General features: G+C 30.3%; 5 protein-coding genes across 5 annotated transcripts; 3 read left to right on the top strand and 2 right to left on the bottom strand.

Moving 5' to 3' along the window:
* Positions 1 to 9,830: 9,830 nt before the first annotated feature.
* On the bottom strand, positions 9,831 to 12,560 carry LOC127289511 (uncharacterized). The gene is made up of 3 exons (XM_051317479.1): positions 10,558 to 12,560; positions 10,327 to 10,409; positions 9,831 to 10,219 (listed from the first exon to the last, which is right to left on the bottom strand). Exons 1-3 carry the CDS (start codon positions 10,881 to 10,883, stop codon positions 9,879 to 9,881), a joined length of 750 nt encoding a protein of 249 aa, XP_051173436.1. The 5' UTR covers positions 10,884 to 12,560; the 3' UTR covers positions 9,831 to 9,878.
* A 6,411-nt stretch (positions 12,561 to 18,971) lies between these two features.
* Positions 18,972 to 29,075, top strand: LOC127289532 (uncharacterized). Its single transcript, XM_051317515.1, has 10 exons — positions 18,972 to 19,112; positions 20,985 to 21,182; positions 23,206 to 23,542; positions 23,607 to 23,662; positions 24,572 to 24,914; positions 25,538 to 25,783; positions 26,123 to 26,203; positions 26,320 to 26,355; positions 26,479 to 26,514; positions 28,843 to 29,075. The coding sequence occupies exons 2-10, from the start codon at positions 21,009 to 21,011 to the stop codon at positions 29,073 to 29,075; spliced, it is 1,542 nt and encodes a 513-aa protein (XP_051173472.1). The 5' UTR covers positions 18,972 to 19,112; positions 20,985 to 21,008.
* A 25,049-nt stretch (positions 29,076 to 54,124) lies between these two features.
* LOC127289533 (piggyBac transposable element-derived protein 4-like) lies at positions 54,125 to 55,195 on the top strand. Its single transcript, XM_051317516.1, has one exon. It carries the CDS (start codon positions 54,125 to 54,127, stop codon positions 55,193 to 55,195), a length of 1,071 nt encoding a protein of 356 aa, XP_051173473.1.
* A 2,469-nt stretch (positions 55,196 to 57,664) lies between these two features.
* Positions 57,665 to 63,237, bottom strand: LOC127289530 (uncharacterized). Its single transcript, XM_051317514.1, has 6 exons — positions 62,927 to 63,237; positions 62,272 to 62,517; positions 61,867 to 62,060; positions 61,362 to 61,577; positions 60,998 to 61,239; positions 57,665 to 57,720 (listed from the first exon to the last, which is right to left on the bottom strand). Exons 1-6 carry the CDS (start codon positions 62,983 to 62,985, stop codon positions 57,670 to 57,672), a joined length of 1,008 nt encoding a protein of 335 aa, XP_051173471.1. The 5' UTR covers positions 62,986 to 63,237; the 3' UTR covers positions 57,665 to 57,669.
* A 74,047-nt stretch (positions 63,238 to 137,284) lies between these two features.
* On the top strand, positions 137,285 to 139,826 carry LOC127289534 (uncharacterized). Its single transcript, XM_051317518.1, has 3 exons — positions 137,285 to 137,374; positions 137,943 to 138,502; positions 138,611 to 139,826. Exons 1-3 carry the CDS (start codon positions 137,285 to 137,287, stop codon positions 139,824 to 139,826), a joined length of 1,866 nt encoding a protein of 621 aa, XP_051173475.1.
* The last annotated feature ends 4,353 nt before the right edge of the window (positions 139,827 to 144,179 follow it).

Here is a 144,179-nt window from a genome sequence, read left to right on the forward strand (position 1 = left end):
ATCAACAACCCGAATTGACAGGTGTTCTTGGATTATCTTTTCTTAACACAGATCCTAGTGAATTTCGGTTATAACTTTACATAAAATTGTATATAATATACAATATTAATCAATATAGTTTTCGACATTGATCATAACAAAAATTTCAAATTTCACAGGATCATTCTTTTTAATATAACTAATCGATAGGACAAAAACAAAAATTTTAGATTCCCAAAATTTGAGAGAAATTTAAGTTTACGTAAAGCCCCCTTGAGAAAAGATATCAGGCGAATATACTAACATAAGAGGTTGCAGTTGCAAACAGGCGCGAAAGTTTGATTTTATACTCTCGCACTACTGTCTAGCGCCAAGTGCGTTGGTCCGTAAGTAGTACAGGACGAGTTGTGTCAGACAGACAATAGTCCGATAACACTAAACTCCCTAGTAGCAATACGGCTATACGGTTCCAAGCCGCCATTATCCGTATTCCCCTATGAACTCATACTTTCATTTTATTGAAAAATATAATCAATTATATCCAAAAATTCTTTTGGAATCATATTTCTTTAAGGATCACGAGTGTTTATTCATACTTGATCCATCTTTACCAATCAATTTAATTAAAGAAAGTGAATTAATTCCCTTTTTAGGAATAAATCGCATAATTAAATACTCCTTAAGAGATAGTACAATCAACACTATCGGAGAAGCAAAAGTTTGCATCAATTACACAGTTTTAGAATTCCAAACTATTAATAGTGAGAGTAATTCTAATATTGTTGGAATTTTAGGGTTACCATTTTCATTTGATATAATTAACGAGATATTTTAATTATTCCTTCCGTTTTTAGTAAACTTATAATCATGGCTACAGATAGACCACAAACAAGTAATTTATCCGGTAATATTGATAGAACTTTAAATGATGCCATGATAACATCAATGGCTGAGTGTTTTGCGTTGCAACAGGGCATAATGAATATTCCTTTTTATGATGGTAAAAACATTCCTGTAAGAGATTTTATAGAAGATATAATAAATGGTGAGTCTAATATTCCTATTAATTGTGAAAAACAATATTTAAAGGCAATTCTTGCCAGATTAAAAGGTGTAGCTAGAGATAGTATACAAGGTAAAAATTTTAATACCATAGACGAACTAATCCAACATTTAAAACAAAGATTTGCTCATCGCAAGTCATATACATGGTATCTACAAGAAATATCTACAATTCGTATGGGCCGAAATGATAACGTTAGTGAGTTTTACGACAAAATATTGCTTTTGATGGCAGGAGCTAAGGCTGATCTTCAAGATAAATATGGTGTCGAAAGATGAAATACTATGATGGAACCCTTAGTTGAATGTGCATTAGAAGCATTCACCCGAGGTTTACCAGATGGTATGTCTAGTATTCTAGAAGCTAGAAATCCTACAACTATTGAAGAAGCATTAAAATTTGCTTTGGAATTTGAAACCCGACATCAGTATCATAAAGCGGAATATAATGCATATCATTATTCACGAAATTCTCAATCAAGTGATTATGGTTCCAGAGAACGAAGCCCTAGTCCTAGAGTACGATTTGCTCATCCAAATGAAGCAATGAGACATCATGCTCAATCTCCTATTCCTTTTGGTATATTGAAAAATCCATATCAACCATACCAATCATCTACCAGTCATCAACAACCATATTTTCAACACCCAAATCATTATCCTCCAAATGCATATGTTCCTTATAATCCTTACCCTTATTTTCCTCATTCTTCATCACCACAAATGCACAACGATAAACCATACGAAGGGAATAGAACGCCCCCTCGTGCGCAATCTCCTAAACCTTCTGAAAAGGATCATTTAAACTCCAACATCCCTCGACGAACGGACGCGACGACGAGTGTGGAACAAAAGGAGCGTCCTACAAGCGTGAGAATTTTGAGAAAAATGGAACAATCTTGCACGCCAAAAATAATCGAGAATCCCCAGTAATCACCATAAATTCCCCTAGTTTCTTGGAAACAACAGCACTTTTATTAGTAGATACTGGAGCAGATGTAAATTTAATTAAATTATGTGTATTACAACCAGATTTAGAAGTCAAACAGGATGAAGCAATACAAATAACTGGAATAACTCCTATAAAAACATCTACTTTAGGAACCGTAAAAATAGAAATAGATTCCAAATTAATTACTTTTCAAGTAGTACCTTCCGATTTTCCTATAGAATCAGATGGTATATTAGGAAGGGAATATCTTCGACAAGAAAAGGTAGAAATATCCTTCTGGCATAATACACTTGTAACAGCTTCTAATCCTATAAAACCAATACTATTTACCGATATAGAATCATCCCTAGCAAGAGAAAATTTAATTAATAATAAAATCATAAAAAATCCAAATTTAATAATCAAAGCCAGAACTAAACAGATAATACCTGTTAAGGTTTTAAATACTAATTTAAAACAAGGATACCTGCCATTAGTAAAAACTACAGATGGATTATTAATAGGCGAAGCAATAGTAACAAATAACGATGGAACATGTCATATTTTTGCAATTAACACCACATCGGAAGATATCGAAGTTGAAATACCTCCACAAGAATTAATACCCTTTGAATTCTACAAACTACCGGGCGAAGATTCAGATGAATATGAAACAGATGACGAGTTTATACCTCCTGAAGACAGAGCTTCAGCTGTAATTGAAAATTTAAGGCTAGAACACCTAAATGACGAAGAAAAACAACACGTAATAGAAATCATAAATGAGTTTCCAGAAAGTTTTCACCTTCCTGGTGAACAGTTAACACCTACTCATTTAGTACAACACAAAATACACACTAATGATGAAATACCAATACACACTAAACAATATAGATTTTCACCATCGCAGAAAGAAGAAATTGATAAAGTAATCGATAGAATGATAACAGAAGGTGCTATAGGACCTTCAAACTCTCCATATAACTCACCATTGTTAATAGTACCGAAGAAAATAGATGGAACTGGAAAGAAAAAATGGCGGATAGTAATAGACTTCAGAGCTCTAAATGAGAAGACTGTGGGCGACTTTTATCCGCTACCCAGCATTATTTCAATAGTCGAAAATTTGGGCAATGCCCAATACTTTTCAGTTTTTGATTTAGCTAGCGGATTTCATCAAATTGAGTTAGATCCAAAAGATAGGTCGAAAACGGCGTTTTCCACAACGCATGGACATTACGAATATATCAGAATGCCCATGGGACTAAAGAATTCACCAGCAACATTCCAGAGACTAATGGACCAAGTATTATTAGGTTTACAAGGTGTAGAACTATTTGTTTACTTAGATGATATTGTGATTTTTGCTAAAGACTTGGAAGAACATGGTAAGAAGATTCGAAGATTATTGCAAAGATTAAAGGATGCAAATTTATCTTTACAACCGGAAAAATGTGAGTTTTTATTCAAAGAAGTTGCTTATTTAGGACACATAATTAGTAATGAAGGAGTAAAACCTAATCCAAAAACAATTGAAGCTGTAGCAAATTTTCCAATACCAAAAACACCAAGAAATGTGAAACAATTTTTAGGATTAGCAGGATACTACAGGAGATTCATAAAAGATTTTTCAGGAAAGGCAAAACCTCTTTCTAATTTATTAAAAAAGAATGTAAAATTCGAATGGAACAAAGAACAAGATAACAGCTTTAAAGAATTAAGAGCAGCATTATGTAAGGCACCCATTTTACAATATCCTGATTACGATAAGCCTTTCACATTGACAACAGACGCTTCAGATTTCGCTATAGGAGCTGTATTAAGTCAAGAAAAGGATGGATTTGATCTACCTATTGCCTATCTCTCTCGAGTGTTAACTGCGCCTGAAATAAATTACTCAACAACAGAAAAGGAATGTCTAGCAGTTCTATATGCTGTCCATTATTTTAGACCGTATATATATGGAAAGAAATTCACTTTGGTCAGCAATCATGAACCCCTAAGATGGATAGACACCATTAAAGACCCAGGACAAAGATTAATAAGGTGGAGATTAAAATTGCGAGACTATTTATATGAATTTAAACATAAATCAGGTAAATTAAACACTAACGCAGATGCCTTATCTAGAAATGTCTACACAAAAGAAGAAAAACCACTTGAAACCGAACATACACAATTCAAAATATTAATGAACAAACAAACAATAAATCCAAAACCAAAAATAAAACCACCTCCAACATCTATTGTCACAAGAAGCAAAACTGGACAAAATTCAAAAATAAAACCACCTCCAACATCTGTTGCTACAGGAAGTAAAAGTGAAAGGGAATTAAAAACATTTAAGCCAAAATCGATATTAAAACCTCCAAAAACTTTAGACCTAAGCACAATTGCCTCAAGAGTATCAACAAGAAGGGCAACACAAACCAGAACAAAATTAATAGAAAAACCAACGGAAAGTGAGAATTCCGAGGACGTGGATATTGAAAACATTAATCCCCCTATTCAAAAGGCTAGTAGAAGTACACTTCCTAGTTTAAAACTTCCACCAGCTGCATTAAAACTTCCCCCTGGACCAAAAAGTGCACCTCCAGAATTACCTATTAAAAATGATTTGATTCTACAGCAAGAAATGGAGCTCATAACTAACATAGACCCACCGATAAATATAACTGAAGAAAGTTCTGAAGTAGAAGAAGAAGCATTACAATTAACTAAAACCAAAATTGCAGAAAATTTAGAACAATCGATATCACGATTTAATGATTCTTTAGCACAGCATAAAGATTGGTTAGCAGATACCTCTTTATCACCCAGAAATTGGCGAACTAATTCCGATGGAGATGATGATGAAGCTATACACAAAGCAGCTAATGAATGTATTACAGGAGATCATGCTGAATTTTCAGAAAAATTAGATTTTTATTGGGATTATGCTAAAGGTGAATCCATATGGCAGGACAATGAACAAGAAATACTCCAAAATTCTGACTCAGAAAAGGACGACATGAATCAAGAAGAATTAGAAATTTATGACTCAGAATATGAAGATTCAATTAATAATGAAGACATAATAGAGGAGATGTACTTTCAAACGCCACTGAAACGAAGAAAAAGAAAGTTTAAAAAAAGAAAAGTAACCTTTAAACCAAATTTACAGGAAATAAACACACCCATGCAATTCAACAACCCTACGGCAGTATCTACACCTTATTATAATTCAAATAATGAAACAGATTCTGAAGAGGAAATTATAGAAGTACAAGAAAAAGAAGATACAAAGAAAACATTTAATAAATCGAAAATTAAAACATCATTATCAAGTATTCCTCCAGAAATACCCATAAATTATTCCAAATTAAATGAAAGAAATTCTAATATAACGAGCAGCAGAGAAAACCTAACATATAATCGAAGTAATTATATTCATTTCTTGTCAGCAGATTGCGAATTCATTTCACCTATAAGTAGACTTTTAATAGATATAGGAGTAATAGATCCCGAAGAAATGAAATCTAAAAATCCTATTAAAGGACAAATATTTGTAACACCACGAGGAAAATACAAAATTTACACCTTAATAATAAAAGAAAATCATTTTGATCCTTTAATAAAAGAAGATATCATTGCAGGAATACGTAATTTAAAAGGTCTTCTTTACCACGAAAAAACAGAAGAAGTAAGAATATCTAGGCATGGAGACTTTACCGATGAATTACCTAGAGGAGAGTTAATACAAATTATCAATTCTATTTTTGAAAACAGTAATATTAAAATTACTATTTGTCATGGACAAGTTGTAGTACCTAAAGAAGAAATTAGAAACGATATTATCAGTGAATACCACAAAAGCAAAATAGCAGGACATAAAGGCATTACAAAAACATATAGAAGAATAAGAGAAAGATTTTATTGGCCTCGAATGAAAGATGAAATAACGGAATTTGTAAGAAAATGTATAACATGCCAATCTCAAAAACTTGTACGTATTAAAACCCGAGAACCAATGCTTATTACTGATACTCCTTTAGACGTTTTTGATAAAGTTTCTCTTGACACTGTAGGTAAATTACCAACAACCCCAGATGGAAATTGTCATATCCTAACTATGCAAGATCATTTATCTAAATACTGCATAGCTGTTGCAATACCTGATATTTCTGCAACCACAATCGCTCATACTGTTGCAAAAGAATTATTTTCAGTATATGGAGCACCAAAAGTAATATTAACTGACAAAGGCACCTCATTTATAGGAAAGTTAATGTCTAAATTATCAAAATTATTTGAAGTACAACAAGTCACGACATCAGGTTATAGGCCTCAAACAAATGGATCTTTAGAACGAAGTCACGCTGTTTTAGCAGATTATATAAAACAATATGCTAAAGATTATGATGATTGGGATAGATTACTTCCTTTTGCTATGTTTGCATATAATACTTCAGTACATGAAGCTACTAATTTCACTCCATATGAGTTAGTTTTCGGTAAAATAGCCCGTACTCCTAGCTCATTTCCTGAACAAGAAAAACTAGAAACATATGGCTCATACTTATCAGAATTAATAACCAGATTAAATGAAATTCGAATCTTAGCAGCAAATAATTTAATAAATGCTAAATTAAAATCAAAAGAAAATTACGATAAACTAATGAAACCATTTTTAGGAAAAGTAGGAGATAAAGCTTATGTAATAAAAGAAGGAATGAAAAGAAAATTCGATCCTTGTTATCATGGTCCATACAGAATTGTGGCTATATTGGATAAAAATAATGTAATATTAATAAATGAAGATGGACAAAGGTTTCAAAAACATGTAGATAAATTAAAAATTGCTTATGAATAGGTTAATAACATAATTTTCCTGTTTTAGATGACTGAATCATTCCTATTCACTGCACCTCTACAAGGAGAATTAATTGGAGCTTTCATTTTCCCAAAAGGGGATATTTCATCAATTGCTTACCCTAAGGGAATTCTTGAGGAACTAACTGCCGAATATAATCTTAATAAACCCATTTATATTATAGAACCGGGCACAGGCCCTTCATATAAAAAACCCTGGCAAGTTAGGTGTACTGTGACAGACTCTAAAAATAATAATACTTTCATTGTATTAGGGGACGGATGTTGCAAAGTTAGAGACTCTGAGCATTCAGCAGCTCGAAAGATTCTAGAACATTTAAATAAGATTTACTACTTTAGTGAAGAAGAAAAACCAAAAACGATCACCAATTCGACATATGTAATGTCAAGACAAGAACCAACAATAATAAAATTAAAATTATATAAGTGGGAAAATTGCTGCGAACTTTGTTATTCAAGGGGACATTTAAAAGAGCAATGTCACGGCGTAATACGAAACAAACGTTTTCTAAATAATATACAAAAACCAGACGAAAACAACTATGACGAAACTGATGATTTTTGGGAATTGCCATCCCCTACAAAAAGGCATTAAATAGTATTTAATAATATGACAATTAAACAATAATCACTTTGATTATTGTATATGTAATAATTCCATAATAGTCATATTATTTAATTATCCTTATTATATAATAATCTTATGTCTAATTACATTATCATTATTAAAAATGTATGTTATCATAATATTTTATTAATTACTGATTAACATTTTAATAATTATATCATTAAATAACTATATAATCATAATAATATTAATACATATTCAAAAAAAAAAAAAAAAAAAATTTTTTTTATTCATTATTTATATAAAATAAATTATAAATAATAATTATAATCATAAAATTAACAAAATATTTTGAAAATAAATAATTTATTGTACATAAGATAAAATAAATAATCAAAAAAAAAATAATTAAAAGAAAGACGAAGGAAAAGAAGGAAGGGGATTTGGCGGTCGCCTTCTTCCTTCCTCTTTATTTTAAAATTTTATTGTAAAAAAAAATATAACTAAAATAAAAAAAAAATTTTATTCCACAGATGGAGATTCCATTCCTAGGAATAATAAATGACGCCACAACATACATATCAATAGCATTTAAGCTATTAATATTCATTATATTAATAATAGTGCTGAAAAACCTATACTTTTGCTATAAGATTATAGCAATGAGAAGAAGAAGGAGAGAAAATCAACCAAACGCATAATAGACCAAGAAATATCAAACAATTTTGGCTTCAACACACATTGAGGACAATGTGAAATCTAAGGAGGGAAGACAGTTATCAAAATCAGAAAAATTTTGAAGAACTTAAGACAATAAAATAACAAGAACAATGTGAGGCATCCTTTATAGACGTAGAACGACGCAGCAAAGGCAACGTAAAACAGCCTTAAAGCTTACGCATCGATCACATACATCGACCGGAGAGTGAAGCTATTCTCCAAGTGCGCATGTTGCACAGCGATGGCCGCCTGCTGGATGCATGCAAACCTTTAACAACACTGCCAATACCTCCAGCTTCTATTTCACATACGCCTATATAACACTCATCATTGAATAGCGGTAAAATAATTTGAATTTAAAATTTACACTGCTATTAAATGATGAAGAATAAATCATATATATATTTTACCTATAATAAAATAATAAAAACAAAATCATTAATAAACTATACATATATCGTGCTTTATTATATTAACAATTGCAATTAATTAATAAATAAACAATAAAACAATGCAATTATGTATGAACATTTATATTGTTTATTATATGCGCTTGTTTGCATGAAAATATAACCAAGTAAATAAATAATAGAAGCATTATTAATTTTATTGTTTATTATGTTGAATTACATAATTAAAATATTACCATATTGTAATTAATAAAATAATAAATTTGGTAATTTAAAGTAAAAGTGACAGTAAAGATTAAGATAAATAATAATGAATTGTTATTAAATATTCAACATTAATATCAAAAAAATTAATAATAATAAACTAATTTTAGTTATCATATATATAACATTAGTTAACAAATTTATTTTAAAATAATTAAAACGCTTTAATTATAATAAAATTAAGTATAGCTTATTGAAATATACTAATATAAAAATTTTAAACTAATAAACAATTATAAATAAATGCAAAATAAAGGCTTCGAGTTGAGCCTTGAGTATCAGGCAAGCATGAGAATGGGGGAAGGTACTCGATGCGCGGAGGAGTGGCGAGGCCCACGCCTCCCGCGCGCTGGGTCCCACGCCTTCCTTCTCATGCCAAGCGACGGCCGAGTAGCTAGACTCGCCATCTTGTCGCACCGTGCATGGCTGCCATAGCGTACTCGCAGAAATTACCTCCGAGCGCATTCTTCTTCCCTAGTTCTAAATATGAATATTTCGCGTTGGATTCATCGATTTAATCAATAAATCGATGGCCCCAACACCTAACAATATTGTTTTTTTATCTATATATATGTATATATATCTAAAACTGTATGTAAAAAAAAAATTTTTTTTTAAAATTTAAAATAATTAAAATGATTAATAAAGTTTAAAAAAAAGGGATACATATATATATATATATGTGTATATATTAATAATTTATATAAGAAAATTTAAAAGCAAAAACAAAATAATCATGTAATTTATAATATTAATAATAAATCATATAAATTAAAGAAAGAATAATATTAAGCTTATTAAAAAAAAAAAAAAAGGGATACATTATATAAGGAAGACAAGGATGGTGAAATTAAAGTAAAATAAATTTTACAAAATTATTATAATATTTATTAAAAAAAACACTCTCTCATTCACACTACAAAAGGTAAACTCACACACACATTCAAAATATAAAAGGATACATAACAAAAAAATAAAAAAAAAAAGGGAAAAATACATAATAAAAAAAAAAAAAAAGGGAAAAAGAAGTATATGCACGTAAAATACTAATTAATAATTAAAAATTGAAAATTTATGGAGAACATTCTCCACACACGCATAACGTTATTGGCACCGATTCTTCATTTTCTTCTGCATTTGGCTTTAAACACCATACAGGACCAGGATTATGCTCCTCCGAATTAATTAGGGAATTCTCCCTAGAAGGACCAGGTCTAGGCTCTTGAATTGAATCGTCAAACGGCCTCCATAGTTTAGGAGCAGGCTCTCCAATGGCCAAAGGGTCTGGCCTCGAAGAAGGTCCAGGTTGCGGTTCAACAAGCCCTGATGGTGAACCTTCATTAATCCACACCATGGTCCGAGGCCAAACCCTTGATTGGGTTTGTACCGGAATCTCAATAATCTCTGACGATACTAGAACATACAACAAAATTTATACATATTAAAATATAATTTATATAAATATATATATATATATATATATATATATATATAAATAAAATAAAAAATTTTATACTCACGATTTTCCGATGAAACCCTGGGCTTATTTATTGGAGAAACCTGACATTCTCCACAAAAACATCCAACAGGACGACCCGGACGACTAAAAAAAAAAAATATATATAATAAATAAAAATATATATATATATCAATAAAATAAATAAATAAATAATAGAAGAATACATATATAATTACATGCATATTGATTAATTATGAACATAATAAACTGAAACAAAACAAATTTTACTTACAATAAAGAATTGAGCATGGCCGTCATCTGTCCAGAATTTTCCTTCAATTCACGTTTTAGCCCTTGGATGTGCCGCTGTCGGACTTTTGGACTGATGGTAATGTCCTTAATTACACCTTTGCGAGGACGACCAGGTCTGGATTGACCCTCTAACACCTCAATCTCCTCTGCGGCATAATATACGGAAGCCGCTAATCCTTGTAAAGATAGGAAGTAATACACCAAACTCGAGCTGCATTTTTTATCACCAGGCACTATAAAAGAAAGACAAACAATTTGAAATAAACTAATATAACTACATATATCAACACAACACTGTTTCCGCATTTACTCACTATTGACGGTTGTTGATTGTTTCTCCATGGTAAATGCAAGCAAACTGACAAGATCTTCGGACCTCCTGCATCTTAAAGGGATGAAAAGTGCTGATCTAAACAATTCTGATATACGCACACAACAAACAAGAGGTCATTAACTGTACCACGAAAGAAGAAATTCATACCTACCTCAAGAAGATAGCCATAACACTTTGAATACACAAACACGCATCACAACATTGTAAATTCATTTCGATGTCACATCATCATTTTTGTCTTCACATTAGCTACTACAGATAAATTCAAGGGATATCAATGTCACAATGAATGTAGGTCAGTAAGCGTAAGGACTATAAAAGATAGTCTCAATTTCAAAAATTCCAGTCTTATAATCATGTATTTGCGACAACTGGAAATAGTTTCATCGGGACGATGAAAAATCTAAGGGGGGGAGACTGTTACATCCCGGTAACAATTTTCCCTAATTTTCCTTAAAATTATCGTTAAAATAAGACATTTTTCTATGATAATTTTACAATACTTAAACTATATGTCTTATTTTAATGTATTTACTTATGTATATATTGCTAGGATAGAATGTGAAAACGAAATCGATATCAAAAGAGATATGACATTCGTTTTCACCATAAAAGTTCAGAAAGTTGAAAAGCTAAAAATAGGATATATGTAAGCAAAATGTGAAGCAAGTTCGAGCTTGTTGTTTATGCGCGTGAAGAATGCGAAGGTTGTGAAGATCCAAGTGTAATATGATCTTCAAAAGCCCATTGTCAGCAAATAAAAGAGAGAATTCAGAAAGAAGAAAATTCAATGTCATACATGCGATGTAGATCATTACCATATAAGGAAAGTGATTCTATTTATAGATCACCCCTTCCCCAATAATATGACATTTCTCCCACTAATTAGCATAATCGAACTAGTATATAAACAAGAGCTTTTTCCATAAAGCTTGTCAAAAGTTCCGGTGCAATCTCTAACATCGTAGAGCGACCCTTCAGTTTACTTTCGCCCTAATTATTGTATTCTTTCCTGATAGCCAATAGGTGCAAGTTAATTTGACTTTTCACTTAGAACATAGTTCTTTCCTGATAGCCAATAGGTGCAAGAGAAGCAAATTAACACTTAGAATCAATAATTTAATAGAAATAACTGTCGTATTTATAACTATAAATACTAAAGAAATCTTGCATTATCTCTTTTTCTAAATTTGTCAATTTAGTGTATGTTGCTTCTCTTACACCTGCTATAAAATTCATTCCTGTCAAAGGTGCGAGTGACGAGAAATAACAATAAAGAACATTGCAATTCTTTAAATAGTTATAAAACAATTTAAGTCGTTAAAGTTACACAAGTGCAACCAAAACGAACTATTTCAAATCAAATCAAAACCAATTATAACGACTAAGCTATAATCATCGATTTATCCGACTTCATTGCTAAAAGTAAGTAAAAGAATTGTAAACTTGTATCATTATTGTATAATCATTACTATATAATTATTATTTAATCAATAAATGTTATAAAAGGGAATATTTGACTTGTTATTGTAACGCAAAACCCGTAGTTTTGACAAGTGACCACGATCCTACATAAAAATAAATATCAGGCTTTACCAACCTGATTAATCAGCCTTATTACATTCAAGTAAATAAAATTCATTTTATTTAAAAACCACGCCTAGTTCGGAACGTAACAGACATATGTGACCTGGACAGTTAAAAGGGACAAAAATTGATTTTTTATTGATTGGTGATTCTGATAGAAAAAAATTTTCTCTATCAGAATTACCAATCAATAAAAAATCAATTTTTTCGAACGTAAGTTCCCTTTTAACTATCCAGGTCACATATATTTATAAGTGTAAAAATATTAAACATATATTTATAGAATTAAATTTTTTTCTATTTTTTTAATTTTAAAGCTAAAATCTTTTTAATAAAATGTGTAGAAATAAAAGAGATAGTGTAGAAAAACGATAGATTTCATAAAAAAAAGTTAAAAATTGAATCCACACTACTTTCTTTATTTTTTTTCTTTTTTGTTTAAGATTAATATAATATAAAACTTATATATAATACTTACAAATCTCTAAGCTCGTTGTAAACTTCTCTCGGGGGGTCAGCACGTCTCGTAATACTATTGAACAATTCGTTTCGAAAGGAAAGTTCACTTTGGATCCTTGAATTTGGTTCATGTGTGTGCTCAGTTGTTAAACAAAAATTTCCATTGCGTCTAATTACACCCCGTCCAGGGCATATCAAATTTCGATTAAACTTGCAATTCACGTATCTAAAATTTTTAATTTTTTTTATATTCATATAAGAAATTCTGGATAATCATTAAAAAAAGTAAAAAAAAATATTGCCAATAAAAAAGTCTAAATTGTGAATGCAGTTCAATATTTACGAGAAAAATGTAATTAAATTTTGATTGATTATTTTCTTTTCTTTTTTGAAAATTCAATTTTTTTTAAATCTATAGGGAAGATTCTTATGACTCCTTAAAAATGCGTAGGAAAAAATTGACAACGGAAAAAAATAAAAATTATGTCTGTTTTTTAAAAGCCAAATGATATTATTTAAAACTTAGTATGTGTAATAAAAGAAATAATTTCTTTTAAAAAAATTAGTAGAATTTCTTTTAAAAAGTAAAGAGTATGATTTAATCTATAGATTTATGTAAAATTAATGCAAGGAATATTTTCTTTCTATAAAAAAAATTAAATGTATTACTTAAAAATTTATTTTTGGTAAAAAAATGTATTTTTGGATTTGTGAAATTCATTCATTAAGCAAATTAATAGGTGTTTTGTCTACTTTTTGAACTAAAATTACTAAGCAGTAAAAGAGTTCAAATTTATTTAGTAAAAACTACTATTTTAATTAATAAACGTTAGTAAATGAATAACTAGTTTTCTGAAAACAATTTTGAGTTTTTGACTAAAAACCTTAACTTTCATATTTAATTATAAATATTTCATTAAAACAATAATTTATTTCTGGTTGATACGATAATTCAAGAGTAGATAATTTAAAAGTAAATATGAAAAAAATCATTTTTAGATGACTTTGTCTTCCGTGTGAAAGAGGAATTTTGAAAATATTCAATTTTCAATTGTTTTCTATCAAAATCTAATTTGAAAACATATCTTTAAAATTTATTTATATTATTAATTAATAAAATTAACAGAATCAAAATTTAATAATTTTTTGTATTAAAAAAATAATCTTAGGAAGAAGAAATGTAAATGTTTAAGTAAAATTTAAAAAAATTAATTACTTACATTACTCCTGACTTCATTTTACTTTTATTATACAAGTGCCCAGCAATCAAATATAAAGTTTTGTTTGGCCTTACATTGAGCGTTTGAACTCGATGTAATCTAGAAATTGATTAATTATACATATATTTAGAAAAAAATGAGATATTGTTAGAAAAAAATATGAATTATAATAAAAGAAAAATTTTGTAAATAAAAATTTTTATATTTTAGTAAAATAATTAACCTATTAATTTATTGTTAGACATTTTCAAATTTACATATACCCACTTCCAAAGACAGATGGAGAAAAAGAGAGAATTTTCTTAAGAAAGATATGTACATGCACATAAATAGATGGGTAATAACATGGATCATTAGGCTAGGATCATACAATCTTTTGACATTCGTAACTTTAAGTCCTACTACATGTTTGTCAACAATAAAATGGTTGGACAATTTTGACTTACTTCTATAACGTATCTGGCGGATTTCACGTAAACTGATAAAAAGGATAAAAATGATTTTTTCTATAATTATTTTTTTCTTAAATATTAAAATAAATTTTTTTATTAATATCATTGTCGATAGCATTTTTAATTCTCTTGTTTTCTTATTGTTGAATTTCATTTTTGTTAATCAACAATTTTTTTAAATGCATATTATCAATGCAAAACGCATAAAAAAAACTATCGAAATAGTTATTAATAACAATTTTTTTATTTTAATAATTAAGAGGAAAAAATTATTAAAATATACGGTGTGCCATAAAACCACAAAACTTCTATCCTAGTGGAATATATTGAACGAAAAGTAAAACTTCTTTAGTTTGTTTAATTTTAAAATGTGATAACGTTCTAAAAAAATTAGTTACCTGCTAAAGTAAATAACCCTAATATAAACACCCTTTCACTTCAACAATAGCAAAAAGGTGTTAAACCCTTGTACATTATTATATGGTGATTTATGGATATAATTGAGCGTGTCAATGTAATAATCGGATGAGCGCTCGGACGCACGCTCTGATGATAGTCGGGTAGCAGTGAACGACAATAACTATCACACTGCTATCCGACTACCATTAGAGCGTGCGTCAAAACGTTCGTCAGAATTATTGTATTGACACGCTTAATTATATTATATGGGGATTATAAAGGAATTTAAGAAATCATTAAAAATAATATTAGTGTTAAATCTTTTTATTATTATAAATGCAATTATGAAAAATAGAAAATTTGAGGTTAAAAAATCTAACAATAAGTGTTATTATTTTTAAAGTTTTATATGTCATATAAAATTAAAAATATAAAAATTAAATTTATTAATTAATAAATAAATGAATAAATAATTACGCTAAATTGTCGGCTTCGTTGTCCATTTTAAATAAGAAATCGTTACAGTGTTGTCGGTACGGTACTTCCTTCTCAGGAGAAGGCCAAACGGCAAGAGACTCTTCTCAATTGTATTAATCCCCTCTGTTGCCGTTATTTTACTACAGTGAACACAGATGTGGCAACGTTGCATTTAGTTCTGAACGCACTGGCGCTACGGTAACTGAAGACCTATCATTTATTTTTCAGCCTTCAGACTGGTAACATCACAGGCCTAATAGAGCTTCTACAATAGGTCCGAGAGGCAAGTGCAAGTCCGAGTGGCTCGGACTTTGTTGCGCGCGCATCGTGTTGACTTTTAATTTTGTAAGATATTTGATAATAAATAGTAATTAATTATTAAATTATGAGTTATTAATTAATAATTTAACAATTAATTAATTAATAATGAGTAATTACCATCAATTATCTTAAAAAAATAAAAATTACACGATGCGCGCGCAACAAAGTCCGAGCCACTCGGACTTGTACTTGCACTTTACTTTAGGACCTATTGTAGAAGCTCTATAAGCAGAATGGAAATGGAGTTTGAAACAAGAAATGAGAAAAAAAGGACCGCTCATTTTTTGTTTCCTTTTCTGTTTTTATTTTGCTTTAACATTACCACTTTTTCTTACTACTGCCACCTGTTCATTAAATTTAAAACTGTTATATTACCTCTCAAAATAGATTCATCAATTCTTGATACATGTAAATTAATTCAATATCTAATCAAACATTGTTGTTTTATTTGCAGAATTAAAAATTTCGAAACATGGAAGACAAATTGCTGATATTTAAAGAAAATGTTTGGGATGACTTTAATTATAGTTTATCACATCGCAAGGGAAATGTTGCGTAAGTTTTTATTATTATTCTTATTAGTTTTATTTTTCACTTTCACTTTTTGACCAATTTTCATTAAATTTTTGTAGGCTTATTTATAGTCAACATTTAAATATGAATATATGTAAATGCAATATTTAAAGTCAGGCACAAAGATTTTTAAATATATCCTTACCATTTTTTCAACACTTTCATCGAAATTTACAAAATGCATCTTGTGACAAATAATTTTTTTCTTCTGCAAATTTGTTTTAATTCAAAAATGTATTTCCTGAAATGAACACAATTTTAACTTGTTTATTATTATCAACACATTGTAATATTTCCTTCTGTTTTAAATGTGTACAAACATTACTATTTCTCAATGCTTCCACAGGCAGGAATATAATATTATGTAATAATTAATCCATTTTGCAATATTGTCATTTTTAGTTATTACGTTTGCAGCCAAAGTAAACAGGGTATTTGTCGTGGCAGAGGGATTTTAAAAAATGACACATTTACGCTTCGTCAACCACATACTCACAAACCCAATATTATTAAATTGAGGGAATATGCGTTTAAACGAGATTTGTGTCGGGCAGTAGTAAGCAACAAATTGGAAAAATTTAAAAAAATTTATGATACAGTTCGCTTGAAGTGAGTATAATATTTTTCTTAGTTTTAATCTTAATTTATCTGTACAGAAAATTGTAATCTTGTATTTAAGAGGAACTTCCTGAAATTTACTAAATTTGTCTATTTGGAAGACAATTTAGACAATTTAAACAATTTTAATATTTAATTAGAACTGTTCATGTAATTGAAGATTAACTCTTTATTTCGGATAAATATTTTTTTTCGTTCTGTGTAGAAAAGGAAAGTGTGAGTATTTCTTCATTGCTTTATATGTGTCCAAATTTTACAAACATGATTTTTCAAAATTTTATTTTTTTAAATGTACCATTTTTCAATGGCATAAAATTTGAAAGTATTGAATTTAAACATTATTTTTTAAAAATAATTTATGTATAAAAAATTTTATTTTTTAAATAAGAATTCGAAAAAAAAAATTTCGTCTCCATTACAAATTAAAAAATACGTATACCTGTTTTTTAAAGAACGAAAAAAATATGTTTGACGTTTAATTGGTAATCTTAAATTTGACGTGACATCGACCATAAATATATGAAGCAAAATTTCTTATGTGATCTATTTTTAAAAAAAATTTCTTTCATCGGACAGCAATTGGTAGAAAATAAAGTTAAATACTTCACCCATACATTATTATTAATTTTTATAAAAAACTGTAAAGGGGGGAGAAGATTAAAATTTTGGTGAAATATGAACAGTGGATTTTTTGAAAAATCATACCTATTTTACAAAAGGTTAAAAAATCTGTTGACCTGAATGATTTCGAAAGGCTTTTTTTTACTCTTTTGAACGGTACAAAATTTTTTTAAAAAATTAAAAATTTACCACTTTGAAAATCAAAAATATGTTTGACTTTTTTTAAATGAAGGACCTTTTTTATTTCCTTTCTTTACCTCTTAAATGAAGCTTAAAATGTATGCTTTAAATAAACAAACTAAACAAAATGTTTTTTTTTTTTAAGATTAATTAATTAAATAATGTCAAAAAAGTAAAATATTTTACAAACAAATAAAATTATTGTAATTCTAAACATACCAATTTAAAGTTAACGTATAATTCTGCATCCAACGAGCTCTATATAAAGTATTTTGGATAAGTAGATTGTTAATAAACAATTGCAATGCTAACTAATTGTTTATTAAAAATCCACTCATTCAAAATACTGTTTAATTTGTTTATTAAAAGCATACATTTTAAACTTCATTTTAAGGTCAAAAAAAAAAAATAAAAATGGTCGTTTATTAAAAAAAAATCAAAAATATTTTTGATTTTCAAAAAAGGGATAAATTTTAAACTTTTATAAAAAATTTTGAACCATTCGAAAGAGAAGGAAAAAACCTTTCGAAATCATATAGGTATAAATTTGTTTCATTCTTTTATACAATAGTTATGATTTTAAAAAAAATGCAATGCTCACATTTTGACTATTGGATCTTTTCAGAAATTTTTCCTCATATATAAACTTTATAAATTTATTTATTTATTATACCGATAGATTTTGACAAAATTTGAGCATTATTAAATAATTTCTTTTATACTATTTATCAAATTCTATCTTTGTCACTTTTAGGGTACGGTCACACGACTTTTGGAAAAACCATTCTTGTCTTTCTCTCTCCTATTACAGACGCATAAGTTTGTCTCACTCTGCATTTTCCGTCTTTGGGAAATGTAAGAAAATGCAGAGTGAGACAATCTTATGCCTCTGTCTTAGGAGAGAGAAAGACAAGAATGGTTTTTCCAAAAGTCGTATGACCGTACCTTTAGTCATCCAGATGCTTCAAAAACAGTTACGTTTTCTGCAATCGAAAATGCGATGTTTAAATGGCGTCAGAAGGTTTTACCGTTATCAGTGAACTCGCTATCTTCTTATGTAATATTAATAAATTCTAACAATTGGAAGCACTTACTGAACTACAGAACTGGAATAATGAATATTTCGCTTGTAGTCGCTGATGACTCTTCTCACTCAGTGCTTTTCATTGATCCGCATTTCGTTCGGGAAGTATCAGTGAAGGGAAGTTTTTATTTAGATGCAACATTCAAGGTTGTTCCAAAAAACTGTGGAGCAGAACAGTTTTTAACAATACTGTCTAGGAAATATAATACAGTAAGTTATCAGATTTATAGATTTTATATTTGTTATATAACAATTGTTATAATACATAAAATAACCCAATAAACTATTATTCCATAAAAGTCGTAAGTACTGATAATTACAGATCTTCATTTGTAAACTATTGAGGTCACGCTATTTTATTATAGGTAAATAAAAATGAGTAGATTCTTGAAGAAACTGTTCAGCAGAAATTAGTAATTTAAAAAAAATAAATTTTTAAGTTTTCTTTAAATTGTTAGTAATTGAAGGTACTTCGTTTAACAGAATTTTGATTATGTGGAAAAGTAATTAGTACTAATTTGTATTTTCTTATTTAAGAGAAAATTTAGTTTTTTATAAACATGATTTTTTCTTTGATATAAAGTTTTTCAGAAAATTAATTTTTGCGCATATTTAACTACGATATTGGCGATTCAAACAGCTACACTAGCGCCACAGTTGAACTAATTTAGGCGTGACTCGCTCTGTAGCACTCCATGTGTTTTAAATTATTTTTTTTTATTTAACGCTTAAAAATTATTTTACAAACGCAATAAAAATATCAGAATAATTAAATAATTTGAAATAAACTGTCACAACAGAGACTGCTTTAGAGCGAGTCACGCCTAAGTTAGTTCAACTGTGGCGCTAGTGTAGCTGTTTGAATCGCCAATAAGCTCATAAGTAGAAATAACGGTTTCCGATTTAATACATTTTTCAATTCTAGTTAATAAAAAAATTTTGGTTTCTTTGCTCGAAATTTTGATTTTTTCAAAAAACGGTTTCTGGTCAGCGTGTTTTTAGAACAATCAATAGTTTCTGATTTACGATACTTTACAAGTGTAGTAAAACAATGTTATTTCCGGGATTTTAAGTTTTTTCAAAAATATTTTTTTGTACAAAAGAATACAAATCGAGAAGAATTATGTAATTTTTTTTAAATTTTACACTTCTGGTCTAACTTTCTGGACATAAATTCCATTGTGCATCTTTTTCTTAATAGAAAAATTTCCTTCTCTTATTGTTCTCGAAATAATGAACACATTGCTTTTTTCAAAACGTAAAATTTAATTGCATTTTACACAACATAGTTTGACAAGTGAATTATGAGCAATAACAAATTTTTAATAAAAAAGTTTTTTATTAAGGACTAAGAAATTTTTTTGGAAAGTAACAATTACAAAAAAAGTATATGTGATTTCACTTATACTGATTGCTTAAAGCTGCTAGCAGCTGATCGTTTAGTGCGCGTTATCTGTCCTGATGATAAACTCAACAGGACATTTTAATGATTTTTATCAATGTAATTATGTCAACAAATAATTAAATTTCGTTTGTTATTAAATACTGTAATTATTATTATTAACAACAAACAAATAATAACGATATTATAAATATGGGGAAATTGTATGTATCAACAATCATAGGGATTATGTTGTTCGTTTATCTCGATTGTAGAGCTTCTTGTAATTTTATATTCAAGAATTCCATGAAATTAACAGGATGTCCTGATTCAAATTAACAACATTTTTAGGAAATAGGAAACATTGATGGAAAAAAATTATGAACTGACAATTCTGGAAAATGTAAAATTCGATAAAATCTTGATTAAATGAAAATTTGACGAATTAAAAATGAAAGTCTAAACAGATTAAATTAAAATTCTGTTAAATGAAAATTTTTGATTGAAAAATAAGTTAATTTTATGAAAATTCGATGTAATACAAATTTTGTTAAGTAGCAACTGGTGGAAATGGAAAACTTGATTGTATGCGAATATTTTGTTAAATTAAAGTTTGCCGAGAAAAATTTCTGTAATATATAATATACAACCCTGCAATTGCTATAAATAATGAAACTATTTGAAAATATTACATTTTTCAGGGTATTCCGTGTATATGGGCTCTAATGGAAAAAAAGAACACGGCTGCATACAAATCAATTTTTTTAGCAATTAAAGGTCTCATTCCAGAATTTGAGATTGAGGAGGCTCATATTGATTACGAAAAAGCCTTAAAAAATGCTTTAGTACAAGTATTTCCAAATATAAATGTACATGGGTGCTTTTTCCACCATAAGCAAGTAAGTTAAAAAAATTGTAACTGATGGGTGAGACTGTCAGAAAATAAGCGATTTGTAAGTGGTCTTTTTTAAAGATAGCGTGTGAGTCTGTGGTGTCTGCGCTTGTGCGTGTAACTCTGAACGGCACGGCGCTACCGCTAAAATGGTGAGCGCCTTCACAAAAATTGCAATATCTCTGAAACTAATCAAGTCATTTTCTTTTTTTAAATGTAAGGTAAAATCCTAAGGAATCGTTACATGTAAGTTAAAAATTTTTTAAATCAGTCCAAATCAACTAAAAATTAGTTCAAATTTTTTTTTAAATTTTTTGGGTGAAATTTTTTTTATATAATATTAAATTAAACTACTTATATTTAGGTATATTGTCTGTAATTTTTATTAAAATCCGTTTGGCAGTTTCGGAAGTATAGGATAAAATAATGCAATGATTTTCAAAATGGCGTAGAGGGCATAATTTTGAAAAATCTTTTGGGGCTTTAAACTATCTCATCTAAGACTATTAATTCCCCAGTTTCAGAGAAATCGGAAGACCACTTAGAAATCGCTTATTTTCTGACGGAGTCTCACCCTGTCATGGAAATTCGATTCAGTATAAGTAAAGTAAATAAATGAAATGCTGCTAAATAGAAATTTGATAATTTGGAATTTAACGTTACAAAAATTCTTATAAGTTTAGTTCAATCAAATTGGTCGAATATGCTTTACACAAACTTGCCATGCATACTTGCACAAATAAAACATTCAGTTACTTGGCACAAGCTTACATTGCAAAGTTACTGCAAGTATATTGTAAGTTTTTATGCTGATTAAGTAATTGAATGGTACGTTTTCTGTGATTCTTGTTATTATGACAGACTATAATAGAAAACGTAATTAATATTATTAGATATGTTAAATAGTAAATTATTATATTTTACTTTTTCTATATGCTTAAGGTATCACATCGGCACTAATCGGAGTCAAAAGTTTGTAGCTCGCATTACTACTTCCCGCACTATACTTTCGCCCTCAACTCCCTATACTCTCAGCCTATACTGTACCTACTTCTACAAATACACTCGTACACGTATACCCCACACTAGCAGCGATTGGAAGGAATAGGAGGTTTGACAACGTCGCTATATGTCTCGCTTTGACTACTGTGGACTACTGTCTCTCTCTAACTAATGTTACCATCCTGCGATGTTGCCACATCAAAGTGGCGGGTGTGCTATATATTGCAAATGACGTCATGAAATAGAATTTTTAATTTATAATTACAAATAAACGGCACGGTAAATTATAAATTTCTTTGTATATTTTAGTTCCAAATTTATTCGTGAATTCAACATTAGTTTTTGAAAAAAATTTATAGAAAACTTCTGATGATATTTATGAAAATGTACTTCTCCCCCATACATTAGTCCCGTCTCCCATGCAAAATAAGCAACTTTGATTGCTAATATCTCTGGTTTCGTACGGCGAAAATTCTTCATATTTTGCAAATTTGTCAAGAATGATAATAAGAACATATGGTAAAATTTTCAAGAAAATTTATAGAAAACGGTTTTACCGATGTGATACCTTAATGAAAAAAATTAGGAATGATTTACACTATAATTTATAACAATTAATTAAAGTTTTTATTTTCCCGTAATTTTATGAATCTTTATATTACTAACGTTGAATTTTCTTACCGATAAGCTTCTTGTTTTCAATTTTAATTAAATCATTAAATAATTTTAAGGATTTGATATAACTTATTAACGTTTCTTTATTCGATATCTTTCTTCAAAGATGAGAAATAAAATTTGTAAATATAAATGGGAGATTCTCGACGTAGCACACAATTTAGTAGTGGGTCGGAAAAAATATTCAGAATTTTATGCCTACTGAAAAACACTCGCGTTTTAATGAAAAAGGCCGTACCATGACGCATAAGAAAAACTAATTTTTCAAACAATTAATTAACGATTTTCGTTCTATTTCATATTCATGTCCATTTATTTTTACTGAACTAATATTACTACTATTTATTCCTAAGGCTTTATTTAGATATGCTCTCAAACTGAGATTAAAAAGGACTTTGCAGTTAAACGAAGATGCTCGACATTTATTGAATCTAATTATGTCCTTGCCTCTTTTACCTGCGGATATTATCAGGATCACCTACCAAGAAATTCGTGATTCCTCATCTTTACGTCTGAAACGAATATTTGCATCGTTTTTCAAATATTACGAAAAAGAATGGCTTTTAAAAGCAACGCCACAATTTTTTAGTATATTTATGCTAAATAATCGAACTAACAATTCCCTTGAAGCGTACTATAAAGTGTTAAAAGAAAAATGTGGCATTCATTCGACTATGTGGGCTTTCAGTGGTAAGTTTATGTATATTATTGACCAAGTAAAATAGTCTGCAAAATGTCTGCGAACTTTTTGCAGAATGTCAGGGGATTTCTGTCTGCAGACATTCTGCAAAAAGTCTGATCATTCAAAAAGTATGAAAAAACTTATTACTTATTACTTATACAAATATATATATATATATGTCTAAAATGTTTCAGAAAATTTAATTCATGTACAAGAAAATTACAAAATGGATCTAAAATCATTACAATTGGGGAAGACAGTGCGCAGACTTTCAAAAACCAAAACTAAAATGAACCAAAAATTATTACAGAATGCGTGGATAATTTTTAACCAACCAAACGGTTTTACGCCAATAGAATTTTTAAAACATGTTTTAACTTTCCAATCAAATATTGTCGATGCATATTTAGCACTTTATTCTAATGAATAATCTTTTTTATAACGCACTTTTAGAGATTCACGATATATATCATATAAATTTCAGTTTAAGAAATTTTTAATTTAAAAATTTTCTTCACACTACTTTTCAACACTTTCAGTTTCATAAGAACTTTATTTATAAACGTATAATTTTCCGTTCTTTAAAACAAAACACGAAAAATAAAGATAATTCTCGACAAATTTTTATATTATTCAGTTTGTACTATCACTTGAGTCAAACAATTGATTTGTAATGGCAGTCTTTTGGAGTACACTAAGGTAGTGTATTTTTACTGTATTTATTTATTAATTTGTTTAACTATTATTTTTTTTATCACTTTCTTGTCATCCATTTTTAGAAAATAATTTAACTTTAGGGTCTTGCATATAATAATATATCAAACTATATTTACCCTCATTTCAATTCCCCTTTCTTCTTTTCATATCACACACTTTTCCATATTTCTGTGCCATTTTTTATCTTAAATAGTTTTAAAGAACTGTGATCCCTGTATTTACCTACCACTTTAAAATTTGGTCATTTTGTATTCTTTGTTATTTATAAACTACTGATTATTTTAAATTTATAAAAAAGAATCGTTTTATTTTATTTATAGGAAATGTACAAGCTGATAATTTTGTTAAATTTGGACACACAGTTTTTATCGACGAATGAAATTGAAGTCAAAACATTTCTCATGCGAATTTTAACGTTACCTCTCTTGCCACCAGAGAAAATTGAAAGTGCCTTTAATAATTTAAAAAGAAATTTAAGCGACGAATGTTTTCAATCTATTCTTTTATTCGCATTAACTTTCGATCGTGAATGGATTAGAAGAGTTACCCCCAAAAGATTCTCAGTGTACAGGGACTTGCAGCGTATATCACGAATTTTTGAATTGTATTCTTGCCGCTTACATACACTTATGGGATCATTCCCTACACCATGGGATTTCGTGAGTAAGTAAAATATTCAGGTCAATTATCGCAATAATTTTAAACAAATTTTTGTACTTACCTCAAAATTTTTATTTTAAACTAAAGTCCTAAAAATTAGTTATAATTCGACATCTAAAGAAATTTAATAATAAAAAAACATAAATAAAATGGATAAAATAAGCTTAATAATTATTAATCGATCACAATATTTTAATTTAATTTAATTATTTGATTGTTGGACATTCCCACGTGAACAATTGAATTTTTGTCCGTGTGTTACCAAAAATTTCAATTAATAAATAATAATTATAATAATAATAATTTATTCCAGCCTTTTAGCTCAAAAAACGGACTTGGTTTACATAAAAAATTTCATTTAAAAATCGCTTAAAGTTCAATTAATTTCAAAAATCTAAATTGTAATTTTTTTAAAAATTCAATTACTTTTAAAAAATATTATATAAAATTATTTGATAAATTTTTTTCAATTCAGCAAAATTTAATTATTTTGTGAACTTCAACAAAATAATTTGAAATTCAATTATTATTAAAACTTTCAACTGTAAATCCTTCAAAATTCATTTATTTTTAATAATTTTAATGTTGTGAAATGTTTTTTACAATTTTATTTTTAATATTTACAGAGGGAATTGTCGTTTTGCAAAAACAAAGCTATGCAGATTATTTAAAACTGGTAGACAACATCACTGCGGATATTAAAAGTAGAAAAATCTGTAATCGATTATTGGACACATCATTAAAGAGAGCATGGAATTCATTAGAGGATGAGACAATTTCTGTAGAAGAATTTTTGGAAATTTGCAGCAATACAAATTCAGAACGTAGAATGGAATTTATAACTGCGCAAATTAATGAACCCAGTGAAGAGGGTAATTTGATATTAATTGATGATAGTAAGTAACACTTAATATTATATTAAAAATTTTGAAATCCCCTTGAATTGAATTAAATTAATTGAATGGCAGATTTTATTTAAAAAAAATGTATTTTCTTATTTTTCATGTATATGTTTCAAGATAAAAATGTATGAAAAATCACTCTTTCCTTAAATAAAATTGAGCAATTATGCGACCGTGATTCTTGATCAAGATTCATGATATGATTAAATTGTCTATAATATAAATTCACAAATTTTATTAATTTTATGATAATTTCTACTAAAAAAAATTTAATTACTAAGGTCTTATTTTTTTTTAAAAAAAAAAAAGATTATGCTGCAGTCTATCCATCCACAATTGTAGCTGCTGAAGATGATGGAGACGACATGTCGGAGGAAGAAAATAATGTTGGTACGTATTAATAATTTTTTTTAATTCTTAAGTTCACTTTTAATTGAATTTTAATATTTAATTTAATTGCTTTGTCTAAAAAAATAGTTAAAAAATGATTTAAAAAATATTTTCAGATTCCTTGGAAAGTAACAGCAGTGAAATTGCTGAAGGTAATGACAAATTTTAACTTTTCCAATTTACAAATATTTTTTATTTTTGTTTCTTGTATTATAATTCAAAACAGAAAAAATATAATTAAGAACTTTTAATTATTTTTTTTCTTTATTTTTTAGATCCTTTGGAAATTAATATCAACGAAAATGATGCAGGTAATGAAAAATTAAAGCTACCCTCAATTGAGGCCTCGGGAAGAAGAACTCACCGAGCGCTCCGACACATGCTCCAATGCCAGTCAGAGGTACACTGAGAGAAGTTAAACACAGATTTCGTACTAAACACACGTTCAGATAGTGTACCTAACCTTTCGAGCAACATCGGTTCTAAATTGTATCGCAGCTGCGCTTTTTGGTGGACAGATACTGTACTAAATCGTTTGTCCCACAAGTTAGGTCAGAATCAGTACTCAATTGGCGCTGCTGCTGTTCGATTTTAGTAAGGCGTTGTCCGCAGTGGCGAGACAGCCGGTGTCGCGAGACATTAGGATATTTCAGACAGCTGAACTGACTGTGCTGGCACTTCTGGTCTGAAAGTCAAGTTTTATTGTGCTTTAACTTTTCAATATGATATATACGTTTTTGATGTACGAAATATCGCTATACTGTTAATAACAGTTTCAAGATATTTTAAAAGTTTTATTTCCCATCGGTATAAGTGATAATATATAAAAATTTCCGGAATTTTCTGAAGGGTTAAATGTTTTGAGTCTTTAGTATTTAAGTTTCCTTCAAAATTTCCAGAGCACTATGAATTATTGTTCAATGCATAGGATTGTACATCGTCATTACCGAAAAATGCTGTTTCCGCATTGGCGAGACACTTGTTGTCGGCAGTGGCTTTTTTAATCTAATAATATTGTACATGTCCTAATGAATTTGATATAATTTTTGTACGTTTTGTCGACAATATTTTTCATAACTATAGTTTAAATTGAAAAAGATGAACAGGAAGAAAAGCTTATATGTTTTTAATAACTGTGACATGGATTAGCGGCTCACAATGAGAAAAATATTTGCCTGTATTTTTATGATTGAATGAAACAATATTATGATTTAAAGGCATCAATTATTATACTCTTTCTCTTTGATTCCTTTGTTTTTGTGACGTTTGAACGATGAAGACTCTGATTTTAAGATTGTGTCTCGCCACTACGGACGATTTTTTATGTCGGTAGTCGCGAGACATTATCGTAAATCGGCAATAACTTTTTTTTCCAATATCTGTTCTGTAACTGCATAACTTAAATTTGCAGTATAGAGTCACACCTATCCATGGATATATATACAGACTTGATGATCTTGAAAATGTGAGTGCTATAACAAAAAAACAAAACGTGTCTCGCCACTACCGACTCTCCCTTACTGCGTCTGTACATAATTGTGGTACAATATCTGTCCCTCAAAAAATGCAGATGTTGCGTTAAACTTCTCTCAGTGTATAAAATAGTGAAAAAAATTTAAATTAAAAATTTTGATTTTTAAAACCTACTACCTTATAAAAAATTAAAAGGCGCATCTTTTTTTCCTCTTATTTTTTTTGTACAACGTATATTTTAGTTAATAATTAAGAAAAACCGACGAATTAAAATTCTCAAAATTTATTGAATTTTAAAACATAAATTGTTGTATCTTTGTTAAATATTGTTCAATTTAATTTATATTTGGTATACACACGCCTTTAGATCCACTGAAGACGAAAATATAATGAAAAATAAAAAATATTATAATTATTTTATGATAATTAATTTTAAAAAGAGAACGGTCTATAATAGCGTTTTTAACCTTCGCCAACAAAAAGTATGCGAGGAACTTTAAAATTGATCATACTTCCAGTAAGACATTTGTTTATTATTATATAAAGAAGTTTTCTGGAAAATTATAGATCAATTTGTTCCCGGCAGATTTTTTTTCTGCGAAGGTCAATAAAACGCTATTATCGACCGTTCTCTATTTACAATTAATTATTATAAAACAATTAATTTTTTTTTATTTTTCATTATATTTTCATTTTTAATTGACTTGAAGGCGCATGTATACCAAATCTAAACTAAATTGATAAATATTTAACGAAGATACGACAATTTATCTTTTAAAATTAAATGAATTTTGAGAATTTTTATTCGACAGTTTTTCTTAATTATTAACTAAAATATACGTTGTACAAAAATAATCAGAGGAAAAAAAGATGCGCCTTTTGATTTCTTATAAGGTAGTAGGTTTTAAAAATTCATAATTACTAATTTTATTTTTTTTTCACTTTTTCATACCTCTGACTGGCATTGGAGCATGTGCCCGAGCGCTCGGCGAGTACTTCCCGAGGCCTCAATTACAGATATTCATCTTTTCTATAAATGATTCAAATTATCAAGCTTTATTATAAAAAAAATTGTTATTAATTTAAAAATTATTTTGACCAAATTTCAATAAATAAATAAATTCTTTTACTCTTTTTAAAAAATAATATTTCTTATTTTTTTACAGTCACCGACGAAAATAATTCTGAGACGGAGAATGAACCAAATTCAGATGAAAATAATACGCTCCGTCAGAATGTTTGCTGCATTTGCCGGGATCGTTCCTCAGTATTTTGTTTTGTCCCATGTGGACATCTTAACATTTGCGATGGTTGCCACGAGCAATATTCTACTTTGCCAGAAAGGCAATGTCCAATGTGCAGAGCAGAATATACGCAAATCATAAGAGTTTTCATGTAAAATTGAAGAAAAATTTGTATTATAGGGTCATTCTATTGTATTTCACCTGAAATACATGTAGCCGCAACGACTTCAGGTGAAATATAATGTTCCTATAAAATTAAGAGTCTTTTCGAAATATTATATTTTTTAACAATACCACAGTCCTGCAAAAATTTAACATAGCCATTATCGTGAATTTTTTTGTACTATTTCTAAGCTTCAAAACCAATTTTTGAAAATTGTTTTATGATTTTTTTTAAATGTTGCAGGCCTGTATAATTCATATATGTTTTATAAATAAAAAACAAATGACATAAATAAAATCATTATTTGTAAATTTATTTAAAGCAATTAACCTGTTTAACAATAAGAATCATTGATCATGAGGCCTAATTTCACATTTTGAATTCAATTTTTAATTTTCACACATTCAGAATCTAAATTCGTTTTTATTTTTTTTTAATTTAAAGATTCGAAAATACATAGAGTAGGGTTTAAATAGTTATTTTTAATTCGATTCATTCCACTTCCCAATTGGATAAAAAAATTGCACAGAATAAATTCTACCAACATCTTGTAAAAAATTAAATAATGTAAAATTACATATTAATCTTATTTAATGTAACTTAATTTTAATTAAATTAAATGAATTTAAGAAATATTAGAATGTTTTAATTTATATTGATATGCCATCAATTTGATATTTACAATTTTCTATTTAATTATTTCCAATAAATATCTAAAGTACCCCTGTCTTTTATTTATTAAATAAAGATTAAATGAGAACGGAGTTTGTGTTTACACGTTGAACCGATCGGACGTGTTTTTGACTCGCTCCGACCGTTGGTTTCTTAAATGTTGATTTCTGTCAAATCATTTTAATTTTACGTGTAATTAATAAGTGAAATAAATTTTGATTAGACTTCTTTTTTCTATATTTCTCCGTGTGTGAGTAGTGATCATTAAAATACTAACAATGGATTCGGATCCGGAAATTAAAATTTTGCTAATTTCAATACAAAATGAAGTGAAGCAAACTAATGTGAAATTGAACACTATGGACATGGATATTAAAGAGCTGAAAGTCTCAAAGGATCATCTGAAGAAGGAAGTTAAGCTGAACAAAGAAAAAATGCGAATTCTTGAAAAATCTAACATATCGCTAAGAGAAAGAATTTTGGAAAATGAAAAGAAACTCGATTACTTGCTGAATAAGGAAAGAGCCAACAACATTGTGCTTTACAAAGTTCCTGACTCACCAGACGAAAACAATGACTTACTCAATACAGTCAAAGGCATATTTATCAAGGCAAATGTCACGTTAGATGATAACAAGATTTTGTCGGCTTCAAGACTCGGCAATCGAGAGGGATCAAGACCAATTTTAGTCGCATTCGCTGATTATAAATCCAAATCCGAAATTTTTAAAAATGCAAAAAATTTTGGTGCACTGAAATTGGGCTTTTCTAACGATCTATCCAAGAGGCAAAGAGAAGAGAGAAGAAAGAATTATGAAATTCTTTTGAATTATAAAGAAAGTATGCAGAAAGAGGGGAAACAGGCAACCATCAAGGGTACCAAGATCTTGGTTGATAATACCTTGTTGACCTTGGGAGAGGTTAAATCAAAATTAATATTTGACGAAATACCTGAGGTTCAGTTCAAGGTTGGAGATGACTCAGACAGTGATTGTTCTTCTATTTCCAAAATTTCAACGGATAGTCGTAAAAGAGGAAGGAAACCAGGAAGCAAAAATAGAGTGGACAAAAAACAAAAGTTTTTGAAGCCATCTTCTACAGCAGTAGACATGAAGACCTACTTCAACCCCAAAGTTGACCCAGGGGGGGAGATGAATGACACCCCACCCCTGAAGAGTACATAGCTATCTAAGGATCTTGCAGAGCCCCGAGTTTTGTTTTGGAATGTTAAGGGCTGGAATAATTGGACTGACTTAAAATCGACATTGAACGAGACAGATATTGTGTGCATCTCCGAAACCTGGCTTACTAATGCGCCGCTTAGTTGTTCACCATTCAAAGAGGGGACCATCTTCAGTCCTGCAACCAAAACCGCAACGCCTTTGAAGAGCCAGTGGAGGACTTCTCATCTGCTTCGACAACAGTAAATATAAGTCAGAAACAATTAAAGTTACTAAGGAATTTATTTTTGTCAGATTAAAAAATGAGAATGTTGACATTATTCTGGGAGCGGTTTATATTACACCAGAAAAAAATATTGATATATTTGTAAAGGAACTAGATGAAATTTTTACTTTAATTAAAAATATATATCCGAATTTGCCCCTAATTTGTGGAGGGGATTTTAACACCAGAATTGCCAATCTTAATCAATTAGAAGATGAAATGCTCCCAGAAGGTGTCAATATTTTTTGTAATAGGGAAAATAGAGATGATTTTTTAAATAGAAAAGGAAGAGTTTTGGTCGACTGCATGGAAGAGAATGGATGTTTAATTCTTAATGGAAGAACCCTCAAGGACTTCCCGGCTAATTACACTTATACTAGTAATGATAAAAAAACTGTTATTGATCTAGCTTGGATTAATTGGAATGCAATTAAAGAAATAAAAGAATTTGAAGTACTTCATATTGTTACTAAATCAGATCATTTTCAAATATCAATAACCCTTACTAGTATGCATAAAGTAAATAAATTGATTAATATTGGGAAAAAAACAACTAAATGGAAAGATGAGTTTACAGAAGAATTTATAAAAGTAATGGATTCGACTCCATGCAGTTTCCCCGACTCTTCTTCGATTGCTCAATTGGCTGATAATTTAATAGAAATCATAAATAAAAATGCAGAAAAAGTAGGAATGATATCTGTTTACAATGCAAAAAATGAAATGTCAAAACCGTGGTTCGATCGAGAATGCGTAATAGCAAAGAAGAATCTTAATTTATTTCTCATTAAATGTAAAAAACTTAATTTTGAAGAAAATTTGTCGTTTGAATATAATGAAAAGAAAAAAATGTACTTTAATATTTTAAAATCTAAAAAAAGGGCTCATAAGTTTCATACATTGGATTTGCTTGCTTCGACTAAGGATTCTGGAACTTTTTGGAAAATTGTTAATAATTTTAGATGGAAATTTGGTCATGTTGATAATATCAATTTACAGGAATGGTTTGAGTATTTTCAGAATTTTTTGAAACCGGAAATTGTTAATAGTGAATTGAAGATATGTGAATTTCAAAACAAAGTGTCTAATTCCATATTGGATGCTACAATTGATTGTCACGAAATTATATCGGTAATTAAAAAAACCAAATATAATAAAGCCTCCGGATCCGATGGAGTATCGTATGAATTTTATAAAAACTTGCCTGCTAAATGGATTGTGTACGTCTGCTCCCTCTTTAATAAAATATCGGAAAAGGAAACTTTCCCTGATTCTTGGGCCACTATTTATTTAAAAATGATTTATAAGGGAGGGGATAAACTAGATCCAAGTAGTTATCGGCCAATAGCCTTGATCAATAACTTGACCAAAATATTTACAATGATTATGAACGAGAGAATGACAGAATGGACAAATCAAAGTAATTTAATACCAGAATTTCAAACAGGATTTAGGAAAAACCGAAGCTGTCTGGACAATATTTTTACGTTAAATGCAATGGCACAAATTAGACTAAAAGAAAAAAAGGGAAATTATTTGTGCTATTTGTAGATTTTCGAAACGCGTTTCCATCAGTCCCGCATAAGTTACTTTGGGAAAAATTATATAAATTAGGCCTCGGTAGCAAGGCAATTAATATTTTAAGTAACTTTTATTTAAAAGCTAATGTTTCTGTCAAGAACAGCTCGGGGATTTCTAAGTCGGTGAAAGCTACTAAGGGGGTATTGCAGGGGGAAGTTACGAGCCCTCTGTTGTTTTCTTTATTTTTGGCCGACTTCGAAAAATTTTTGAAAGCCGAGGGAATCAGGGGCGTTTCCTTAGACCACTTAAACGAAATAATTTTACTTGCCTACGCCGACGACATCGCTTTATTGGCTGACTCACCAAAAGAAATGAAAAAAATATTAATTGCGCTTTATAAATATTGTAAAACTAATGGATTAGAAGTTAATGTCAATAAAACAAAAATTTTAATATTTCAAAAAGGTGGTCACCATCATAATAAAAAATACGAACCTTATTTGTATGGCGATAATGAAATAAAAATTGAGGTAGTTAAATCCTATAAATACTTGGGAGTTCTCTTCTCACAATCGGCAACTTTTGTTAACGCGTCTGAGGCTGCTATTACTAAAGCTAATTTAGCATCTGATTCAACTCGTACGATAATAAATAAAATTAATCCCAATTCCTGGTCGATGGTTCCAAAAACTTTCAATGCTTTGGCTACTAGTTCCTTATTGTACGCCGTTCAAGTTTGGGGACTAAATTATTTAGACGACATTGAGAAGGTGCAAACCAATTTTTACAAGAAAGTATTACATGTACCAAACAACACACCTAATTATGCTATTAGATTAGAAGTAGGCACTCATAAATTGTCTTCAAAAGTTTTCAAGTTAATATTAAATATGATAATTAGAATAATGAAAATGGAAAACAATAGATATCCAAAATTGTGTTTTTATCGACTGATGCATTTGTACAAAACAACAAAAACTGTTAAGAAAAAATTTAATTGGTTCAAACAATTGGATCAATTTTTTGAATTCATAGGCGAAAATAATATTTTAAATGATTTAACCAGTGATTATTTAGAAATGAACAAAGCCAGATTGATAAAAGCATATGAAGCCTTTTTGTACGCCGAAGACATTAACAGTCTCGAGAACTCACAGTCTCTGCAAATCTTGCCTCATCTTTGTATGAGAGATGGATGCCAAAACTATCTAAGATTAAAAATTCCATTAATATACTTTAGATTAATTGCACAAATTAGATTAATAAACAATTATAATTCAAGAATAATAACAAAAGATAAAGTATATAAAATTGATTCATCTCAGAGTTGCACAGCCTGTGAAGAGCGATCGAGAGAATTTTTATACCATATTTTAATAGAATGTCCGTCGTACCAGGATTGTAGGAAACATTTAATAAGTGAGTGTGAGGACTCTGATATTGTTAAAAATTTTTGGCTTGATACTCTAAACCACCCGGAAAAAGGTTCCATCGAAAAAACGGTTAAGTTCATAATTTCAGCTTTAGAAATTAGAAATCAACGATAACTTGTTTAAATCTTATATATTCTCATTTTTATAATGTTATGTTAAAAACTAGGTGATACACAACTTCTTTGTATAAACCTGTAAGGTTCAAGACAAATAAAGATAATAATAATAATAATAATGATTAAATGAGAACTTCTTTATTAATTTCTCATAATCAGTTTCACTAAATCAGTCTTTAAAATTTAATTATTTTTATTTTCATTATAATTAAAGAAAGTTCTATAAATTGACATTAAAACGACATCTATTGAGAATCATAATAACTATTATGCTTGATTTCGTTGTTAAATATGTATAATACAGTTCTATATAATAATAAAGAAAAAATAATTAATTGATGAAATAAAAAATAAAGAAATATAATAATAAATAATTACAGAAAAATTTGAATATATTATTTTTATACACTTACCTTATTTGTAGTCATTCAGCTGCTTTTCATATAAATTTGATTTTCCCGCACAAATTTCTGTCACACTGTAGAAATGATATGTGGCGCCTCCTACATCATAATATCAATAAAACATAGAGTGGAAACTCGAATGTGCAATTTAATTCGGTAAAATGAAAATTCTACTAAAAGAAAGTTCCATTATGTAAATTTTCTAATGTATTAAAATGAAATTGAAAACGAGTTCGTCAAAACCAATATTCGACGGTATCACAATTAGTCAACTTAAAAATTTTTATAAGTGAAAGTTTTTTTACTTACAAATTATATTCAGGGAAAAATGAAATACATAATATTTCCGTATACAAAAAATTACATTATCTACAACTTCATTTATATAATTATTGTTTTTATAACAACTTATGCTGATCTAAATTTACACCCAATGAAATATCTCGTACATAAAATTTTATTAAATTAAACATACTGCTAATCGTTATATCAAAAAAATTATACTTCTTTAAATTCATAATTATTAAAAATAAAAGTTTTCATAAATGAAAAACCAACTACATGATAGTTCGTACATTTTGAGAGTAAGTTATGTAAAAATTTTGTTGAATAGAAATTCAGTTAACTAAAAATAGTCAAAATACAAATTTTGTTAAATAAAAATTCGTCTAAATATTAATTTTACTACATGACAATAGTGTCACAAAACAATTATATTAAATATAAATTCTTTCGAATCAAATATCAATTACATATATTTTATATCACATATGAAGTCAATAAAATAAAGATACGATAAAATGAAAATTCTGAAAATTAAAACATCTTTCCATTTGATGATTATGTTAACAAAAATTCAATTCTTTAAAATTGTTTTTAATTAACATTTATATTTTCTTAAAATTTTTAATGTTTAAAATTCAATAAACTACTATTTCTTTATCTTCACATTTCTTTTACTTAAAAATTCGCATAAACTATAATTTGATTCAATAAAAAATGAATTATATAAATATTTTTTCAAGTGCAAGTTTTAGGCAATTGAAACTCCCTCAAAATAAAACTCAAACTATTAAAAATTCTGATGAGTAAAAATTCTAGATTTTTTAATTCGACCCCGCAAAAATTCCTACAGGTCTAATTTGGGGAACTTTCATGCGTCCCATGTGACCAAGATAGGCAACTTCCTTTTTCAGGAATTCAAACTTGTCAGGTTGGAGTTTTAGGTTAGCTTCTCGAAGTCTATTATATAGCCTGCGAGCTCGCCTATCGTGTTCCTTGAGAGTATCAGAATAGATAATGATATCGTCAAGGTACACGAATGCCTCAGCATCGAGCATACCGCCAAGGACGCTAGTTAAATATCGCTGAAAAGTGGGGCGTGCATTTTTAATCCCCATAGGCATGCGCTTGTATTCGAAATGTCCATTTCGAGAAGAAAAAGCGGTTTTGTGCCGATCTTCCGGGTGTGTCTCCACACACACCCGGTACGTTGCCGTCCCCAATTTATCAAAAATGGCGGATATATTATGGAGGGGGTAAGCATCTCCCATCACCTTTTCATTAAGCGCCCAATAATCGATAACTACCCTCCATTATATTTTCCCGAAGCATCAAGTTTTTTTATTACAATAAGGAGGAAGTTATAGGGGGACGTCGAATTTCCGATAATGCCACTATCGAACTGTTTGAGCAATTTCTTACCGATTTGCTGTAGGGCTTCATTTGGAGATCGATACTGCTTTTTGTGAATGATATTATCGTCGGTGGTAGAGATTCTATGCTGAATAAAATGGGTGCAACTCAAGGGCACCCCATTGAGATGAAAAATATCAGCATAGTCCTCAACCCGTTTAAAGATAAGTTCCTTTTCTTCTGGATTTAAATGGGACACAAAAAGGGCATCCTTAACCTTTTTAATTCGTTCTACAGAGGTTAAGAATGGGGGTGAGGTATGATCAAACTCTAAGTCGAAAGATTCCTCATCCTCAAGGTTACAAAAATCAAAAGGGATTAGTTCTTGAGGAGTCAATTCTAGGTCGACATCTTCTTCTGTGGTATTAATAGCAACAGCATGGCATACGCCATTTTCACTATTTACCACCGCGTCACCTAAGTATACCCCCGGAAAAGTATTAATTCGGGGAAGATAACCCTGTGGTAAATTAGGGTTGCGAACGTCTATAGCAATTGGATGTCGAGTTCTGGCTCGAATGCGCAGAAACCTTTTAAAGGGCTTGATAAGAGGTTTCAATATCTGCTTTGCGGCCAGTGATTCCTTATCCACCTAATTTTTTGCTCTCTAAATTATAATGCGGTGAACTGCACTACTGGGGAGTCCTCGGCCGTGTTTCCTGCTCGTAGGACTTTATAGTATTGTCCGCGAACTGGACACTCCGCTGACGCTGCGGGGTTGGACTCGCCGCCGCGTCGGTGCGCCGAGTCGGTTGAAAGTTTTAATTCCCTTGAGTGCCAGGAGATACTGCACGTGGTGGTGTCATACTGAATTTAGCGTTAAAAGTTGATTCCTGATAATTTCGATTTGGTGGTATTTGTTGGTACTGAGAGGGTTGATAATTCATGGGTCACGGAGGGGATTGAAAATTCGCGAATTGTGGCATAATTGATCGATAAAATGTTGCAAGCTGCTCGGGTGTAAATTGCAGCACATCACTTGCCGGATTCCTTCTCAACCTATGTGATTCAGAATCCCTATCGCTTTCCGATCTGCGCTTATCCGGATTGAGAACGTTCCTCTCGACCTGCCTTGTGTAGGGACTAGGTGATCGAGGGCGTTCTTCAGCGCGAGTAATACGATGCGATGTACCTCGTGACCGATCCGAAAATTTATGCCTCTCCTCAGCACGAAGGGCATGCTCGAAGGCTGCTTCCAAGCTTGCCAGATTTCTCGTGTCCACAAAAATTGACATTTCCTCCGGCAGACCTCGAATAAATACCTCAAGGGCACAGTCAATGATAGGTTTCATTATGATAGTACTTTCGGGAGTTTCTTGAATACGATCAGCATCGCCTTGTACTTCACGATAATGTGCGTTATATTTTGCTTGTAGGGCATGTCTCGCTCCGCTCAACAAGTCCTGTAATCGATCATTGTAATCGCTAACCGTCTATGTTTGTTTAAAACGGATACTAATGATACCGTCTATGTACCTTTGATACTTTTTAAAAGAGGCGAATCTTTTCTTTAGATGGGACACTAATTCGTCTAATCGTTGAAAGCGCCTGTCTCTCACGCATTCTCGAGCCGCGATCCGTCATTTCGTGTTAATGTTAAATAAAATTCCGAAAATAAATTTAAAATAATAAGATGTTTACTTGTCAATATTTGTAGAGTAGTTGGGAAAGAAAAAAAAATTTAAATGTCAATTATTGTTTTTCGCCACCGCGGAATAGTCTTGCTAATTTGTACGGGATAGTTCGAAGTCGAAAGCAAAAAGAAATAAAAATAATTTAAACAAAATGCAACTATAGCTTAGATATCACTTCTGTGAACAGCTCTTCGCGACGCGATACTATCTGGTTCAAGGTAGTGAAGTGAATGACCAGTCGACCTCGCGGTGTCTTGGTGACTCGCTTGATCAAAACACTGGGCGTAGGAGTGGGAGTAATACTGTTGTGGTGGGACATGTTTCTTAACATATTGCCCTCGTTCTCCCCTCCACTTCTCGAAAGGACGCGTCTTCACTAGAATCTTAATTGCACAACTCTTGTACTACTGACACGAGGAAACGTTCTATATACATATGTATATACATATATTTGCGAATTTATTTCTTTTTTAGGGTTCCGTACCCGAAGGGGGAACCCTATTAATGAGACTAGTGAAGCAAGGCATGTACCCCCCCTAGCGGCCACACGAATTTATCTAGAGGGCTGAAATTTGGTATACATATGTATTTTGGCGTGTAGATTACAGGAAAAATATAGCGAGAACTCCAATTGTGCTTGCTATATTTTTTTGTAGTGTTTTGCTATTCTTTATAATTTTCCATTTTTGCCATTTTCTTTTTTTTACCATTTGCTATTTTTTTATCTTTTGACATTTTTTATTTGTTGATATTTTAATTATTTGGTGAAATCTAAAAAATCATAAAATTGAAAATGTTAAATGATAAAAAATTTTTAAAAACTTATGATATGTATTTCCATGCTCACATTACAAGAAAAATTAAGCAAAATTGGAATTTTTCCATCGGACATTACACTTTAAACCCCCTCAAATTTTAGGATTAGGGGTACGGAACCCTCGGTTTTTATGCGAGTGTAACTCGCACTTGTCCGATTTTTTTAATAGAACACTCGCGAGTTAGAGAAAAAAACTACTCGGTGCGTAGTAGATCTATTTGTCTATCGATGAGGAAATATTTAATCGATGGTTACACGTTATTTTCTATAGAATTGAAAATCACAATGAGGGATATTTTAGTCAATCACTATGACGTCATCGTCGTATGCAATTTACACCCGAGCAGCTTGCAACATTTTATCGATCAATGATGCCACAATTCGCGAATTTTCAATCCCCTCCGTGACCCATGAATTATCAACCCCCTCAGTACCAACAACTACCACCAAATCGAAATTATCAGTGTTACATCCCGACATATATAAATTTTCATTTTTAAATTATAAATCTACTGTTATGCGAATTTTCAAATAGCCCCTTTTCATAGGCAATACCGATTGCATTTAAGATTCACGTATATTAAGTAGTTATATATTTGAATAAAATGTGTATATGTATATATGAGTATATTTGAATGTACACTTATAAAATATAACATTCATATACCTAATTATTTAAATGTTTTAAATTATCAACTGGTTCTTTTAAGGAAATGTTACCATCTCATTCATTATCTTGAGAGATGATAAATAATCGACATAACTATTATCATAGTGAAGTCGGTATGACAGATAGTAAAGTAAAAGAATTAATAATGAAATAATGATGCATCATAAAGAACACGTGTGCAATGCATATCTATGACCACATATACATATAACACTAATATATATTCATGTAGTTATTCTTAAATACACAAAATAAAAACAAACAGAAACACTGATTAAATGCATAAATTGTTTAAATAGTTATGGATTAACAATCTAATATCAATGAACAATATCGATACCAAATGAATTGAATGTCGCTAAATTATTATGAAATAAAAGCACATACGATTCCTAGAAAAATCGTACGTGCTCTTAAACGTTTTAGCTAAAAACGTGCTCTTAAACGTTTTAGCAAAAATCGTGCTCTTTTTCTAAATCATCCCCAACAAAGTAATGAATTGACTAGTATATAAACCCATTGCAAATAAAGAGAAGATGTCAAAAGTTCCGGTGTAATCTCCGTGGTTAATATCATTGTTGAGCGACCCTTCAGTTTATTTCGTGAAAGTTAATCTATTCTTTCCTGTAACAAGGTGCAAGTTTTTGTGTTTCACTTAGAACGAATTCTTTCCTGAAAAGGTGCAAGAGAAGCAATATTAATATTTAGAACATAGTTCTTTCCTGAAAGGGTGCAAATTAAATTGTTTTTCATTTAGAATAGTTTCTTTCCTGAAAAGGTGCAAGAAACTACAATTTAACATTTAGAATAGATAAATTCATTGATTTAACTGTCGTAATCTTACAATAAAATAAAGTAGATTCTTGATTATAATTCACAAATTGCTTCTCTTTCACATTCAGAATAGACTTCTTTCTTGTACAGGTGTAAGCGACGTAATACAACAAATTATAACTCGAAATAGTACGCTTTATTATCAAAAACATTAAAGTTGTTTGAGTATCACACAAGGGTGAGCCGACAAACTGTATCTTCATTCATTTAAAGCAAATTCCGAGTTCTTATATAACAACTCAGCGACTTCATTGAAATACGAATCTTTCTCGTAAAAGTGAGTAATCATACATGCAATAATTGATATTCAGAAAATGTTCAAAACATGTTGTTAATACTTGATATATCAATATTAAATAGTCTAAATCCAATAAAATAAAGAAACCGAAAATTTACTGATTTTCTATGACAATTTTAGCATTTGGATTCTGTTAACTATCCTTGTCCCGGTACTGGGGCAAGGATAGTTGAAATTTTTTTTTTACTTTTTCATTCGTATCTCGTAGGGATTGCACTCTACAGCAAAATAATGTATAGCAAAATTATAGCCAAATAACCAGGTTTTCTGAAGATACTATTCGATTGCTGATATATATTTAGGTTTGGCCGCTAGATTTGAAAAGGTCTTACCTAACTATCCTTGCCCCATCCTCCCCTAATAAACTATTATAAAAGGGAATATTTGTCTTTTATTAACGCAAGACCCATAGTCTTTATAAAGTGACAACGATCCTACAAAATAAAAATATCAGGTCTTACCATCCTGATTAATCAGCACAACCCTCCCAAGTAAATAAACTAATTGTTTGTTTAAAAACCAAGCCTTAGCTCGGGATGTAACAGCTGATTTGTTGGCAGCGGTGGGATGTCACTTTTGTTTAATAAACAATAATATTCTATTATCGACAATAACATCTTAAATTTTAAATTGATAATCTCTAAATTTCATTATTCCTACAATTTATTAATAGAGTTCATTTTAAATAATTATTTAAAAGTGAAATAAATAATAAAATTATTATTCACTATTTTATCATTCTAACATGTTATAAATAATGAAAACTAAATTGAAATTACAAACAAAAGAAAAATTAAATATTATCAAACACGTTCAAACAAAAAAGATAAATATCAAAAACATTCAAACTAAACAAGAATTCTCAGATTTCTTTGAAAATATTTTAGATAGAACTGAAAAAATTATAACTCTGAATAAAGAAAAAATCAATATATCAGAAAATTAAAACAAATAATTTTAAATCTTACATAACATCTCAAAGTAATTAAAATTTGATCAATTAAATATCAAATGGTGGAAACCATTTTTTCTGGAGAATTTGTGATTCCAAAATTAATTTATATATCCGTATCATTAATTTATATAATTTTGTTTTCAATTATTTATTGGACAACTTACAATAAAAATTAATTAACCGTACTAATTAATAAATAATTACTCATGTATAGTTATTTTGCTAATGTTGATTATAATAGATATAATTATCCATGCATTGAACTTATATCAAGCAATTTTAATTTAAATAGAGGTAAATTTTTAATTGATCATACCCTAACCATTAATTTAATTAAAGAATCGGCAGTGTCATCACTAGCTTATATTGACACAAATATTATTAATATTGCCCGTCAAAATACTGTTTTAACTAGAGGAGATGTCCATATAGAATTTTACAATTTTACAATAAAATTTGGAGTTGTTGATTATAATAGCGACACTGAAATTATTGGAATCCTAGGTGCCCCGTTCTTAGATTTCAATTTTCAAACAAAGTTATTTTTCAAATTGGGCTTCAGATTACGAAGCATTACAAAGTGAAAGATTACGAATATCAAGAAATATTTTCCGAACTTGTTTTTCTCTATTAACACCAAGGTGTTGTACTAGAAAATTATCTTAATATTATTGGTTATGAACAAATTATCCAATAATATCACCTTCAATATTGATATTTATCCAAAAATTCATATTTTATCTGAAAACATAAAAGATTCAAGAGGTCTTTTTATAATAAATCCATCTTTAGATATTAATCTAATTAATGAAAAATATTTAACCCCAAATACAAAGATTAATAGATCAGAAATTGCCATTTTACGGAAAGGATCTATATTCACTTCTGGAACCACGCAAATATCAATTGCTCAAAAATTGATAAAATTTCATACATTTATGAACGATAATCAACCTGAATTAACAGGTATTCTTGGATTATCATTTTTAAATACTAATCCTAATGAATTTCATTTTTAAAATTTATATCAATATAAATTTTAATAAAATTGGATAAATTGCAGAAATCATTCCTAATATTCTCTATTAATATTGATAATAATAATCAAATTCTTATCTTATAATTTCCTGAAAAACATTAATTAAACAAAGTTCATTTTAAAAGAAAGTAACAGAAGAATCTGAGCATATAAAATTACATGCACATCTAGGCGCATATTTATAGGCTAATATTCCCGCCGACTTGAATTACTCATCGACGCCGCGTGCAGTAGATCGTAGGTAGTGTACACAGCACACGCCAGTACAAGGAGTTTAAGTTCAGGCGCGATCATTGTTACGGTCGCGAACCAAGTACATCGTAACCGCCATTGACTTAAACCACTCACTGACGCCGCGTACAGTTGTAACACGCAGGAATTTGGATTGAATAAAGGTGCCGTTCACAAAGTTGTTTCTCCGACCGAAGTATGAATTTTTTCAGGATGCTCAGTGGACTAGGACTGCCAACGTTGGATAAAGATGCACTCACAACGATCGACGATGATGTCCGATTTTGTCACTTATAGTTTTCCGACTTGTAATATTAATTATTTACACATTAATTTACATATTAAACAAAACTGAGTCCGAATCTTATTAAAATCTTAAAAGATTAACTTATCGGGAGGACTAGTTACATTAATTAACACACTCAATGTTCGGTTAAATAATTTATCGTTTATTCAATATTCAAAAATGAAATCTGAGTCTTTTGAATTTTTATAGTTCAATCTAACGCACTTTTTATCAAAATTACTATTAATGTTCGTAATTATAGTTTTTGATACTTGTACGATTAGTTAAAGAGATTAATTAATTAAATAAGTAATTTAATTAATTGCGGACCAACGTTATATCACGAACTGAGTCGCAAGTGATTTCGGATTGGTATCTGCCCGCTGCCCTCAGTTTGGGTCCTTATATACGGGTATCCAAGCCCTCCTATCGACCTTGGATCTATAGCATTGGCCAATCAATTCTCTGAGTGGTGACATCACTCGGGATGGATCCTCCAATCAGAGCCTCGCAGATGGGACCTACCGGTTGTCACGTAGCGCAGTATGAGTCATTTGTTTTTTTGACGTTGGGGAACGCCGTTACTTTGAGGCTGCGTATTATACCTTATAAGGGGTTGTTTTCCGACCTTGGGGGATGCAGGTGTTCCGATGCGACATACTATGAATCATGCGGAATTTTCCGCTTACGGCCCTAGGAAATAAAGGTGCCTTCGTAGGCGATCCATACCCTTTTTCGTACCTGATTTTCTATCTTCTAACCTTAATTATCTTTAATTAACAATATTAACCTTCAATAAAGAACTCAGATTTCTTCACAAAAGGACTCTAATTACAATTTCTTTAAGTCCTTTTGACGTCTGCAGCCGATTTCCATGTGGTACTCGCATTCGCCTGAACAATTTTCAGAGAAAGGGGAAACTGCAGGAAAACCTTTTCTAAGTACCTTTATCTGCTATTATACATTCTTATTGCATTCATTCTTATCTATCTACATTTATTTATCCATTAAACCCTTTTTGTTCTTTAAGGATCTGTACATTTTCAACTTAGTCATTCTTACACATTATATTGTATATTCTTATCTTTAATCGATTCATTTATCTCTCTTTTTCTCTTGTTTCTCTCTCTCGTTTATTAATTCGTATTAATACTGTTCTTTAATATTATTAAAAAAAGGAAATTACTAATTTCTAGTAAAAGTAATTCTAAATTGTGAATTCACCCTCTAGGTTGTGAATTCACCTTTATCCATACGTAGAGTTATGTTAAATACCGCTTTAGTCGTTTCCAATTCAAAAGCACCCTTAATATTACGAAATCACCTTTAATTTACCATGTGATTTTAGCGTAGCGTTACACTCCTCTCCTTATTAAAAAATTTTGATTTATTAATCAAAATTTTTAATTCCAGTAAAAACATTATCTATGATAATTTAAAAATTCAAAAACTCTAAAATTGAAACCGTACCAAGTCAATCAATTCCAAGTACTTTGCCTTTTCTATGACATAACCTAAAATTAATTATTGTTATTTTATTTTTGATAATTAATTAAATAGTGTTTCCGGTTCAGAGCAATCAATCCGAATTCAATTAGATTTTTTTTGTGACAATTGTGACGTTTTGTTTTGAAATAAAATGCTTGGTTTTCTTTTCCATACCTTTTATCTTTTCCTTTTTAGATTATGTATATAGATTGTAACTTTTCTTGTTGTTTTTGTTTTTGATAAGTTTAAAATCTTATAAATTCCAAAATTTTGTTTGTTTTAATAATTGTTTTCTATTTTTAAATTGTGATATTTAATTTTAATTTCGAGGTTAATTTAACATGTTTTTATAGTTAGGTAAAGTCCAATAGAAATGTTAAATAAATTCATTTATTGTTCTGGAAAATTCGTATATTTTGTGATATATAAAAAAAATACTTTTGCTTACATTAATTAAGTACATAGAATATATATTGTTTTGTCAATAATTATTCACATAATTAACTTATGAGATCAATCGCGCTGTTATTATATATTAAATGTTTTATTGACAATAAACATTGAAATAATCAACATGAGTATTATGTTATGGCACAGTTGCATTTTAATTGCACTTTGGTTTTGTTCTTAATAAAATTAAAATCGTTCTCTGCACATTAAAACAACTTAAAATTTCTCACTGGCTTAAAACTCGACAAAACCCAAAATTATTCGTTAATCATGATAAGAAGCCACTTATCAGCTTGAAATTATCAAAAAGGAAGCGAATTATAATTGTTACTCTCAATCGAAACTAATTGTAATCACCAATTATTTTAAAATTATGCCAACTTGTCAAATTAATGCTATTTTTAATGTTCCTTTTATGCGATTAATATTATGATGAAATTGAATGTTTTCAAATTTGAGAATGATCGATTTGGATCGATGTTTATAAAAGTAAGGTTATGTTTAAGTTCGAGATCAATTATATCACGCTTTGTCAGTCAAATCAAAAGAAAATCTTCATCTTTAATATTAATTATTATCTAGTAATTCAACATAATAATACTCTTGAAATTAAACGATATATAAAAAATTAGAATAGAATATCTCAGGGGCATCGAGATAATAAACATTTACCTTTGGTAAGTAGCAAAGCTCGTAATCACTCGAGAATAATAAAGAAACTAAAAAGTACCTCTTTGGTAAAATAAAATTTAAAACCTTTTTTTTACACATCTCGAATGGATTCTTTTATCGCCTCTATTTTTCCTCCTATTAATTTAGTTCAAGAGGATCCGTTTCCTCGACTTCGATCTCCATGACGTCACGGTTGCGATTTTGGAAAAACTCCCAGTGACAGGCGTATCGCACGCGACAGTGCATACATATTTCTGAGTTTTTCACATTCTTTGGGATCTCCTGTTGGCAATTTTCACATCTGAACAAGAACCATCCAAATCCTTGGCTGCGCATCTCGGGTGTCAACATTTGGTGATGAATGTACTTTTTGTAGGGTGGAACGTTCGGGGCAACTTGGCCCTCTTCTGCCTGCCAGGCCCTGACGTGTAAAACCATAGCAGACGATAATGTGGCGCACTGCTTACACACCTTTTCGGTTCCCGACTTGTAATAGGTGTACATATCATGATTGTAATCTCGAAGGCCACCCCAAAACATATTATCAAAATGCGGGATGAATCCCGGTATTTTTGCTCGGTTAATTTCCTGGGCAGTGCGTATAACAGTTGGGATCTACAATCATTACCGTAAATATATAAATATCCATTGAATAGGACACTTATGGAAGAAACATTTAATTAAACATTTACGTACATAACAACAACCACCTCTATTTCACAAAAGCGGAAGTTAAGGAAAAAGACCCTTTTGATTTCTACTACTTACGCGTTCTAAATTATTCTGTAATAAAAACTGTAACACTGCAATCGTCTGTGTGGCCTAGAGTATGAAAAGGAAAGGAAAGAAGAACAATTTTTTATTATTTTTGAAGCGGGTTGACAATTTGAGAAGAGTGAATGAAGAATATCACTTCTTACCCTTTTGAAAGATCCGTCTCTGCGGAGGTTATTTTTGACGGAACAATAAGGCATCGTAATTTCGGCTAACCTCAAAAACTTTGTTCGAATCAATATTCTATTCAAGAGATGGCACTTAATTTTGCCGATTCAGTGTAACTTTGGCTAAATAAACTGCCAAGAATATGATTTTTGTACTCGAGTAAATTAACTGCGTCTGATGACGTTTTTACAACAGCCACAACCATTAACAATGACGTGCGAGTCTAGAGGGTCTACTCTTGTTTCGATAATTTCCTTTCCATAAAGTTTCTGCAGGTGTGTTCAGAACCGTGGTCAAGTACGGACTCCCAAAAGTGACACCACGACAAAAGGTTTATTCACAAGGGAAATTCAGTGGAGACTTTGAAATATAACATCGTAACTAGGGTTCATTCACAATGGTAATTAAATGCAAACTTTAAAATGTGACACTATGACAAGATTCTATATTTTTAATGCTTTTTGTAATTACTTTGTTGTTATTTTAATTAGAATCTAATAAAAGCGTGCTTAAGTCGATTTACATAAACGATTTTCTTTTCTTCCGTACTAATTTCAATTTCGATATTAAGTTCATCTAAAATTCTAGTAATTTTAAATGGACCTAAATAATGATCTGCAAATTTGTTTTCTCGAAGTTCCTTTAATAGAAAAACATAATCTCCTGTTCGAAATGTTTTCTGAGTCAATTTTCGGTCGTAATATCTTTTACATCTTTGTTTTGCAGCTAACAATTTGGTAATTATTGTTTTTTCTGTTTCAGATATTCTTTTCAGCAATTCGTTTACAAGACTCGCATACGTTAACGGGATTTGTTTTTCAGAAAATTCAGATGGTATTCTGGCCTTTCTGCCAAAAACCATCTCATGCGGTGTAACTCCTGTAGATTCGTGAACAGAAGTGTTAAAAGAAAATATAGAAGACTGTAACCATAAGTCCCAATTATCTTTTTCGCAATAGTGTCTCAAATATTCGATAAACGTATGATGACTTCGCTCCAAAGCTCCTAATGATTGAGGGTGATAGGCGGTTGATTTATACTGTTTGATTTTAAATAATTTTGCAATATCTCTCATTAATTCGCTCATAAATTGACTACCTTGATCCGTTTGAATAGATTCTGGACAACCAAAAGTACAAATAAAATTTTCAACGAAAGCTATAGCAATTGAGGGTGTGTCCACACCGGACAAAGGGATTGCTCCAGAATATTTACTTAAACAGTCCTGCCAAGTCAAAATGTATCGGTTTCCTAATTTTGTTTTAGGAAGGGGTCCAACAATGTCAATTTGTATTTTCTCAAAATTCCTGTTTGGTGTATCTGTAATTTTCATTGGTTGTTTTGTTTTTACTCTTACTAATTTCTTCCTTTGACATGATTCACATGTTTTGATGTAATTTTGAACATCCTTTCTCATTCCTTTCCAATAGTACCTTTCTTTTATCCTTTCCAAAGTTTTTGTTTCTCCTTTATAACCTCCTACTACACTGTCGTGACATTCTATTATTATTGACAGTCGCATTTCTTCTTCTGGAATTTCGATTTCTCCTGAACAAATCGTAATTTTATGGTTGTCCTCAAAATTTTCTCTCAAGACTCTTTCAATATAATTCCAAGATACCTTATCGATTCCATTCCCTTCCCGCGCTAAACTAAATGTTTTGTGTCCCTCGAGAATTAATGCACCCTTTAAAGTTTCTATTGCTTTCTCGAAAATTGTCGTTAAAAATCTATCGTTAAATAATTCCTTGATAAATACATGAAAAATATGATAATCTCCATTTATAGTTCTTATTACATTACCTAACTTCGGGTTCAGATTCTTTAAATTTTGCAAATCAAATAACTATAACTCTAATAATTCTCTACTCTGTCTGTTTTTGACTACACAATCGACACTCATAAAATTCAAAATGTGATCTTCTCGCATCCACAACTTTTCATTTGAATTTTGAAATAATCCACTAACAATATCATCTTCTCTAAAACTTCCTGGGGTAATCATTACGAATGCTCCTCTCCAACAATCCTCCTTCATTCCAAAAATATCATTACATTCTTTTTCGACAATTTCACTACCATCAGAATCATCGGAATCATCATAATCAACAATCTTTCTTATTTTGCTTATACTCATGTCTTCTGTCTTTACATATGGATATTGTCTCTTAAGACTTCGACATCTTGTCCCACTTTCGAGACTAAGATGCCTCAACACATTGTTCCCGTCGGAACTCAACACATTGTTCCTATCGGAACCCAAAACATTGTTCCTATCGGAACCCAAAACATCCACTCTTCGGTCCTCACCCATATTTGAGAGGTCAGGAAGCTGGTGAGTGCGAACTTGGCCTGGATCATCTTTTCCTCCATTTGTGTTTAGATCACTGGGCAGGGTGGTACCAGTCCCTACCGGTGTGATAACTTGGAGTACACTAGGAATCTCCAGACGGTCCACCCCATGGCGCTGTCCATCACACTCTCTAGGCCACTCAACCGAAGAGTCCTTATTAACACCAGATAATTCCATATTTCCAACATCAACATTTCCCTTACTAACGATGAATAGCCTTTCAATAGGATACTCATCGTATAGCCTATCCGATTGATCCTCCTCACCATTCTCATTATCATTAACATTAATTAATTTTCCTTTTAATTCTCAAATTTTATTTTCAGGGACAGGATTACGGGAGAGAGCATCCGCGTTTGCATTTACCCTTCCAGGCCTAAACACTATCTCATGCTTATAATCTTGCAATTTTATCTTCCACTTAGCTATTCTTGAATTAATAGTAGGATCTTTTAAACGAGACAACCAAACTAAAGCCTGATGATCAGTTACAATTTTGAAAGTAGTTCCGTAAAGATATGGTATAAAATACTTTACAGCAAATACTATAGCTAGGAATTCCTTTTCTGTAGTACTGTATCTAGTTTCTGCATCATTTTGCGTCCTTGATGCATAAGAGATTGGTAGATCCTTTCCAATTTCCCCATGGCTAAGGACAGCTCCAACTGCGTAGTCCGAAGCGTCAGTAGTCAAAATGGACGGTTTTTTAAAATCAGGGTATTGTAATAAAGGTTGTGTGCACAATTTTTCTTTTAATTGATTAAATGCTGCTTCTGCCTCAAGGCCCCAATTAAATTTATTTTCAATTTTTAATAAATTTGTTAAAGGTTTAGCTATTTTCGCGAAGTTCGGTATAAATTTTCTGTAGTACCCTGCTAAACCAAGAAATTGTTTAATGTTTCTTCTATTTTTAGGTTGAGAAAATTTTGAAACTGCTTCTAATTTCTTTGGGTCTGGTCTAACTCCATCTTTCGAGATGATGTGCCCTAAATACCCAATTTCTTTGCATAAAAATTTACATTTATCCGGTTCCAAAACTAATCCTGCTGATTTGAGTCTGCCTAGTAATTTTTCGAATTTTTCTCTGTGTTCTTTTAATGAATTTGCGTAAATAACTATATCATCCATGTAAACAAATAGCTCTATACCTTGCATCCCTGACAGTACTCTATCCATCATTCTTTGAAAAGTAGATGGGCTGTTTTTTAGCCCAAAAGGCATTCTTTTGACTTCATAGTGCCCATAAGGTGTCGAAAACGCGGTTTTATATCTATCTTCGGGCGCTACTTCTACCTGATGAAAACCTTGTGCTAAATCCAAAACAGTAAAGTACTTACCACCTCCTAACTGATCTAAAATATCCGTGATATTCGGAAGAGGGTAGTAGTCTCCAATAGTTTTCTCATTTAATTTCCGGTAATCTATTACCATGCGCCAACGTTTATTACCTTGGGAATCTTCTTTTTTTGGAATAATCCATACGGGTGAATTATATGGGGATTTTGACACTTTAATCGAATCGTTTTTCAACAGGGCTTCGGTTTGTTTCTTTATTTCTTCCTTGTGAACTTCAGGGTATCGAGGGTACTTACTGTTTACCGGTACATTATCAGTTGTCTCTATTTTATGTTGAACTTCCTTAGTACTTCCTAGTTTATCTCCAGGTAAATGGAATTGGAATAAATGTTTCTTTATGGATTCCATTAAATGTTTTCTCTCTTCTTCGTTTAAATGATCAAGGTCCAATATTTCGTCCAGGACCGCTGGGCATTAATGGTAAGTATCCGGTTTTTAATTCTGTATTTACAATAGGTAAGTTTATCAAACGCTTTGTTCTTCTCTTTAAATTTAAAGTTATTCCCTTTTTTACAGTTAAAATTGAAAATTTCCCTAAATCGTGAGTTAGAACCTTTTCCTTAAGATCAATTACCGAATCTTTTAGAAAGGGCATTCCTATTATGCCATCATGTTTTGTAGGAAAATTGTCATGTACGACATGAAAAATTTGAGTCTCGTTATTAATAGATATTTCAACGATTCCAATTGTTAATATACCTCCATTACTTATCCCAAACAATTGACATCTATTTTTCAAATCAATCGGGATATCTGGATTAAGTGCCTTATTTTTTATTAAATTTAATTCAGCCCCTGTATCTACAATAAACCTAGCGCTGTTATTTTGGAAAACTTCACTAGGAATTTCTACTTCCGGTGCTTTGACAGTTTCTCCATGTGGAATATGTAATATTACTCGCTATTAGCTGGTACATCTTCTTCAGACTCAAGATCGTACCCCCATCTTGAATCTACCCTTCGTTTTTTGATTCCTCCCTTTTTACCTCCTGACCCTTTTGTATTTTATCTTGACGAGACCAACATTTTTCTTACAATAGGAGCACGGTCCCCAACACCTATCAGCCGTATGACCTGTCATTCTACATTTCGTGCATTCGATTCTACTAGTTCTATTATTTTTTAATTTAGGGCAATTAAACTTAATATGACCTTTCTCTCCACATTCGAAACAACTGTCATATCTGGGACATTCGAGTTGAAGATGCCCTGCACGATTACACGTTTGGCAAAATTTCTCGTTCCCACACTCTTTCTGGATATGACCCGTTTTACCGCAACCATAACACCGTTTATCACTATTTTGTTTTTCGTTCGGTTCTTGTTTTATGAATTTTGAAGGAAACTCCTTGTTTGTGCCACCCTTGTGTTTATTATTATAACTCGATTCTCCCTTTTCAATTATTCTTACTCGCGGGTTTTCTGAGCGTGAATTAAATCTTGCATTATATTGAGATTTAGTGTAATTTTCGCCAGTTTTATAATTCCCCTTTTGTTCCCTCCTTAAGTCTTCTTCTCTTTGTAAAGTTTTTTGATAGGTTAATTCCCATTCTGCCTCCTTTGCTAATTTAATCGCGTCATAAAGATTTTTAGGACTACCGAATCTCACCCTTAACACTAACTCTTTCTTTAACCCAACTATAAAATTTTCAGTTGCTATTTCCTTAGCAGAATTAATCATTCCTGTTACTGACTCTACCCCGTTTTTTTCTTTAATTACGTCAATAATTTCGGCTAAAACTAATCCAACCCTGGTACTATAATCCAAAACTGATTCGCTAAACTTTTGTGCAACTTTTGATAATATTGAATGTAACTGACCCAAATTTTTATGATCGGTAAAAATAAATTTTAAGTGGTTCAACAATTCATCCAAAGTATCAATTTCCTGATTGGCTAAACAACTTTCAGCACTTCCAACTAATCGAGATCTAATTACTCTGAACAAATGGAAACGCTCTTCCGGAGCTATTGACTCCTCAGCAAAACGACAATTTTTTACGAATTTCGTTATATACATATTTTGACCATTGAATCCTTTAGGTAAAAATTCAAGGGCGCTTCTGAAAGGAATGTAATTCTTTTTCTCTTGTTTACTATTTACAACTAATACTTCTTCCTTTTCATCACTTTGATCAATATTAACCCTTTCGTGCCTCCGGGACATATATGTCCCACTTACAAAATTTAATGTCATTCTTATAAAATTGAAGGAATCAATAAGCGGTAAATTTTTTTCTGTTACCTTTGGACACTACTATGTGTAAAAAAATGATAAATTACATAACGATGTTATAATTAATTTAAACAATAACAAAAATATTGCTATTTTTTAAAAAATAAGTTATATAAGTACTAACTAATTTCTTTGTCACATAGTTAATAATTTTTAACACCACTACGTTTTCTTATGCTTCTGGGGTCGCTAATCACGAATTTGGAGTCAGAATAAAAAAAACTCAAAATGGCGGAACCAATATGGCGGGCTTTCAAAAAAATTTATCGAAATTTTTTAAAACTTCATTGGATTTGGTTTAAAATTTTTGCTCGGGAGTTTTCGGGGTTGCTGATTACGAATCCAATGTTAGTTTTTTAAAATTCAAAATGGCGGATCCAATATGGCGGAATTTTTTTTTAAATTTGCTTGGATTTGCTTAAAAATTGGTACTCGGGGGTTTTTGAGGTCGCCGATTACGAATCCGACGTTAGTTTTTCAAAATTCAAAATGGCGGATCCAATATGGCGGACATATTTTTTAAAAATTGCTTGCATTTGATTAAAAATTGGTACTCGGGGGTTTTTGGGGTCGCTGATTGCGAATCTGATGTTAGTTTCTGAAAATTCAAAATGGCGGATCCAATATAGCGAACGAGTTTCTCATAAAATTTATTTAAGCTCAAGAAATCCACAACTCAAGATTTTTTGAAATATGATGAATGCGAAACTAATGTCACTTTTTAAAAATTCAAATCGACTTTTCCAGAATAGTGAAGAAAATTCAAAACTATATTTTAGATCATAAATATCAATGTTTAAAAATTAACCATCTGTTTATTATTTAAATTTTATTCAATATATTATTTTTTAATTTTTGGAACACGTATAAAAGGGTAATTAAATTTTATTCATAAAATAATAGAAAAATTGTTATTATTATGATTACGTTCATTTGCATAGTAATCATCATTTTCATAAAAACGCGCGCTTTACCTCAATACTTTTGGCGCTTTGTTGACCTGTGTAGTCACCAGGTATTAGAGCGCTTTACATTGTAATTGAACTTTCGTCCGCAAGGTGGTGCATGCATAGTTAGGGTAGGTTCTCTCACAATCAAGACGCATTGAGAAGTATATATATAAGTACAGACAACTTTGAGATAAAAATATTACAAATTTTTCGTGTGTTCTTGCAGGTAGGTGGATACTAATAGTCTAAAAATATAAATCAGTTCTTTTCAGAGCTTTTCTTTTCCTTTCTCTCTTAGTTTCTTATTCTTTCCTATTCTTATTCTGTCTTACTCCTTATTCTTTTTTAGTTTTGTTTTCCTTACAAGCAGTTATTTTTGGATCATTTTTTTGTTTCTTTAGTTATTTTTCAAGTTTTTTTTGTACTTTTTTTATTTTTTTTTACATTTTTTCAGTTTTTTTAACTTATTTACGTTAATTTTTTTGTTAATTTTTTCCTATAAAAATTTACACTTTTAAATAAGTAAAATTTCTTTTCTCTAAAATGAATACTCGTTCTCGAGTAAGAAAGAACTTGGAAAATTTTTCACTTCCATCTGATCCGGAAGATTCAGAAGGAGACATTGAGTCTGAGGAAGAAGAAAGATATGATCTTTCAGATTCTGACGATGACGCGAATAGCGTAGACCAAGACAGCGATGATACCGATTGCAGTGATTCTGAAAATCCACACAATACTGAAAATGGAAAATGGGTGGCAGACCGTTGGAATTGTAGGGATAATTTGAATTTTGAAAAGGACCCAACAATTTTAGTACAAATGGGGAAAAAAGTCAAAGAATCCGATTTCTTTGATTTGTTTTTCACCCAAGACATTTTACAAAAAATTGTTGAGGAAACCAATATGTATTTTCATCAAAATAAAAAAAAAGAGTCAAAGTATGCTTATGAGTTATCGATTGATGAGCTACGTGCTTGGATTGGTATGTTGATATTGATGGGAATACATCGTTTACCTCAACAGAAAAATTTTTGGAGCACAGATCCAGCACTTAGAGTTGATTTTATTGCCAATATAATGACTCGTGATCGATTTAGAAAAATAGCTGAAATTCTTCACTTGAATGACAACAACAAAGTTCTTGAAAAAAGTGATCCGAATTATGACAGGTTGTTCAAAGTAAGACCGCTTGTTGATCATTTGAACAAAAAGGCTCAGGAAATTTACTCTCCTTCTAAAGTACTAGCTGTTGATGAATCTATGATAAAATTCAAGGGTCGATCATCTCTCAAGCAGTACATGCCAATGAAGCCAATAAAAAGGGGATATAAGGTCTGGTGTTTGGCTGACTCACAATCTTCGTACATTTTTAAGTTTGAAATTTACACTGGAAAATCCACAGATTCACAGAAGAGCCAAGAAACTCTTGGTGAACGAGTTGTTACGAATCTTACTAAGGATTTGCGTGGAAGCAAATCATTAGTAGCATTCGACAACTTCTTTACTTCTGTGGATCTAGTAACTTCACTTCTTCAAAATCAAATATTTTCAGTAGGCACTGTTCGGGTAAATCGAAAAGGCTTACCAGAGATTATGAAGAACAAAAAAAACTGAAACGAGGAGAGTCAGAAATAAGACACATGGGATGCGTTCAGGGAATCAAGTGGTTGGATGCAAAGATTGTCACTCTTCTTTCTACAGCTCATAATTCGGAGACATTGTCTACTGTAAAAAGAACCCTAAAAAATGGAAGTAGGATTAATGTAGAATGTCCAGGTGCTATTGCAACCTATAATAAAATTATGGGAGGTTTATCAAATTCATCATAAACGTGTGGTGGATCAACTCACATTCCGACTGAATTTGGCAAAGCAACTAATTGCAAAGTTTTCTGCTTCAAAAGGTCCAGCTTTGACAACTCATGTCACCAAAAAAAGAAAACATTTTGAAGAAACGTCAGAAATTGTTGACCACCTGCCCGACGTTCAAAAAAATCGCCGACGTTGCCATTTTTGTTCTACAAAGGAACAAGAAAAGCGAACAAACGTTGTTTGCATAGGGTGCAACGTCCCTTTATGTATCGAAGGATGTTTCCGTAAATTCCACGGTAAGTAGAAGTTACCTGAAAAAGTGTTATAGGGCTCTTGGCGATGGATCACTGTAAAAAAAATCCTAACGCGCCATTATCGGAACCTCTCAGGTGGTGTGGAAGACCGTGCTTCCTACAAACCTGCAAATCCAAGCAATTTTCAAAAAATATTCCGCCATATTGGATCCGCTATTTTGAATTTTGGAAAACAAACATCGGATTCGTAATTAGCGACCCCAAAAACCCCCGAGTACCAATTTTTAAGCAAATGCAAGCAATTTTTAAAAAATATGTCCGCCATATTGGATCCGCCATTTTGAATTTTGGAAAACAAACATCGGATTCGTAATCAGCGACCCCAAAAACCCCCGAGTACCAATTTTTAAGCAAATGCAAGCAATTTTTAAAAAATATGTCCGCCATATTGGATCCGACATTTTGAATTTTGAAAAACTAACGTCGGATTCGTAATCGGCGACCTCAAAAACCCCCGAGTACCAATTTTTAAGCAAATCCAAGCAAATTTAAAAAAAAATTCCGCCATATTGGATCCGCCATTTTGAATTTTGAAAAACTAACATCGGATTCGTAATCAGCGACCCCGAAAACCCCCGAATAACAAGTTTCAACAAAATCCGTCCGGTGGGTTTCCCGGGGGCACGAAAGGGTTAACAACCTCCCATTGTCCTCTTCTTCCCTAACTTGACACTTCCTCTTCAGCTCCTCCTCCTTGTCCCTTCGAATTAATTGTTCCTGGCTCGTTCCTCTCCGAATGCGATTTTGATTCTCTTGATGACAATTTTTTTTCCAATTTCAAAATGAATCACTTTATAGGTGTAGTTTTTTGTGGATTTAGGACTATTTCTTCGAAATTGGATGACATTTCCACATCTTTTGACACTAGGCATTTTTCTTTGCAGGTTTTTCAGGATTTCAGTCTCCCAATAAGTTGAGATTATCCCACCGCTGTCACCAAAAATTATTCCTGTAATGGAGCATTTACACCTTTGGTAAAAAAAATTTTTTATTTTGATTTTCGGAAATGCAAAGATCTGATTGGTTGTCCATTATCAATCAGATTGTGAACAACCAATCAGGTTTGTGTATTTCGGAAAATTCAAAAATAAAAATTTTTTTTACCAAAGGTGTAAATGCTCCGTAAATTACTAATTTCTAGTAAAAGTAATTCTAAATTGTGAATTCACCCTCTAGGTTGTGAATTCACCTTTATCCTTACGTAGAGTTATGTTAAATACCGCTTTAGTCGTTTCCAATTCAAAAGCACCCTTAATATTATGAAATCACCTTTAATTTACCATGTGATTTTAGCGTAGCGTTACACACACTGATCTCTATATATAACTGGATGGGCGATTGTGTCGCCTACCGTATTTTTATTAGAAGACCGGAAACGCCATTTTTAATCTTCTCGGTTGTTAAAAAGTGGCGGGAGAATTCAAATAATTTAATGAGATTAAAATATATAGAATAACAAATTAAATAATTAATTGTCAATAATTTTAATTTTAAATCATTTTAACGTAACTGATAGTATTATATTATTATTATTATTATATATTAAATTAAAAAAGTAGTTACAAAATTAATTAATTCTTATGAAATAATTAAATATATTAATTTACTTTTTCTAATTAATAATTATAATAAATAATATAAATTATTTAATGTTTAAAATTTCTAATGTCATACTTAAAAAATTTTGTTACTGTTTTCTCAGTTTAAAAAAATGTATAGAAATATTAAAGTCAAATTTGTAAACATAAAAAAGGATATGACAATAAATAAGTATGCATAACTTGTAAAAAATTTATATATTTTTGTTGCTTTATATATATATATATATCAATGAAACAAAGTAGACGCTGGTAATACGGCGCACGATCATTTTCCTGCTACTGAATTGATGTTTTCCAATTTAAAAATTCCAGGTCAAAATTCAGGATATTCACAATAGAATTGATTCATTTATAACATCTGTCTAAAAATCTTCTTTAAAAATATTAATTGCGGTAGGAGATACCTGAAATAGCTGCAAAAATATAAATGTAAAACTGTTACTACTAAAAGTAGTATATAGTTAATGTAAATATAATAGAAATTAATTAGAAGAAGAAAAAAAATACTAAAATTCAAGCGTATCATAAACCATGAAATAAATGAGTATTTACAATGAATTTTTTCTAGTTTATAAAGTAGAAGTATAAAAATGGAAAAATTCTATAACTCATAGTAACAGAGTTTAAAAACAATACAACAATGTTATCGTCAAAATTAAAAAAAAAATTGGAAAATCTTAAGTCTTATGATGTACAATGAAATATTTTGTGCATAAAAGTTTTTATAGTAACAAATATTAAATTATTTAACTCAGAAAAAAATTCCCATACCATCTCTAAATGCATGATAACAATATTTACACTACATTACTTAAGTACAAAGTGCATATTGCCGCATGAAATAAATAAAAACACCTATTCAATAAACTTTCACAGTACAAATTATTAAACCAAAAAACAAATTATAAATTTGTTAATTATAACAAATAATAATTTTATATAAATAAATAAATAAATAAATATATTAAATATGTGTAACAATTAACATTAAAATTTGAAGAAAACATTAAAAAGTCTTAAATCGTATATGCACAATGAAAAGTTTGTACATAAGTCTTTTATACTGAAAATTATTAAACCGTTTAACATAAAATACCAACATAATCTCTAAATTAAGAAAACGATATTTACTTACCATAACTAGTATTACTTTTACTGAAATATGTTCTATTCTACTTATGAAATTAAATAAAAATGTACGAGGTGCATGGTGTAGAATGAAATGTGATAGAATGCGTGCAATTGTAGATGATTCTAAAGAAAGTTATTGGTTTTGCCAAATAATTTGTCTATTTAAATAATGTCGAATTTTTTGGCCTACTTTTTGGTCAGAAATTGCTTTTGTAGCGGAAAACATGCGTAATTTTATATACGTTTGACAATTTTTTTTTGATAAGTTATATATGAGGTTGCCCTCTTCCGGTGCATCATCAAATAAATGATTTGTCAGAGAAGGAAAGAGATTACATTGAGATTGAAGAAGATCAAAAAGAACTTTGGAACAAAGCACAGCAGAGAAGTTTTGCTCTTTTGGTATCATGTTACCAATTTGGTGAAGAGAATATTTGAAAAATTGTTCAGTTCTTTGACAAATTAAAGTGACTGATTCACTAGGATAAATAAGTCCTCCTTGACTTTTAGCTTGAATTAAAAAATGCTCTTGAAATTCTGCTTCTGATTGGCAAGGTTGAAGAAGCGCCTCACGACACTTAAGACATTGTAATCGCAAATAAGTTTATTGATCACTTAAAATTTTCCGAACTACCCATCCAGCAATGTACGAAACGCAACCTTCCGAGAATGGAGATAGTGGATCGGGTAAAGGAGCAGCGGTTATTGAAAAGTCATGAAAGTAATCATTATCTTCAATGTGATAATCTACTTCCGCGAGACCATACTTTTTTCTACCCTCAGATTACTTACTTCGTCATAAAGTGAGAGATCATAATAATCTATTCTTTTTGTTCTTGACCTGACACTAGGTACTGTTAGAATAGTGGTTGAATCCATCGCTTCAACGTTGCCATTTGTAGCTACTACTTCATGACGAACAAGAAGCCTTTTATATGCTACAACAAATTGACTGCAAGTTGGACTTGTGCACCAACCACCACATTGCCTTATTGCGCAAAAAAACAATTCCAAATGATCTTGGCTTAATTTATAGGTTAAAAGATACAAAATTTGAGAACCCTCAGGTTTCACGTGCAAATCAAAAATTCCAATTACAGAAATTGCAGCAGTTATAAAACCAATGAAAGGAACATAACGCCTAGTCTTGAAAATTGACAGACCGGAAACGTCTGTTATTCCTTTTAAATATTCAATTTCTGCTAATATGTTTTCTCGCCAAAAAACTTCGTTTGATTTTCGCATTGGAGCTTTAAACCCTTTTCCGAATGGGTTTCGTGAATTTAGGAAATCAAAAACTCTATCTATGCAACGGATAAACCTGACGGTCCCTGAACTACCTTGAAAATTTTCTAAGTATAAATATTTATCACAGTATTCGATAGAATTTGCAGTGCTACAGCTTAAGGTCTGAGTGGCTAGCATCACTTTCATTTTCATTTTATAAAAGTCTATATGTGCCCTACGAAGTTTGTTCCCCGCTCTCAGCCCTTCCTCTTCTTGTAGATTAACTAAATTTTCAATATAACGCCATTCAATATTGTTACCGTCTTTGTCCTTTAAAATTTTTAATTGCCCTAAACAATTGCGAAATAACTTTACCATGTGACATGCGTCAAAAATGATAAATACTTTTTCTCCGGTAGACGGGTGATTGAAAAAGGGTTGCGGGTTTGGTAAGTTAAAAGTAGCACCAAGCAATTTCATTGCAGCAAAATGTTCTGCTGTTCCATCTAAGGTCAATGAAACTACTTTAATTTTTAAATCGTTTAATAAAACTAATGCATTTGAAATCATTCCAGAAGTTGTAGCTGAATCCATTCCATTCACAACTACGTAACCTATCGGAAGCTTCCAGATACTATCTACTGACACTACCATCAAGACAACAGCTTCTTTTGCTAACTGCAAAGTGTCGCTATCTTCCATTTGAGAACATATATCAACATACCCTCGCACTTTCCCGTTCGGAAGATACTGCAAGCCTTTTTTTATGGACATTCCGTCTATCATTAAACTAACCAAAACTTTTTTTCCTTGTTCGTCAGCTTCTGACACTTTCTGACGTAAAGCATCAAAACTTTCTGTCGTAAAGCCTGGTTCTCCGTTTAATGAAGAATTTATAATAACTATATTTCAGTGTATATGTACAAAACTAAAAAACTTTTTTAAAACTTACAGTCTCCTTTAATGGGTACCTGATTTAAAATATTTCGCATTTTGTATGTTGTATGAAGAATACCATTCTTTTAAAGTTCTAGGATGGGGAAGAGCTTTGCAAAATTTTCTTCTAACAAAAGCGTATGCTTTTGGGGAATAAAAATGCAATGTACATGCAAATGATCTTAAAGCAGGTGGATACTTTTCCTTACAAATGCCTTTTTGTACTTTGCGACGTTGAGATTTAAAAACCCTTTTTTTAACAGGAGACTGCGTTTCAGAACTATTTTGATTTTTGATAAATCTGCTAATAAGCTGGGAAACATCACTCTCTGCAAAACTATCTAAACATGCAAGCCCATTTTCCGAAACAGCTCGAGTACGTCGTAATTCTCTTACGATGTCGCTGAGAGTGGAGACTTTCTTCCGAAGACGCTTGATAATCTGCTTCTGTTTTTTTGCTGTTGTTCTGCTCTTTTCTAACTTTTGTCGCATTCCATTGTATTTCCTTGTTAAGCATTTGGGACTAGAATGATAATGATGGTCATGATTGAGACTTGTTATTTGTTGCGGAGTTGTTGGTCTCTCAGGAGTCTTTTGTTTACTCGGGGTTGATGTCGATTCAACTGACGATTGCAAATCTAAAAAAGTATTATATAAGCATTTACATTAACCAATACATAATTTATAATAACTATATTTCAGTGTATATGTACAAAACTAAAAAACTTTTTTAAAACTTACAGTCTCCTTTAATGGTTACCTGATTTAAAATATTTCGCATTTTGTATGTTTTTTAATGAACATGAATGTTTATTAGACAAAACTCCTGTCATTTCAATCTGTCCAATAGCGTTATCTTCTATTAAATTAATTTCAGCATCTTCTCTTGATTTAAAACGCTTAACATTTTCTATATTTTCAAATACACCTGACCGTTTTTTTGTGGATACTCCTGACATTTCATTTTGATTTGCATCTAATTTAACAGAATTTACAAGAAGAATGTAAATTATAAAAATCCCAACACCAAATATATGTACTGAACAATAATTACGCTGGATAATTTTCAAAGTTTAATATTTTCCTATTCAAGGCTTATTCATAAAAATATATTAACAGTATTTTTTTTTAATAAATAAGCAATAGTATGTAAATTTGTATTTTGAACAAATTTTTGATAACGAATTTGAACCATTAATATTAATAATAATAAATATAAATATTAGACATATTAATTAATATTATCAATATTAATAACAAAATACCTTTTAAGATATCTGGGAAAAATAATGTTGGTATAGCATTGGACTTTAATATTTGTCCACTTGTATTTCGTTTATAAAAACAATTATTCTCAAAATGTTCATGACAAATGAGACTTCTCTCATTGGGATAAAAATTCTCTAATCCAATATTTTTTATCCAAGTTTTTAAAAGTTTTTCATTTTTGAACGGAAATCTACGAACAGTTATCATAAGTATGAGTACAAAACATTCGCAAAAAATTTCCTTTTACAACTATTGGCAAGGTTTTCAATCACTATATAAAAAGATATTTAAAACTAAATTAACTATAACAGTAAAATAATATATTATATTTAGAAATGTATTATTATTATTATTATTATTAGAAAATGAATTAAAAATTTATGTAAAATCAATTTTCTTACTTGCGAAAATTTACGTGGCATCCTATTTTTTTAACGTTATTGCAAGAAATACACTTCAAATAATAACTTTCAAAAATTGTTGGTATGCTTTCTAAAAGAATTCTTTCTTTATCATTTGTTGCTTTTGAGAAACATTTTTCATCAAAGTGATCGCCACATAACCTGCTAGTTGATGTTAATTCAAAATTTTCATCTAAATTCATATTTTTTATCCAAATTTGACGAAGTTCAGGACGTATCGGGAATCTGAAAATTAAAAAACATTTTAATTGACGATAAAAAATTATCTACTACATTTAAAAAACAAAAATTTAATTATTAAAATTTGTTATTTCTTAACATTATAAATTTTTAGTAAAACTACTTAAACTCAAATTTTAAAGATTAATATTATTCTTTGAATGAAAACAAAAACACAGATTGCATGTAAACAAATCTTACTGATGAAATAACCTTACTTTTTAAAAATTAAAATAATAACGCATATACTACAATTTATAAAAAACAATTGTATAAGTAAAATTAAAATCATATTTCGAAGTGGCAAAGTAAGTAGGAAAATATTTATAGTGTAGAACGTAACGCATGTAAAGAAAAACAAAAATATAACCTAAAAATTAGACAATTTAATAATATTATAAAAATATGTACTCACATGTGAAAAGAAACACCTTTAGCATCTTTTTTGCCACAATATACACACACCAAAACCATTTTCACTTTTTTTTAAACTTATATTAATATATCAATAAATTTTTTTTAACCAGTTTACATATCAGGAGAAAAACAACACCAACACTAACTCGCGAATCACACGGACGTGCGCACACAATGACAGGAGTGTACATCTGAGAATATTAAATATGGCGACCAGTGTTTCAATTAATACTACACAGGAAGCGACTTTTCTATATGAGTCGCCCATCCAGTTATATATAGAGATAAGTGGTTACACAGTATACCGTAAGTAGTATACACACCGCGCGTCAGCCCCAGGAGTATTAAGTCAGGCGCGACCGCCGTTACGGATACGGATCGATCACACGTAGCCGCCATTACACGAATGAACACGTATTTTCAATTTCTTGAGAAATATAACACATTATACCCAAAAATTCTTTTAAATTCTTTATTCATTACACATAATGAGGGTATATTTTTAATAGACCCATTTTTACCAATAAATTTAATTAAAGAAAGCGACTTAAATCCATATTTGGGCATAAATCGAATAATAAAATATTTATTACGCGATAGCACCATAAACACATGCGTAGAAGCAAAAGTGTAAATAAATTATACTGTATTAGTATTTCAAACAATACATTGTGAAAGAAATACTGATATTGCAGGGGTTCTAGGACTCCCTTTTTCCCTTGATATAATTAACGAGTTATTTTAATCACTCCTCCTATCTTAAGTAAACCATTAACAACAATGGCTAATGATAATACTAGACACACCATGACCGGTAATATAGATAGAACCCTAAGCGATTCTATGATCACTTCTATGGCAGAATGTTTTGCGTTACAACAAGGTATGATGAACATTCCCTTTTATGATGGTAAAAATATACCCGTAAGAGATTTTATTGAAGAAATAATAAATGGTGCTTCCAGCATACCAATCGGTTGTGAAGATCAATATTTAAAATGTATTCTTTCTAGATTAAAGGGTACTGCAAGGGATAACATGATGCCGATAACATGATGAGACCTTTAGCAGATTGTGCTCTAGAATCATTTAACTGAGGACTCCCAGACTCTATGTCTAGCGCCATTGAAGCTAGAAATTTACAAACTTTGGACGAAGCATTTAAAAGTGCTTTAGAATATGAAGCCCGTCATCAATCCTATAAGTCAGACTATAACACTTATCATTATTAACGATCCAATCAATCTAATGATTATGGAAACAGAGAAAGAAGCCTTAGCCCAGGGGTGCGATTTCCTTATCCTGTGGAACAACCCAAATATTTTTCCCAACCAACAGGCCCTTCAGGAATATTAAAAAATCCTTATTCATCTCAATTTTCGGGCACAAATAATCAACAACCCTATCTTAATCATCCTAATTATTTTCCTCCTAACGCTTATGTTCCTTACAATTCATACCCTTATTTTTCTCAAATACCTCGATTAGAAGGTCAATATTATAAACCTAATGAAGGTTCTAGAACGCCTCCACAGGCGCAGTCTCCCCACTCCTTAGAAAAGGACAATTTAAACTCAAACATGGCTCGACGGATAGACGCGACGACGAGTGGGAATCTAAAAGAGCGTCCAATAAACGTGAGGATTCTACGATCACAAGAACCATCTTGCATGCAAGAAACTCAAGAGAATCACCAGTAATAAAAATAAGATCACCTAGTTTCATAGAAACAACTGCATCAATACTAATTGACACTAGAGCAGATGTTAATTTAATAAAACTATGCGTCTTACAACCAGAATTAGAAGTAATTCAAGATGAGGCCATCCACATAGCTGGAATAGTTCCCATAAAATTTAAAACACTAGGAACTGTGCAAGTGGAAATTCATGGAAAATCAGTAACTTTCAAAACAGTGCCTTCAAACTTTCCCTTTGAGTCAGATGGTATTCTTGGAAGAGAATATTTAAGAGAAGAAAAAGTCGAAATATCTTTTTGGCATAACACTTTAGTGACTCATTCTAATCCTATTCATCCTATATTCTTCTCTGACAATGAATCGAAAGAAGCAAGAGAAAATCTAACGGAAAATAAGACAAATAAAAGGCTGAATTTAACCATTAAAGCAAGAACAAAACAAGTAATACCAGTTGAAGTATTAAATACCGATTTAAAAGAAGGATATTTACCATTACTAGATACAACTGAAGGATTAATAATAGGTAAAGGAATAGTAACAAACAACGACGGTATATGTCATGTTTACGCTATAAATACAACAGCAGAAGACATAGAAATTGAAATTTTACCCCAAGAACTTATACCATTTGAATTTTATAAGCTACCAGGTGAAGATTCTAACGAATATTCTTCAGAAGAAGAATATATAGAACCCCCAGATAAAGCCACTGCTGTTATAAAACATTTAAGATTAAATCATTTAAATGAAGAAGAAAAAGAACATGTCAAACAAGTGATACAAGAATTTCCAAATAATTTTAACCTTCCAGGTGAACACTTAACGTCAACACATTTAGTACAACATAAAATACTTACCTCAGATGAAATACCTATACATACAAAGCAATATAGATTTTCTCCATCCCAAAAAGAGGAAATCGATAAAGTCATCGATAGAATGAAGTCGAAAGGTGCAATAGGACCTTCTTGCTCTCCTTATAACTCCCCATTACTCATAGTTCCAAAGAAAATTGATGGAACTGGAAAAAAGAAGTGGAGAATAGTAATTGACTTCAGAGCATTAAATGATAAGACCGTAGGCGACTTTTATCTCCTACCCCATATAACTTCTATCATAGATAATTCGGGCAATGCCTAGTACTTTTCTGTATTTGATTTAGCCAGTGGATTTCACCAAATAGAGCTAGATCCAAAGGATGGAGAAAAAACCGCATTCTCAACTACACATGGACATTATGAATACATTAGAATGCCAATGGGATTAAAAAATTCACCGGCCACCTTTCAAAGATTAATGGACCAAGTATTAATTGGATTACAAGGTGCTGAACTATTCGTCTACCTAGATGACATAGTAATCTACGCTAAGGACCTAGAAGTACATGGAAAAAAGGTGCGAAGATTATTAAGCAGACTTAAAGAAGCAAATTTATCCTTGCAACCTCAAAAATGTGAATTCTTGTTTAAAGAAGTAGCATATTTAGGAAATATAATTAGTAGTGAAGGTGTAAAACCTAACCCCAAAACGATAGAAGCAGTTAAAAACTTCCAACCCTAAAAACACCCCGAAATGTAAAACAATTCTTAGGCTTGGCTGGATATTACAGAAGATTCATAAAGGATTTCTCAGCAAAGGCAAAACCTCTGTCAAACCTATTGAAAAAGGACATAAAATTTAGTTAGGGGACAAAAGAAGAGAGTAGTTTTAAAGAACTAAGAGAAGCATTATGTACAAGCCCTATTTTACAATACCCAGATTATGACAAACCATTTACCATAACCACGGACGCATCTGATTTTTCGATAGGTGCTGTTTTAAGTCAACAGAAAGACGGCTTTGATTTACCCATAGCTTATCTCTCTAGAGTATTAAATGCTCCTGAATTAAACTACTCAACAACGGAAAAAGAATGCCTAGCTGTATTATACGCTGTTCACAATTTCAGACCATATATTTACGGAAAGAAATTTACATTAATTAGTGATCATGAACCTTTAAGATGGATAGATACAATAAAAGACACTGGGCAAAGATTAATAAGATGGCGACTAAAATTGAGAGACTACTCTTATGAATTTCAACATAAATCAGGAAAACTAAATACCAATGCAGATGCATTATCCAGAAATGTCATAACTGATGATTCAGAAGAAGATTCCCAATTGGAAAGAAACAAGTCGCGAATCAAAATATTAATGAATCGAAAAACTGATACACCTAAACCACCCCCTAGACTTAAGCCAAAACCAAAACCCAACCCAATCCCAAAGCCAACTCCTAAACCAAAGTCAATTTTAAACCCATCCCCATCCAGAACAAATTTATATGAAAGTACTATAGCGGAAAGAGCAGCAAAAAGAAGAGCTTTACAACCTAGAGTCAAAATAATCGAAGATTCGACTAATGATGAAAGCTACAATGAAGAAGAGATTGAAATACCTCAACTCCCAATTCAAAAACCAAGTAGAAGTGTACTTCCCAGTCTACAACTTCCTCCAATGTCATTACGAACGGAACCAGGTCCAAAAAGCGCACCTCCCGAAATAATCACAATGGAAATACCTACTATAGAACCAGAAATGCAAACAATAAATACATTAGATCCTCCAGCAAGTGGAAGCGATAGTAGCTCAGAAGAAGAAGAATTATGCCTAACAAAAGAAGAAATAGCTAAAACATTAGACAAGTCAGTAATACAATTTAATGAATACTTATTAAATCGCCCGAATTCAATAAGAATTTCACCAAGAAATTGGACAACAAATTCTGATGGAAATGACGATGAAGAAATACATAAAACAGCAAACGAAATAATAACTGGGGATCACTCAGAATTTTCCAAAAAACTAGATTATTATTGGGATTACGCTAAAGGTGAATCAATATGGGAACAAAACCCAGAAGAAAATCCAGAAAACAAAAATACAGACTTACAATACGAAACGACAGAAGAACAATTAGAAGAGATTCACCCACCCCACCATATAAAAAATCCTAAGGCTTTTTCCACACCGTATCACACCTCTCTGTACGAACAAAACGAATCCATTTCCGAAAAAGAAACTTCAGAAGAAGAAAGTGAAGAAAAAAAAACAACTAAAAGAAAACCAATGATAAACGCATCATTATCAAAAATTCAACCTTCAATTTTGCCTAAATATACAAACACAAAAATTAAAAATATTACTAGTAGCAGAGAAAATCTTATATATTATAGAAACAATTATGTTCATTTTCTAGCAGCTGATTGTGAATTCACCACACCGATAAGTAGATTACTTATCGATATTGGAGTACTAGACCCATTAGAAATAAAGGCAAAAAGACCTATAAAAGGACAAATTTATGTTACCCCAAGAGGAAAACATAATATCTACACCATAATTGTTAAAAATAATCATTTTGAACCTTTAATAAAAGAAGATATTATGATAGGAATGCGTAATTTAAAAAAACTCCTTTACCACAAGAAAATAGAAGAAATACATAATTCTCGACATGGAGATATTACTGACGAATTAATTAGAGGAGAATTTCTTCAAATTATTAATTCTATTTTCGAAAATAGCAATATTCAAGTAACCATTTGCTATGGACAAGTATCAGTACCAAAAGAAGAAATTAGAGAAGACATCATTAGGGAATTTCATAAAAGTAAAATATCAGGACACAAAGGAATAGTTAAAACATATAGAAGAATACGCGAAAAATGTTATTGGCCAAGAATAAAAGAACAAGTAACTGAATTGGTGAGAAGATGTCCTACATGTCAATCTCAAAAACTAGAACGTGTAAAAACAAAAGAACCAATGCTCATAACCGACACTCCTTTAGACGCATTTGATAAAATTTCCTTAGATACAGAAGGAAAATTACCCACAACACCTGACGGGAATTGTCATATCCTTACAATGCAGGATCACCTGTCAAAATATTGCATAGCTGTTGCAATACCTGATATTTCAGCAACTACTATAGCCCACGCGGTTGCAAAAGAGTTATTTTCGGTCTACGGAGCCCCAAAAGTAATCTTAACAGATAAAGGCACTTCATTCATAGGAAAATTAATGTCAAAAATTTTCAAAATTCAACAAGTAACAACATCAGGTTACAGGCCCCAAACAAATGGAGCTTTAGAACGTAGCCACGCCGTATTGGCAGAATATATAAAACAATATGCTAGAGACTATGACGACTGGGATAGATTATTACCCTTCGCCATGTTTGCATATAATACTTCCGTCCATGAAGCTACTAATTTCACTCCGTATGAGTTAATTTTTGGAAAAACCGCTCGTACACCTAGTTACTTTCCCCAAGAAGAAAAATTGGAGACATATGGTTCTTATTTATCCGAATTAATAACCAGATTAATAGAAATAAGGGCATTAGCAGCAAAAAATTTAATAGGCGCGAAACAAAAATCCAAAGAAAGATACGATAAAACAACTAAACCCTTCAACGGAAAAATAGGCGATAAGGCCTATGTACTAAAAGAAGGTCCCAAAAGAAAGTTTGATCCCCATTATCACGGTCCATACGAAATTGTCGATATTTTGGACAAAAATAATGCAATTCTAACCAATGAAGATGGGCAAAGATTCCAAAAACATGTAGATAAGTTAAAACTTGCTTACGAATAACCTAAATTAACAAAATTTTAATTTTTAGATGTTGGAGACAATCCTATTCACACCACCATTAAAAGGAGAAATCATTGAAAGCTTTAAATTCCCTAAAGGAAACATTGCTGACATTAGTTATCCTAAAGGGATATTAGAAGAGCTAACCGCGGAGTACAACATTGATAAGCCAGTATACTCAGTAGTATCAGGGACCGGCCCTGCTTTTAACAAAATGTGGCAAGTTAAATGCACTACCACAGATACAAAGAATGGGAACGTATTCACAGCAATAGGATACGACAGTAGAACGATTAGAGAGTCCGAACATTCATCGGCGTCTATGATATTAAAAGAATTAAATAGAGTATATTACTTCCGTGAAGAAGAGAAACCTAAAAATATTAGAGGCCGAATTCATGCAATGGCTACTGACGAACCAAATAAAATTAAATTAAAAATGTTTAAATGGGAAAATTGTTGCGAATATTGCTATAAAAGAGGCCACAAAAAAGAGCATTGTTATAGCACTATTAGAAACAAGAAAATCCTAAAAAAAGAAACACAAGAAACCGAAGAATCTTTAGATTCCGACGAATTTTGGAATTTACCTGGTCCTTCAATGTCGTGGGATTAAAAAAAAAAATAATAATAATAATAATAATAAGAAAAATAAACAAATTAATGCATAAATCACTATCAACTGTCGATAAATTAATTAAATATTACTATTATATTAGTACACTAAATACAATTAAGAATAATGTCTTATATTCAAGTCTTATATTTAATTAATAATTAATGATATAAAATGCTTATAATACAAATCAATCTAATTATAATCGATAGCTGATAACAATACTAAAAATAAAATATCAAGATGTATAAATTATTAAATGCATAATATTAAGATATAATCAATATAATATATACTATCATATCAAAATATAATCGAACCTATTATAAATATCATTATTAATAACATTATGAAAAAAACACTTAAAGATATACAATGAAGTATGTAAAGAAAATGCACGAACTATTATATCTAAAATATAATCAACCTTAGCAATAAAATATATTGACAATTACCAATACAATTATAATCCATAAAAACTAAGATAAATTTAAATTTAGTTAATAAACAAAAAGGCATAATAATAATAATCAACATATAATATTTAAGTTATCAAAATAATATTGTAATCAGTAAATAAAAATAAACAATAATTATGAAACGAATGAAAAGAAGGAAGAGGATTTGGAGGTTGCCTTCTTCTTTCCTTTCATAATAAATAATGGAAAATTAACGTAACAAATGGCAAAGTAATTAATCAATAATAATAATATAAATAATTATAAACATAATAATTACTTCATAATAATCCTAAAATACAATAATATAATAATATAAATCTTAATACTAATATGAGAACACCTTTAAATCAGTATTGCAGAATCACCGCAATTCCTAAAGGCGAGAATGAAAGCTTAAGGCTGCCATCTACGTGAAGTTAACCTCAAATGACAGTCCCCACAAAAATAATGACCTTACATAAAATTCAAATAAACAAAAAAAAACAATATATATATATATATATATATGAAATAGAATATATAAGTAAATAAATAAATATCATATAATTAAAATTTAATTCTCTTATAACTAAGTAAAAAAACACAGCATATAAAAATTAAAAATTTATTTCAGAAAATACATATTTTAATTTTTATGGGGCAAAATGCCTCGCCCCATTTTTACGATTCGCCCATTGCACGATGAGACCACAACAATATTTCCATTTCAATTTCATTTATTAACGGGACATGCCCTTTCGTACAAAAGTACTCCTAAATTCTAATAGTTACGTAAGTAACAATACAAAATATAAAATATTAACTAAATCTAGGTAGGCGCTATAATGGTTAAAGTTCAGTATAAGTTTATACAGTAAAGAATAACATAAATGAAATTACATTATTATCAAAGGAGAAGATTAATTTTTGATAAATTGAATCTGCTTTACCATTATATCAATTCATTTCAAAAATAATTGTTATTGTTCAATAATACTGATTTTCTTTAAATCACAATGTCTACATTTAGTTCTGTATGTATTTCCTTAAATCACTTTCATAGATAGAAATAAAATAAGTTTCTCTAGGAACGGACACAACCTTGGGCACCAAGTGGGGAAATCACTACAGATTCTCCTTACACGCATCTATTTGGACTGTAAGAGTGGATGTGCGATTTCTAGGGGGGATTTTAATTATGGTAGGGATTCCACGCCGGTAGACCATTGACACATTCATTTCTCCGTCTAATCGACGGGTCTCTAGTTCCTCCCTCACTCTCTTAATCTCCTCCCTCTGCATAACCGTCCTGTCATTCGACATCCAAAGATCTTCCAACTCCCTTGAACGTGTTGAGTCTCTTTTGACACTTACAAATTTTTTTAGAATTACTTGTGCCTTCTCTTCCGTCTCACATACAATCTTAACAGGGCGAGGCTTACGAGAAACCTGCGCATTAGAACCAATTCTAAATGTGCGTATATTTTCAAGATCATTTGTTTGAATGAATTTTTTTAATTTAGTCGTAACCACAGATTTCAAAGAACAACTATTATTTGACGAAGTGTCAAATTCTGGAAGATTAAATAAAACAAGATTGTTCTTTCTTTCATTTCGATCAACAAGTTCATTTATACAGACATTAGTTACTGAATTAGAATCAATATTTGTAGAACCATTTGCCTCAGATTTATCAAGTCTCTCTTCGACAACATTAAGACGCTCTGTCAAATCAACAACTCTGCTTTCCATATTACTCAGCCTACACAGTGTGTCATCGAGTTTTTTGTTGATATCTGACATGTTTTCAGTCATATTGGCAAAATTATCAGAAACTGTTGTTGATAAAACCTTAATAGCTCTCAAAATACTATCCAAGTTAACAGAGGTTTGTGAAGATTGAGAATTATTTGAAGGAGACAATGACCTAGGTTTACATTTGGTGAACGACCCATCAGGCAAAGTAGATAGCTGTAATGCACAGCTGGGATGATAAGGAAGATTACACTTCCTACACAAAGTAGGAATAGCACGTGTAATATCTTTACCACATTTTGCACAATTTTCAACACTAGAGGCCATTTTTGCACACAAATAATCATTCAAATAAAAATAAAAAGTAAATTGAGCGAAAGCAGTTCCAATTTAAGTTACATAAACAAAAAACTTCACACAAGTATATCAGTCCAATGTTAGGTTACAAAAAATTCAAATCAGAGCGCCAAGTTAAGGCAAATGGTGCAGATAATAAAAAACTTTCACTAAAAGACAAAAAAAATACAAAATAATGTTTATAACTATAAGGTTGTAAAAGAACAGACCAAACTTAAACCATTTTATTTAAACAAAATCAACCGAGACACATGTGAACACGTGTTTAGTAGCTGCCACCTAGCGGCAAAAAAAAAATATTGAAAACATGTCAGATATCAACAAAAAACTCGATGACACACTGTGTAGGCTAAGTAATATGGAAAGCAGAGTTGTTGATTTGACAGAGCGTCTTAATGTTGTCGAAGAGAGACTTGATAAATCTAAGGCAAATGGTTCTACAAATATTGATTCTAATTCAGTAACTAATGTCTGTATAAATGAACTTGTTGATCGAAATGAAAGAAAGAACAATCTTGTTTTATTTAATCTTGCAGAATTTGACACTTCGTCAAATAATAGTTGTTCTTTGAAATCTGTGGTTACGACTAAATTAAAAAAATTCATTCAAACAAATGATCTTGAAAATATACGCACATTTAGAATTGGTTCTAATGCGCAGGTTTCTCGTAAGCCTCTCCCTGTTAAGATTGTATGTGAGACGGAAGAGAAGGCACAAGTAATTCTAAAAAAATTTGTAAGTGTCAAAAGAGACTCAACACGTTCAAGGGAGTTGGAAGATCTTTGGATGTCGAATGACAGGACGGTTATGCAGAGGGAGGAGATTAAGAGAGTGAGGGAGGAACTAGAGACCCGTCGATTAGACGGAGAAATGAATGTGTCAATGGTCTACCGGCGTGGAATCCCTACCATAATTAAAATCCCCCCTAGAAATCGCACATCCACTCTTACAGTCCAAATAGATGCGTGTAAGGAGAATCTGTAGTGATTTCCCCACTTGGTGCCCAAGGTTGTGTCCGTTCCTAGAGAAACTTATTTTATTTCTATCTATGAAAGTGATTTAAGGAAATACATACAGAACTAAATGTAGACATTGTGATTTAAAGAAAATCAGTATTATTGAACAATAACAATTATTTTTGAAATGAATTGATATAATGGTAAAGCAGATTCAATTTATCAAAAATTAATCTTCTCCTTTGATAATAATGTAATTTCATTTATGTTATTCTTTACTGTATAAACTTATACTGAACTTTAACCATTATAGCGCCTACCTAGATTTAGTTAATATTTTATATTTTGTATTGTTACTTACGTAACTATTAGAATTTAGGAGTACTTTTGTACAAAAGGGCATGTCCCGTTAATAAATGAAATTGAAATTGAAATTCCTTAAGGGAGGACGGATAAACCTCATCTCCCCCCCGTCACCGTTACTAACACGTTTAAATAAGGAGGACCTGAAACAAAAAGGGGACATATATGTAAATATACATATAAAACATATATGCATACATATATCAAAATATAAAACAAAAACTTACCCCAACGGGAGGCTACCTCCAAACGGTCCACTCCTCCACTATTTTTATTTTCTGAAAAAAAAGTATATATAATAATAAATATAATTACACATAAATTATTAATTCTCACACATAAAACTTTTACGAAAGGTAAATATAATTAAAATACTTAAGTGCATCCATCTCAATTTGTAGCATTCAAATGACTCAATTGGTAAATTGCTGACCGTTGTACATTTCAAAAAGATAACAAATAAGCCCTACGCACTACACAACAACAAGGATAAAGAAATTCCCATTAAAATTATATTAATAATTTTTAAAAAACAATATACATATGAAAAATTAAATTAACCCCCATAAATAAAAACATAAAAACATCTAAATATATTCAAAACAAAATTCAAAAATTTCGTATGTTACCTACAGATAATCACACTATAACATTATGTAACTTACCTAATAAGGATAAAAATCAACAATTGATAAAGGATAATGAAGATGTATATAATTTTAAACTATTATTAACTAATAAGAAGAAGAGAAAACACTTAAATAATATAAGAAAATGCATGAACAATTATACATAAAAACAATGAAGTATGAACAATACACGAATAACAAAAATAAATGTTAAAACTCGACGAATGGCAAAAACTATAATAATCATTATAATAAATATTAAATTATAAGAAATGTATACATAAAACAATAATAAAAAATGTAATAATAAATTTAAAAGAAGGACGAAGGAAAATGAAGGAAGGGGATTTGGTGGTCGCCTTCTTCTTTCCTCTTTATTTAAAAAAAAGAAGATATATACAACAAATATTCATAAAATATTCTACTTTACAGATGGAAATTCCATTTTTGGGAATAATCACCGATACTACTTATTACATATCCATGGCAATTAAGATATTAATATTATTAGTATCATTAATAGTCCTAAAAAACATTTTTATATGTTATAAAATGATAACAATGAGAAGAAAAAGATCAAGAAATCAACCTAATTTGAACAATCTATAAAATAGATCATTGGGGACAATGATTGTTCCATGGAGGGAGGACCAGCCCCAAAAATCCCCAAAAACTGCCATTAAATAAAGTATAATTCCAAGCTAAACTATCAAGAAAATATGAAAAGAGAAGAGGCAACAGTTTTCAAACCTACGCGCCAACTTAAAACTTGTATATCGACCACATATATCGACCCTAAGAAAATCAAGACCAACACAACAATGGCCGCTAAATGAAGGACATCAATACAACGAAAAACGCTTGTCAATTATCAATTGTCAATTATCAATTATCATCACTAATAATATTAAATAATATAATTATTATATACCTAATTATAATATTATATAATAATTAAATATAACATTATATATTAAATATAACAACTATCACCATTAATAATTAATATTAAATAAATAAATATTAATAAATAATAATTTTACTAATTAAACATCAGTCTATTAATTGGGTAATACTATTACTATTAATTTTAATCAATAATTAAAAGAATTTGAATAATAAAAATAAAAAAATAAAAGTAAATGAAATAAAACAAATATACGTGCATATACGAACACATATGCATTTTTACACTTATACGTCAAATAAATTAATTAATCTTCTATTCATAGTTATATAGTCATAATAATAATAATAACCTTATAATTAATGTTAACTTACAATACTTTATAACTAAACTAACAATACCTAAATAATAATCATTAGTAATTTTAATTTTCAAACAAATAAATCTAACTAACAATATACAAGGTGTTTTGACTTCAATGTTATTATTACTGTTAATAATAATTGAGCGCAAAAGACCTCGTAGCGAGCTCTGGGTACTAGGCGAGCATGGGAGAACGGAGGTGATCTGCGAGGCGTGGTCAGGCCCACGCCTCCTCTCCAACAGCCACGCGCCTGGGCTACCGCCTTCTCTTCTATGGCCGCTATACTTGCTCTCGCGAGTCGCCCGCATGACATATATATATGAGCGTACTACTTGACGGACATGTTGTCGCTACATGTATATATGCCTCCTCTGCGCGCATTCTTCCCGGATAAAACCTATTTTCAAATATATCCTAAATTTATTAATTTAAATCAATAAATTGATTAATCTAACTGATAAAGTTAATGTTTTTACTATTATATTTCAATATAACATTGATTAATAGAATAATAAAATGCATACAAAAAAGAAAAAATTATATATATATTAAATCAACCAATAGTTTTATGATTAGTCACTAGTAATGATAATAACGATTAAAGGAGTTCATATAAATTAAATTAAAAAAAAAAAAAAAAAAAAAAAATTATTAAAAATATTATTATTAAATTGTTACATCCCCAGCTAAGGCTTGGTTTTTAAACAAATAATTTATTTATTTACTTGGGAGGGTCTTGCGTTAAAAACAATAATAATAGATAGACATTCCCCTTTTTAATGTTTTATTATTTATACATATGATAATATACATGTGTAAAGGTTACTCACTTCTACGCTTGTATTCGGGTTTCAATGGAAATGCTGAGTCGTCGTATAAGATTTATTTCTGATTCTGTTTCAAATAATGAAAACACAGTTTGTGGAATCACACTTGTGTAACACACACAACTATTAATGTTTTTTATGATGATATAATATTCAACTCTCAAGCTTTAAATTTATTATCTCACGTTATTCACACCTACATTGAAAGAATTCCTTTAAAATGTGAAAGAGAAGCAACTTATAGACTTTTAATTGTTAAATATTTTATATCACAAAATACGACAGTAAAATCAATGAAATTATTTAATGTAATTATTTAGTTTTTGTTTCTTGCACCTTTTAGGACAGAATCTATTCTAAGTGAAAAGAAATTTAAATTGCACCTTTTTAGGAAAGAACTTTGTTCTAAGTATTAAATTTGCTTCTCTTGCACCTTTTCAGGAAAGAATTCGCTCTAATTGAAACTTTAACAAAACTTGTACTTTTATGAAAAGTTTACAATAAATTTCGTGAAATTAACTGAAGGGTCGCTCTACAATGATAACAATCACAGAGATATACACTGGAACTTTTGACATCTTCTCTGATCAGAGATGGGGTTTATATACTATTCAATCCATTGCTTTATTGGGGATGATTTAGAATAAAAGCACGGATTTTGAAAAATTGTTAAGTGGCACGTTTTGCGCAAAAATGTTTAGTAGCACGTTTCGCGCAAAATTGTTAAGTGGCACGTACAGTTTTTCTAAGAATTGCATAGTGTCATTATACATATAAAATAGTGAATCAATAGTGATAACTATTGATAATTTTGATAATTTATAATTTTGATAATTTCTCTTATTATTACCTATTTGTTTGTTTAATAATATTTGTAGATTTTATAATTCTTTACATACGCATACATACGCATATATATATATATATATATATATACTACATTTTTATGAATATCTCGAATACTATAAGGGGCCATTCATTAATTACGTAAGGACGATTTTGGCTAATTTTGACCCCCCCTACCCCCATGTAAGGATACATAAGATTTTTCGGACCCCCCCTCCCCCTTCTTACGTAAGTTTTTAACAATATTAATGTAATTAAAAAATTAATTACATCAATACAAATGGAAAATACTTGGCAAAATCTTACGTAAGATTAGCTTCTACCCCCCACCCCCCACGTAAGACCATGTAGAGATTTTATAAACCCCCCCTCCCCCTAAGGACCCTTACGTAATTAATGAATGGCCCCTAAGAGCTAAATTTTTTTTTAAATTGTAGATCTCACCGGCGCACAAATTTTGAGAGTACTTTGACCCAAATCAATTGTGATTAACTAATTTTTTTTACATTTAAAAATTTTTGAAAAATCGTTCTTTGTCCATAACTTTAAAAAAATGTTAAGACACCTATGGATGTTTTTAATTTTGTAGACATTTTTAAGACGCATCTTTTGAGTTATTGGCGATTCAAACAGCTACACTAGCGCCACAGTTGAACTAATTTAGGCGTGACTCGCTCTGTAGCACTCCATGTGTTTTAAATTATTTTTTTTTATTTAACGCTTAAAAATTATTTTACAAACGCAATAAAAATATCAGAATAATTAAATAATTTGAAATAAACTGTCACAACAGAGACTGCTTTAGAGCGAGTCACGCCTAAGTTAGTTCAACTGTGGCGCTAGTGTAGCTGTTTGAATCGCCAATTAGCGAACATTCTACAGTAATTCTATCCATTCTATCCAAAGTTATTGACATTTAAAATATTCGAAAAAATCATTTTTTGCTCATAACTTTTAAAAATCTTCAGATTCTTGAAATATTTCTCTTTCTTTATGTAGAGTTTTCAAGACGAATTTTTAGACCCCCTTGCGAATATTCTACAGTTATTCTGTCCAAAGTTATTGACAATTTAAAAATTTTAAAACTTTGAAAAACTTACTTTTTTGCATTATTTGTTTAAAAATCTTAAAGTAACTTTGAAATTAATATAATCAACTTCAAGAATATTTAAAAATGCATCGATTGATCTACTTGCGAACCCTTTACTTAAAAATATAACGGGGTTAAAAATGTTTAAAAAATCAAAAATCTCGAAAAACGTGATTTTTGGTATGAAATTTTTATATATAAGTCTTAAAATATTGAATATATTTTATAAACTCCTTTAATACAAGTCGATTGACATAAAGACAATCTTCATGAGGAAGCAAAGTGTTCATTGTGATACCAAAATTTTTGAGCTTCGAGTTTTTGAAGTATCTTTATGTTTTTCAACCTCAGGAATCCGAAAATGACAGCTATAGAAATAAAAAGAATCTAAGCAATTTGTTTGGTCAGTTTTAAGAATGCTTAAAATATTTTTCTTCCTTTTTCTATTTTAAAAGAAATAATACAAATTTTAACATAATAATTTTCATTTAGTTCTAGTTCCAGTTCTGTATCAAAGTCATTTTGATTTGTAGAGAAATTGTCTGTTGTCTTTTCTAAATGAGTATTGTCTTTCTTCACCGTATCTTTTCCTGCTTTTTTCGCTCTCTGTTTCAAAATCTGTAAAAGCATAACACATTTTTCATCTTAGGTGTGTAGGATATTTTTTACCTCGTAACTAGTTTTATTTTTTTATTATCTGGTAACCATAAAACAATTTTCAGATTTTAAAAAAATGCTGTTTTTAACAAAATTAACTTTTTCTATTTTTTAAAGTGGCAACAGGAAACAGGAAGCAGAATTGAAAAATATTTTTTTTTTGAAAAAATTTGGCCAATAAGAACACTAGAATTGGCCTACACCGCGCAACTCGAAGTAGATATTGCGCTTGGGCCAGACAGCCCGAGCGCATCTGCGGTTACTGTACGCGGTGGCTCAATATGTATATTAAAAAAGCTTTTTATTTACACCATCATAACGTTTGTCGCCTTTTCCCTTTTTAGATTTATCCATTTTGTTCATCTCCTTATTTCTATAAGCTAGTTATGTATCAATATATGCTATAGCGGCATAAAAAATAATAGGTTATTTATAGATCACATTTATTTACTTTCCTTTACGTATAAATAAAGCTTTTCAAAAAACTGCCAACAATATATAGCCTTTTTTTTACTCAAAAATTCAAGTCTCAAAATTTTTGTAATTTTTCAGTGACGAATAAAACATGCTATTGCACATACGTAAATATATTATATATAACGCTTCAATCTATAGGACTACTCTCGAGATATAACACTTTAAGCAAAGAACATAAAGAGCCGTTTCGAAAAAGAAATTTAATTGAAATTGACAAAAGCAAAGATGTATGAAAGCAAAAGCACTTTGACACATTGCATTTTTGAGGTTATAGGTGTAAAGGTAACATGCCGGTTCAATGAAAAAATACTAGATATATACATTAGTGAATTTTCATTCTATTTCATATATTGTATATACGAATCTGCGTATTGCATGCATAATTTAACTGCAATTATATGAAAAAAGTATTTATACGTACCCCGTCTACTCCCTGGCGGATTCGATTTACCTAAAATCGACCCAGCTGGGTCGAATCTAAGTCGAATCTAAGTCGAATTTAGGTAATTATAAAAAAAAAGCTTTAAATTGATGAAAATTTATAAAAATTAGTATTGTGAGGTTAAATGAACATTCATAGAGTTAATTTTTGTAAGAATTTTAATTATTAACGTGATAAATAATAAATAATTACTTGATATGTGCAAGTGGTAACTGTAGATTTTAACTCGTTGTCAGTTTTCATAATATTTTCAGAAATTAGTGTAAAATGTGTGAAAAAATAATTTATATTTAATAGAAATTGCAAATTTTATTAAATTATTTTATTATTTAACAATCACATTTCATAATAATTGCAATTTAATTAAAAAATAACAGTTTTCTTAAAAGTGACAAGAACTCTATTATACCGACCACACACGGAACAGCGGAACGCGCGCCAAGATTTGAAAAGAGTTACAAATTTTAAACATTCATTAAATAGAAAATATGCAATTTTTTTCTTTATTTATAAAAAAACTTTAGAATTTTGTTAAAATAATAAAAATTAAGCTGATATATTTTTCTTAAATTTTTACTTATAACTTTTTAAAAAATTCTTAAATAAAAGATCAAAAAATTTAGTTAAATTTGTATTTTGCCATCATAATTTTTTAACAAAAATATAATTTTTTAGACATAAAAATAAGAAAAATTTACATTAAAACTTATTTAACAATTACATTTTTTTAACAAAATTCTTTTTTTTTTTAAAAAAAAAGTTGCAGATTTTTTATTTCATATTCACAATTCTTTAATGAAATTGTTTTTTAATACAAGTTATAAAAAAATTAATCATTTATTTATACTAATGCTAATAATCACTAATTTTAAGTAATAGGATAGCTGGAAATTTGTGCTCCCTGCATGCTGCTGCCATCTAGCGGCGTCTGCAACTAATATAGGGCGATAGTTAAAAGTAAAGAAATAGTGATTATTAGTATTAATATAAGTAAATTGGTATAAATAAATGATTAATTCGGCATTTCTGAGAAAATTTTTATAAAATGATTATCTTTTATGGTTAATCAAATATATTTAATTAATGAAATTAAGATAATAATGAAATAGTTGTAATTAACAATTTGAATTTTCCCGCCAGAAGATCATGTGCATTCATATTCGCGCACTTTTACCGTGTGTGGTCGGTATAATAGAGTTCTTGTCACTTTTAAGAAAACTGTTATTTTTTAATTAAATTGCAATTATTATGAAATGTGATTGTTAAATAATAAAATAATTTAATAAAATTTGCAATTTCTATTAAATATAAATTATTTTTTCACACATTTTACACTAATTTCTGAAAATATTATGAAAACTGACAACGAGTTAAAATCTACAGTTACCACTTGCACATATCAAGTAATTATTTATTATTTATCACGTTAATAATTAAAATTCTTACAAAAATTAACTCTATGAATGTTCATTTAACCTCACAATACTAATTTTTATAAATTTTCATCAATTTAAAGCTTTTTTTTATAATTACCTAAATTCGACTTAGATTCGACTTAGATTCGACCCAGCTGGGTCGATTTTAGGTAAATCGAATCCGCCAGGGCTGACACTACGCAATTGTGCAGTACACTAATGGAGCAGCGGGCAATTGACATACATACTTACATTTGTTTTTTTCACTTAATACATTTTTCTTGTTCACACTTACACTTTCTAAATTATTATTTTTTATTTATTTCTTATTAAAACTAGTCTATTAACCTTTTTCATTTTTGCCGCATTTAAATTCTCCCGCCTAAAACTGAATTTTCCGGCTAGCGGAAAATCGAGCTGTGAACGGACGGCTGACTAGAAAGTCAGTCAGCCCTGCTGACTTACGAGGTGTGACCGTACCCTTAGAATGTAGTGTAGTGTACGTGTAATAATTATTTTTCACAAGTGGTTAAGTGTTAGCAAATGTTGCTATTAGAAATGTTAACAAACAGTGTAAAAATAGAATTTTACATGATAGTGTGAAATGTTAGATTGTTAATAAGTACTTAAAATTTTGAAGTTAAAAATTTTAAAATGAACATAAATTAATAATTGATTTAGACAATTTGTCATAAGCATAAAATAATTTTGAAAAGCACACACACATATAGCCAAATACAATATTTTGTAAGTGGAAATTTACGGAAGCATAGTGTTAATCATGCGAAAAATAGTGTAATTTTTATATACCCTAATGCGAGTGGTTGCAGAATGGTTCATTTTTTTTCTTATGAAATTGTTCAATTTCCAAAATATTCGCGTGAATATTTCTTTTTCATTGAACTTTACGCGGTGTTTAGCTAAGAGATCTTTTTCGCGTCCGATTAGCTGAAACAATTTGCGATTTACGGTTTTTTTTAAAAACCTACAATAATAAGAATTAAAATGATTTTACTTAAATTTTAACTAGAAAGTTAATTGAATAATTTATAAAAGATATAGTAATAAAAACATAAGAATTTTATTAACTTAGAGCAAAATTTATTTGTTAAATTTAGTTTATATATTTGAGAAAATTTAAAGATATAGATAATTGGAATTAAGGGCAAGACAATTCTTAATAAGTAAATAAGAAGAAAAATTATTAATAGAATTGATCTAACTCAATTATTTAGTATTATTTAACTATTTAATAGGAGAGAAAAAATATATATATATACATATGAGGTATTTATAACAGTGCTTACGCTGAATTTTAAATTATTTATTTCAGCTGACAGTAACAAACATAACCTTAAAAGATATTCTTTTTACTTTCAATTTTAAATAGTTAAACATTTACATTTAATAAATTGAATATCTTGAGTACTTAAGATATCAACCCAAGAATATAAATATATAGGGATGCTATATTTTATTTAAATAAATGTTTACTTTAGATTTTATTAATTTTATAGAAAAAAAAAATTCTTCTATTTTTAAAGTTTAAAATTTACCTCCCCTTTGAGAGTAATGTGAGAGTCACATTAATCTTAAAGGTTATTTAAAAAATTTTGAACGTATAACTAAATAATTATACAAAACAATTGATAATATAGTAATATATATATAATTGAATATATACATAATATATATCATAAATAAGACATAATATGAATAAAATGGCAAAAATTAATTGTATACCTAATAATCAACTTAAAAATATTGATTAATACCAATTAAAAATGTGAAATCTGTAAATAACAAAGATTTGCTTTTAGTACATGTTTATGGAATAATTAGTTAGTGTAATATGCGTTTTTTTTATATTAAACTATTGAATTAACAAAAATTTTTAAGAGAAACTCTTTTAAAATTTAGTGTGCAATATAGAATATCTGATTTTTCATTTATTTTTCTGGTTATCTGATTAAGTTAAAAATAACATCCTTAACGTACGCAAATTCGACACATAAACAAAAATTTCAATAAATAATTAAAATGAAATTGATCACAATGCTGAATTGTGTTATCGTGTATAAAATTAATTATACGTGAATTATAATCAATCTACCCATTCTAATCATTACACCGGCACACAAAAAAAAAAAATTTCGAGTGCGAAGACCGCCACATGGTAGGTTCTCTTCCTTAAGATGTATCTAAAGAGAAAATCCTAGTCTGACCTCGAGTTTGGTTCTTGTTTCATTTTTACAGGCCTGGTGGGGGGGTGTAGTTTGAGAAATTAACATATATGGGAATTTAATTTCTTTTATCAACTGAAAGTGAATGTTTGCTTATTCTAACTGTGGATTTTGATTCAGTGGCACTAATTACATGAAAATTTAATAAATACACAAATTTAAAAATGGCGGATCCAATATGGCGGACCTAAAATGGTGGATTTTTTGAAAAATTTGCTTGGATTTCCTTGAAACTTGTTACTAGGGGGTTTTTCGGGTCGCTGATTACGAATTTGATGTCAAATTTTATAAATTCAATATGGCGGATCCAATTTGGCGGACCTAAAATGGTGGATTTTTGAAAAATTTGTTTGGATTTCCTTGAAACTTGTTACTAGGGGGTTTTTGGGGTCGCTGATTACGAATTTGATGTTAGTTTTTCAAAATTCAAAATGGCGGACCTAAAATGGTGGATTTTTGAAAAATTTGTTTGGATTTTCTTGAAACTTGTTGCTAGGGGGTTTTTGGGGTCGCTGATTACGAATTTGATGTTAGTTTTTCAAAATTCAAAATGGCGGATCTAATATGGCTGAAAATTTTCGAAAAATTGTTTGGTTTTTGTAAAAAATTGCTATTTTGGGCTGTTTAGGTTGCTGAATAAGATTCTGACACTTCTTTTTTTTAAATTTTGGAATAGTGAATTTAATGTGGCTGACAATTAAAATTTTTTTATTTTCTCGATCGTTTACCCTGAATCTGAATTCACCAAAATTTAGTAATGGCTTCATACTGAGGTATCCCTCCTCTGCATCGTAATCTTCTTATCTACTTTTGCCATGAAGGCATATTTTAAACATAGAAACTTAGCCGAAAATTCGTTGCCCGCCTTCACCACGGGGAGGTGTCCTAGTCGCGAAAATAGAAAAAATAGAAATTAAATCGGAGAAATATTATTTATAAGACAACTAACTTGAGGTTGTATTTTTACAGATATGCAGTTATCTTTTGACAACTTTTACATCAAGCCATTACTAAATTTTGGTGAATTCAGATTCAGGGTAAACGATCGAGAAAATAAAAAAATTTTAATTGTCAGCCACATTAAATTCACTATTGCAAAATTTAAAAAATAGAAGTGTCAGAATCTTATTCAGCAACCTAAACAGCCCAAAATAGCAATTTTTTACAAAAACCAAACAATTTTTCGAAAATTTTCAGCCATATTAGATCCGCCATTTTGAATTTTGAAAAAGTAACATCAAATTCGTAATCAGCGACCCCAAAAACCCCCTAGTAACAAGTTTCAAGAAAATCCAAACAAATTTTTCAAAAATCCACCATTTTAGGTCCGCCATATTAGATCCGCCATTTTTAATTTTGGAAAACTAACATCAAATTCGTAATCAGCGACCCCAAAAACCCCCTAGTAACAAGTTTCAAGGAAATCCAAACAAATTTTTCAAAAATCCACCATTTTAGGTCCGCCATATTGGATCCGCCATATTGAATTTATAAAATTTAACATCAAATTCGTAATCAGCGACCCGAAAAACCCCCTAGTAACAAGTTTCAAGGAAATCCAAGCAAATTTTTCAAAAAATCTACAATTTTAGGTCCGCCATATTGGATCCGCCATTTTTAAATTTGTGTATTTATTAAATTTTCATGTAATTAGAGCCACTGAATCAAAATCCACAGTTAGAATAAGCAAACATTCACTTTCAGTTGATAAAAGAAATTAAATTCCCATGTATGTTAATTTCTCAAACTACACCCCCCCACCAGGCCTGTAAAAATGAAACAAGAACCAAACTCGAGGTCGGACTAGGATTTTCTCTTTAGATACATCTTAAGGAAGAGAACCTACCATGTGGCGGTCTTCGCACTCGAAATTTTTTTTTTGTGTGCCGGTGTTATTACCAAAAATATGTAATTGAATTTACAAAAGTTATGTATATAGAAAACATAACCTCAAAAATTTTCGATAACCTTAGAAATTTTAGTCAAAGCTAATTATTAAAATTTACTGGAAAATCACAAAAACTTGACTGATTCAAATAAATAGAGCAATTTAGAATAAAATTAAATTCTATCAATGTGCTAAATTGATCGTCTCCTATGGAAGGATTAGAAATAAAAATGTCTATAAAATGATGAATTTAAATTCAAAAGATAGAAAATTCGGTTAAAATAAATCACGAATAAATTTACGGTTGGAAAAATTATTAAACAAAAATTTCCAAATTCACTTTAAATAATGCAGAATATCCGACGAACAATTTATATAACAAATTGAAAATTTTTATGCAAAATTAGAGGATTTATTAAACCTCCCTTAAAGGTATAAATATGGACAAAATTTCATGATAACGTATTTGTATATAAATGTTATTTTTTTTTGGACTAAAATTCAATTATTATCGTGAAAAAATGTTAAACGGTAAAAAAATTAATTTCACTGTTACGGACGGATTTCCGTAATTTTTAAATTTTTTTTAGGCGATAAATATTATTTATTAAAAATAATATTTATATTATCAACGTTACAACTATTTGTCAATTATATACATACGTCTATACAACACACAACACACACATACTAAGTTTCAGACACTAGAATAGTTAAATAATATTTTTAATTAATTCAATAAATATTTATAAATTCATTTTTTTTTATTTAATTTCTAAATCAAAGTTTATTTCGCAAATGAGTTCAGATTATTGAACTTCATATTGCGAAATAATTCAAACTAAATTAACAGTCGATTTCGCAAGTTGTGGGACTTACACTGCAAAGAGTTGCCACATTATTTTGGGAAAATGAGGAAACATATAAAGTATACCGATAATAAAGGTGGTTGAACCGATCACGCCACGATTAAAATGCAAGTTTTGCTAAAACTTGCATGGAAACAACGAGGTGTTGATTGCAAAATCAACCCTCCCACCACCTAAAATTATATACCAAATGGGTGTGATCGTTGCCACCAAATTATTATTCGAGGAGTCTTAATTTGTTTTTCCCGCAGAGCGGATGTGTTTCCCGCCAAGGAGCGGATGAATATTAAAGTTTAACTCCCACTAAGAGTGGTAGAGAGGATCATTTATTCCCCATAGTAAGGGTTGAAGTTCATCGAGTTTTATTTATTAAAAATATAAGTGTTTATTCCACAATCTGTGAAGTCGACGAGTACATAAAAGTTCTTTAAAATCAAGAAGATTATCTGAAAAGTATAAAGTGTTCTAATTGTTAAAGTGAAGAATCCATTTCTTGTCTAAAAGTATTTATTATATATTCGCAATTGTTTATATTTCAAGTTTACTGTTCAGAAAATTCAGATTTTGTGACCCAATACTCTGAATTTTTAATAAACAGAAATTGAAATATTGAAATAATTGTCCGAAGACAATTAACAAAAACAAGTTTGATAAAAGAAAATATATAAAATAAACGAAGGTAGAAAGATAACTTCCGCATACTGCAGAATCATATGACAGATAACAATTTAACTTCTGAGAGTGAGAAAGTAATTTGATACTTTTCGGTATCATTTTAATTATTATTATTTGGGTGAGTTGTCTTGAATTTATATTCATAATTTGAAAATTACAGAATCTCATAAAACCAACACTATTACACTTGTTTCAATTACACGAATTAATTTTTTGCTGTTGTTATTAAAATCCTACACTCATTATTGATCTCTTGTTTGTGTTCATAATATATGATTTTTGTGAGACTTGAATTATCAATTCAAGTAGCTTAACGTAGCAGTATTTTCCATTGTAATCATTTTTTTATATTAAAGATCAATTGGGGGTTTGAATGTACACACATTGGGGGTTGTATGAATAAATGTTACCTTATTTTATGTCAATTCAATTCTCAATTTATTTAATCACCTTTATTTGTGTTATCTCATTTTTTTCTTTGTGAATATTTTCAACGAAATACCGTCTACCCGGGGGTGTTGAACAGATAACACTCTAAGCAACAGTCCACTACCCTTTTTCTATCTTGTGTAGCGAAGAGCAATTACGCTTACCGAATAAGCGGGTTGTTAATAATAAAAATTAGTGTTGTTTCTAACTTATTATTTTTCTTTAAAATTTATTTTACTTTATTTTATTTTTTTTGTTAATCAACATCCGTCTTTAACAAAATGGTGGCAGCGGTGGGATTTGTCGCTCATATTTTTGAGAAAATGGTTTGAAAAAGAGAAAAATGAGAGATCAATAAAGAGTGAAAAAATAAATTCTCCTTCTAAAAATGTACATGTTTTAAAAACACAATTACAAATACACATTAAACACTGAGAATTTAAATGATAAAAAAATGATGAAATTGAATTTATACACTATGAACAATTATTGAAATAAAAAATTTATTTATTGTGTCTATGTTTTGATGTTTTAATTTTCAGAGAGAAAAATTTTTTTTTGGGATTTTTGTCCAGTGCGCGAGTAGAATTTTTGTTTATTTTTGTTTGGTTCGCTAACGTCGAACCGAGACACAGTAACTACCCTTGCATTCGGCAAGCTCTGGTTTCTCCAAAAATTCGGGAAAAATTCCTCGACTTAACCTTGCCGGAAGTGTGTAGCCACTTGGGCAAGTGAGAGGATTAAAGTACGAAAAGTACAAAACGCGAATTTAAATTTTTTTGTTGAATTAAAAAATCTAAATGTTTAATTTTTCGAAATACGAGCACGAGAGTAAATCCGAAAAACAGAGTAAAATTCGAGAACAAATCTTATCGAGAAGAAATATTAGTCCAGAAAAATTCGATGCGGTAAAAAGACAATTATTCGTGGAAAAAGAAAAAATCAAAGATACGCGTTCAGAAAATAGTTATAGTTCATTAGCGCAATCGTTGCGAAAGTTGAACGTGTCGGATTAATTAAATCGAGTTATTTATTTGTTGCAAATTCAATGACCTACAGTAGCTAGGTAGTTTACGGGGTTAGTGTGTTCGTCATATTACGAAACACTAAGAGAACCGAGTCGCGGCCAGAGTGCTGAATCGGCAGAATATATAGGTGAAAGAATTAAAATAATAATAAAGGAAAAAGATACGAGTTACAATGGGTCTTTAAAAAGAATTTTATTTGCGTTAATAATAATAATAAAAGCGAATTATTGAGATTTTATTGTGCGTTTAGATTTGAGAATTAGAAGAGATGATACACAGTTGTTTTATTAATCAAACAACAGTAGACGTTTGAGTGTGATTTTTGTTCAATTGCGGTAAAGAGTATAGAGAATACGAAATAAGAAACCGTGTCGTGTTACAGAGTAACACGAGTATTTTTTTTAAAAGGCATTTTTTTACGAAATAATAATTCAAGAAAATAAGAGTATTAGTTTTTTTTGCGATTATCAAGAAGATGAATAATTTTTGAAAGATTTTTTTTTGGTTATTTTTGATTTTTGCGTTTTATTTTGCGAAAAACCATGACGGACCAGGAACGAAATGGGGAACGCCGGCAATCCGGTAATGGTGGCGACAACCATGGACACGCTGATAACCCTTTCGCAGAAAATAGACGTGAAAATTTAAATGCATCAAGTGTAGCAGAACTGTATAGAGATAGGACAGATTTAGGTTTCCATTCTGGGTTACCTCTTTAGCGACCATTTATCGCAAACGGCGAAGAAGATGCTGGTTTTGCCGCTGCCCGATCTATTGCGGATATGATAGGAACTTTAATCGCCTCGGTGCTAGGAAAATTGTCAGGAGCAGCAAGGGACTGCACCGATAATAAACAATTTGCCAGACTTACGGATATAATAGATTTATTGAAAGAAAGATTCGCGCCCGGGCAACCGTTTGAAGTATATTATGGGGAAATCATGAATTTAAAAATGTATAGGAACGAGAACCTAGCCGACCTTTATGACAGGTTGTTGAGACTACTTAGTGGGGCAAGTGCAGCCTTACGCGCTAGTTTCGACGCTAATATAGAGACAGCAACCATGAATGTAGTAAAGCAAACGGCGTTAAAAACATTTGTTGGGGCCTTGCCTGATGAAATCATCAATGCGGTTGACGCACGCGCCCCTAAGAATTTAGAAGAAGCTTATAGATGTGCGAAGTCTGCGCAGGATAGAAAAATGAAACCTATTAAGGGGGGTTATGTGTCATACATAACTAATTATAACAACGAAAATCAGGGGGGAGGGCCCCAGCCTAGGGGAAGGCAAAATGGTGCGAGAGATAATCGAGATTACGAAGATAGGAGGGATAGAAATAGGTATCAGGTTACAAATCGGTCTAGAAGGGGGAGGTATCAAGATATAGGTAACTACCAGCCCAGTTACGAGACAAGGAACGATAGAAGTTACGATAGAAACTATGGGAAAAATATTTATGGAGAATCCCAGGTAGACAATACGGGGCGCAGCAATGACTATGACGACCCTAGACTTTATAACCCTAACGCGAATAGCAATAATTGGGGAAATAGGCACCAAAGTCCTAGCAGATATTCACAAGACAACCGTTATAGCAACATCAGAACTAGGGAAAGCTGGGAAAATAGATACCCAACCGATAATAGAAATGGAGAAAGAAACAGGTATCAAAATAGTAGAACAATTTCAGTAGAAAGGGACAACACTAACCGTCCTTTAAACTGGGAGCTAGCTCGTCGGGAAGACGCAACGACGAGCTCGAACAACGCAATGCGTCCAACAGCGGTACGTTTCCAGGAGAACCCGTCATTTTCAAAATAAGCGAAACGGTAACAGAATCGCCCGCAGTAAAATTACCGGGAAATTATTTGGTAGGAAGAAAAGCTAGTTTCTTTGTAGATTCGGGGGCGGACATAAATATTATAAAATCAGATGCTTTAAGCCCGGATGCACCGGTCAAAACCTCCGAAGCGTCATACATGACAGGAGTGTCAAAAACAAGGGTTTATACTTTGGGTACGGTTGATATTACCATATTTGACAAACAATACACTTTTCATGTAGTAAAACCAAATTTTGGGGTCAGAACAGACGGCATTATAGGAAGGCCATATTTAAGGGAAGAAAGGGCCAATATTAATTTTTTTTATAATTCACTAATAACTGCATCGAGACCGGTACAACCCATTCCATTCATAGATCAGGAATCACATGAAGCTAGACATAGTTTGAGGAAAGAGGTTAAGCCAGTACCGCGTCTGTTTAGAATCAAGGCTAGAACTAGGCAAATAATAGACATTCCAGTAACCAATCAAGATCTTAAAGAGGGATATTTACCGAGAATAGAAGCCCCAGCCGGGTTAATGTTAGGCGAACCTTTGGTAAAACAAAAAAAAGGAAAATGCAAAATCATGGCAATTAATACTACGGAAAAAGAAATCGAAGTAGCTATACTCCCCCAACAGCTTTATCCTTTTGATTATGTAGAGGAAGAAGAAATTTTTAGCAACCGACAAGATGAACAAAAAGAAGTTAAGGAACAAAGGGTTAAGGCAATTCTTGACAAAATGAATTTGGAGGGTTTGAATGAAGAAAAATTAAGTTACGTAAAAAAATGGATAGATTTAGGACAAGATAGGTTTCTAGTACCTGGCGACAAATTGCCAGTCACGCCTTTAGTGAAACATTACATACCACTGTCAGACGATAAACCAATAAAATGTAGGCAGTATAGACAACCTCCTGAATATGAGGAGGCCGGAGCCAAACTTCTAGCAAAAATGTACGGAGATGATTTGATCGTAAACTCAAATTCAAGTTACAATTCACCCGTCTTAATAGTACCAAAAAAGGCAGAGAAAGAGGGCAATAAAAAATATAGATTAGTTATCGATTTTCGCGCGCTAAACGATAAAATGGAGGGAGACAGCTATCCAATGCCCCTGATTAGTACAATCTTGGAGAGGCTAGGAGGCGCTAAATACTTCTCCGTTTTCGACTTAGCTATGGGGTATCATCAAATAGGTACGGCAGAAGAAGATCAACACAAGACAGCGTTTTCATCGGGCAGGGGACACTACCAATACAAAAGAATGCCCATGGGTATCAAAAATGCGGCTCCCACTTTTCAAAGACTAATGGATAACGTTTTGACGGGTTTACAAGGACCAGAATTGTTTGTTTACTTAGATGACATTATAGTATTCTCGGCTACGTTAGAGGAACATGATAAAACCATTATACGTTTATTAGAGAGATTAAGAAATGCTAAATTAGCCCTACAACCAGAAAAATGCGAGTTTCTGCGCAAAGAAGTAGCTTACTTAGGACATTTAGTAGGGGAGGGCGGAATAAAAGCTGACCCAAAGAAAATAGAAGCCATAAAGGATTTTCCAGCACCAAAAAATCAAAAAATGATACGTGAGTTTTTAGGTATCACTGGTTATTATCGGAAATTTATAGCTAACTACGCTAAAATCGCGAAACCTCTGTATGAATTATTGAAAAAGGACAAAATTTTTAAATGGGACTCAGAAGAAAGGAAAAGTCTACGTGCGTTAAAAAAGGAGTTGTGTAGAAATCCAATTTTGCAACACCCGGACTTCTCAAAAATTTTTAAAGTTACTACGGACGCATGTGAACATGCTATTAGTGCAGTAATCACACAGGAAAAAGATGGCATGGATTTGCCAATTGCATTTTTTTCTAGGACTTTAGTGGGGGCGGAAAAAAATTATGATCCAACGGAAAAAGAATGTTTAGCTGTAATTTACGCGTTGGAAAATTTTAGGCCCTATTTATATGGAAGGAAATTCATACTAGCGTGTGATCACGAGCCGTTAAAAATCATAAACGAGGCTAGGAAACCGACATCGCGCATGACAAAATGGTTATTCCGATTGCAGGATTACCATTATGATTTCGAATGTAAACCGGGAAAAATAGACCTTTGGTTAAGAGGATTATCGGAGAATCCAAAAGAAGAAAAGTCAGATTCACAAGAAGAAGAATCTACGACTAGCGTTCAGGAAATTAGCGATAGCGTGGTGTCTAGCGATAATTCAAGTGACGAAATAGAAGAAAATTCGGAACCCATTCATGTGTTACCTATTATTAGTAGTGCAGCTAATTGTAATAAAAAGCGAGCTAGTGAAGTTTTAAACAATTTGCTAGAGAAAAATAAAGCGGGTCCTTCGACGGGAAAAACGAGTAAAGAACAGACAGAAAAAGGAGCACCAAATTATTTTAGAAATAGGGCTAAATCTGACACAAATGTAGATATGGAGCAAGGCACAGTAACAGAGAATAAACCTAAAAGGGGTAGACCACCGGGGAAAACCAAAACTAAAGAAGCATTGCAGCCTGTGAATTTTACACCCATCGCGTCAAGATTAAGGCCGAGAACTAAAACCGAGCCGGTAGTCGTTACGGAAAAAAACTCAAAAACTATTTATGACACACTCGTCTCAGAAAGTAGTGAATCAGATATGGAATCAGAAACTAGAGTAGAGGCAGAAGACGTACCGATTTTGCGAAAAAGCCATAGTATCTTACCGTCTTTGAATGACACGAATGCAGAGGATACTGATGACGAATCAAGCGACAGCGATAACACTAATAGAGTTATACAACCTATCAGGAGCGACGAAATCGAGGTATATTTAAGTCCACCCGTAGATACATCAGAAGAAGAAAATGAAGAGGATATAACGATGTGCGAAACAGTGAATAATACACAAAGGCCCAACCAAGAAATGGCAGATAGTATTAGAGAATCAATCAAGCGTTTCGATTTATCAATGGCCGGTCATCAATCATATTTTTGGGATGATCAATTCGTGGAGGAACAGGCGAAAGAAATAGAAAATGAAGAAGAAATAGAAGGCGAAGAAGAAATAGATCAGGACGAAGTTAGATCAATAGATGAGATTATAGCGGACTTACAGGGAATCTCAGAACAAATAAATCAACCAGACAAAAGCATAACGGAGAATAGAAATTTAGAAAAAGAAACTAGAGATTCGGTAAAAGACGCTATAAGTAGTAAAAAAACAGTCACTTTCGACACCCCCATCCCAAGGGCGAGACCTAATGCTCAATCAACCCCCTATGTACCTAACCCGATTCGGGAAGAATTAGAGTTAGACGATTTAGAAATAGAGCCTAGGCAAAAAGGGGTAGTTCCACGTAAAATAATAACGAACGAAGGAAAAAGGGTGCCTGATAAAAATGAGATAAGGTGCAAACCTGGGATAAACTTAGCGATGCCCTACATTGACGTTCGTAAACCTCCTTTTCAAAATACGAAACAAGATGAAAAGGAAATTAAACTAGATAGGCTGAATGTTCTAACCTATGATAGAGGACCATTAACGAATAATAGGGACAATTATGTTCATTTTATGTCAGCAGATGCAGAGCCATCTACACCAACGATTAAGTTGTTGATAGCGACAGGAAGAATAGATTTGCAGGAAATAAAAAGTAACAAACCGAGAATAGGACAGGTTCTAATTACGCCAAAAGGGAAATATAGGACTTTCACCGTAATTATAACAGAAAAATGCAATCAAAAAATAAACGAAGAGGATTTAGATTTCGCTTTGCACAATCTTAAAGGCATTTTAATTAAAGAGGGAATAAAACAATTCAGGGTGTCGCGCTATGGTGACTTATTGGATGAATGGGGTGAAAAAGGTATAGAAAAGTTAGTAACAACATTTCGCAGCAGTGAAGTCGAAATCAAGTTATGTTACGGAAAAATAAACATTCCCACAAAGGAATATCGCGAGAAAATAATATCAGATTACCATGACAGTTTAATAGCAGGTCATAAAGGAGTAAATAAAACTTACCAGCGAATCAGAGAAAAATTTACATGGCCAGGATTAAAACAAGATATTACTGAATATATCCGAAAATGTAGAAGTTGCGCGCAAAGAAAGATAATACGAACAAAAAATAGAGAACCAATGCTCATAACTGATACACCCCTAGAAGCGTTCGGCAAAGTGTGCCTAGATACGGTAGGAAAATTACCCACTACGGCGGATGGAAACTGTCACGTATTGACTATGCAGGACCAGTTAAGCAAATATTGCATATTTGTACCCGTTCCAGACATAAGTGCGACGACAATAGCTCACGCGCTAGCAACGCATTTATTTTCAATTTATGGAGCACCTAAAACCATCCTAACAGATAGGGGTAGAATGTTCACTAGCAATTTAATGAGAAGATTAGCCAAACTTTTTAAAGTGTCACAAGTAACCACTACTGCTTATCATCCACAAACGAATGGTGCCCTAGAGAGAAGCCATGCCGTATTAGCAGAATACATTAGGCATTACGCTAATTCAAACGACGATTGGGATCGCTTATTACCCTTTGCAATGTTAGCATACAATACCTCAGTACATAATGCGACTAAATTCACACCTTATGAAGTAGTATTTGGGAAAAAGGCGAGAATTCCCACATCTTTTCCCACAGAAGAGAAGTTAGCAACGTACGAATCCTATTTGCAAGAATTGGTTACGCGGCTTATTGAAATCAGGAGGCTAGCGGCAAAAAATATAATAGACGCTAAAATCAAATCAAAAGAGGTTTGTGACCAACAAGCTAGACCGTTGGATATAAAAGTAGGTGATGTAGTAGATGTAAAAGAAGAGGTCAGAGCAGGAAAGTTTGAACCTTATTATCATGGACCCTACGAAGTTATTTCCATCACTGAGAATAGCAACTTAATTCTATGCGATGCTGAAGGAAAAGGTTTAGAAAACACAAAGACCAAGTCAAAAAAGCGTACTTATGACTAGAAAACGAAGCAGGATTTCTAGAAGATAGGGAAGGTTTCATACATGTTTTTACCGACGGGGCTTGTAGAGCTAACGGCAAAGAATCAGCAAGAGCGGGTATAGGAATATGGTTCAATAAACAACATCCTCTTAATGTCAGTGAAAAAGCGAAGATAAAACAGACCAATAATGGAGCAGAAATAGAAGCTATCGTGAAAACAATTAGCATATTAAAGAAAAAAGGGTTACGCAAAGTCAGGATACACACCGACTCTAAATTTGCGATAGATGGTTACCTGAGTTGGTTACCAAAATGGAAGAAAAATGGGTGGAAAACTAATAGAAGGAAAACTGTAGTTAGTAAAGAAATATTTAGCAAACTAAGCGACAATATAACCGGGATTAAAGTAGAACTAATTTATGAACCAGGGCATAGTGGAATTAAAGGCAACGAAGAAGCCGATAGATTAGCTAAACTAGCTATAGAATAGAAAGACGGTTGTTGCCCAAACCCAATAGATTAGCAAATTTAACTAAAAGTTAGTTTAAAATTTTGGTTGCAGAATCACAGCCGAAAATGAAGGGGAGAGCGCTATTTCTAACAGGGATCTTATTAGCAGTCAGAGGACAAAATTCAGGCATCACTATAATATCAATGAACAAAAGTTCAGGCGTTTATTATGAAAGAATATCCACAGTACTAAGAACCACCGGGTTTTGGAGAACAGCCATTGTTTTAGACATGGAAGACTTTTTAGACCAACTACCAATTTTCGAAAAACACGTAATAGGATCTAACGAGCCATGTAGGAAAATATTGCGCAGTAATTGTCATCACTTCGCGGACACGGAAGGCTTGAAAAATAGGTTGGAGATAGCTAAATTGCACTGGAAAGAAGTACAAAGGGTTATCAAAGCCCTAAAACATTCGGAGTCAACAAAACAAGAATTCCTAAGTAACAGAATTAACAAAAGAAGTGTACCATTAATGGGGATACTAGGAAAACTAATAGGACCCACTATTGGAGTTTTAACCTACGAAGAAGGAGAAAACTATAAAGCGGTTATGTTAGAACTTAATGAAGCTCAAAGAAATCTCTCTCACTTAATGGGTGAGCAGACGCATGTAGTCAGGGCGGAACTACACAAAATGTATGACATAGCTGAAAAACAACGCAATCAATCTCAAGAAGTCAAAGAAATTTTAAAAGCGTTTGAGGATGAGATATTACAGTTTAAAAATGAATTGAATCACGAAATGTATTTGAACAATATTAGAAACACCATGGAGAATTGGAACCGCGAAATAGGGATTTATGAACACGGTCTTAGTGAAACACTCGATATATTGTATAAGGCTAAAGAAGGGAAATTGTCACCCAAATTGTTAACCGACGAACAACTAGTAGTCATAGCAACAGAAGCAAAGAAATATTTAAAGGGGGTAGACTTCCCGGTACCGATAGATGACATAACATTTTCAAATGTGGATAAGATCTCACAAACCAACATACATACTAACGAGAAAAATTTAATTATAACTCTAGATATTCCGCTAGTGGAGGAAAGAATTTACACATTATATAAGATGCATGAAGTGCCGGTTTTACAAGAGTCAGGAGAAAATGGAACCAGGGCTTATATATCAGCATACGCAAAATATCTAGCAATTACAGGGGATGAAAGGTATTATTTTTATCTAAATGAGGAACAACTTAAAAACTGCAAGCAGATAGAAAATATATACATATGTTATCACATGCACGGAGTTTACGATATTCTGTCGGTACCTGGTTGTGAGGCAGAACTTAGAAGAAATCCAAACAACGAAACCCTAAAAATTTGTGACATCAGATTCACTAAAAATCAACAACCACTTTGGGAACCACTGATTACAACAGGTAGTTGGTTATACTCTCTTATCCATTCGGAAATAGTGTATTTAAATTGCCCACAGAGAGAAGCCGAAGCTTACACTTTGGCAGGTATAGGGATTGTACATGTGGCGAGAGAATGTATTCTTAAGTTAGATACTATAGAATTGTCGAGTCTTCAAATTAAAAAGAATCCGTATAGATATCTTTATAAACCCAAACTCGAATTAAAGTTAGAAAATGTATCATTGATACTGAAAGATGTAGGTCGGAAGGTTGTAGTAGTAGAAAACGACAACAAATTCTTCTCATGGAAAAAGTCGGATTCGGACGAAAAACTGAAATTATTAGAGAAAGAATTCGAAGAACAAAGCCAACGTGTGTCGAACCAAAAACTCAATAAGACATATTCCCCAACAATGATAGGAATTTGGGGCACGGTCACCACAGTAGCAATTTTAGCAACAGTGATAATTATTATGATTACTTGTAAGAAAAGATCCACAACCATAAACAATATCCTGAATGGAAAGGACAAAACAAATGAAGTACCACTAAGAGAATTATCCCAAGACTTTCCAACCGAAATAAACCAAACAAAGGTTACGACATCCACAAAAGAAGAAGCTACAGCCAGCTTCTCAGAATTTATTCAAATATTAACTTCAGGGGCACCTACACCAAAACCAAAAAGAAGAACTGTAATGTGCCCAATTGTAAAAATCCATTAAAAAAAAATGATTTTTTTTAAACCGATAATAAAATAGATCGGGCTGATCTAATATATATATTGTTTTTTTTTGAGGTATATAGTTGTATATAGTAGCATATATTTTTTTTAAGAATAAGAAAAAAAAGAGGGGAAAGAACTAACCATATAGATTTAAGGTGTAAAAAAAGGGGGGGGATATATATATTTTTTTTTAATATATAGGATTTTTGTTTTTTTTTCTCTTTATTAGCCCACCGATATTCCATTCGGATGGAACCGTCTGCTAAAACTCTACGCCGAGCGATCAGCTGCAGGACCACTTGTTCGTCAGCCGCCGGAGGTACTAAAAAAAAAAAAAAAAAAAAAAAAAAAAAAATTAATACTTTATAAAAAAAAAAAAAACTGCTTTATTATAAATATACTTTAATTATATACTGACCATAGGGAGGAAGGGGGAGATCGCTGTTCAGCAAATGAGTGGCAGAACTATAGGCTGGTATATTATAAAAGTTGCCTATAAAAGAAAAAGAGAGAAGGGAAAGTAAAGAAATTACAACTTGTACATACTTACACTAATAAATGATTGGTTCAAATGGGGTAAAATCAATAGGAATAATAAAAAAAAATAACCTAATACCTTCTAAAGAAAAACCCTCCGGAAAATAAGAGTTAGTCTGGGCGGAGCTGTCTCGTTTCGATCAAGATTCAACGGATCCAACACCAGTAGAGTGGGGGGCTAGGGAAATAAAAGAAAAAAAATTTTTTTAGACAATAGAAATTAAGGACGGGGTAAAATATAGGTTTATCAAAATGTATTTTTTTTGGGGGAGGCTACTAACCTGGGCTGTAAGGTCGAGCATGGGCGTCAAAATACGCCTCAAACACAGGATCAGGGGAAGCAGGAGTGTCCGGTATATCACTTTGGGCGGCTAGAAAGAAAATTTTTTTATTATAAAAAAAAAAAAAAAAATGAAATAAAATAAATAAAATATAATAAAAAAAAAGGGTATGCAAAACATTTTTTTTATAGTATTAAGGGTAGTTTAAGGCACTTACGGGTGATATCGTTTAGTGGCAAAGTAGAGGCATCACTGACTTCGCTGTCAGAAGAATTAAGGGCCACTTCGGGCCAAACAATGTCCTCACGACGGGTGAGGGAAACGAACTCTAAATCACTAGAGCACGTAGTAGGGGAACTCATCATACTAAAAATAAAAATTTTTTTTTTTGGGAAATAGGAATTTATAAGTTTAACATAAAATGGGTATTCTTTTAATTATTAAATAATTTTCCAAAGGGGTAATTCATTTTTTTATATAGAGGGATTAATTAATTATTTAGATGTATTAGTTAATAAATGACATTCAAAACTCTATTAAAGTTAACAAAAAGGAAATGTACTATAATCACTTTTAAACGATGTTAAGAAATGTAAAAGAAATAACACAAAGTCATACATACAACAGGCATAAGAGTAACTGAGAAAGTCAAATGAGAAAACAGAGAACATACAAGGTCGCGAGTAAAGTGTATCAAAGAGAGAGAGAGAGAACGGGGAGTTGCAGTGCGTAGTTCTTTCTCTCTCGCACAATGTCAAGGGACGCGCGGGGAGCTTACACTCAACGCGTTCAGCGAGGACCCTCTCCAGCAGTATAGAAACAATGCCTTATATGAAATATCATTATTAATTTTTCTTTATTTTAGGGGATATATGTTTTATTTTTTTTGGGAACCCAATTCATAAAATATTTAAAAGAGTTATGAATATTATCAAGTTTATTATCAATAATAATAATAAAAATTTTTTTTACGGTTATAAAATAGAAAAAATTAGCAAGATAATTTCCCTAGGATAGTAGAGCGTAGTTATATATTAGAGTATTATAATATTGTATAAATAATTAATTTCAAAGGATAAACACATTTTTAGGTATTTAAAAATTTTTTTTTATTATGGAATATTGCTTAAAATATTCCTTGATTAAAAACTGCGTTACAATAATAATGAATTTAATTATTTTCAATGGAATAATCATTTTAATTTAAAAAAAAAAAAAAAAAAAACAAAACAAAAAAGAAAGAGAGATTTTTTTTATTTTGGAACAAATACCGTGGGAAATTCTTGTAAACAATTGTATTTGAAGAATTTTTGTTATTTTTTTTAAATTGTGTAAATTAAAATTTTTTTTTTTAGTCATGATCAATCAATGTCGATATATTAATAAAGTTAATATCGATGCTAATTTATCAATGTTCTAAGTAACAATGTTATTAATATTTTATTAAATATACCAAAACAAAAGAATTTTTTTATGTGGTAAAGACAAAATTTAAATTACAAAAACGTTGAACATGGCAACCTCGCAAATACTGCGGGAAATTTGACACGCGAGAGACGACTTATCAAAAAGGACGATACTCAGCAGTAAACTACAAGAACAAGCTATAATAAAATCAAAAAAAAAGATATATATATTAAGAAACAAACAAGAAAGACAAAGAAGAAATACCTTATACTTTAAATATAAAATTTAAATTAATAAATGATAAGAGTGACTCAATAAAACTTACCGTTGATTGAAACACTGGAACTAATCCAACGAAAGACACCACAAACAATTATTCCTAACAAACACTCTGAAAACTACACTTAAACAATAAACAGGTTAAAAACAAAAAAAACAAAAGGGGGAGAACAAACACCAGTCACACAAACACCAGTCACTAAAAAAGAAAGAAAAACAAGTCACAAAAAAAAGAACAAAAAACAAAAGGCGGAGTAAAATACACACGATACGTGCCGCTATAACCGCGCGAAAGCGAAACAATGGGATAAAGGAATGGGGATCAAGAGGAAGGAGAGACGACGGGGGAAGGAAATCGCGACGGGCCGCAAGATGCTGCCATCGCGAGAATTAATTATTAAACGAAATAAAGCCCAGTGGCTTACCATGAGCACGCAGGCACTACAGGTAGCACGGGAAATAAAAGAGGGCAACAAGGATACCACAGTCATTAAATGAAGAGTTTATTTTTTTTTGCATTTTTTTTAATAAAATAAAAAAAAAACTATTTTTGGTTTTAGATTTTTTTTTTGGGAACTAATATTGAAGGACATTTTTTTTTCTTGGAAAGGCAAAAAAAACAAAAATAAAAGAGATCAACATTTTTATTATCTTATTATTTTATTATTTTCTTTTTATTTTATTATTCATTATTTTCTTTTTATTTTATCTTTTTTTTATATATATAAACACAAAATCAGCACATCTCAATTTTTTTTTATTAATTCATTCTGTATCCAATCCCAAAAATGTGAAAGAATATTTGTTTTGTAAACATTTTTTTTTAGAAAATATAAATAACACAATAACAATAAAATAAATAACAACAACTAGCACTCATGCCAAATAACCGGCATGCGTAGAGCCCATCTCTGAAAAAAAAGAGAAAAACATTTTTTATTTAAACAAAATTTTATAAAACAAAAAAAAAGAACTTACCGTCTCCCACCTATTGCCCACTAAAACAAGGTCTTCCCACTCTTCTCTGTATCTCTGACAAAAGATTAATTCTAAGGCCAGATTAGTATGACGTGGCCCATAAGTCCTCGGAAAAGCGGGTAAATGGGAATAGGGACTGTAAAAAAAAGGGGAAGATATTTACGTTAAGAATTAAAATTTTATTTTTTTTTAGGTATATTAACTCACGCAAAATTTCAAATGCATAAATTTAGAATACTCACTAATTGGAGATATTAACGCCCAAACAGCCCTGAATCTCCTCAATTTCTAAGGTATCAGGAACTGTACACAAGGTGGGGTGTTGAAAGGATGCAGGCGCCCAGTAACAACGGTATTGGTATTTTTTTTCAACCCAACTCCAACGGTACTCCTGGTACCAAATAACCTCCCCCACATCGCTTTTAACTGCTTTCCTCATATCCACCAAATCCAAAGGCCAATTAGAGAAAGAAGGGATTCTAACTAAAGCATCTACCCACTCAGGTATCAAAATTTGAACCCTAAAACAAATTTTTTGTTTTAAGTAAAACACAATTAAATAAACGTAAAACATTTTATAGTTATTATAAAAAAAAAGGAAAGGAAGTAATTAAACAGAATACATACCCACGACAGCCACTCAACACTTTATCTAACTGCATTTTTTCCAACTCAAATCTTTTCCACACTAAAAAACTCGCCGCATCCGTCACGCCACTCCTAGCCAACTCAAGGGCCATCATATAAGAGTCAAAAGAAAGAGATTTGGAAGACATAAGATGTTAAATAATTACACAAAGAAACTTCGAACAAAATAACAGATGAAACAAAATTTTGTAATAAAGCTTAGAACTCGAGAAAGACTATAAAAAGACTGAGCACGTAATATAAACGAACACTTAAAGGAAACACTTTCTGCAAACTAACAAAAATAAAAGAGGTTCAGCAATTTTTACATAAAATATGATACAAAAATGCGACACATTATTAGGATGAATAATATATAACGTAAATCAAATTCATTTCTACTAACCTTTTTCTTACCTTCATTCATAAAAGGAAAATAGTTTTGAAGGACACAAAAAAAAGGCTGTCAAGGGACGACAGCAAGAAAAGAGAGAGGCTTAGGGGTTGGAGAACATTTTTTTTTAAATACTGTATCTCCAACATGTTTTTGTGTTATTTTTTTTTTGATTATACACTTGCATATGGCTATTAATAAGAAATTTTTTTGTTATTTTAGTTTTTTTTGATATTCCGAAACAAAACAACTATCAATTGTTTTCATTTTTTTTGGGGCATTCATCAACAAAATGTATGGATACATATTGAAATATATGACACATTTTTTTTTTGTAAAAGAAATCAAGAGTCAATATTTCATTTTTCTTTTTAATTATTTTAAAATACATTCCATACACTTGAATTTATGTGTTATTTTTTTTTAACTTGAGCAAAATTAGTAAACTATTAAAATTGATAATTATATAATAATTTTAAATTACCCAAACTTAACAAAAAAAATTTTCTAATATTTTTTTTTCATAAATGCCAATTTATAACATAATCAAAATAATGAAATTTAATAATTTGCTGGTTTTGATTTTATTCTTTATATTTCATTTTTTTTATAAAAAAAAAAATATCAGTTTTTTTTTCTATCATTTTTTTTTCTCGTACAAACAACATTTTTTTTTTCCTTTAAGGACGAGAACTTATTTGACCTTTCCCTAAAAATCTTCCTAAAACAAAAAAAAGAGGAAACGACTATTTATCATTATAAAAGGAAAATCAGTTCTCGTTAGATTTTTTTTCAGCTAATCTACAACATACAACATTTTGCGTTCTTGGACAATTTGTAAACATTTACAAAATGTAAAACCACTAAAGGACCCTTTGTAAAAAAAAATTATAAATAGATGACATCACACCTACACAGGCTGCCAAGGGACGTCAGCCAGAATAAAGGGGGGTATTTGTTACGGACGGATTTCCGTAATTTTTAAATTTTTTTTAGGCGATAAATATTATTTATTAAAAATAATATTTATATTATCAACGTTACAACTATTTGTCAATTATATACATACGTCTATACAACACACAACACACACACATACTAAGTTTCAGACACTAGAATAGTTAAATAATATTTCTAATTAATTCAATAAATATTTATAAATTCATTTTTTTTATTTAATTTCTAAATCAAAGTTTATTTCGCAAATGAGTTCAGATTATTGAACTTCATATTGCGAAATAATTCAAACTAAATTAACAGTCGATTTCGCAAGTTGTGGGACTTACACTGCAAAGAGTTGCCACATTATTTTGGGAAAATGAGGAAACATATAAAGTATACCGATAATAAAGGTGGTTGAACCGATCACGCCACGATTAAAATGCAAGTTTTGCTAAAACTTGCATGGAAACAACGAGGTGTTGATTGCAAAATCAACCCTCCCACCACCTAAAATTATATACCAAATGGGTGTGATCGTTGCCACCAAATTATTATTCGAGGAGTCTTAATTTGTTTTTCCCGCAGAGCGGATGTGTTTCCCGCCAAGGAGCGGATGAATATTAAAGTTTAACTCCCACTAAGAGTGGTAGAGAGGATCATTTATTCCCCATAGTAAGGGTTGAAGTTCATCGAGTTTTATTTATTAAAAATATAAGTGTTTATTCCACAATCTGTGAAGTCGACGAGTACATAAAAGTTCTTTAAAATCAAGAAGATTATCTGAAAAGTATAAAGTGTTCTAATTGTTAAAGTGAAGAATCCATTTCTTGTCTAAAAGTATTTATTATATATTCGCAATTGTTTATATTTCAAGTTTACTGTTCAGAAAATTCAGATTTTGTGACCCAATACTCTGAATTTTTAATAAACAGAAATTGAAATATTGAAATAATTGTCCGAAGACAATTAACAAAAACAAGTTTGATAAAAGAAAATATATAAAATAAACGAAGGTAGAAAGATAACTTCCGCATACTGCAGAATCATATGACAGATAACAATTTAACTTCTGAGAGTGAGAAAGTAATTTGATACTTTTCGGTATCATTTTAATTATTATTATTTGGGTGAGTTGTCTTGAATTTATATTCATAATTTGAAAATTACAGAATCTCATAAAACCAACACTATTACACTTGTTTCAATTACACGAATTAATTTTTTGCTGTTGTTATTAAAATCCTACACTCATTATTGATCTCTTGTTTGTGTTCATAATATATGATTTTTGTGAGACTTGAATTATCAATTCAAGTAGCTTAACGTAGCAGTATTTTCCATTGTAATCATTTTTTTATATTAAAGATCAATTGGGGTTTTGAATGTACACACATTGGGGGTTGTATGAATAAATGTTACCTTATTTTATGTCAATTGAAAGGATCAAAATGTTTTTGAATATTCGCGCTTTGAGCAATTGTGCAGTCTGGGGGGTCGGTACCACTAACGTGGACTCTTTCGTGGAAATTCGATGAATTTCGACGAAAGAGCGCCAAAAGGCACGATTAGGCCGGAATGCTGCTGGACGGTGGGGAATATTTCCCTGGGGGGGGGAGTTCGCGTGGGTCAATTAATAAAAGGGAACCACGAGCACGTCTTGTCCTCACTTATTCCAGTCCGGTGGAAAATTGCAATCAATTTTGAAAAGCCACATTTTCGCGTGTCGCCGACAGCACGAAGGTATGAATTATTCAATTCAATTCTTTGTTAAATTTCACTTCATTAAAATCGTGTTTTGTAAAAAAGGAAGAGTAAAGTTTTTGGTATGTATCGTTTTATTTGGAGATTAAATTATTGTTTTTATAAAAATAGTGTGGCGCATTATACGAGTGGTATTTGGGGACAAGGCGTGCGGAATTTTGGATTTAGGGGAAATTTCACGAGGAAGCATTCCCTCGAATCTTGGGCCCAATTTGACGAGAGAGGAACCTGCCCCGGAGATAATTACGATTTTGCTGAAAGCATAAAGAGACCAAATTATTGACGAGTGCACCGTCAGCAGTATCCGGACCTCCTCGGACCGAATTCCACACCAACGCTACCCTTTTCCATCGCCAGACTCACAATCGCCAACTGGATAAGTTTTGTTTTATTTGTTTATTTTATCATTTTCCTTTTTACTCATCTTCTCAATTTGACCATCCGTCGAACTCATCTTGATCCATTCATATTTGCATTTCGGGTTCGACGGTTTTATTAAAATTATTTGTGTTGTCTACGCATTATATATTCAATTGTTTGTCATATTATTTATTTCACCTAACATGTATTTATTATTCGACTTTTGTTGACGCGTCTCGTTATTGTTTTTATTACGAAGTGTGCAAGAGTGCGAGTCGCGTTTCGTTCCGTAATTGATTTAAGTGCGATCATTTTATATATATATATGAAATATCTGTTCAATCGAAATTTACTTGGTCAATATATGTGTCTAATTACGGAGTAATTCAGTGTTTTATTTCTATTTCATTTGCTTTACATTAATATATTTCGCGAATTTATAAAGTTAATAATAAATCTTTGCCTGTCTAATTTTCTAACATAATATTTAAATATTTCTCATGAAAAATCGTTACACAATTCAATTCTCAATTTATTTAATCACCTTTATTTGTGTTATCTCATTTTTTTCTTTGTGAATATTTTCAACGAAATACCGTCTACCCGGGGGTGTTGAACAGATAACACTCTAAGCAACAGTCCACTACCCTTTTTCTATCTTGTGTAGCGAAGAGCAATTACGCTTACCGAATAAGCGGGTTGTTAATAATAAAAATTAGTGTTGTTTCTAACTTATTATTTTTCTTCAAAATTTATTTTACTTTATTTTATTTTTTTTGTTAATCAACATCCGTCTTTAACATTCACTTCCGATTAAAATTCTTCCGAACAGAACACAATTAGGAAATAAAATAACATATTGTAATATCAAATAATTTGGACAAAAATTAAATATTTAGGTTTAATAGACTAATCTGAGATTAAGTAAAAATTTGAAACTTTTTACTTTTCGGAGGGAATTAACGGAAATGAACTATTTTTAATTATTTCGAAAATTCATCGAATTATTTTCGATTAAATAGACGATTTAATAATTTAAAAATTTACATAAAAATTTAAAAATGACGGATTTATTAAACACAGAATCGAATTAATGTGGAATAATAAACATAGCACATTTTGTAATAATAAAATGATAAAAGATTATCCTGACAGATTCGAAAGAAGCAAAATTTTCTAAGTTCAACACAATTTTTTTTTAAAAACAAAGAAAAATCGATTTCTTCTGAAAAATTCAATCACAAACACGAGAATTGAATTAAAATGATCGTAATTAATTCTTTATTGATTTGAATGTAAAATTATGCACTCTCGTTACACGTATCATTACCGAAACATGTCGTAACAATCAGAAACGACAATTCAAGCACAAAGAAAAATTTCACAAATAACACAAATCAACAATGCAAATAATCAAATATCATAAAAATTGTAGTACAGAATATAGTATAAGAAAGATAGTAAGAATATAAGTAAAGATAATAGTAGAAAAGAAAGGAGTAGTGAAATAGGGTTTAGAAAGATGGGAGAAATTTTTAATTTGAAAAGGGAAAAGGTAGCAAATTTAATAACAAAAAAATCGGACAAGTGCGAGTTACACTCGCACTGAAATCGAGGGTTCCGTACTCGAAGCGAACTTATTTGGTATAAAAACAAATGTTTAAAAAATATGTGTTGTATGACAACTAATATAAGTGATACGAAGAGGAACAATTTTGTAAAATTCAAGAAAATTGTTCCTCTTCGTATCACTTATATTAGTTGTCATACAACACATATTTTTTAAACATTTGTTTTTATACCAAATAAGTTCGCTTCGAGTACGGAACCCTCGATTTCAGTGCGAGTGTAACTCGCACTTGTCCGATTTTTTTTATTTTAGAGTTGTAACGACTAAAGAAATGAACTCAATCATGTTTATTAAATTATTTCTATAATCTACACATAAAAATACGTAAAAATAGAAAATTTGAAGCCCTTTAGAAAAAATTTGTTCCGTTATTGGGAGAAAATTCATGATTTTTTCTAAAATTATCAGTTTTTTCTTGACAGACCCAGAAAAATCAACTCCAATCATCCTCGCTATATTTTTTTGTAATCTACACGTAAAAATACGTCAAAATATATAAATTTGAATCACTTTAGATCAACTTTTTTGCGGAAAAATACATTTTTTTCTTAAATTTATCATTTTTCTTCAAAAATTTGATAAAAATTGATCATCAACTCCAATCGTGCTTACATTTTTTCCCTGTATTTTTCACGCAAAAATATAGTTTTACAGCAAATATGAACAATTTGGGTTGAATATTGTGTGCGCTAGGGAGAATAAATCATTTTTTTCGAAATTTTTGATTTTTTCTTGACAACGCTATGTAAATTGATTCGAATCAAGTTCGCTATATTTTTCCTGTAATTTTCACGTAAAAATACGTAAGTGTGCAAAATTTGAGCTCTCTATGTAAAAAGATGTGGCAACCAGGGGGGGGTACATAGTCATTTTTAGGTATTTTTCGTAAAAATTCATGGTTTTTCCTTGACAACGCTATGATAATCAACTCCAATCATGCTCGCTATATTTTTTTTGTAATCTACACGTAAAAATACGTTAAAATATATAAATTTAATTTCCTTTAAATAAAATTTTGTTCGTTTTTGCTGGAAAAATACATTTTTTCCCTAAAATTGTCATTTTTTCTTGAAAAACTTGATAAAAAGTTAATCAACAACTCTAATCGTGACCGCTTTTTTTCCCCTGTATTTTTCCCGTAAAAATACATTTGTATACTAAATATGAACTGTCTGTGTTGAATATTGTGTGCGCTAGGGAGAATAAATCATTTTTTTCGAAATTTTTGATTTTTCCTTGACAACGCTATGTAAATTGATCGGAATCAAGTTCGCTATATTTTTCCTGTAATTTTCACGTAAAAATACGTAAGTGTATTAAATTTGAGCTTTTTATGTCAAAAGATGTGGCCGCTAGGGGGGGGGTACATAGTCATTTTTAGGCATTTTTCGTAAAAATTCATGGTTTTTCCTTGACAACGCTATGATAATCAATTTCAAGCAAGTTCGCTATATTTTTCCTGTAATCTACACGCGAAAATACATATGTGTACTAATTTTCAGCTCTCTAGATAAATTTGTGTGGCCGCTGGGGGGGGGTACACGATTTCAAAGACCGATATTAATAGGGTTCCGAACCGAGTACGGAACACTAAAAATAAGTATTTAAACAATATCCCACCGCTGTCACCATTTAATTTCCTATGTTACGTCACGGCATGGAAATAAAGGTTAAAAGAAAAACTAAAAGTTTATCACCAAAATTTCTAATTTGATTTCGCAACATATAAATAATTTATTATAAAGAATAAAAAATAATTAAAGAAAAATTAAGAACTTAACCTCAAAATTTAGACAATTAAATTTATATCCTTTATTATATATTGTATTTTATTCTTCGAGCGGCTAAAAAATAGAATTTGTGGGATCTTGTTACTTACAAAAAGTTAAAACTCACCATCTTATTGTTATTAGAGGAATAAATAATAAAATAGAAGGAAAGAGAAAATAGGTTAGGTTGAATTAAAATTGTTTGTTTATTTACCGAACTTACGCACACAATGAGATTTCTCGACGAAACACATTAATACTCAAAATTCACATATAAGAACAATTTAGAATTTTATTGAAAACTACAAAATCTATAAACCAGAAGTGTTAAAATTATAAAATTAATAAGTTTAAAAAGAATACAAATTGACAAGATAAAATTTCAATGAATATAAAAGTTAAAGTAAAACGGTATATTCACGAAAACGGAGATTAGATCCTATCCTGAACCAAATATTAATTCCGAGGATTTATACAGTTATAGGAGATCACTGAGATTTGGACATGCTACATATCTTAAGTTCGAACCTTTAACAAATAGGAATTATACAGTGATAAGAGAGCGCGTTTTCAGTCCAAATCTCGTTGAAAATCCTAAGGTCGAACCTCAAGGAATTATTGGTTCAGGAAGGGAACCAATTCCGAATTTCGCGGACAGGGTCCGAAAAGAGACTGATTAAAAGAAGTTGGACGACGCTCCGGGTAACCGCGTCGTTCATTCCCACTCTCAAGAAAACTTGCAAAAAGTTAAAGGTGGAGGGAAAATTTTGGAAAAAGGAGAAAATTAAGATTTCTGATTTGCTGAAAACAACATAAAAATCACGCCTTAAAAATAGAAATTGAGTATTAAAAACCCTTAAAGTCCACGTGGACCAGGTACACGCTGAGGTGGAGGTGCAATAATACATTTGGCCAACAAATGTTTACGCTATGTGCGGAGTTGGGCCCCTTGCTCTTTTGTCTAATTGTAATTTTATTGCAAGGCTTAACTCGCACACTTTTAAGGAAAATTGTCATTTCTGAGAATGCAAGATCCTTTATTGCATTTGTTCATTTTAGATGTTTTATTTATTGAGATCTTAAAATTTAGGGATTAAGATCCATATGTGTATCAATACTCTTTCTAGTTTAGGCGTTTTCTCTATTGAAACAGTTTTATGGTATTTTTTTATTAAAAGGATTTTGCGTGTTTCCTGAAAATGTGAACGAAAAACCCAGGAACCAGATTGTCGAACATTTATTCTTTATGTTTGAATAATAAATTAAAATGTTGAAATTCTAAAGATGTGTAAAAATTGTATAAAAGAATAAATTGAGTAAAAATGATATTAATATAAAATAAGCAGAAATAATAAAATATAATATTCATTCATACAACATTCTTTTACACGGGGAAAACATTCTTACATACACAACAATACATAATTAAAATATAATTACATCTTAAGTTAGGACATTCTGCATCCCTCATCCTAAGACAAATTTCAAAAAGAAAAGTGTGAGGTTTTGACATACCGGGACGTCACATATTATAACATATTTTATTTATTATTTTAATGTATGAAATTTTATATTATATTGTTTAATTAGGTTAGTATGAATCAAAAAATTTTTTTTGTATTTTAATTGCATGCAAAATTTTCTTTAATTGTTAGTCGGTTAGTAAAGTTTTTAGAGTCGATATATTATTATATTCCTTTTTTTAAGAAGAAAAATTCAAGGCTTTCTTGCTAGTCGAATTACATAGTATGTGGTGAGTGCACTAATAATTATTCCAATCATAGATAAACCTCTAAATAAGTCTCTATAAAAACTGGAATAAGGTTTTCTTTGATGAGTGCTTAAAACTTTTAATTGGTTCTCAATTTCTGAGAGGGGTGTTCCTTCAGAGAAATCCCATTTAGTTGTTTGGAATAATTCATCTTTTGTTAAAAATTCGTCTAATATTGGTATGTTGTCTAGGTCTGTTGTATTTAATATTATGATAGAAATATTTAGAGATAGGTCAGGTTGATAAAGATATTCTATCCCAGTATTTTGTATAGATCCTCCAGTTATAGTTATGTAGGAACTTCTACCAACGCAGGTGTTTCCGAGACGTAATAATCCAAATCCAGAAATTTTAATACGTCGTTCGTAATTATCAGGGCAAGTTATAGTCATACTTTCTTGGCTAGGAGTAGAAAATAACCATCCTCCTAGTGTAGTAACTTGCTTCCAATAGGTTTTTGTATTTATTTTTAATCGTATATCACACAAATCCAAAGCTTTTTTATTTGGTTCGAGTAGTAATTGGCTTTCACATGTTTTTAAAGCATTTACTTCAAATATTGGTTGATTATTATCGCAAATATCATAATTATCTGTTTTTATACATGTATTGAGAGATTCTTGGTCCATATATATGTATGATCGCCGGTCTTCAGATATGATTATGTATGGTGTTTCAGGAATAATGTATGCGGAAGAATTTTGTGGTTTAATATTTTGAGGAACCGGATAGGAATGGATTTTATATATTTTATAAATATTTTTGTTTAATAAAGGAATATCTACTAACATTAGGAATTTTTCTTTATGGTAATCTGTTTTTGTTCTTGCCAAAGTAGATATTTCTTCTGCTAAAATCCTAGATCCTTGTATTGGAAAATCATAATTTTTATTAATTGTTTGTAATCGATTTTTAATATCTACAAGTTGTTCACTATTTAACAATGATGGGTGAAATTTTCCTTCTCTAGCTAAAAGAATTATTTGTATTATTTCTTTCAATGCATGGATAAAATGGTCTAGTTGTGTTTCTCGACTTTGAGTCAATTGTGCTAAATAAATATAGTATCGAGTGCGATTTAATGACTCAGTTAATGCGTTTAAACCTTTCAGATTGTTTCGCACATGATTTAAAACTTCTGAATGGCGGTCTGCTTCTTCATATAATTTTTGTAAATCAGATCGTATTATGTGAGTTTGTTTTCCAACAAGATGGGATAAATTTCTATTTAATTCGTAAAGTTCGTCAATAGCTTCGTTGTAAATTTCTCCGTCTTCTGTTGTTAATATACCTATTACTGGTTTTAATGCTTGGCCAATAAAGTCTAAAGGGGATCTACGTTTTCTCATTGTTATAGGTAAATTTTCCATATCTAATGGTGTTTCTTTGAGGTTAGTTAATAAATTTGTTGCATCTTGAAACATATTGTTTGCTCGAACGACCTTTTCTCTTAATATATGAGGACTTAAGGTCTGTTCACATGGCTCAGTATAAGGTCTTGCACAATTAATAAATATTTGGTCAATTTCTCTTATCAATGTTTTCATGGGAAAATGATTTTGTAATTTTTCAAAATCAATAAAAATTGTTAATCTCCCATAGGTCTGAATGAATCTTATTGTTTTTAATCTTTCATAAAATAATCCCGGATTTTTGTCAAATATAGTGATTTTGTAATTTTCTGGATTTGCGTATATTGTAGTGACTATAATAAGGAAACTCCATTGAAATAACATCTTTTTATGTTTTAATCTGTGAAAAGGCAAAATTATATTAATTTCATATTATAGTTATAAAACAATACTAATGCATATATGCATAGGTGCATATAATTACACATTCTGACCTGCGCGAAAATTCTCTTAATATGCAGTGGTAAACGAGAAGATAAATAATATTGCACACCCTCCTGTAGCCTCAACTGAGGGTAAATTCATAAACTCTTTGATACCGCAAAACATTTTTTATCCAAAAGTACAATAAAAGCTTTATGATTCTCTAAAATTCGGTCCCTGAGTAGATCTACTGAATCCAGATCTAACTCATGCCACTCATCAAGATTATTTTGTTGGGTGAAAAATACCTTCAATTGAACAAACCAATTTGTTCGGCAATCAGGAGACGCCTCAGCCAAAGCCTTCAGTCTTTCAAAACACAATCTGGGGAGCCTAGAACAATCCATACGAGAAATTTTGAAAATCCAGTTACGTGTATATTTTAAGACTTCGTGCTCAAGACGAATTGAACCCGTCTCCAATCTCACCGCCCAATCCGGCGTGTTCAAAGGTAAAAGAAGAAGTTTCTTTAAGAACCGAAGTTTAACCTTATTAATTGCTTCCAAATGACCCGAACCCCAGACCTGAATACCATAGAAAAGAGTACTTACTGCTAAGCTACTAAAAAGCTTGGAGTAAGACCTCTATGAGAGCTCCCCCAGAGAGTGCGCAATTTTCAAAATACTTCCAATAGCGGTATTTGCCGCGCTAATAGCCCTTGAAGCAGCCGGGAAAAAGGAACCAGAACTTACAAAAGGAACACCCAGATACGTATACTCTTTGACAACCTCTATACGTGCTTCACCATATTTAAAAGATTTAAATTTATTCACCTTAGAATTACCAGATCTTGAAAAAACTACAATTTTGGTTTTTTGGACATTTACGGTTAGTTTATTTTCATCGCAATACTCATGAAGTGTTTTTAATTTTTTTGAGAGTTCCACAGGGGTGTCAGAGAGAAAAACAAAATCGTCCGCGTAACCCAGAGCGAAAACTTCTATCGCACTATTAATTGAGAGACCTCGGCAACCCTTATTTATGAAAAATAAATCAATGTCCGCAATAAACAGAAGAAATAAATATGGACTTAAGACTTCTCCCTGTAATCCTCCCTGAGTAACTTTTACATAATTAGTATTTCCATTTACAGTCCTGATACACGTAGAAGCATTTGAATAAAAACTTTTTAAGACATTAATCATCTTAGTACTCATACCTAGTTTATACCCAGGTCTCCTGCAAATCGAATGGTGTGGAGGGATGGCTTAGTGTTTTTTCGTCGTCTAAGTCTAGAGTTATTATCAATTTTGTTAAATTATTGTCTCAGATTCTGAGTGAACGTGTTGCTCTTACAGGCAAATCACATTTGTATTGTTAAATTTTATGTTCCTTGCTGACTTCCTATTTCTGTGTTTTATATTCTAAGTTTCTTTTCACTCAATTCTGTATAACAGTGCGATTCTCCGCTTGTATACCCAATTTGGTTAAAAACAAGGGTAAATAAATAAATAAATAATTGTACATTCAAATCCAATTCATAAAGTAGAATAATATGCTTTATGGTATGACTAAATGTTATGGTAAAAAAAAATAATTATGGTTGTGTTCGTGTTTGATGAGTTATTGAAAAATAAAATTTTTTGAAAAATTTTTTTGAAAAAAATTTTTAATTTTTATTTTAATTTTTAAAAATTAAAAATTAAAATTTTTTGAAAAAAATGGCTCCCAGGTGGATGTCGTATATACAGATATCGCCAAGGCTTTTGACTCTATCAATCATTCAATTCTTACAGACAAATTAAATAAGACTGACATTTCACCCAGTCTACAGTCTCTTCTTTTAAATTACCTTAATAATAGGCAGCACTGTGTTGTGGTTGGAGAACACTACTCAAATAAATTTATTCCGGTACGAGGTGTTCCACAGGGGTCTACTTTTGGTTCCCCTCTTTTTACTGTCTACATGAATGACTTAATTTCAAATATTAAATCTAATGTCTTATTGTTTGCTGATGACGTGAAAATTTTTCGTGAAATCAGAAATATTTCTGACTCTGATAACTTACAATTAGATCTTAATAATTTTACATATTGGTATGACACTAACAAACTTACTATTAACTTAGATAAATGTCAAATTTTAACTTATAGCAGATCCAATTTTCCAATACTTTTCAATTACAAATTGAATGGTATCGATGTTAAGAGAGTGTCTTCAACCCGCGACCTCGGTGTTGTTTTTGATTTGCGCCTTGATTTTCGCGAGCACTATACAAGAATGATTGCCGGAGCATCGAGAGCTTTGGGTTTCCTGATTCGATGTACTAAAGATTTTAGGAACCCCAATACCTTAACACTTTTATACAATTCACAAGTACGTAGTAAAGTTGAGTACGCTAATATTATTTGGAATCCCTTTTTTAACTGTCACTCAGATGACATAGACTATATTCAAAAACGTTTTTTAAAGTATTTAGTTTTTAAAATGGATGGTATTTACCCTCAACGTGGTTCGAATTATTTGCAATTATGTCATAGATTTCATGTTTTTACTTTGGCAGAGCGACGCATTATTTCGGTTTTATTATTTCTTTTTAAAATTTTAAACTCCCAGATCCACTGTCCGTATCTGTTGAGCGAAATATCATTTAGAGTACCACGTTTACCTTCGAGATCCCACGAACCTCTTTATGTGCCAATATTGCATAATTCTAGAATGATCATGGATCCTATTTACCTACCTTGTTATCATTTAAATCAAATTTATAAAAGTATCAACCCTAATTTCGACCTCTTTTTCTGTAACATTTTCTCTTTCCTTAATATGGTTGATCAATATGTTTTGAGTTTGAGGTGAGAGAGAATGTGTGCATTTATAGAAACAGTTTGTTGTTTAATTTTTCAATTATATTCAATATTATGTGTAACCCACTAATGGCTCTTGTAGACCGCGGGTTCACTATTGTATTAAATAAATAAATAAATAAATAAAAATTAATGTCATAGGTCATATTAAAAATTTTCAATATAGCAGAAAAATTCGAAGAATTTTGAGTGAAAAATTAAATTATACTTATATAAATAAAAATTTTATTATTGTTAAAAATATTTATTTAAATATTGTTGGTTGAAATATGAAAAGAAAAAAAAAGAATTAATAAAAAGAAAATAAAAAAATAAAAATTTTATTATTAATAATTTGGCAACACTGTAGGGTGAGAGGATTCACCTTGTGTTCTTCTTGTGTCATCTAAACATTTCCGCCGCTTCCCCTTAATGCTCTTATCATCATGGCGGAAGGCTACCTTGGAGAAACGCGAGGTACCATATATATACAAGTATCGATGTATACATAAAAAAAAAGAATTAAAAATAATAATAAAAAAAAACAAAAAAATTAAATTAAAAGTAAATTAAAATAATAATAAATAATAATAAAAATAAATAATGCAAAAATAAAATAAATAATAATAATTATTATTATTTTACATGATAATTAATTAATTTATTAGGTATATATAAAAATTTAGAATATTAATATTAAGGGGACTTTCTGGTTTAGAATTTCAAAAAAATCGATTTTTTTTTTTTTGCTTAAAAATGTTCCATAGTATAATAGAATTACTGTCCCAAAACGTTTTTTAAAAAATATGTACAGAAACAAAAGTTATAACAATATTTATGACGGTATGTATTTCAACAACAATCTACAGTTATCTTATTTACATATTTGGTGTTCCTCTTTTATTGATATTAGCTTGAAACATGTTACTCGAGAGTTTTTGGGGTCGCTGATTACGAATTTGATGTCAGTTTTTGAAAATACAAAATGGCGGATCCAATATGGCGGACGAAAAAATAAAAATTCAACCGGATTTGCTTAAAACTTGTTACTCGGGAGTTTTTGGGGTCGCTGATTACGAATTTGATGTCAGTTTTTGAAAATACAAAATGGCGGATCCAATATGGCGGACGAAAAAATAAAAATTCAAGCGGATTTGCTTAAAACTTGTTACTCGGGGGTTTTTGCGGTAGCTGATTACGAATTTGATGTCAGTTTTTGAAAATACAAAATAGCGGATCTAATATGGCGGACAAAGATTAAGAAATTAATTAAATTTAGTTGAAAATGGTTACTTGTGGCCTTTTGAGATTGCTAGTTATGAATATAGGCACAAAACATTAACGTTCTAGGAACGTTTTAATTAATTAAAAAAGTTAATTTTTTATTTTGTAGTTTACCATATTGGATCCGCCATTTTGAATTTTCAAAAACTGACATCAAATTCATAATCAGCGACCCCAAAAACCCCCGAGTAACAAGTTTTAAGCAAATTCGGTTCAATTTTTATTTTTTTGTCCGCCATATTAGATCCGCCATTTTGTATTTTCAAAAACTGACATCAAATTCGTAATCAGCGACCCCAAAAAACCCCGAGTAACAAGTTTTAAGCAAATTCGGTTAATTTTTTATTTTTTCGTCTGCCATATTGGATCCGCCATTTTGAATTTTCAAAAACGGACATCAAATTCGTAATCAGCGACCCCAAAAACCCCCGAGTAGCAAGTTTTAAGCAAATCCGATTGAATTTTTATTTTTTCGTCCGCCATATTGGATCCGCCATTTTGAATTTTCCAAAACGGACATCAAATTCGTAATCAGCGACCCTAAAAACAGCGGGATACGAAGTTATGTTGTAATAAAAAGTTGTTTGATATTCATGACTCAATGAACTATGTTATGAAAACTTTAAACGCGTTTTCCTCGAAAACTCATTTTTCAAACTGGTACAGAGCTTTTCTCGAAATCTACCGAACCGATTTTGAAATCCCAAAAATTTTTCGATTCTTTATTTAAAAAACTGGGGCCTAAACCTCTAAAAACTCATATTTCTACCCCCTGTGTTTTTATATGGAGGTAAATTGACCCAAAAAAACGGCGTTTTTGCGAGTTTTTGAGAAAAATGTACATAAAAAATAAAAAAACCTTTAAAAAAAATCGTTTTTGAGGTTTAGGCCCCAGAATAAATCCTTATAAAGAGATTCCCGTTTGGAACTTGAATTTATGTATTACAGGTTGCCCGGAAACTAACGTACCAAAAAAAAGGTATCTTTTGGAAGACGCCACCTACAGCTATGAAATTGAACTAAATACATTTAAACATATTTTTTAAATTTTCTCTACGCAATGTGCTACAATGTCCAAAAATAGTTTTTACAATTTCTTTAATACTGTTCTTACAATAAAAGTTTTAAAACCTTCCTTTTTTGTCAATTCTAAACCAGAAAGTCCCCTTAATAAATAAATATGGGTATAAAAATTTTTTTTTTTAATTATTATTCACTCCCTTCCCCTCTTAAGAGTTAACATCGTCTCTGATGTTATTATTTTTCTTATTTTGTTTAAAATATTTTTTTTGTTAAAAAAAAACTAATAATATTTAATATTAATAATAAAATTTATTTATTCATTGTTTAATTATTTATAAAAAAAATTTAAATAATAGGGAGAAAAATTTTAGGGGTGGTTGGGGTTGAATTTTGTCTGTGGGTTTTATAGCGCAGGTTGTATGCAGCTTAATATACAGCGGTACGGTTTGTTAAGAGTAAGGTGTCTTACATGCGGAGCGTATATCGGCCTTGCCTTCTCAAGGTTACTATGTACGAAAGGTGTAGTAAAGAGAAAATAATAAGTAAAGAGAATATAGATTTAATTATGAAGATTTGTATTTTCAGTATTATTGTCATTCCTGATCACAATCATTATTTATTATAATTAATAAATAAAGTATTGTTATTAATGAACAAATTTATTATTAATTATTATAATGAAATATTATTTTAGAAAAATGAATTGAGAATCTTTAAGTTTGAAGGTTCTTTCGAACTGTGGTATTCATTGACTGGTGTCTCAGACTCGGCGGTGTTATGAGTACGTGATGTTTAAATTATGAGGTGTGAGGAAAATGCTGGCTGGTGACCATGAGTTGATGCTACATTTTAGGTTCTCATTGTATTTCTTTATTATATTCTATTCAAAATTTTATTTTCTTTCTTTTACTAATTTAAAATTTATAATTTCTTATGTTAAAAAAAATTATACCTGTAAAATAAATAAAAAAAATAATAAAAAAAAATATCGATAATATTAATAATAACAATAAGTTATTTCTTCAAATAATTAGTTATTTGAATTATTCCATTGTAAAAATCATTAGTATTATTAATTAGAAAATTATTAAAATTAATAATTTGTTAATTTTATAATAACGAATATAATATATGTTAATTAAGTTAAAATTTATTGCATTACATAGTTATTAGAAATTTTAATTTTTGGAAATCATTTAATTAAATTTTGAAATTTTTATTAAAAAAAATTAAAACCTTAATTAATTGTTTATTGTAAAATAATTGTTTTAATTTTATCGTTATTATTTTACCATACTAAATTACGTATAGTAAATTAGACATTGATATACATATAGATTTTGATTTGGTATATGTTATAACGTGATTCTTGCTTGATTGATTATTTTTCTATTATTTTTACTCTAATTTTACCAAAACTATTAATTTTAAATTATATTTTCTCACGTTACTTTATTTTTAATTTATTATTATTTTTAAAGACGCCAAGTTTTTTTTATGGAAAATAACTAAACCATTCTATATTTATTTGAATATAATATAATATCCGCCTGCTGGCTCAGCACGTCATTGTAGGATACCAATAACCCGCGGAGAGTGGGGGGAAAGGATAAAGACACAAGTAAAACACTTCACTTAATTTGTTTCATAATAATTTCTTTAATTCATTATTTAAGTAATTCAAGTATTCGGCAGAAGGCCGAATAATATTCGCATGTATAACGTTAGTACGCGAAAACTTTTGTGTACAACTGAAGGTTGTATTATAATTTTAATTTTATTTATTGATTTTATAATGTGCCGATCTGGCTGACAAAATTATTTCGTTCGGGACTCACCGTCTATATGACGTCGACCTCGCCACGAACCTCGTCCTGACATTATTTATACTAATTTATACAATTTTATTTTATTAAAAAGAAAAGCGGCTTGTCGCCTACTACACTTCCAGAATGAGAATGATTAAAAATGGCTGACCTGTCACGCTAGTCGGCGTCTCTTTGTGCGCTTTCTTTTTAGAGGTGAGTCCCGGTGAAAGTAATTAATTACAACTTTTTCTTTATCGATAATCAATTTATCACGAGTCGATATTTTTCATGAATCCGGATGGTAAAGTAGAACGCTACCGTGCCACAGCGCATCGTAGAGCTCTCTATCCAAAATGGCCGCTCCCAATGTTGTGACAGCTGAGTATACAAATGAATATTCGTCTTCCTGGTGCTCTTGAATATTCGGGAATCTCTTCCAAATATATACACCAGGAAGCACTTCCCTTGTGGTACGTCAAACATTATTAATGATATGGAAAAACTGACTCATTTTGTTGAATCGGAGAATTACTCCGATTAATGTCCATTTTTCATGAAATAGAAAAATAATAATGTGATAATGTGGACAACAATTTACTGTTTCCGTTGAATCGATCTGGCGAGTCAGCAGGTATATTTAATTTTATTCACTATTGCTTAATTTAATTTTTATAATTTTTACAATTCTCTTGTTATAATTTTACTTTTGACAAACATACTGATTTTTATTTGTTTTTAGAAATGATGGTGATTCACACCCTGGAATATTTTTACTAGTTTTCTATCAAAATTAATGAATATTGTGACGAGCATAAAATGCCGCGTCACAATGTGTATCAATTTTTAATTGTATATGATTATGAGATTTGGACAACGTATACGCAGTGATCTGGTTGTGATCAGTGTGACATTGGACGTGAAAGATGTCTTCGACTGAGAGTAAGTATGAATATAATTTAAATGAAGTTTATTATAGTTTAGAAAATTTTAATATTTGATAGATAATAATATTAAATATAATATTATTTTGTTTTTATTTTCAGGTTTCAGGTGCAATGTTTGCGGCAAGGTGAGGAGGGGGCCAATTGCAAGTGGCAGTACTGTCCTCAGCTGTAAGTATATGTTAAATAAAAAAAAAGTATAATTTATTTTAAAAATAAATAAAAAAAATATAAATGATATTTTGTATTTATTTTCAGGTTTCTTGTGTCCAGCATGTGGGGGGTACATGCCAAGGAGGGAGGAACCGGAAGAGGAACCTTCCGATTCTAAGAAGAGATGTGCCCCCTTGTGCAGGTACAAGGTACCTGAGGGCAGAAGAAGAATGATGGTCGGGAGAGATCCTGGACAGGGATCAGTGGTTTTTGGGGTGGCAAACGTGGAACACGTTGCCACGAAGGCCAAGGCCACTGGTGTCTTTTAAAGGGTCAGAGTCCCTCCCGGTGTAACGAGTCACTCGTGTTGTAAGTATATAATTTTGTTTTTCCTATATATATTTTTTTTTTAATTTTTAGGGTGGTTTTTTTTAAAATAGAATTTATTATTATTCATTATTATCTCTGCTATTACCCACCATATATCATTAATAACATGTAGTATATATATATATTATTGCTACTTCTGTTTCAGATTCCTGTACCGCAACCTCCAAATAATACCAATAATAATGAAAATAATACTAATAATGCAAATAATAACAACGATGAAAATAATGAAAACAATCAAGCTGAAATAATGAAAATGTAAATAATAAGGAGGGACAATAATATTAAGTTTTAGTTTTAGTAAATAGTTATAATTTTTATAAGAACAATTTTAAGTTAATATTAATTTTTATATTTTATAATTATAAGAATTTTAGAAGTTATAGATAGTTTTATAAGATTTTTATATGTAAGTGAATTGTAAAAAAAATTTTGTTAAAATAAAAAGAAAGTAAAAAAAAAAAAATTTTATCAATAAAAAAAAATTTATCAATAAATAAAAACAAAAATAAAGAGAAAAAAAAATAAATAAAAATTAATTAAGTAAATAAAGAATAATAAATAAATAAAGGAATAAAAAAAAATATTGGGGGTCCCGGGGTTTGAACCCTGGTTGGCCCCGTAAGAGCCGAGAGCTCTAGCAAGTTTGTATTTTCACTTGCTATTGCTCTTAAAAAAAAAATGTTCGCTATAGGCAGTCGTTCTCTCTATCAAGGTCGTTCCGGTATTCTCAACCTCTGCTCCTTCGGCGCGCTTCTGATGGCTTGCGGGCGAAGAACACTGATATATTATAATATATCAGTTAAATTTTATTAAAAGGGGATAGAATAAAAAAAAATTTGTATATGAAAAATATGTAATTTTATATTGTTTATTTATATAAATTCTTGAAAATGGAGAATTAATTATATAATTATATATGAATATATACACAGGTGTATATATATATAGATATACATACATACATATGAGAGATTCTTTTTCAATCGCCCCAGCCAAAAAGTCAATGTTCTGGGATTGGCTCCATACTTTGGTAAATTGTTGTCCTATATGATAGTAATAAATCCCTAAAATATAAACTCATTAAAAAAATATTTGTAGAAAGTAGAGGGGGTTGAAGTTTTGACGTTAAGGGTAACATTGTCATTTTCAAATCCGTATAACTATGTCAAAAGTTAATGGATTTTAATTTATCCATAATGAATTTTAATGCATTTTTCACGTACTTTTCAAAAATGTATACGAAATTAAAAAAAAACTTTTTAACCCCTTTTTTCAAAATCAACCCTTATTTTTCGATTTCCACCCCTTCGGGTATTTTTTTTTTTTATTTTCATTGGAAAGCTGAGATTTTTTCCCATGAGCTATGTAAATATGAAAATAGGACAATAATAATGTTGTGAGAAACAGAATATTAAAGTAGGCGGTGCCGATAAGGGGCATACCTAGAGATCATCTTCGAGGATTTAGGTAGGCACCGCCTAATTTAATATTATGTTTCTCACAAAATTATTATTGTCCCATTTTCATATTGACATAGCTCATGGGAAAAAACCTCAGCTTTCCAATGAAAATAAAAAAAAAAAATACCCGAAGGGGTGAAAATCGAAAAATAAGGGTTGATTTTGAAAAAAAGGGGTAAACAGTTTTTTTTTTAATTTTTGCAAACATTTTTTAAAAGTACGTAAAAAATGCATTAAAAATCATTATAGATAAATTAAAATCCATTAACTTTTGTTATAGTTATACGGATTTGAAAATGACAATGTTACCCTTAACGGAACCCTTATCGGCACCGCCTACTTTAATATTCTGTTTCTCACAAAATTATTGTTGTCCCATTTTCATATTTACATAGCTCATGGAAAAAAATCTCAGCTTTCCAATGAAAATAAAAAAAAATCGGACAAGTGCGAGTTACACTCGCATTAAAACCGAGGGTTCCGTACCCCTAATCCTAAAATTTCAGGGGTTTAAAGTGTGAAGGCCGATAGAAAAATTCCAATTTTGCTTAATTTTTCCTGTAATGTGAGCATGGAAATACATATCATAAGTTTTTAAATATTTTTTTATCATTAACATTTTCAATTTTATGATTTTTTTTAGATTTCACCAAATAATAAAAATATCAACAAATAAAAAATGTCAAAAGATAAAAAAAATAGCTAATGGAAAAAAAAAGAAAATGGCAAAAATGGCAAATTATAAAGAATGGCAAAACACTACAAAAAATATAGCAAGCACAATTGGAGTTCTCGCTATATTTTTTTTGTAATATACACGCAAAAATACGTAAAAGTGTATAAATTTGAAACTCTTTAGATAAAATATTCTTCGTTTTTTGGCGAAAAATCATGATTTTTATCGAAAATTATCAGTTTTTCCTTGAAAACACTATGATAATTAACTCCAATCGTTCTCGATATATTTTTTTGTAATCTACACGTAAAAATACATAAAAAAAGTATAAATTTGGATCCCTTAGGATAAAATTTTCTTCTTTTTTTATTCGAAAAATCCATGATTTTTTCTAAAAATATGAGTTTTCCTTAAAAACAATATGAACATCAACTCCAATTGTGCTCGCTATATTTTTCCTGTAATCTACACGCAAAAATACGTAAGTATACCAAATATGAACTGCCTTCGTCAAATATTGTGTGCGCTAGGAGGATTAATCGCTTTTTTTCAAAATTTTTGATTTTTCCTTTACAACGCTATGTAAATTAATCCGAATCATGTTCGCTATATTTTTCCTGTAATTTTCACGTAAAAATACATAAGTGTACCAAATTTGAGCTCTCTATGTAAAAAGATGTGGCAACCAGGGGGGGGTACATAGTCATTTTTAGGGATTTTTCGTAAAAATTCATGTTTTTCCTTGACAACGCTATGATAATTAATTCCTATGAGATTCGCTATATTTTTCCTGTAATCTACACGCCAAAATACATATGTATACCAAATTTCAGCTCTCTAGTTAAATTCGTGTGGCCGCTAGGGGGGGGGGTACATGACTTGCTTCACTAGTCTCATTAATAGGGTGAAATTTTTTTTTTAATTTCGTATACATTTTTGTAAAGTACGTTAAAAATGCATTAAAATTCATTATAGATAAATTAAAATCCATTAACTTTTGTCATAGTTATACGGATTTGAAAATGACAATGTTACCCTTAACGTCAAAACTTCAACCCCCTCTACTTTCTACAAATATTTTTTTAATGAGTTTATATTTTAGGGATTTATTACTATCATATAGAACAACAATTTACCAAAGTATGAAGCCAATCCCAGAACATTGACTTTTTGAGCTGGGGCGATTGAAAGAGAATCTCTCATATATAATTCCCCTTTTTTTTAAATAATGCATTTTTAATGTTTAAATAAATAATAAATAACACTGGCCAACAAAATTTTGGTGCCCAAAGGGTTACAGCCGATTCTTATAGGATTTTGTCCGTAGAATCCGAATCTGGCCATGAAAATGCTGGATTGGCTCTAGTTTTCGAGCAATTTAGGTTTAAAGGTGTCAAAAACTGCATTTTTGGCACTTTTTGAATGTCTGTAAAATAATCAAGCAACACAATAAAACAGTCCGCATACGACGAAATGAAAGCTTAATTATTACCCTTTGAGACCCTAAAACAAAAGATTAGGTAATTTAAACTTTAAAATATTGGGAACAGTTTTTGAACTCGCGGATGCCCGAATTATGCTCAATGCTTTCACGTGCATTTCCTAATGCATAGGACTGAACTTAAATTGTTTTTTTAGTATTTTTGGGCCGTTGACTATGAATTTGAAGTCAGGTTTCAAAATTTCAAAATGGCGGATCCAATATGGCGGACACGAAAATTAAAAAATCGTTGGGTTTGTCATAAAACTTGGTACTGGGGAGTTTTTGGGGTCGCTGATTACGAATTTAAAGTCAGATTTCAAAAATTCAAAATGGCGGATTCAAAATGTCGGACACGAAGATTAAAAATTGTTGGGTTTGCCATAAAACTTGGTACAGGGGAGTTTTTGGGGTCGCTAATTACAAATTTAACGTCAGATTTTAAAAATTTTAAATGGCGGACCTAATATGACGGACACAAAAATTAAAAATCTTTCTGATGGTTATGAAATTTTTGTTATTGAGAAATTTTTAGGGTTGCTGATTTTGAATATTTTGAATATTCCCCAGGACCAAATTTCATGAAAATGCGAACGACTTTTAATTTTTGTCTCCGCCATATTGTATTCACCATTTAAAATTTTTGAAATCTAACTTTAAATTCGTAATTAGCGACACCAGAAACTCCCTAGAATCATGTCTCTTGACAATCCGAAAGATTCTCAATTTCTTTTGTCTGCCATATTGAATCCGCTATTTTAACTTTTTAAAATCTGACTTTATATTCGTAATCAGCGACCCTGAAAACTTTCGAATACCAAGTTTTATCAAAATACAAACTTTTAATTTTTATATCCGCAAAATTGAATCCGTCAGTAAAATTTTTTAAAATATGACGTTAAATTTGTAATCAGCGACCCCAAAAACTCCCCTGTACGAAGTTTTTTGGCAAACCCAACAATTTTTAATTTTTGTGTCCGCCATGTTGGATCCGCCATTTTGAATTTTTGAAATCTGACTTTAAATTCGTAATCAGCGACCCCAAAAACTCCCCAATACCAAGTTTTATGACAAACCCAACGATTTTTTAATTTTCGTGTCCGCCATATTGGATCCGCCATTTTGAAATTTTGAAACCTGACTTCAAATTCGTAGTCAACGGCCCAAAAATACTAAAAAAACAATTTAAGTTCAGTCCTATGCATTAGGAAATGCACGTGAAAGCATTGAGCATAATTCGGGCATCCGCGAGTTCAAAAACTGTTCCCAATATGTTAAAGTTTAAATTACCTAATCTTTTGTTTTAGGGTCTCAAAGGGTAATAATTAAGCTTTCATTTCGTCGTATGCGGACTGTTTTATTGTGTAGCTTGATTATTTTACAGACGTTCAAAAAGTGCCAAAAATGCAGTTTTTGACACCTTTAAACCTAAATTGCTCGAAAACTAGAGCCAATTCAGCATTTTCATGGCCAGATTTGGATTCTACGGACAAAATCCTATAAGACTCGGCTGTAACCCTTTGGGCACCATGAAAATCTTGAAATTTTGTTAGCCTGTGTAATAAGGGAGAGTCGGTAGTGGCGAGACACGTTTTGTTTTTTTGTTATAGCACTCACATTTTCAAGAACATCAAGTATGTATATATATCCATGGACAGGTGTGACTCTATACTGCAAATTTAACTTATACAGTTACAGAACAGATATTGCAAAAAAAAGTTATTGCCGATTTACGATAATGTCTCGCGACTACCGACGTTAAAAATCGTCCGTAGTGGCGAGACACTATCTTAAAATCAGAGTCTTTATCGTTCAAACGTAACAAAAACAAAGGAATCAAAGAGAAAGAGTATAATAATTGATGCCTTTAAATCATAATATTGTTTCATTCAATCATAAAAATATACAGGCAAATATTTTTTTGATTGTGAGCCGCTAATCCATGTCACAGTTATTAAAAACAAATAAGCTTTTCTTCCTGTTCATCTTTTTTAATTTAAACTATAGTTATGAAAAATATTGTCGACAAAACGTACCAAAATATTAGATGAAATTCATTAGGACATGTACAATATTATTAGATATAAAAAAGCCACTGCCGACAACAAGTGTCTCGCCAATGCGGAAACAGCATTTTTCGGTAATGACGATGTACAATCCTATGCATCGAACAATAATTCATAGTGTTCTGGAAATGTTGAAGGAAACTTAAATACTAAAGACTCAAAACATTTAACCCTTCAGAAAATTCCGGAAATTTTTATATATTATCAGATGATTTAGAAATAAGTAAAATGTTTATGTTTATAAGTGGATATATTAGTGATAGTGAATTAAGTGACTGTTCTGAAGGACGAAAAGAACTTGAAAAATTAATAAAAAAGGAATTTCCAGAATTTTTAACGTTAGTGTCAGATTATTTTAAGGGTGTGGGCAAAATTCCTCTATTGTGTCGGTATCTTTCCAAGGAAGATGTAAATAGTTTAGTTTCTTCATTTCATTTTTTTAAGTGTGGGATTAACCGACTAATTTCTTCTTGGTACCAGGTGAGAACAGGTGAACTAATTGAAAAGGGGTGAGTAAAAAAAAGAAAATAAAAAAATGAGTATTTTACTGAGTTTTTTTTCTGAGTTGTTTTTTTTTGCGTTTTCGAACTGAGTTTTGAACTGAGACATGTAAATTGAGATTAAAATTTTTTTTTTTTAAATTCAAAAATTAAAAAAAATAAATAAATAAAAAAAATGAATTTTTATAATTTTTAAATATCATTTTATTGTAGTTTATGTGAATAGGAACATTTGATCACCACAACGTGACACGATATTTTGAGATCTAAGACATGTAGATTGAGATTAAAAATTTTTTTTTTTATTTTATTATTTTTTTTTAATTCTTAACATTTTTGGATTTGATTGTAGGACTCTTTTTAATGTTGGTTGTTGGGAACCATTTGACCCTACCGATAGTCTTCCTGGGCAAGTTCGGTTATCAGGTGTTCCTTGGAGGATTTACCTGATCAATTTGATGGGGAAATTTTTTGGAGTCAGGAATATATAAAAATGCAGCCTGAAGGTAAAATTTACTGGAGAGGTTATTGGCGTCCGGTAAGTGTAAAGTTGTATATGTTTAAGTATATAGAAATTATATAAAAAAAATTTGTTTATTATTATTTTATTTATATATTTTTAAAAGAGATTTAAATTTTCCTTTTAATTTTAGTTAAATGTTTAGTGTGCTAATTAGTATGTTATTTTCAGTGGAATTTTGTACATCCGGGAAATATAATGCTCCGTGAGAAGGACAGAAAATTGAGGAAAATTAATAATGAGGCAACAGAGTGTTTACTTACGGAGTTACCAAATGGTCGAGAAGGACTTGATTGGATTCCGATAAGGAACAGCCTAGCTTTAGTTTTGGTGGAAGAATTTTCGGATGGTCCGTTTTCTAAACCGACGTCTTTTTGGTCATTGGTGGGTTATATAAAAAAAATATATATACGTATTTAAATTACCTGTATATGTATTTTTTCTATAGTATTAATATTTCTTTATTTATTTTGTTTTCAGCGACCTATGGTGGACGTTCTTCTCTTGTGGAGTCCGCCTTTTAAAAATATGATGAGAAACGAGTTCTTCGTCGATAAAAAATATAGTTGTTAGGATTTTTAACGTTGTAAATAGATTAAAATTTTCTTTTTATTATTAGATTCAAGTAGTGTTAGTTTTTATATTTTTTTATTTAGATTTTTATAGTTTTGTATTTTTATTCTCCTTTTTTATTAAATTTTAAGAAGAAAATATATATATTTTCACTTTTATATTAAATTTTTGAAAATTTATTCAATTATATTGCACTAATATCCATTCATCTGCAGTTAATTCTAGAATCCAACGATATAATCTGCTATTTGTTATATTTAGGTTTGCTAGCCAATCAAATGCATCATGTCCATGTGGTAATATGATAGAGTTTTCTCCAATATATTCATTGAATCTTCTTCTTGCGTGAACTAGAGTTAAACAAACCTTTTCGTGATAGCTATAATTTTTCTCTATTGGTTGAAAAGTTCGAGAGGATTTTGTTATATATTTTATCTCATTATCTTAATATTCAGCAAGGATTGTTCGAAATTTTTCTTTCAAAATTTGAAAATTAACTATAATAATTTCCGTATTCATTCATTCATTCCGTCTGTCCACACTTGAAGTTAGTCGTATTTTGTTCCTTTTGTTTTTCTAAAATTTTGACAATTCTTGATTTCGTAATATTTTATGGTTAACACGACAGATATTTTTATTCATCGTCATTAATTAAGTCATATATTGTAAGTGACAGTTTAAAGTAAAAAAAATATTGTTCATTGTGTGCAGCACCAGTATATTTCCTACTTGGTATTTATAGAAAAAAAAGTTTCAATTATAATATAATTTTTATTATTATTTATAAATTTATTATATTATATATACATTTTTTTAAATATAATGATTATTACAGATAATTAGAACATTTTAACTTATAATTATTATTTATCTTTCATTATTTTTTCATTATTCATTATTATTTATTATAAATTATTATTCATAAATTTATTATTATTAATTTGTTTTTATTATTAATTATTAAATTGTTATATTTTTTTTATCTATAAACAATATAAAAATAGTTTGCTTTTTTAAAAAATTTTCAATTTGATTTTAATTTTTAATTTAAGTTTAAAGTTTAAAACATTACAAATTTTTTTTAGGTTTTATTTTTTCAAATTTTTTAAATATTTTTTAATTCCTTAATACTTTTTAAAATATAATTAATAATTTTCTGTTAATTTAAATTTCTTTTTGATTATATAATTTTTTAATATTTATTAATTATCAGTTAATTAAATTTTTTGAAAAAAAACATTTTAAAATTTTCATTTGCAACGAAATATTTATAGAAAATACAAAAAAATATTTAGCATAACTAATTTTTTGTAATTTGAAAGATTATAAAAAATTCATCGAACATTGACTTTATCAAAAATATTTATTTCTAATATTTTAATATTTATATTTTAAAATTTTTACTTAAATTTATTTATTTATATAACATCAAACTCATTTTTTTCTGTGTATAAATAAATGATAACGTGAAAATTAGAAATATACCTATTATTAATTTATTACTCCATTGATGCAGAATTATTATTATTATTATTATTATTAATATTATTATTATTTTAAAATAACCATTGCAAGTAAAGTTGGACGCGCGCTTGCGCGCGTGTAATTTTGCTAGTATAATATTAATTGTCCTGAATATATTGGGTAGGTTATTATTTCTGGAATTTCAGTTTCAAACTCGTTATCTATGAAGTCATGTGCATCAATTTTGTCGACAAAAAATTTACATTGAGCTGCTTGAATAGTAATTCCATTTTCGGAAAAGATATTAAATGCTGTTTTTATAGTATTTTGATCTTCTTTTAGATTTTTACTTGTAATAAGAATTCCTTTAGGGAAAAAGATTATATCTTTTCTATGCGTAGGAAGAAATACAATTTCTAAAAATTTTAAAAAGGTTTTCTCCGCATTTTTAATTGATGGTGCTAAACGGGTGAATTTATATGTTCCTACTGGTGTAATAAATGACGTTTCTATTCGAGAGTATAGGTCCATTAAGTCAATAATTGATATTTTCTTTGCATCATTTATTTTTATTCGAATGTCTTCGATTGTTGTTTGTTGTGAGATAGTATCACGTATTAGTAAATTTAATGTTGTGAAATCTGTCCCAAATTTGTAAGTAAGTCGTTGTGTATGAGGTATCCATACTAGTCTCACAGAAATTTTATTGTTATAAGGTGATGTTGATTTTTCAAAAAATTTTGCATATAACAAGTGATCGATTTGTTCTAAAAGATCTTCCTTTTAATGTTGGGTATATGATGTGATTGGATTGTAACTTTCTTGAAATGGTAAATGATTAATAGTGTCAATATAGTGCCGAATTTGAGGAAAAGTTTCAAATGAATGTAGAGCAAAAAGTGGGTAAAACAAAAATATTATTTCGTTTACAAATTCAACTTCCTTGGAACTCAACTTTTCTGTTTCTAATTCTTCAAATATTCGTGTATATTCCTCATTACAAATTAGACGATTTTCCTCCATTGTAACCTGAAAATAATAACAGTGGTAAAAAAAATGGTATTTTATTCTTTAATTTTCGTCGCTGGGAATATAGCTTTAAATGACTTTTTCTATATCTAGAAGCCATTGCATGTGTTTAAAACCTCTTGATATAGTTTCTAACCATTCTAAACTATTTCTTCCGTCATAAAAAAGGATAGAATTGTTAGTAATGAATCCTTTAAATATTCTTATAGAGTGTATAATGGCAAGGCCAATTTTATCGTGATAACCATAGAATTGTTCCTGTCCGTTATATGTTCTAGATGAATTACTTAAAGGTGTAATATGAGTTTTATGGTAATCAGAAAGAATGGTGTCGAATCCTGTTTCTTTCATTACTAATTGAAGTAATATTTTACCTGTATAGGTTTGGGGTTCATACACAAAATTTTGTATTCCCATAGATTGGTTTACAAATTCATAGCAATCAACAATAGATCGAAATAGTTTGATTTCACTTGGGTCAATTGTAATACCGTGATATAGTAGAGTATGAAAAGTATAAGTAAGTATTTTCTTGTGTTCAATTAAGCTCGGGCTAGCTATTATTATTCCAAGAGGGAGAAAAACAATGTTTTCATCTTTCCATCTTGGGAACAGTCGTCGCAACAAATTAATAAATGTTACTTGAGATCCTTTTATCGAAGGTAAAAGTGATGTAAATTGATATTTTCCAACTGGTGTAGTAAATGCTGTTTTTGATGCGTCTTCTGGATGGAGAAGTATTCGACCATATAGCTCTCCTAAATTCATAATTGAGAAATATAAATTTTTACTAAGTAATCCCCGTATTTCAGAAAGTTTTTGAAAAGCCGGTTCTATTGAAATAATTTTCCGATTGAGTGATGTAAGGGGTACGGTTATTCGCCATTGTGGTTCTTCTGTAAGTGATAATCTTTGTCGTGAAACAATAATTTCATTGTTGTATTTTGAATCAGATGGTATAATTGTTCCTATAGATAATAGTGTAGTAATTTGAGAAAATATATTTTCTTGTTGTAGGGCAGAAAAATCTGTAATCCTTTTATAAGATTTTTTTATTAATTTTTCATTTTTGGTTGTTATTTTATGTTCTTCAATTGGTCTAGTAATAGTATTTGTGAAAATATAACAATAATTTGCAATTATTTGTAGCACGATTTTTATTTCTTCTGTATCGAGTTCTTCGAGTTCCAATAACTCGTAGATTTTTAAATGTTCGGGGGTTATTTCGTCATCAAGATGTTGGTTGTTCATATTGTAGCTGAAAATAGAACAGATATCTATTTTTCATAATAAAAATTTCGTTAGCTTATTTTTATGGATTTTAGTTGGTTAGTAAAAATAATAATATTTTCATACCAGAATATTAATTATTCTTCTTTTTTTAAGAAGAATTTTGCTTCCAAGCTGATTAAGCAATTATCAGTGTTAGAGTTCTAAAAATTTTCTCTAACATCTGAATCTGCTCAAACAGAGTAGGAATTATTATTTTATTCATAGGCTATCTTGATTTTGTCCATATGTTTTTGAAATCGTTGACCATCTTCTCCTTCAAGTATGACATTATGCATGTTGGTTATGTCAATAATTCTGTAAGGGCCATGGTATCGCTTTTCAAATTTACTGGTTCTAGGTTCTTTTTGAATATAAGCTAAATCGCCAATTTTACCTTGAAATTCCTTGCAACTTTTATCATAGTTTAGTTTAAAACGAGCTTTGGCTTGAATTAAATTTTTAGCAACTAATATTTTTATTTCATTAAGTCGTGTTATTAATTCTTGTAGATAAGTTCCATAGGTAACTAATTTTTCATCTTGAGGAAATGCAGTTGGTGCACGAGCAATTTTTCCAAATACTAATTCATAGGGGGTGAAATTTGTACCTTTATGAACAGAGGTATTGTAGGAAAACATTGCAAATGGTATTAAACGATCCCAATCATCAAAATGTTTTGCATAGTGTTTTATAAATTCTATTAAGACTGTATGGCTTCGTTCTAATGACCCGTTGGTTTGAGGGCGATATCCAGAAGTGGTTAATTGTTTTACTCCAAATATTCGGCATAGATTACTCATTAATTTACTTACAAAACTACCACCTCTATCGGTTAATATTGCGCGAGGGGCACCAAATTGTGAGAAAAGGTTTCTTGCTATTGCATGTGCAATTCTAGTAGTGGAAATATCTGGTACGGGTACAGCAATACAATATTTGGATAGATTATCTTGAATTGTTAAAATGTATTTATTGCCATCAAGGGTAGTTGGAAGTTTACCTACGGTATCGAGAGAAACTATCAAACGTATCTATCGGCGTATCAGTAATAAGCATAGGCTCTCTTATTCTAGATCTAACTACCTTTTGTTCCTGACATGTTTTGCAATGTCTAATGAAATCAGTGACGTCATTTCTCATTCCTGACCAAACAAAACGTTCTCTAATTCTTCGATATGATATCTTTATGACCTCCTATAAGACTTTTATGCATTTCAGAAATTATTTTTAAACGGTCTTGTAAAGGTGGAATCAAAACATTACTATAACATAGGGTTATGGTTACAATATCCAAATAGAAAATTTTGGTTAGAACTTCGGAAAATTGAGTTGGTCCTAGAGAATCCAAATAGTTTCCTAATAAAGAAAATCATAGTGTTTTTATTGCTTCTTTTATTAATATTTTCTGTAAATTTTTGAGGCAAATTTCGAGATTAGTTTTACTTAAGTTATCGGAATGTTTATTTTTAATTATAATTGTAAATATTTTATAACTTCCATAAGAAGTAATCAAAATTTGACCTAATTTTGGATTTTGTAGTTTTATTTCTTCAGGATCTATAATTCCTAGATCAATGAATGGTTTATCTATTGATGTAAGAAATTCGCAATTTGCAGAAGTAAAGTGTACGTAATTATCTCGCTTATAAGTGAGGTTTTCTCTACAACTTTGAATATTTAAATTCCGAACATATAATCCTTTTATTGAATTTTGCAGATCGTTATCTAAAATTGGTTTGGTTGGTTTATCTATAGATTCTTGAAATGTAGTAGGGTAAAAAGCTGTGTTTTCTTGTATATTGGGATGAGTTGTATCATTCGTGTTTTGTTTATCTACGTGTTTTATTTGTTGTTCATTTTCCTTTGGTTTCATTATAGTCAAATTTTCTTCGTTTTCTTCTTCAATAGTTTTCGGAAAAACTCTTTGACGTACAGATGGTGTAGATCTGCCCTTTGGTTGTATTGTTGTTAGCGGAGTAGCTAAGCTTTGTAATGGCAAAGGGGTTGATGTAATTTGTGGGTTAGAAGGTATTATTGAATTTTCTTCTTCATTCATTTCTTCTTTTTCTTTATCTGTATTTAATGTTGTTAGTCCAGTTTGTTTTTGCGTATCTTCGATAAGTTTTTCAATTCGACTTTCTAATTCGTGATCTTCATTTTCTGTGTCATAAGGATCTAAATTTTTAAGAGTTTCTAACAGTTCTTCATCTAACTCTCCTTCAGATATTCTTTTAAGAGAAATAGAATCTGGTTCTTGTGAAAATTTATCTTCGCATTCTTTTAGAGATTGATTAAATTTTTCAAATGATTTTTGTAATTCATCTCTTATTTGTTGACGTGTACTATCTAAAGAGGATTCGTTAAGTTGAAAATCATCATTTTCACTGTTAGTACCTGATTCATCCTGCGGAGGTCCTTCTAAGGAGATTGGAACAATCGATTGATCGGTGATTGGCTCGTTGTTGTCCTGACTTTGTTCTGGTTCCATTTCTTGAAAAGAAGGTTCTATATTTGTAAGAGCAGGTGCGCTCTTAAGTGGAGTAGGAAATTTTGCGGAATCTGCGGTTATATCTAAACTAGGAAAAACACTTTTTCTTCTTTTCCAAATAGGAATATGTAAACTGGTTGGTTCTTCTTCATTTAGGTCAGATTCTTCTGTTTCCTTAGCAGCACTTTTACTTTCTGTGTCGTCTAGTTCTTTTAAGAGAATGTTCTCTTTTGCTTTACGTGGATGGTATCTTTTAGCAATTGAACTAACATTTTGTTCGTCATGTAATTTTGTTGCTGAAGTAGAAGTGATTTTTGATCGTAATCTTAATCGACTTGTCATGGGTCTTTTAGGTAGATCTTGAAAAGTTTGTGAATCAGGGGTAGATTTTAGTTTTTCTTTTTCATCGCTTGGAATTTTACTGGAAGTTGATGGTTTTTATAAACTTTTCTTTGTTGATCTTGTCATCATGAATACTTTATTTTGTAAATCGTCGCTTGTTTCGGAAGCATTTCTAGATAGAGCATCTGCATTACAATTTAATTTTCCTGGTTTATATTTGAAAGTGTATTCGTAATCTCTTAATTTTAATCTCCAACGAACTAGTCTTTGACCAGGGTCTTTTATACTATCAATCCAACGCAAGGGTTCATGATCACTTACTAATAAAAATTCTCGACCATATAAATAAGGACGAAAATATCTTAGAGCATATAAATAAGGACGAAAATATCTTACAGCGTATAAAACTGCGAGACATTCTTTTTCTGTTGTAAAATAGTTTTTCTCAGGTTCTGTTAAAAGTCGTGATAAATAAGCTACAGGGTGGTCAAATCCGTCTTTTTCTTGACTTAATACCGCTCCAATCGCATAATCAGACGCATCTGTAGTTAAAGTAAACTTTTTATTAAAATCAGGGTATTGTAAAATAGGTTCTTCGCAAAGGGCATTGCGAAGTAATTTAAAAGCTTCCTCATGTTCAGGAGCCCAAATAAACTTTTTGTCCTTTTTTGATAAATCAGATAATGGTTTTGCCTTTTTAGAAAAATCTTGTATGAATCGCCTATAGTAGCCTGCAAGACCGAGAAATTGTCTGATGTTTCGTACATTTGTTGGTGTGGGAAAATTCTTTACAGCTTCAATTTTTTTAGGGTCGGGTTTTAATCCGTCGTTACTTATAATGTGACCTAAATATATTACTTCACGTTTCAAAAATTCGCACTTTTCTGGTTGTAATTTTAAGTTAGCTTGACGTAATTTTGAAAATAATCTTTTAATCTTTTTACCGTGTTCATTTAAGTCTTTAGCATAAACAACAATATCATCGAGATAAACAAATAATTCTACACCTTGGAGTCCTCTAAGGACCACTGAAATATATACTAATGGAACAGGCAATGCTAGTCTAGGTTGTGAGAGGAGAACGGCTGTGAGACAGACTATCCGCAGGTATTAGTTTCTCTCTCACTAATTTTGTACGCAGACGCAGAACGCATCAGCACAGTGAAGTGCAAAAGTTTGAAACTGTCACTGTTTATTATGGTTTATTATTATATTACCATTGCTGTGTCAAGGCAAGTTAACGACAATTTTTTGGAAATAAATTTGCGAAAAAATGTTGAGATCTTGTTGTGTGTCAAATTGCCGTAATGTATGGAAACCGAATGACAATTTGTCATATTTTAAGTAAGTAAATGTTATATTTATTAAATTTTATTTATAAAATGTTCTTTTAGAATATTTAATATTATTAATATTATTATATGTCATTAATATTATTTTAAATGAATAAATTTTAATTAATTAATTTTTTATGTACATTTAATATTAAATTAACAATGTATTAATATGTTATTCATATATATGTAAATATTTAAATTCTTTTTGAAGATTACTACAATGTTAAACTCAATAAGAAAGTCATTATTACTTTGTTCCTGTTTGTTTTGTTGAAGTCAATATTGCAAGCATTTATTTTATTGAATAAGAAACTTTTATTTTGAAAGTAATTTTATATTGGTTGTACATTGTTAAATTTTTTTTTATTTGAAATTTAAATTTTATTCGCCTCAATTGAAAAATAAATAATTTAAAACATCAATAAATTTTTAAATTCAGAACAATTTCTATTTAACAACATTTTTAGTGTATGCAATATTTATGGGCAAATCTACGGAACCGTACGATTTAAAGAGAAAAATAAATAAATTTTTAAATAATAAGCACACCTTTTATTTATGGATCTACATGTTAATATTATTTTCAGGAACAAACATTTTTTTGCGTGAATCATTTCTTCTTACAGCTGAAAGAGTTATTAATCAAACAATTTTATCTAAATTTGTTTGTCAATAATCCATTTTTCAAACTAGTAAAAACAAACGAAGACTACTTAAACAAGAAATAAATGATATTTCAGTCGATTTTTTTGAATATGTAAATATTACAAAAACTTTTATTTTTTAAAGAAGTATTTAATAATATTTTTTATATAATTTTTTAGACTTACTCTTTGTGAAATAAGAATTACCTAACTTAAGACGAGTTTATAAACCAATAAATATTTATATATCTATATATAAGTTCTACATAATATAATAATATTTTTATATTTCGACAATATTTTTCGTACATATTTTTTCGAAATCATTTCAAATCAATTTTAACGAATTCCTAATTATTACAATCTATTGTATTTATAACAGAATTAGACTTAAATTGTTTATTTATTTTTAAGGTTCCCATTGAACGATAAAGACCGTTTGGAAATTTGGTTGAGTTCGATACGAACCAAAAATTCTGTGGGGAAATATTCCTACATTTGTAGCAAGCATTTTGCGCAAATGGATTTCGTTAATGCACCAATGAATGGTCAACGGACTTTGAAGAAAACTGCCGTGCCATTTTCGAGTGACGAAAGTAAAATTGATAAGGTAAATTTAAAGGTTAATGTAATTGAAAACTTTTGTTTATAAAAATATTTTATTTTAATAAATGAAAATTTGGCACTTGATAGACGATTGATAACAAATATTTGATGATATTTTTATTATTACCTCATTCGAATTTCCACTTTTTATTATCGAATATTTCTTCTTACTATTTATCAATGTATAATATATTGATAATATAATATAATATATATATATATATATATATATATATATATATATATATATAAAAAGTCTTACTAAATTAAACGTCCAACTAGAACAATAAAAAATGGATTCCACTAGTTCTGCTCCAAACATTACAAGAAATGATTTAAGTAAAGAATTGTTGAAGTTGTCACTTTCACTTTATACCATTCCGCACATTTCCAGAAAAGATGTCGGTAAAGTATTAAATATTTTTGATGAATTCCTTTCAAAAAAATTTATTCCATATGTTCAAAATGAGCTGGAACATAATGTCAAACCAATTTCAAATGAAAGGTCATATTTTAAGACGCAGTTTATTTTAGAAAATACTAAAGATATATTTCGACAAATTTCAACGCAGCATTTAAGATTTAAATTATATGAAGAAAAAAGTTTTTTCATACCCTCTCAATTATTTGAAGTTGGGCAAGAGAAAACTTTTGTTGCCGATGACGATAAAAATGTACGCGTACAAATGAAACCGGTATACGCAGCTCACGTTTCTTTAAAGGATACCATGCAGGCAGCGCTCTTAATTCCAGGTGTTTTAGAATCTATTATTTCCTACATGAGTGATTTGCGCAAAGAAAAAGAACGTATATCGAACGTTATACAAGGAGAATTGTGGGCAAAAAAATATGAAGAGTTGGACAAGATCATTTTGCCGGTTTATTTATATTTCGATGAATTCGAAACACGAAATCCATTAGGAAGCCACGCAGGGGAAGAAAAATTAGGAGGAGTATATGTATCCCTTGCTTGTTTACCTCCCTACATGGCTGCAAAATTGAAAAATATTTTTGTTTCTACGATCTTCTACGCGAAGCATTTTAAACTATTTGAAAATGAAAAGTTTTTTGTAAAAAGTATGGACGATCTCAACTTCTTATCTAAGGAAGGTTTAAAATTTAAGTTGAATGGGTTAGATGTGATAATCTATTTTGATTTGGTTCAAATATTAGGGGACAATGCAGGATTAAATAGGATCTGTGGATTTTCACTAAGTTTTAAGGCGCGTTATTTTTGTAGGATTTGCTCTGCTTCAAATGAGGAATGCCAACACATGATTGAAGAGATTCAATCTCTGTTAAGAACAGTAGCATCTTATGAAGCCGATATAAAAAAGAACAATTTTCAACAAACCGGTATTAAAGAAGAGTGCATTTTTAATGAAGTGAATAAGTTTAAGATTACTGACAATATATCTTTGGATTTAATGCACGACGTTCCAGAGGGATCCATCGCTTATACAATGTCTAAAGTAGTAGACGGTCTAGTCAAAGAAAATACTATCACTTTAGACATCATAAACCAGCGAATTGAAACCTTTCCATACAGTGAGCAAGAAAAGTCGAACAAACCAAGGCCTTTATTTTTTTCTCAAGGAAAAAAAGGGGGACAAAAGATAAAGATAAAGCAATCTGCTTCAGAAATGTTATGTTTGGCGAGATATTTAGGATTAATGATAGGCGATCTTATCCCTGCTGACAATCACTATTGGAAACTTTATCTTTGCCTGAGAGAAATTATTGATATTTTAATGTCTCCTGTGTTAGATAAAGGACAAGTCGAAGTTGTTCGACAACTCATAACGAAACATAATAAAAAATACTTGGAAATTTTTGGTAAACTGAAACCAAAAATGCACATATGGCTGCATTATCCAAGAGCCATATTGTTAAATGGTCCACTAGTTCATTACTCGTCAATGAAATTCGAAAGAAAGAACAAGGAATTGAAGGAAACTGCTGTTGGAACCACATCTAACGTTAATTTACCTTTGACAATCGCGATAAAGCACCAATTAAATTTGTGTTACAATCTTGAATTTTATTCACCTACACTCGGGGAGATTGTATTAGGACCTGTTGACAACTCAAATGCAAGCAACCAGTTTAAAAATTTAATTCCAAATTTGCCAAATGACATGTCGGTAATTACTCTGCAAAACGTTGAAATTCTTGGAAACAAGTTTTCAGTAGGTACTGTATTTGTAACAAGAATAACCGAAGAAGGTCCTCAATTCGGTGTGATTAAACAAATATTTTACTGTAAAAATGTTTACTTCGAAGCAAAAGAGTTCACTACAATTTATTTCAATCATCAGTATCATGCATTCAGTGTGCACTCCAATCCAAGTAAACCGAACTTATTAATAAACGTCGACTTAATACCGAGAGTACCACCTTGTTTAATGTGTAAGAAAAAGAATGAAGATTTTATTGCAACTAGATATAGCGTTTAGATTTAAAACGCTTATCGAAATAGACAGATTATAAAATGCATATTATTAAGATCAATGTGTAAAAGATCCAGGTAATGACAAATTTTAATAATATGGTTGATAATTACTGTTCAGTCTTAAAGGTAATATAATTTCCGCTTTTATTTAATGAATTTTTAATATGTGATATCTGTAATATTTATATTAAATATACGTTGCTTTTCTAAGAAATTAATTTTGTCAATTATTGTTTCCAACTGTAAAAAGTCTCCTGAGAATAACTTTTTTAGGTTTAAAAATTTTAACAAATTATGTTTGATGAATTTAGATTAAAAATTCAATTTGGTTTTAAAGAATTTAACTAAAATAACAAAATCCACTAATTGTTTTTATTTATTTATTTTTATCACATTATTTAACAATACAAATATACTATTTTTTATTTAAAATTTATTTATTGTATTATAAGATTATCATAAAAAATACTTTATTTTAACAAACAATATGTGATAAAATTAATAAAAACCGGTTAGTAAAATTTAAATATATTTTAACGTAAGAAAAGGTTATTTATTAAGTTATTAATTAATGATTTAAAATTTTTATTTCATTTAAATTTTTAATGATTAATTTTAGTTGAAATACAATATTGAAGCTATTAAACGTATTAAAAATAATCCATTTAAATATTCATTGAGTTTGCTTATTTTTATAAATTTGTTTGAATAGTTTGGTGATTATAATGAACAAACAAAACAAAAAACAATGTTTTTTAAATTTATGTATGCATTTTTTCAATTTCTTTATGTACAAATATTTTATTAATAATAAAATATACACAATATTCTCTCGACAAGACTCATGGTTTCGTCTTGAATTTTTTTTTGTAATCTCGTCTCGGTCTCAGTTATACTAAATATCGAGAAGGAACGGAGCGGAGACCAAGTTTAGTCTCGTATCGTGAGCAGCCCTAATTTTTTTAGCATTCAAAATAATTTTTTCTTTGATAAAAATTGGAAAAGGAAATTCTACTTTTGACGTTTATATAGATTACTGCAATTATTTACTTTAACTAAAAACATGCTAGAAGATTAATATTGAACAATATTATCACTTACATTTTAAATTACTTGTTTGTTTATTAGATTAAAATATTAATTTTGTTGCAACGTATTAATACTTGTTGCTTTCATGAAAAAATAATCTGTTAATTATGAAAAGATTTTTTTATAAACAAAGCAAAAGATTAACGAAATTTTCAATTTTAACTTTTTATTTAAAATTGAATTTGTTTGTTTAGATTATTATTATTATTTAAATTATCGATTTTTTAATTCAAAATTAAAAAATTCAGTGATGGTCAGTTTTTTTAAAGAGAAATGAGCCAAACATAACCTCAAAAAATAAGAATCTGTCAAAACACTTCTTTTATTATTTATCAAAAGCAAAATTAATTTTAATTTTTAAAATTTAACCTATAATTGCAAATATTTTAATAAATCTTTATGTTTATGGTTAACAATCTGATTAATTATAACCACCTATTTATATAAAAATATTTTATAAGCACTTTTAGAAAGCACGTTTCGTGCACAATATCCAGTTGTAAGGAACATATACTCTTAGAGCATATGTTGCCTGCAATCGTAGTAGGCTGATGTTGCCTACGAAATGCGCGTGGCGTCGCTACTAATGAAGCATAAATTTATACAACAAGAGCGTATATATTACGCCTTTAAAGTATAGTGGACTATCACGCTCGAAACGTATGAATTCATGCTTAATGTGTAGACGAACCAGCCCTGCTACGAGAGTATGAACTGGTCTCATACTACAAACGCTTGAATTTTTTCTCCGTGTAGTTATCACTATTGGTTCACTATTTTATATGTATAATGACACTATGCAATTCTTAGAAAAACTGTACTTGCCACTTAACAATTTTGCACGAAACATGCCACTTAACAAGTTTTCAAAATCCGTGCTTTTTATCTAAATCATCCCCAATAAAGCAATGAGTTGAATAGTATATAAACCCCATCTCTGATCAGAGAAGATGTCAAAAGTTCCAGTGTATATCTCTGTGATTATTATCATTGTAGAGCGACCGTTCAGTTAATTTCACGAAATTTATTGTAAACTTTTCATAAAAAGTACAAGTTTTGTTAAAGTTTCAATTAGAACGAATTCTTTCCTATAAAGGTGCAAGAAACAATAACTAAATAATTACATTAATTAATTTCATTGATTTTACTGTCGTATTTTGTGATATAAAATATTAACAATTAAAAGTCTATAAATTGCTTCTCTTTCACATTTTAAAGGAATTCTTTCAATATAGGTGTGAGTAACGTGAGATAATAAATTTAGAGCTTGAGAGTTGAATATTATATCATCATAAAAAACATTAATAGTTGTGTGTGTTACACAAGTGTGATTCCACAAACTGTGTTTTCATTATTTGGAACAGAACCAGAAATAAATCTTATACGACGACTCAGCATTTCCATTGAAACCCGAATACAAGCGTAGAAGTGAGCAACCTTTACACATGTATATTATCATATGTATAAATAATAAAACATTATAAAGGGGAATGTTTATCTTTTATTATTGTTATTAACGCAAGACCCATAGTCTTTATAAAGTAACAACGATCCTACAAAATAAAATATCAGATCTTACCAATCTGATTAATCAGCACAACCCTCCCAAGTAAATAAATAAATTATTTGTTTAAAAACTAAGCCTTAGCTCGGGATGTAACAATAAATTATTTATTTATTTATTATTATTTTTTTCCAAAATGTTATGGCCATATTGAATTTCCCTCATATCCTTCTTATTATAGTAAGTTTTAAAACGACCGACATTGACCTACACCAAAACCAAATTTTTCGTTTTCTTTTATAAATTATTTACAGTTATCCTTCAAAATTTAAAATCACATTCCTTACATACATGTCTATTAAAAAAAAAATCACAAATTTTTTTTGCGCGATTTTTTGCAATTTTTTATTTTTTACGTTAATAGCACGTAAAATACGTCACTGTTTTAAATATAAGCTAAAAAAAATTTTCTTCCAGAAAATTATGGCGATATTCAATTTCTCTCATATCCTTCTTATTATATTAAGTTTTAAAACGACCGACATTGACCTACACCAAAACCAAAATTTTCGTTTTCTTTTATGAATTATTTACAGTTTTTCTTCAAAATTTAAAATCACATTCCTTACATACATGTCTATTCAAAAAAATGCCAAATTTTTTTTGCGCGATTTTTTGCATTTTGTTATTTTTTTCGCTAATAGCATATTAAAACATCACTATTTTAAATCTAAGCTAAAAAACTTTTTTCCAAAATGTTATGGCCATATTCAATTTCCCTCATATCCTTCTTATTATAGTATCCTTCTCATTGTATTAAGTTCTAAAACGACCGACACCGCACAGTGTATTATTTTTGCAATTTCATGTTCAAAACCTAATGTCTCTTGAACAAATTGACCAAATTGAATGAACCTTGGACCAAAATAAAGCAAAATAAATGTAGAATAGAGGAAAATTATAGGGAACCCTAGATTTATTTTTTTGAGCTCCTGTGAGTCGAGTGAAGTTAGCATTTTTTAGGAAAAAATGGTAAATTGAAGTATACAAACCGGTATATCATGGTAAAACTTAATAAAACAACTTTTTTGTAAGCATTTAGGATCACTGAATACAAAACTAAAGTTCATTTTTCAAAATTCTAAATGGCGAATTCAAAATGGCGGTCTAAAACAATGCAATTTTGAAACAAAAATTTTTTTGTTCAAACTGTGGTATTTTAATGTTTTTGAGGTCGCTGAATCCAAATATGATGATAAAATTTAAAAATTCAAAATGGCGGACCCAAAATGGCGGACGAAAATTTTTCAAAGTGCTTAGATTTCAACGAGACTTGGTACTTTAACGTTTTCGAGGTCGCTGAATTCATATATGATGGTAAAATTTGAAAATTCAAAATGGCGAATCCAATATGGCGAACAGAAAAATTTAAAAAGTGCTTAGATTTCAATGATACTTGGTACTTTAACGTTTTCGGGGACGCTGAATTCAAATATGATTACAAAATTTAAAAATGCAAAATGGCGGATCCAATATGGCGGACAAAATATTTATAAAATTCTTAGATTTCAAAGTAGCGTAGTGTTTTATTATTTTTCTAGTCACAGACTTCAAATATAATGCTCAATATGAATATATAGAAAAAAAATTTATAATCATTACGCTTCGTTGAAATCTAAGAATTTTATAAATATTTTGTCCGCAATATTGGATCCACCATTTTGCATTTTCAAATTTTACCATCATATTTGAATTCAGCGACCT

Source organism: Leptopilina boulardi, unplaced genomic scaffold (assembly GCF_019393585.1).
Source record: "Leptopilina boulardi isolate dan_hultmark-lab unplaced genomic scaffold, ZJU_Lbou_2.1 LbouV2_44, whole genome shotgun sequence".
NCBI classification, from domain to species: Eukaryota; Metazoa; Arthropoda; class Insecta; order Hymenoptera; family Figitidae; genus Leptopilina; species Leptopilina boulardi.

What these genes read in the sequence shown, in the direction of transcription:
- LOC127289530 (XM_051317514.1), bottom strand. Translation starts at nt 62,985, where the DNA reads ATGGTTTTGGTGTGTGTATATTGTGGCAAAAAAGATGCTAAAGGTGTT. An exon ending in AAAGGTGTTTCTTTTCACAT is followed by an intron (nt 62,518 to 62,926) that starts GTGAGTACATAT and finishes TTTAATTTTCAG; the next exon opens with ATTCCCGATACGTCCTGAAC. An exon ending in TGCGAAATATTTTAAATCAG is followed by an intron (nt 61,240 to 61,361) that starts GTAACCATTAAA and finishes ATACTTTTTTAG; the next exon opens with ATTTGCAATCGTCAGTTGAA.
- LOC127289534 (XM_051317518.1), top strand. Translation starts at nt 137,285, where the DNA reads ATGGATTTCGTTAATGCACCAATGAATGGTCAACGGACTTTGAAGAAA. An exon ending in ACGAAAGTAAAATTGATAAG is followed by an intron (nt 137,375 to 137,942) that starts GTAAATTTAAAG and finishes ATTTCAACGCAG; the next exon opens with CATTTAAGATTTAAATTATA. An exon ending in TTAAAATTTAAGTTGAATGG is followed by an intron (nt 138,503 to 138,610) that starts GTTAGATGTGAT and finishes TTATTTTTGTAG; the next exon opens with GATTTGCTCTGCTTCAAATG.
- LOC127289533 (XM_051317516.1), top strand. Translation starts at nt 54,125, where the DNA reads ATGAATACTCGTTCTCGAGTAAGAAAGAACTTGGAAAATTTTTCACTT.
- LOC127289511 (XM_051317479.1), bottom strand. Translation starts at nt 10,883, where the DNA reads ATGCGGAAACAGTGTTGTGTTGATATATGTAGTTATATTAGTTTATTT. An exon ending in GCCATGCTCAATTCTTTATT is followed by an intron (nt 10,410 to 10,557) that starts GTAAGTAAAATT and finishes TTTTTTTTTTAG; the next exon opens with TCGTCCGGGTCGTCCTGTTG. An exon ending in CAGGGTTTCATCGGAAAATC is followed by an intron (nt 10,220 to 10,326) that starts GTGAGTATAAAA and finishes TGTATGTTCTAG; the next exon opens with TATCGTCAGAGATTATTGAG.
- LOC127289532 (XM_051317515.1), top strand. Translation starts at nt 21,009, where the DNA reads ATGGAAAAAAAGAACACGGCTGCATACAAATCAATTTTTTTAGCAATT. An exon ending in TACACCATGGGATTTCGTGA is followed by an intron (nt 24,915 to 25,537) that starts GTAAGTAAAATA and finishes TAATATTTACAG; the next exon opens with AGGGAATTGTCGTTTTGCAA. An exon ending in TATCAACGAAAATGATGCAG is followed by an intron (nt 26,515 to 28,842) that starts GTAATGAAAAAT and finishes ATTTTTTTACAG; the next exon opens with TCACCGACGAAAATAATTCT.